This window comes from Clupea harengus, chromosome 26, assembly GCF_900700415.2.
Source record: "Clupea harengus chromosome 26, Ch_v2.0.2, whole genome shotgun sequence".
In the NCBI taxonomy this organism is placed as follows: Eukaryota; Metazoa; Chordata; class Actinopteri; order Clupeiformes; family Clupeidae; genus Clupea; species Clupea harengus.
Window position 1 is genome coordinate 8303804 of NC_045177.1, and position 101404 is coordinate 8405207.

At 40.7% G+C, this 101404-nt stretch overlaps 4 protein-coding genes and 1 long non-coding RNA gene across 7 annotated transcripts in view; 3 read left to right on the top strand and 2 right to left on the bottom strand.

Moving 5' to 3' along the window:
- Positions 1-8154, top strand: part of LOC105895766 (integrin alpha-L-like) — a 33991-nt gene extending 25837 nt beyond the window's left edge. The window contains exons 12-27 of the mRNA XM_042703842.1: positions 1703-1875; positions 2118-2284; positions 2654-2770; positions 3079-3149; positions 3268-3412; positions 4090-4194; positions 4355-4434; positions 5010-5087; positions 5263-5349; positions 5479-5586; positions 5701-5748; positions 5989-6105; positions 6213-6314; positions 6406-6441; positions 6666-6776; positions 6923-8154. Coding sequence (XP_042559776.1) covers positions 1703-1875; positions 2118-2284; positions 2654-2770; positions 3079-3149; positions 3268-3412; positions 4090-4194; positions 4355-4434; positions 5010-5087; positions 5263-5349; positions 5479-5482 — 1027 coding nt within the window. The 3' untranslated portion in view covers positions 5483-5586; positions 5701-5748; positions 5989-6105; ... (2 more) ...; positions 6666-6776; positions 6923-8154. The remainder of the gene's footprint in view (positions 1-1702; positions 1876-2117; positions 2285-2653; positions 2771-3078; positions 3150-3267; positions 3413-4089; positions 4195-4354; positions 4435-5009; positions 5088-5262; positions 5350-5478; positions 5587-5700; positions 5749-5988; positions 6106-6212; positions 6315-6405; positions 6442-6665; positions 6777-6922) is intronic.
- A 7821-nt stretch (positions 8155-15975) lies between these two features.
- Positions 15976-19865, top strand: LOC105907476 (zinc finger CCCH domain-containing protein 6-like). Of its 2 annotated transcripts, none has more exons than XM_042703956.1 (8): positions 15976-17185; positions 17346-17502; positions 17682-17917; positions 18273-18395; positions 18520-18637; positions 18773-18882; positions 19079-19176; positions 19417-19865. In XM_042703956.1, the coding sequence occupies exons 3-8, from the start codon at positions 17702-17704 to the stop codon at positions 19754-19756; spliced, it is 1005 nt and encodes a 334-aa protein (XP_042559890.1). In that variant the 5' UTR covers positions 15976-17185; positions 17346-17502; positions 17682-17701; the 3' UTR covers positions 19757-19865. The 2 variants fall into 2 exon arrangements, with proteins under 2 accessions (XP_042559890.1, XP_031419364.2); XM_031563504.2 differs by having other exon boundaries at positions 18270-18395; positions 19417-19863.
- A 310-nt stretch (positions 19866-20175) lies between these two features.
- On the top strand, positions 20176-22069 carry LOC122128881 (cyclin-dependent kinase 12-like). Its single transcript, XM_042703869.1, has 3 exons — positions 20176-20500; positions 20625-20747; positions 21168-22069. The coding sequence occupies exons 2-3, from the start codon at positions 20717-20719 to the stop codon at positions 21707-21709; spliced, it is 573 nt and encodes a 190-aa protein (XP_042559803.1). The 5' UTR covers positions 20176-20500; positions 20625-20716; the 3' UTR covers positions 21710-22069.
- A 2398-nt stretch (positions 22070-24467) lies between these two features.
- Positions 24468-100216, bottom strand: LOC105905690 (integrin alpha-L-like). The gene is made up of 31 exons (XM_031564084.2): positions 99904-100216; positions 89716-89836; positions 40891-41009; positions 40680-40741; positions 40461-40572; positions 40047-40177; positions 38027-38169; positions 37536-37707; positions 36139-36277; positions 35907-35980; positions 35690-35813; positions 35173-35315; positions 34822-34962; positions 33057-33254; positions 32725-32849; positions 29823-29977; positions 29412-29578; positions 28976-29092; positions 28592-28662; positions 28329-28473; positions 27864-27962; positions 27623-27702; positions 26709-26786; positions 26480-26564; positions 26241-26348; positions 26079-26126; positions 25706-25822; positions 25497-25598; positions 25370-25405; positions 25031-25141; positions 24468-24867 (listed from the first exon to the last, which is right to left on the bottom strand). Exons 1-31 carry the CDS (start codon positions 99947-99949, stop codon positions 24643-24645), a joined length of 3594 nt encoding a protein of 1197 aa, XP_031419944.1. The 5' UTR covers positions 99950-100216; the 3' UTR covers positions 24468-24642.
- Positions 72961-75388, bottom strand: LOC105905692. 2 transcript variants are annotated; one of them, XR_004163354.1, is made up of 4 exons: positions 75173-75388; positions 73844-73951; positions 73380-73522; positions 72961-73047 (listed from the first exon to the last, which is right to left on the bottom strand). It is a non-coding gene; the product is annotated as an uncharacterized LOC105905692 (long non-coding RNA). The 2 variants fall into 2 exon arrangements; XR_004163355.2 differs by lacking the exon at positions 75173-75388 and having other exon boundaries at positions 73844-74042.
- Positions 100217-101404: the final 1188 nt, after the last annotated feature.

The following is a 101404-nucleotide window of genomic DNA, read 5'->3' on the forward strand; positions in this document are numbered from 1 at the left end:
ATACACCACGCAAATCCTCTTAGACGTATTTTTCAGTTACAATAATGGGGTTTTTATATTGTACAGTGTCTATTTCTCGGTAACTTTCTAAAAATCTAAGCAAAAAAAAGTAAAAACTTAAAGGTTTTTAGGTACAAATACGATGATCTACGGAGATTTGGTCCGCCATTGTTTTTCTAACTAACTAGGTAGTATATTTTGAGTGCGCACTGATATGGAACGCTCAGGTAAATGTAAACAGCTGTACAGTACATTATGGCTCAATACAGTACACCCCGTGACCCCGTATTATAAAAAGAGGTATTTTGGAGGAATGTCTTCTATCATTTAGGCAAGTAACTGTATAATAACAAATTCGCCTTGTAGGCTAAAACATTTCTTTTTTTATTGCAAACAGCCATGAAATTAGCCAACAACATTAAACATGAGGAGAACATGTATTTATGAAATGCATTCAATTAAATTGTGATGTCTGCTTTGTGCTGATGGACTGATGCTGGTAGGCTACAGTAAAATAGGCTACCGGTACCTTTCTTTTTACCCCCGGCTTGTATTCGGGGCCCGGCCTTTATTTGTCCGTATCGACCACGCCCCCGGCTACTATCTGAAGCCCAGCCTCTAATTGAATCCCGGTCTTTATTTTGAGGATTTACGGTAACCACACAGGGATTCCGGGAAGCACCAACCAGTAGGCTATTTTATGGGAAAGATAACAATTGATAAAAAAAATCTAACTGAACAAAACCGAAAGGAATAAAACCACACGGGCTCTCTGTACGTGGCGGGACTGACGAAGGATGCTGGAGAAGGGAAGAAGGCAAGAAGTCTCATCTCTCTGGGGCATTTCCGTCAGGTGCCAGACCAGTTTGAATTTTTCTTTTTTTCTTTTCTTATACACACACACATTTACATTTAGTCATTTAGCAGACGCTTTTGTCCAAAGCGACATACAAGGGAGAGAACAGTCAAGCTACGAGCAATAGAGACCTAGTGTAACAATAAATACTACTTTATATAAGAAATAGAAAGACAAAACTGCAAGTTAAGCACTAGTTGAAGTGCCAGTTAGGAGGGGAGGTGCTTTCTCAAGAGTTGGGTCTTCAAAAGCTTCTCAAAGGTAGAGAGGGACTGTGCTTGCACAGACGGAAGTACCAAACGACGTTCACTAGACGAGCGCAGCATCCTGGGTGTAACATTTGCCCTTACAAGAGCATTTAGGTAGGTGGGCGCAGAACCAGCAATCACTCTGTAGGCAAGCATAAATGACTTGAACTTAATGCGAGCAGCTACAGGCAGCCAGTGGAGCTCAATGAGTAGCGGGGTGACGTGTGCCCTCTTTGGTTGGTTGAACACCAGATGCGCTGCCGCGTTGTGGATCATCTGTAGTGGTTTCATCATGCAAGCCGGCAAGCCCGTTAGGAGGGCGTTGCAGTAGTCAAGGCGGGAACTCACCAAGGTTTGCACCAGCAGCTGGGTGGCATACTGGGTTAGGTACAGCCTGATTTTGCGGATGTTAAATAGCACAAAGCGGCACGACCGGGAGACAGAGGCGATGTGGTCAGTGACACACACACACACACACCTTAGTTACGGCCCCTTTTTTCCGTAAGTATATTGGTATTTAACGAGCTGGGAGACTAGCTGGCACGTAACACTAGACATGTATGTTAGACGGATTTAGCATAACGATACAGCCCTGCTAATGTGGCGTCTTCCACAGGTCCAGGCCTGTCTTCGATGTGTCAGCGCACCTCTCCTTCAGCCCGTCAGAGATCAGCAACCAGCAGTTTGACTGTACCGAGCACAAGGAGGCTTTCCCTACAGTCAACCTGACCATCTGCTTTAAGATGAGCGAGGAAACAAAAAGCACAAAAGGTAGTTTTTGACCAGCCAATAGTGGGTTTAGACCATATGAAGATAAATTCAATTAAATTAAATGTTATTTATATAGCGCCATAACAATACAATTGTCTCAAGGCGCTTTACAAAGCCCAGAGCCTGGACCCCCTTAGTGCAAGCACAATGGCAGCAGGGGCAAGGAAAAACTCCCTGTTAGTCAGGAAGGAACCTTAAGCAGCCTTAAGCATGTGTTTGTTTATGTATCTGTGTGTTGCCAGATGTACTGAGCACAGGGCTGACGCTGGACTATGACCTGATGCTTGACTCCCAGAGAAAAAACAGCAGAGGTTTTCTTGCAGCAAAAAACGTCACTCTGAGAAGTATTCAGCCAAGGCTTCATCTAAACAAGACCGAAATGTGCCAAAATCACACCATCTATATGCCAGTAGGTCACATCTCTAATGTGTCATCTCTACAGCTAATGTAAAGATAACAGGGCACTGGCTGACTTTTCGACTTCCAGCTTCTTCCTCAATATCCGAGTTCAATAAACCCAATAATAAATAATAAACCCAACTGCATGAAATAGAAATGCTTCCTTTGTAGTTCCTGTAATTCCTCCGGATTTGGTATTTAGTGTAAATCCACTGCCAGGACATGAAAGTCAAGAGTGAATATCACCTTTACAGGACTCTCTGAATCTGAACGTCTACCGGCTCCATTGCATGACGTTTGAAATGCTATGATGCTGATATCAGTGCTGTGAAGCTTTGTAACTTTTCTGACTGGTACTTACTGAGTCTCTCTGCTGCAGAGCTGTGTAATGGACACGCTGTCCCCTGTCAACGTCAAAGTGAACTTCTCTCAAGCTGAGAGCCAGCAGCCTCATGGAATTATAAATGTTGACAGTAAGAGGGAGGCCGTAGTGGAGGTAGGCCTTCATTACTAAATGTTATTAATGATTCTTGGCTTTTGTGAGAATTTCTGTTTATTTTAAAGTAAACTTTGATTTACATTTATGCATGATACATCTTTTTTTTTTTTTTTTAAACCTTAAGTTGAAGAAGTCCGACTACCCTAGTCTATTTTTTTAGGGCTAGTTATGTTGTCACTGTAACCATATTTACTACTGAGATATTGCAGGAGTATACAGATTTTGTTTTTTAAATACACGTCTACACTAATGCATTTGACATTTTTATTAAAAGTAAAACGTCATATGTAACTAATATTTGTCAGGTGCCCTTTGAGAAAACATGTGGACACAATGCCACATGTGTGGCAAAGCTACAACTGGATTTCAACTTCACGTGAGTCACTCTTTAAAGCAACATTATGCAGCACTAACAGCCAGAGATCTAACACAACTTGGTGCTACAGTTTGACTACTAGCTGTTGTGCGTAAAATGAACTATTCTCTTTTAACAGCTCCTCAGCACTGCTGGTGTTCACTGATCAGGACTACTTATATGTGAGAGTGGCATTGTCTAATGTGGGCGACGATTCCTATTACACCAGCCTCCATTTCCACTATCCCAAAGGCCTGTCTCACTCCAAGTTAGATGTTATCAAGGTAGAAGCAACAAAAACAGCAAACTCTGTTAATCATAATATATTTCTCTCATACTTTATCTCATGTTGTTTATGGACAGTCCATGTCAAATCAACCACGGGTTCCCATGTCAAATTTTTCTGGCGGAAGATTAATCAAGATGATAATTAAATGTTGAGGATTAAAAGTGCCATCACAGTTAAACAAACTTGTGTGGGTATCTGTGCAGTTTCAATGCCATAGGTAGTTTATTCTGGCAGAAACTGGCCTGTAAAGATGGCACCAAAAACAAAATGTCTAATTTAGTATATAGAAAATAGTCACCTTTCACCTAAAAATGTATCCTTTCATTTCAAATTTACTGTAACAGAACACCCAAAATAGTTATTTAGTCTGTATAGATCTGCCACACCTTTAAGAGCAACTACATATCTGTCCCCACAAGAATTATGGGTTTACAACATTACTAAGTAGCTTTATAAAATTCATCATTGAAAAGTCATCATATTGCTTCATCTTTCACCAGCAAAAAAAAACCATTATACAGTATGTATGTGTGTGTGTGTGTGTGTGTGTATATATATATATATATATATATATATATATATATATATATATTATATATGAGGGGGGGGGGGGGGGATAAAACTGGTTGAATTAACATGGGATTACCTTTATTTCTTTTGACTTTCTAAAAGCGAAACAAGATAACTCTGACTCGCTGTGATGGAGACCCAGATAAAACCGACCTCACCGTATACAGTGTCTTCCACACTATTCCTGTCTTTCGCAGTGAGAGCTGGGTAAGTGTTCAATTCATCACACACACAAACACTTACACATGTCCTGTCATTTCAGTGAAATTAAGATTCCTAGATACGTTATGAATTCCGCATCAAAAGGCATTTCGGAAGATGGGGGATAAGCAGTTTCTATTTCCCTGAGTTCTTGTTTCCTTTCCAGGCCGTATTCAACGGGTCATTTCTAATCACCTCTAGTCTAGAGTGGAATGATTTTATTACAATGACCATCACTGCGCACAGGTAATCTTTGTTGCTGACTTTTTAATTCATCCTCCACCCCTTTAGTCCATATCTTTACGACAGGAGCACAGTGAGAGTTTCTAGTCCATGTCTTTACAACAGGAACACAGTGAGAGTTTCTGTGGCAAACATACCCAAACAAACTATGCATTCCTACAGCCTCAGCTTTTGCCATCAGGCTGTGCACAACTGTCTATGTGCTTGCTCATGATGCACGACTGTCCCTGTCCACTGGCTCATGATTATGATGATAACGGCGACAAGAACAACAACATAACAACAATAATAATAATAATGATAATATACTGTACATTTTACATTTGGTCTAATAAGCTTATTTTGAGATACAGAAGAGACCTGTAGTGACAAATGTCTTTCAGCAGCAGCACGAAAGGCAAATACTAGTCTTGATCAAAGTTTTCATGCACTATACAAATTCTTGGAATGATTGATTCTCATGAAATGTTTATTGCTGTGACAGTCTCCACAATGCTGAAAAGCTGAAGTTCAAAGGGTTTACGCTGAATGACAACCCCAGCATTACTGAAATGTATGGTGAACACTTTCTTTTACAGTGACAATGGGGATCCCAAGGATATTTCCCTATCAAAAACCCTTCCTGTTCTTTTTGCTGTCAACCTAGCTGTGACATTGTAAGTCCACAGTGCCTTCATCCTGTGTTGTCTCTTCCAAACAAATGAAACCCTATCCAGATAAAGGTTTCGACAGTATTCATAGTCATAGACCAAACAAAATTGTATTTGAAATATTGTGTTTGTCATTATGTAATTCTGACATACATGTATGTGTTTGCGTTTATCTCTTAAGCCTGGACACCCCTGGTGCCTCGACAACATATGTTGATTACTCACTGGAGGACAGAGGGCCTAAAACCCACTTACACATATGTACCGGGTAATCAGTCTACCTTTATTAGGGCAATGTAAACAAGTATAACAGCTGTATTCACAATCCTGCACAGCATTGTTGAATGATTATCATGTCTTTCGATCTGATGCTATCTGTCATTTTGTTACATTACAGGTAGCTAACATAGGCATGCTACCTCTACCGGTCACAGTCAAATTTACCTTCCCAACAAAACCTGGGAACTACGTTGAAATTCAAAGCTACAGTATTTCACAACTTAAGGTGGTTTTACATCTCAATCATATCACAACAAAATGATCCATCTGAATTTTGTGTTCTATGTGCTCATTAGCAAGGTCACACAAGATAAATAACATTTTACTTGTATTTTTAAAGAACAATTACACCATACAGTGCAGTCCCCCTCAGGAGACAATTACTCAGGTAATAAACTTTTAACTACTTTAAGTTGTAAGGCTGTAAGATTTCGCTACCCTTTATTATTTAAGCAGCAATTCTTTTTTTACTTCACCGAAGCTAATACATGAGAGATATATACAATCTAATTTCAACAGTTTTCAATTTCAGGAGAATTGTAGCTTTTGGTGGCCCCCCTTAAACTGTCATTAATCTTTAACTGTTGCTGATATTTTCAATAAAACGAAGAGCTCATTTGTTTCACAGAACTGTTCTAAGATGGAAAGCTGCAAGATGGTTGAGTGTCACATTCCCACATTAGACAGGACTGAGTCAGTTCTGTTCACACTGACTGTGAGTGCAGCCTTCAACCTCAATCCCAATGTGAGTCCCCATATCTGATTCATACTTCACATGGCTGTAATCACAAAATAATGTAAACTCAGATGAAGGGTGTGACCCATCAACTGACACTCTCTGGCTCTCTTCAGAAATATACATTCACTGAAATGAGGTTTAATAAGGACTACAAAAGTTTTGTGGAAATCAACTATAATCAAACACGTTACATACAGACTGGAAACGACCAAACTGTAAGTTGGCTCCCATTTAAAATAGTTCTGAGTTGTATAGATACAGCTACTGTGTCTGCAGTCATCCTCAGTGATGCTTGTTTCACGGCAGGTTCCTGGACTAGTTTCAGACTTCCATCGGATTCAGGTAATCCACTGGTTTTATTCTCAATTTAACTTGTTTGAATGGATGACGAAGGGCATGCCTTTAAGACAAGGGTGCACCCAACAATCCCCACACTCACTACAAATATGCTGTTCATTGGTGGAGTGCATGTTTGGTGGGATTTTATATGAGTTTCTAATGGACAGTAACGTTCACTGTTTAAAAACCTTTCACAACTGTGTGACCCTTTGTTTCCTGTTACTTAGGGTGTAAGCAGAGCTGAGTTCATTGTTCCAATCAACACATCTCTGATCATGGGTTTAGCAGGTGCTGGAGGACTGTTACTGCTAACCTTTATTACTGCAGTTCTGGCCAAGGTACAGTGAGGTTTGGTACATATGCGTGTATGCCATATGCTGTGTTAGTATTTTTAGTCACCAGATGTTAGTGGTAAACACTTATTTCTCCCTCCCTCTCTTTCTCTCTCTCTCCCCTCCCTCTCTTTCCATTGTTTCTCTAAAAGTGTGGATTTTTCAAGACAAACAGACCAATTTTTACTCCAGTCAGGAGGTGACTCAAGAGACCCCGGAGTATCAAGAAACCCTATTCTAACAAGAAAAATGAGAAACATATTAGCAGGACCATGGGCACCTCCCTTATGCATATATAAGGCACAATGTAACATACCTGGCCTAAACAGTAGCAGGAAAGGATGCTGGTACACATAATTGACACCATGGGATGGATATATGCAGTGCATTGTGAAACCCCCCTGAGTCATCACTTTTTCCTAGTCTTGATAGAAACTAGCCAAAACAAGTTCGGTCATATGTCCGTTAGCCATGTGTCTTTCACTGAAATAATGGGACTGTATGTGTGCTGTCAGAGCGTAATTAATAAGACCCGTTTCTTTAAGAGCCTTTCGTTTATCAATGACGTAATCAATAGGATATTTGAAAAGCTTTGGATGCACTGTCGGTATGTTAGTTTCGTTATCGTTTTCTGTTTGTGAGTCTGTTACTATTTGTTACATTTCATGTCTTTAGATACACTGTGTATGTTAGTTTGTGATCGTTTTCTGTTCACGATACCGTTACTATCGTTTTCTGTTTGTGAGTCTGTTACTATTTGTTACATTTCATGTCTTTAGATACACTGTGTATGTTAGTTTGTTAGTTAGATGTACTGTTGGTTTGTTCGTTCGTGATCATGTTTGATTTGTTAGCAATAGTTAGTTTAACTCTAGAGTTAACTTTTAATGTGTAGGCATATTAGCGTATTAGCATATTGATAGAATTAATTTGGAAACACTGTTCATGACCTAAGAATGTATTAATCGAGTGCCTTGTATTAATATTTACCTTGTATCATTTTGTAACCAGGAACATGGCTTTTCTGTGTCTTTGTGTGTGTGTAACTTAGATTATTAGGTGCTGATGCCACTTAGTCTGCATATGTGGTAAGAGCTTTGCGTAAGAGAAGGAACCTTTTGTCTATGTTTGGGTGAGCTCAGAGGTGATAAGAAGGGTTGAACTGTGCTTGTTCGACCCTGTGAAAACTGACATCCTTGCATGACAGAAAGTTGAGTTGAGATGACAGAAGAGGACTTTTAGTTGAGCGTGGCTATTCTTGCTGACATTTGAACCGCTTATGGCGTCGGAATTAGATAAATCTTAAGTATATAAACCCTGTGCGATGTTTGTGAAATTGCTTCACTTTCATCCTTGTGCTGTGAGTGAGCTTAATTGCAATTGTTACTGAATAAATAAATCTACTGATCTACAAGTCCGGAGTCCTGAGATAACGTATTTTTTTTTTCACAACACAGATGCTAACCGTTATTCAGTTAAATTGTATCTGACAATCTGTAATCGTCAGTTCTAAGGTGTTCATATTGTTGTATGTATGATGTACTGATGTTCATATAAGATTTTTAGTAATAGAATTATATATGGTAAGTATTTTATATATCAAATAAGTTATAACAAACTAATTACAATGGACAAGGACAATGGACATAAATCAAACAAAACAGAGCGGTGCCACCACTAAGAAATATGCAAATCCTCAGATACAATTACAATGGGAGCAGTCATGGAAAAGAGTTACTCCTAATACCAGTGCTTTCAGTCAAGCAATAGTGATTTATTTTCCCTTTACGGTACACCAAGAAAAACCCAATACGCAAAACGGCGTTTAAGAAAACCCAGTAACAGAAAATTACGTCATAAACTTCGCTAACGGCTGACTCACACTATATGCATTGGAATGCGTTGATCCAACGGATCACACCGCTAGCAAGCTGTTTACCTTGTGGGTAGTAGCATGCTAACATTAGATAGGTGGCTCAGACAACTCGCAAATCCTTTCAGACATATTCTTCAGTTACAATAATAGGGTTTTTACATTGTACAGTGTCTATTTCTCTGTAACTTTTAAAAATCTAAGCAAAAAAAAGTCAAACAAATTTTAGGTAAAAATACGACCGTCTACGGAGTGTGGTCCGCCATCTTTTTTCTTAAGCTTTGCGCTCTTTAGACGTGAACATAAACAGGATCTGATTGGCTAGCGCCTGTGCTGTCGTATTTGCATGAAAGACAATTTTATTGGCTGACTGCACACTCACACGGTTGCGTTGGAATGCGTTGATCAGTCAAGGTTGACGGATACCCATTTACTTTGAATGGGGTGACGTCATCCGTTGCCGAACTGAATTGTGGCCCGTTGGGTTCCGTTGCGTTGCATTGCATGCATTGCTTGCGGCAAGAGTTGAAAAATGTTCAACCTTTCGAGAGGCAACGCATGCGTCAGCCAATCAAATTGCCTTTCTTGCAAATACGACAGCACAGGCACTAGCCAGTCAGATTGCGTTTATGGTCACGTCTCAAGAACGCGAAGCTCCAAAAAAAAAGATGGCGGACCAAACTCCGTAGATGGTCGTATTTGTACCTAAAAGTTGTTTGTTTGACTTTTTTTTGCTTAGATTTTTTAAAGTTACCAAGAAATAGACACTGTACAATGTAAAAACCCCATTATTGTAACTGAAAAATACGTCTAGATAGGTGGCTCAGACACTTTGCAAATCCTCTCAATGTTAGCATGCTACTACCCACAAGGTAAACAGCTTGCTAGCAGTGCGATTGGTTTGTTGACCTGTCAATCTCACTATTACGTTTCAAAACACCAACACCATGCGCCAGACTCCTCCGTCATCCGTTGGATCCATGGACGGATTGTGAAACCATGGGCCCCTGGGCCTGGACATGTCAAAGGCCCCCCGCCCTTCGGGGAAAAATTATTTTGCGCTCACAAAACAGGCACGCACACTCAAACACCATTAGGCGTATATATTTCTTTTACCAACAATGTGTTGGATTTTACGGTCGAATTAGATACTTCGGCTATTGTATTGGGAAAGTAGACAGGTCAAAGTCTACTCCGTAACATCCACCTTCGTTGAGGTGTGCACTGCCCTGCTATTGTTTCTGACATTACATGTGACAGGGCAAGAGCCGAGTGATCCTTTTCTAAATTGAAACTCATTAAAACCTACCTGAGGGGCAGCTTGGGGCAGGAGAGGCTGAATGGGCTGGCTACCCTGTCCATTGAAAAAGCAAATCATGATCATGAATCATCACCACTTTTATGTTTGAAAGGCGTAGTTCAGCTTTTTGGTCTTGACGTTCAGATTTTGCGCCTGAACTAGCTATATCATATCGTCTCGTCACATGATCAAATAAAGACTTGACATTGGACAACAAGATACATATTACCCAGCAATCGTCATTGAATATCTGTATATGACAAAAATAACAAAAAATCGGAATGTTTTTTTTTTTATATAGTCCCCTAAAAATGATGACAACCATGACATAGACAAGTTTGCCATTTCGAGGGCATATATTGCATTATGAATTCAAAACAAATTAATCGTTGATCACAGTCGCATTAAACTAGCGACACTCTAACACTCTTGACAGTCATATGTCCGAGATAAGTAATAAGGCAGGGCCTCCATTGCCTACGAAGGTCCACTCTAGCTCCATTGTCTATAGTTATGCCCCTGGCGCACATGCACATTTTCGAACACAGCGAAGGTACACTCAATTAAAGCCAACAGCAAATTACCAAAATACACCTCTTTCAACCACAAATAAGAGCTAAACAACAACGACTTCACGCAGAAGCTCTGGCTTGGGGGCCCCCTGAGCTCATGGGCCCCTGGGCCGTTCGGTAATCCATCCCTGGTTGGATCAACGCATTGCAACGCACACGTCTGAGTGAAGCATGAGTCAGCCGTAAGGGAAGGGAAACATTTACATGAGATTAAAAGGATCTAAATTATATTTAACACTACATGTATAACACACTAAGCACATAATTCAAAACAACTATTCAGTGAGTCTCTGTTCACATTAGCAAGCTTGTTGGTTTGGTACACGTTGGTACACATGAGGAAAATCCCGACTTTAGGGTACTCCCAGTGAAGAATGAAATCCCCCCAAAAAATTGGATAAAACTTCGTAGTTGTAGTTGTGCTCACGGTACAGGTGACAGGTGACAGTAAAATACCTGGATACTGGTTACCTTCCCATGGGTACTGAATTTATGAGCCAAATGGATTGCTTTTTAGGTAGACCTTCCACACCTTTTAATTATAATTTGTTGAGTTCTTCATCTAAATCACATACAGTTGCACTCAAAATGATAAAAAAAAACCTTAAAGTAACATTATGCAACAATTTTACCTTAAAATAACAGCTCCAAAATCATCTTGGTGGTACACTGACTTGTAATATGGAGAATGGCGCCTGTGCCACTGCCACCACACGCCTGTAACTATGGGGTACAGGACGCGAGAAATAGTCTCACGAGACACCACATAATGCTTTATGGCACCACCTCACGCAACAACAATAAGACCCATCCGCTAGCTATAAGAGGAAGCTGGCGCAGTATTCTGTGTATGGACATAATGGCAGAGGCGACGAAGAAATCGCCGTCGGTGGATAGGGAGAGAAGAAGAGAAAGTAACCGAGCAAGAGACTGAACAAGCGTCTCGTTGGCGAGAGCTAAAAGTTACAAAAGGATGCAAGTCTGATGCCTAGCTGACCTTCTTTCTGTTGGATTGGTCAGTAATAAGTTATTAGCTGTCTTGCTCTGCCTTGTGTTGCGCTTGTTTGATGTTTGGTTGTGTTAGGATAGCTGTCGACTACTATTTTTCATCATAAACATCCCTGCCAATGTTATGAAATAATTCGACGTAGGCTGTTACCTTATTGGTGTTATCCCTGTCTCACAGAGTTGTAGTTTTTCCAGATGCCCAAAGTCATCGACCATTTATTACAAGCTAGGTGAGTTAGGTTTTGCGCTTTGAGATCCTCTAATGCAGGGTTTCCCAACCCATGTGCCGCGGCCCACCAGCACCTTCCAGTGGGCCGCGAAAATGTTTTAGGTTTTTTTTTTCCCATGAATTTTCCACGAAGAACTGATTTTTAGTTGGGAACAATATTAATTAGGGCTGTCAAAGTTAATGCGTCAATCTATGAGATTATTGTGGCCGAGATTAACGCGATACAATATTTTAACGCAGTTAACGCAACTTTGTTTATTTCCGGTGTGCGTTGACCAATGACACGATACCGCCGCGTGCCTGAAGTCAAATCAGTTAGATAGGAGAGACCGAGACGGTAGTGAAAGATGGAGAGAGCTGAGGGATTGTTGGGCGGAAAGTTTCTGTTTAAGAGGCAAAATGACGGAACAATCGACAAAACTAGAGTTGTATGTAGCATTTGTCAAGCTGAATTTAGCTATCACAGAAGCAGCTCGTCTTTAAGTTATCACCTTAATGCAGTGGTTCTCAAAGTGGGGGGCGCGCCCCCCTGGGGGGGCGCGAACACTCTCCAGGGGGGGCGCGATGTCACAGACGGAGAAAAAAATGAACTACCGCCGACCTGTCACTGGTTAGTGAAAGCTCCCTCAGTGGCGAAATGCAAGGGGCTGGACTGACCCAAACAAATCAAATACGGTTTTGCTCCTGATCCACCAATCAAAACGGAGTTTTATCATTTGAACGCGAGTTGCACATAAGTTTCCGAGTATAAAAAAAAAACCGCAGGCATTGGTAAGCGCTCACCCTGAGACGACACTCTGCAGAGTTTGTTCAATTTCTCTTGTTTCCTGTATCATTCAGATATTCATTGCTTTATAAACAGTCTTTTAAAAGATTCACTCCTTCCTTAGTAATACCTTACTGCGCTTGCAGTGGGTCTATTCGTAGCCTATTCTAAGGATTAATTTGCTCCACAGTCTTTTGAAAAAGCTCGTAGCCTGAGAGCTAGCCTAGCTAGCTACCTTCTTCCAACTGCAGCTAGCCCTTTTCTCCTTAACACCTACCTTTACATTTTTGTATCATCCACCGTGTTGCAACAAATAAAACACCAGCACTTGAATACTATTTTTTGCTGTCCCTGTCTACATTGTGTACAGTTAGTTTTGTTAGGAATCATTGCCTAGCACAGCCTTATCCATATCCATTATTCGTGTCGTTCACACCCACACACGACGTTGAAATTAGAACTTTATTAACTTCACACACACTGTATCAGCAAACAAACACAACTATGGACACGTTTCTGATTCGTAAAAGTCAGAAAGAGAAGCCTGTGGACTTCTTTAAACATGAACGTGATGGCCTCCAGCAACAACGAACCACCATCTCCAAGCAGTGTATGCAGGCATCTTATGTAGTTGCTCATAGAATCGCTAAGCTTGGCCGACCCCATACAATTTCCGAAACACTGATTTTGCCGGCCGCGCAAGACGTGTAGAATAGGAGCTAAACTCAGCGCAATACCTATGTCAAATGACACTGTATCACGCCGAATATCAGAAATCAGTTTGGGTCCTATTTCAAAGAGGACTACCGTTCATTCGCCTAAGTTCGAGATCCATTTCTCTGCTCAGCAGACGAGCTGTCAATAGACATGAAAGAGCAGCTGAAGAGTGACAGTAGACTTAAGCATCTCCCCTATTTCGTCATTCTGGATAGCAATGATCAGCTTTGCGACATAGCCTTAAAAATGCCCCTCCTTTTCGCGTCGACATATTTGTGCCAGGCAGGCTTTTCAAGACTGACTGCGCTCAAAACTAAATACCGCAACCGCGCACAGATCGAGGATGACCTGAGGATATGTTTGTCAAACATTGCCCCAAGATTTGAGGACCTTTGCAGTGCAAAGCAGGCTTATGTCTCACATTGACAGACCTGTAGGATTTTTTTGTAAAGATCACAAGAGGCCCATAATAATAACAGTATCCAAATGATAGCAATAATAACACTAATTATTATTATGATAATAATACAATAATAATAATTGGTCGATAATCATTAATTATAATAATAATAACATAATGATGGTGATAATAATGAATAGCCTACTAATAGGCCTACTATTACTGATAATAATAATAACAATAATAATAATAATAATAAATAGTTATAATAATTATCTGTATGGGCCTAACAATAGCCTAACCTTGACATGTCAGGCCTATCAATAACAATATGCTATCTATCTATCTATCTATCTATATATGGTGGTGTAGTTGAGGGCGGTGGCGGCGGGCCGCGCGCTGGGGGGGCCCCAACTACCCCTAACCAGCTTTGGGGGGGCCCAGCTTGCAAAAGTTTGAGAACCCCTGCCTTAATGCAAAGCACCCGACAGAAAGCAGTCCCAGGTTAGATGGTCGCCAACCCACACTCCACGACTTCTCTAGGAAAATAACTAGACCGGTCCGTTAAAAGGTTACCAACGCTGTAGCAGTTTGGGTTGCCGGTGACTGACGGCCCATCAACATAGTTGAAGACGGTGGGCTGACTGAGATGTTCCGAATTGCTTCAGGGGACAATTCTTACGATGTACCGTCGAGGTGCACCATTATGTCTCGCATAGATTCCTTGTATGACGCGAGAGAGCACGAAAAATTGACTGCCCTAATCTATTGACAGCCCTAATATTAATACAATTTATGATTGAAATTGGATGTTTTAAACACAATAAAAAAATATATAAATAGGCATAACAGACAGATCATGAAAATAATATCCTATCCTATCAAACTTTACAGCGTCATCAAGTTGAGGCGCTCAGTCTGTGGCGATATTAGCGGTTTCTTAAGCGGAAGAATGACAGCACTCACTGGTAATGTCATACCAAAAACTACTAAAATTCAGCGTAAATACAACCCTGATTAAATTAGATTTGATTTTCTGAATGGAGGTTGAGCCCAGGGCGCAGTGTGTTGAGTGCGTTTTAAAGCTGTCTAATGAGGCGCTCAAACCTTCAAATCTGAATCGACATTTGGAGACGCAACATCCAGCACTCACGTACAGAACCAGGTCCTGGAAAGGATGAAAAGCAGCCCGTTCCTTTTAAAACAAGACGGGTCGACGGACGTCAGTAAAGCTGCATTAGTGCTGTTTTTTGTGCGTTATCATTGGAGTGGTATTCTACAAGAGGACATGCTTTTCTGTGGAGAACTACTGCCCAGGAATGCCTGGTGCTATTTATGTTGATAATAGATTGCAGCCACAGATTTAAATCATTATTTCAATTATTTGAATCATTATATTGACCTATTTGAACCTACTATTTGCATGTCTGAAGCATCACCTATTTTAATTAGGCCTAGCTGAGTGGTCTTGTTTGCATGTTTCATCACTTGTTTTGAGTGCATGCTATCTTTTGGGTCTATTCTGGTTTTATTTCCTTGCTTGTTTGCTGTGCACAAATAGGCCTAGGCCTACTGCAACTTGTGGTTTTATGTTGTTTTCTGTTGCGCAATACAATTTGGATGCAATATCTAGAGTTATATTTCTTTTATTCATTTCTAGGCTTCCACCTGTAGCAGGTGCTGATGTTGCTTTTTGTGACACATAACAATCGCTTATTAATTAGAATGAATGCATTATAGATTAAATTAGCCTAATGGAATATAGATTAGCTAAAATAAGCAGGGTGTCTGTTGGGCCCCGACCTGTTACAAATACGAAAAGTTGGGCCTCGGAGTCGAAAAGGTTGGGAACCCCTGCTCTAATGGACAGTGTAAATTTGTTGACAAGATGAAGGATATGAAAGACAACGGCAGAAGCGAAAGAAGCTAGACTGACAAGATAGGGTAATATAACAAGATTTTACAGAAATATGAAAACATAGTTTTATTTATTGTGACATCGGAGATGAATGATAACATAACCAAAGAATAACAAAAAAAGAAAGACAACATTTTATTTAGGAGTAGCCTAGGCTACTGCTCGCGTTTTCAGCCCAAATTCATTGTTTTCTAAGCGTCTGAATGTGGAGTAGGCCTATATGTAATCTAATAAAATGATGTTGGCGACTGTTCTTAATTAGGAGATGGAGTGCCTCTATTTAGACTTTTTTTCTAAGAGACTTTAAAATCAAAAGGTCACTTTACAATCGGATCAACAAAAGCAACTACAAAACTTTTTGGAATATTCTGAGGAGCCGTGAAATAATATCCTCCTTGCCTCTAGGAGGCAGTAATGTTCTCGAACACTGAGAATTCCGCGAGAGAGTGAATGTTTGTACACCCTGTCGGTACATCAGCTAGTGGAAGTGATTGTCAATTCGTGTTTAGAACAACTCTGAATTTGCACGTAACGTTAGTTATGTTTTTTAATTGATAATAGGACAAACACGTATTCGGTAGCCAATGTTCAAATCGTGTTAAATGTTAGTGCGACTAAATACAGACAAAGTTAGCCAGCTAAGCTTAAAAAAGTGTTGCAGAGAACCATGCCTCTTCTTCAGTTTGTTTTAAGATTTCATGACAACATTTTTGCTGGTTAAGGTCACAATGTCTGGTTTAGACTTTAACTGCTGAGGTTGGTCTGTGTTTGATTTTGCTAATTGACCTGTAGCGAGAAATGGCATTTGCGAACTTATTTTCCAGTCCACCGGGGGAGGTGGATTTGAACTATGAAACGTCAGCATGTCACAAGTAAGTTCATTATTTTACGTTGTAGGTACTGAACTCTATTAGCTCTAATATATAGTTGACAGTGTGGACAAGCCTAATGCTGCCTTCAAGTGCTTGTCGTAATGGATGATATCACACAAAGCGGCGTTGGGCGTCAGACAGATGACCTCTTAGCCAGTGAACCATAGACATAAATGGGCCTATATTACAGTGAACCATGCTTCGGCATATTACGTTAATCTAACTCAAGAAAATCATCCGGCAGCAGTTCAGCAATCAAGTTAACTTAAATCTAACTTTATGTTTATGGAAAGGACTTTGTTCAATCATTGCCATACGCACACATTTAATGTACAACACGATAGTATTAAACAAATTCTTATCATCTATTGATGTCATATGCTTTGCCATTTTTGTAGTGACGTCACGGTGGCAACTCGGGTATCAGGTTTCCCACTAGAAGTTATGTTTTTTTTTTTTTTTTAACCATTCATGATCTCTCCGATAGCATCTGAAGGCCCCATAAGTCCTTCACTTTTCTCTTACATGCATAATACCAGCGGATGATCTAGTGACGTTTTGAGGGCTTCATTTTGTTGCCATGTCACTGTTTGAACACACGTGTGACGTCAGACAAACGCGTTTTAATTTCCTTCACTGTGAATAAATCCAAATATTACCTTTGTTTCACTGGTTTAGGGCGGATCAGCTGTATCAGAAGCCGAAGAGGCCATACCAAAACCCCAGGAATGGAAACCCTGAGAAAAGGAAGAAAAAGAACGTAAGGGGAAAACATGCCTTTTTGTGGTGCTTTACCATGATTTACCATTTGACAGTAAAGCATTCCGGCAAAAATAAATGCTACGGTTGCAGATTGTCTTCATACCACGTAGCAATACAACATGGCAGTTTGATATACCTTTTAACATGTCTGCCTGCAGGATGGTTCAAGTGGTGATGCAAGGAAGGGGTATGATTCCCAAACAGATGGACCATTTCACACAGACCCATTTAGATATATAGAGGACCGGGCAGATGCCCATCAAAAGCTGAGCCGTCCTTTAACTTGGCAAAGCCGATTGGGTCCTAGTTCTGATGGTAAGTGCTGTTTATCACAGCTTATGCTACGTGGGTGTCAGAGGAATGAACACATGCTTAAACTCCTCTGGCTCCTGGTTGTTTTTCTAGTTGATGGGTTAAGATAAGTCTTTTTTTTTTTTATTAGAAAGTAACAGAAAAAGTAGTAACAACTGGTTCCCCCCTATTGTTTTCTTTAGGTCACCTGAGGAGTGGACAAATGAGGGAGTGTGAAAGGGTCAACAAGAGAGAACACTTTGCCAAAAACAATACGCACAGAGCAAACATAAAATACGTCCATAAGCGACAGGGCCAAGATACCAACAGGGGTAAAGGATGTGTTCTTGAGGACAAAAGAAGAACAAATAGTCGAAGAGGTGCTTTCAACCAGAGACATGAAGCTGGGTCAAAAAGAGGACGAGACAAGTGGCAAACGGTAGGCGAGGAGGTGTTTTTGGGCCCCTCAAACCAGTGTAGTTGAAACCGAATTGCAAACATCTGGTCATAATATTCAAATAGTCAACTTAGAAGCTCTAAATTGTCTTTAGGAACTAGAGCCAGTATTACATTATTCATCTTACGATGTATGTTATAACTTAGGTGTAGAGGCAACTATAGGATAATTTGGTATTAATACTGGTGGGAGCAATATTTATTATTACATTTGTTTTGATCATTGTAAACCAATTCCATGTCTGGCTATGTTGATTCTAACAGAGAGCAGAAGAAGGTGAGTGGTTTACAGTCCTTAAAGCCTTGATGTTCTCTCCACTGTGTTCATCTTCCAGCAGAGACACATGCCCAAACAGGAAGAGAGAAAGCCCTTCATGACTGAAGAGTTCAAAGAGCTGAACTCCATAGCAGTGAACGGGCGCCTGATTTGCAAGCACTTTCTCTGGGAAAGGTGTCTTAAAGTGAGTCAGCTTTGAGAGATGAATGGGGGAGAGGGTAGTTCAATAAAGGAAGTGTTCCTTTTCATTTTCACCCTTTGATTGGATCAGGATGTTTGACGTGTGTTTTCTTTTTATTATTATTTAGGGTGACGAGTGCCAGTTCGAGCATTCCCGTGACCTTGGAAGTTTCAAGTTGAACGAAGTGTGTAAATTTTATGTTCAGGGCTTCTGCTTGAAAGGAGACCATTGTCTCTACATGCACAATATCCTTTACCTTCAGTGATCTGATGGTTAGGTCTTCTGAATGTATGAGTTTATCTGGTCAAAATCAGTAGCCAAGATATTTCTGTGTTCTGAGTGCTCTCTAAAATATTAGGACTCCTTGACCTTTTTTGCAAGAACTTTTCCCTGCAAGTTCTTCCACACAGGCAATACGTGCTACCATGACAACAACTGCAAGTTCTCTCATGATCCACTTACTGACCTTACCAAACGACTACTGGACAAGGTTAGTCCTGGACAGATTTATGAACATCCCATAATATCATAGCCCAGCTGATCTCTGAGCTGTCGGCATGTAGAAAACCTCTGGGGTAACTGAAGTGTATACTGGGTTTCCACTCATTGAGAATTCATTGTTAGTTTCTTTGTTAGACAGTGGACAGTGAAGGCTTAACATTGACCGGTTTGTATGTTTACTGCAGTATCTTGAAGAACAGAAGGTGGATACTGGAACTTTGGAATCTGAAACGCAGGAACTGGAACCTGAACCTGCTGTAGACTTCCTGACTAATCCCGTAAAGTGTGTAACTAAAACTCACATGGACAGTCACACACATACACACACATTCACACACTTCAGACAAGCAACAGTGGTGCAGTTTTGGCCAAACATCATTGCCTGTAGCCACAGTTCAAATTGTCCGTGTCTGTTAACGTCGGCGGCGCAGGCACTATGTTAATAACATCAACACCGGCTCAGTGGAGCTCTTTTCCCCTTTGTGTGTGTCGCTCATGTGTGCTTCCTCATCTGCTTTCACAGGTTGAGTTTTTACAGCACTGCTCCGGTCCCTGAACCCCAGCCCCCGCGTCCCTTCGGCTTCGGAGCGAACGATGCTGAGTTCTCCTCAGAGCACCCCAGCTCTACCCTTCAGCCTACGCCCTCTCCAGTCCACACAGACACAGCAGCGTCCACTGGAGCGGACCCAACACCCGACGCCCACACACCCCATACTGCCACACCACCAACCACCTTACCATCGCAGACTGACCCTGTGAAGTGGGTAATACACACACACACACACACACACGAACATCATACAAGCAACTTTAACTTTGAGGTGTTATTTCCAACAGGAGAACACTATTATTGCTATTATTAAGGGGTATTTGCAAGCTGTGTGCACATGCTCTGCCTCCACTGTGTCTACACAAACAGTTGTGCTATTTCTGGTGTGTAGCAGTGTCTTTATGAGTGGCTCTATGACTTATTAAATGCATATTAATGCTTATTAATGCTTAATGCTTATTTAATGCATAATGACCTCATGACTGAAAAACTTAAGCTATCACTTGTGTTACAGCTGAACAATGGCAAAAATTATGAACTTGGCATCTTTGATGCATTGTTTGTCAGTTTAGAAAAACACAGCTGCCAAATAATGAAACGGATCTGTAAAGGTCTGAGTGGTTAACCATCAACCCAATATACATTGTGTGATTCCATTTTTCATTTAGAAATGAATGAAGATGACATTCAACTAGTTGAGTTTGCAAATGCTCTCCTCTTCTATCTCCAATTTGCAGGTTGGGTTTTTTCTCCTCTGCTCCCCGTCCCGTGTCCAATGCCGTGAGTCGGTTCGGCTTTGGAGCGAACGATGCTGAGTTCTCCTCAGAGCGTCCCAGCTCTGCCCATCAGCCTGCCCCCTCTCCAGCCCACACAGACAGAGCAGCGTCCACTGGAGCTGACCCAACACCCGACGCCCACACACCCCATACTGCCACACCACCAACCACCTTACCATCGCAGGCTGACCGGCCAACCATCAGCATCTCATCAGCTCCTTCTGCGTGTGAAGATCCTCCGCGTATCAAGACAGAGGGGTCCAGTTCCCCAACACCTCCTGGTAAGGATTTTGTCTCCTGAAAAGCTTCCTCTGGGATAACACTCTTGCATTGCTCACAGAGATCGACGACATGGGTTCAAAAAGGATCCTGCTCTTAAGTATTTTGCTTTTTGTGTGTGTCCAGGTCCCACTCCCTCAGTCTTGAGCACCCTCTTCACCCATCTGAGTCCTTGTCGGCCTGATGAGGATTATGATGATGGACATGCGGATCTAGAGATGGATGCAGCTGATAGTTGTACCGACACAGGTAATGGACATCAATACCTGCCTCTGCACAAATACAGCTACCAGATTACCTGCCAAATCTTCCAAATGTTGTATAGTGCAGACTGTCTGCTCAAACTCTTTGAGAATTCAGGCATGTATTTACAGTTGTAAAGGTTCATTAATGACCTGAACGGTCTGCGTTTAACCTCACCTCTCTGTTACACCTTAATCTGCAGACACAGCAAGTTGACTTGATACCTCACCATCATAATTTAATGTTGTAGTGATTTTAGAATCCTAAATAGGTCACCATTTAATCTATCCAAAACAGAAATCCTTGTTTATGACCTCTTAAGCGAGCTTCATGGGACAGTCTTTCCTCACATATACAGCACTTCCTACAGATGGAAATACAACATGGATATTTTGATCTGATCAGTCTCTGTTTGCCTTGTTTTAGCTCCTCTGATGGATGGGACAAGGCTCTGCTCCAAGGTTAGTAAAGAAGAGACTGGAGGTCACACTAAGGCCTCATCAGTGGTCTCCGAGAGAGTGCTTGCCCTAAAGTCAGAACCTGCCTTCGTCAAAGTGATGAAAAAAGAGGAAGACGTGAAAGAAGAGCCTGTGGCCATCCGAAGAAAGCCAGTCCCTTGCTCCACCCCGATCACAAACCCCCACAGGTCTTACAAACCACTCGCTGTGGACCTGTCGCCCCTTCCTCCTCTCCCCTTTACCGCCTACCAGCCCCAGCCACCTACTCAAGTTCCCTGGGACTTCAGTCCAAAGGCTCCTACTCCCAGCGCACACTCCAACTCCCAGGAGGCTGTGCGGCAGCGTGCCCCTCTCCACACTGAGGTAGGGATACCTATGACACAGGCGGACTCGCAGGGCCGGCACAGTCTACCGGTGCAGACTGTGACATGGTCTGTGCCCTCAAAACGCTCCGTCAGGCAGCCAATGTTACGGGACAGAAGCCTGAGTGCGGAACTGGAGCCTCGCTGAAATGTTGAGGTTGTACAGGACTCTGCTATATGACTCTCAAGCAGCTGCTGCAACTGTCAACATGGCGCGCGCACACACACTCACACACACAAACATATTAGTTCAGTCCGCATGCTATTTATATTTTCCCTTGAGCAAATGTATGTTTGTTAACTGTGACCACTAACCTCTGTAGTGGACAGGGCCAAGTCAATGTGTACCAGATATCATTCAGTCTTATTTTTATCAGTGAGGATGCAACAATATAGTTTTTCCAAATGTTTCTACTTTATTTTGTCTGTACAGTAAAACATTTTTTTAGTGTGAATAAATGTATCAAGAAAAATCAAGGGCATTGATATTTATTGTATAGGTTTACTAGTGCATACAGTGACATTTTCTCTCAATGGAAAAAGTTTGAATTTCAAACAAACATGAACTTAAATGGTAACAAATACACTAAGCATTCGGCAACAAACAGCATAAGAACATGTAAATACATCAGGTATACAAAGGGAATTATTATAATTATTTTGTATACAAATAATTTGGGGGGTCCTAGTCTTGGATGTCAGGCTCAGGCTCTGGGGACCTCTGGGTCTTCTCTCTGGTCAGAAAGGCCTTCACGTTGCTGGTGGTGGGTGGAGCGACTTTCTTGAGCAGGAAGCCGAGCGGCAAGAAGCCACCCAGTGCTATGGCCGTCATGCAGCTGATGAGGTAGGCAGCAGGGATCGCCAGGGGAGCCTTGTCCACATAGATCGGAGAGGGACGGAGCAGAGAGGCATGAGATGAGTGAACATTACTTCTTATACATTTATTGCTATCTAAAACTCGGCAAAAAAGGTTTGGTCGATTTATTTCTCTGTTGTTACAATGCTAATTAGCATTGTATTTTATATCGTTGGAAAGCCTGTTTATTTACCTTTACAATGATGTCCAACTTGTAAGGATCATGCATTTGTGCACAGCTTATGTGGGTAGCACCCAAGTCAAATTTGCCAAAATTCTCTGCCAATGCTAAAAGGTGTATTCTCCTGTTGGTATTCACTCTTGTTTTGAGTTGTTTGGTGGATTGGTAGATTGAACTCTCGATCAGCAACAAGTAACAAAAAAGACATATTGGCAATTTTACACTTCATTCATTTAATACTTCGTCCCACAATGGGGTTTACTTTACTGGACTCTAACCATTGGTTCGTAAACTTCTTATAGCAGGTCATAGAAAGAGCTGGGAAGATGAACGATGAAAATCCAGTCTTACAAAGGCATTTTCAACACACAGTCCTTTGCTCACATTGGACACAGATCTATAGTATTCTGTTTGAACCTGTGGTAAATCATTCAGGCAACACAGATGTGAGACTGCAGCTTTATTCACGGCACGGGGAAAGGTTACACCACACAGGGTCGAGCAACAAATCCAAAGCTCTGTTCTTATTACAAACTCAACACGTCACACATACAGTCCCATTATTTCAGTGAAAGACACATGGCTAACAGACATATGACAGAAACTAGTTAAATCATGACTAGGAAAAAGTGATGACTCGAGGAGGGGTTCATCAAGCACTACATACATCCTTCTGTCTTCCAATCGTGTCATCACATGCTCCAACCCATGGTGTCAATTATGTATGTCAGCATCCTTTCCTGCTACTGTTTAGGCCAGGTATGTTACATTGTGGCTTATGTCTGCCTAAGGTAGGTCCCGATGATTAGAATAGAGAATTTGTGAATGCACCAAAATGCATATTGCCGTCATAAGACCTCAGGGACAGAAAGGAAGAGCATATCTTTCAAACTTACACACAGTAAAAAGAAAACTTATCTCTACCAAGCACCTTAAGGTGTAAAACACAAAAGTTAAGCTACAAAGCTTTTTGACATTGACAAAGTAGGTTTGGAGATTGACTGTATTTATTATTATTTGTATCATTATTATTATGCACAAAATTACAATATCTTTTGTACGAACAAACATTGCTGCATGAATAATAATCTCGATTATTAATAAAAAGATTAATACAATTCACACACTTAGAGTAGGAACCATGGCAACAAAGGAAACAGAGTAGGAACCATGGCAACAAAAGTAAGCTAAGGGTACATTTTTTGTTCGCAAGCTTTAAAAATAAATAGAGATTCAAATTCAGCTGTGAAATGTTTCATACTGTATACCTACATCTTCTGGATGCTAAAGGACACATGAAGGGCTGTTTTTTTTACCATTTAAGCTGCTACACTGGGTGAAATGTTAGCTACTAAAGTGAAGAAAAACTTTCATGGCCACCATCCCCATATTTAAAAAAATAAAAACCTGGTCCTGTAAATGGGAAAACAAACAAAATGGCTCGGACCAAGCCATACACATTCCCTGCCAATCAACACGGTGCTTCAGGGGGACAGAAGGAAGAGGTGCAATTTGATTGGCTGTTGACCTTTTGCGAACCCAAAACAAAATTGCGGACTGCATCTTTAGGTGCCAGAAAGAAAAGAAAGAACATCCACGACTCCCAAAACTGTACAGCTTTCCGCTCACTATTTACAAAGTACCTGGACTGCTTGCATACTAAAAATTAGGCTAAAAGTTCCTGAGAAGTCTGAAGATGTCAAAACACCTCACGGCCACTTTTCTAAAATAGGCGGTAGATGTAGTCCAAGGCAAAACTGAAATAATAATAAAATACATTTCAAGTGATGTGTTCAAAATAATACAAATAAAATAATTAATCAGAATAAATCTCTCATCATGCAAATCATGCAATATAGTTACTTCTGCTAAAATGATTTACTATTTTCAGTATTTACTGTACGACAGGCATAGTTAAACGTACTTGTGACGTTGCAGTCACAGAGTGGAGAGATGTCATTTGAAATGTTTTTCTAAACGGAAGCAGGCTGTACTTTTTCAACTCAAATCCTCTAGAGGCCGGTGACCAGAACTCTAAGTGACTTTACTCTTCACACTGAGCATCTGTTTTCTCAGAGACGGGATTGTCAATGTAGTCATTCACTGGAGAAGAGCCATTTTCTTTGGAGTCTTCGCTCATAAGAGGCTTGGCCTCAGGCGGTGTTGCCACAGTCCCCGGGGTTTCTGGATCCTCCTCCTTACTGGGGTTACCAAAGTCCTGGTCCCCTTCACCTTCCTCCCCAAATGTGTTACGCTTGAAAAATCCACACTTTACGGGAAACAGTGGAAAGAGAGACAAAGGGAGAGGCAGGGAGAAATAGAGAAAGAGAGGGAAGGGGAAAGAGAGAGAAAGAAGGGTTTACCACTAACATTTGATGACCTTAAAAAATACTAATACAGCATGCATGCATATATACCAAACCCCACTGTACCTTGATCAGAACTACAATAATAAAGATGAGCAGTAACAGTCCTCCAGCACCTGCTAAACCCATGATCAGAGGTTTGTTGATTGGAACAATGAACTCAGCTCTGCTTACACCCTAAGTAACAGGAAACAAAGGGTCACACAGTTGTGAAAGGTTTTTAAACAGTGAACGTTACTGTCCATTAGAAACTACTATAAAATCCCATCAAACATGCACACCACCAATGAACAGCATATTTGTAGTGAGTGTGTGGATGTGTGGGTGCACCCTCGTCTTAAAGGCATGCCCTTCTTCATCCATTCAAACAAGTTAAATTGAGAATAAAACCTGAGTGTGGATTACCTGAGTCCGATGGAAGTCTGAAACTTGTCCAGGAACCTGCCGTGAAACAAGCACTACTGAGGATGACTGCAGACACACTAGCTGTATGTATACAACTCAGAACTATTTTAAATGGGAGCCAACTTACAGTTTGGTCGTTTCCAGTCTGTATGTAACGTGATTGATTATAGTTGATTTCCACAAAACTTTTGTAGTCCTTATTAAACCTCATTTCAGTGAATGTATATTTCTGAAGAGAGCCAGAGAGTGTCAGTTGATGGGTCACACCCTTCATCTGAGTTTACATTATTTTGTGATTACAGCCATGTGAAGTATGAATCAGATATGGGGACTCACATTGGGATTGAGGTTGAAGGCTGCACTCACAGTCAGTGTGAACACAACTGACTCAAACTTGTCTAATGTGGGAATGTGACACTCAACCATCTTGCAGCTTTCCATCTTAGAACAGTTCTGTGAAACAATTGAGCTCTTTGCTTTATTGAAAATATCAGCAACAGTTAAAGATTAATGACAGTTTAAGGGGGAAAGGCCACCAAAAGCTACAATTCTCCTGAAATTGAAAATGTATGCCAAACTGTTGAAATTAGTTTTTATACATCACTCATGTATTAGCTTTGTTTAAGTAAAAACAAATTGCCCCTTAAATAATAAAGGGTAGCGAAATCTTACAGCCCTACAACTAAAAGTAGTTGCAAAGTTTTTTTACCTGAGTAATTGTCTCCAGAGGGGGACTGCACTGTATGGTGTAATTGTCCTTTAAAAATACAAGTAAAATGTTATTTATCTTGTGTGACCTTCCTAATGAGCACATAGAACACAAAATGCGGATGGATAATTTTGTTGTTATATGATTGAGATGTAAGACCACCTTAAGTTGTGAAATATTGTAGCTTTTAAATTCAACGTAGTTCCCAGGTTTTGTTGGGAAGGTAAATTTAACTGTGACCGGTAGAGGTACCATGCCTATGTTAGCTACCTGTAATGTAACAAAATGACAGATAGCATCAGATGGAAAGACATGATGGTCATTCAACAGTGCAGTCGTGAATTGTGAATACAGCTGTAATATTTATGTTGACATTGCCCTAATAAAGGTAGACTGATTACCCGGTACATATGTGTGAGTGTTTTAGGCCCTCTGTCCTCCAGTGAATAATCAACATATGTTGTCGAGGCACCAGGGGTGTCCAGGCTTAAGAGATAAACACAAACGCATACAAATGACCAACACAATATTTCAATTACAGTTTTGTTTGGTCTATGACAAACTTAGTACTGTTGTAACTGTTATCTGGATAGGGTTTCATTTGTTTGGAAGAGACAACACAGGACTTACAATTTCACAGCTAGGTCGACTGCAAAAAGAACAGGAAGGGTTTTTGATAGAGGAATATCCTTGGGATCCCCATTGTCACTGTAAAAGAAAGTGTTCACCAAACATTTCGGTAAGTGCTGGGGTTGTCATTCAGCATTTTGGAGACTGAGTCACAGCAATAAACATTTCATAAGAATCAATCATTCCAAGAATTTGGTATAGAAACATTTTTTCTGAAGATCTATGTGCATGATAACTTTGATCAAGGCTTGAGACGCAGAGAAAGTAGTCTTTGCCTTTCGTGGTGCTGCTGAAAGACATTTGTCACTACAGGTCTCTGCTATATCTCAAAGTAAGCTTATTAGACCAAATGTAAAATGTATATTATCACTATAATTATCATCCATCATATTATCATTATTATTATTGTTGTTGTTCTTCTTCTTCTTGTCGCCGTTGTCATCATCATAATCATCATCATCATCATCATGAGCAAGCGGATAGTGACAGTTGGGCACAGCCTGATGGCAAAAGCTGAGGCTGTAGGAATGCAAAGTTTGTTTGGGTATGTTTGCCACAGAAACCCTCACTGTGCTCCTGTCATATAGATATGGACTAGAAACTCTCACTGTGCTCCTGTCATATAGATATGGACTACAAACCCTCACTGTGCTCCTGTCATATAGATATGGACTAGAAACTCTCACTGTGCTCCTGTCATATAGATATGGACTACAAACCCTCACTGTGCTCCTGTCATATAGATATGGACTAGAAACTCTCACTGTGCTCCTGTTGTAAAGACATGGACTACAAACCCTCACTGTGCTCCTGTCATATAGATATGGACTAGAAACTCTCACTGTGCTCCTGTTGTAAAGACATGGACTAGACAGCATTGGAGGATGAATTAAAAAGTCAGCAACAAAGTTTACCTGTGCGCAGTGATGGTCATTGTAATGAAATCATTCCACTTCAGACTAGAGGTGATGTGAAATGACCCATTGAATACGGCCTGGAAAGGAAACAAGAACTCAGGGAAATAGAAACTGCTTATCCCCCCCATCTTCCAAAATGCCTTTTGAAGCGGAATTCAAAACGTATCTAGGAATCTTAATTTCACTGAAATGACAGGACAAGTGTAAGTGTGTGTGTGTGATGAACTGAAACACTTACCCAGCTCTGACTGCGAAAGACAGGAAGACTCACACTGCATATGGTGAGGTCGGTTTTATCTGGGTCTCCATCACAGCGAGTCAGAGTTCTCTTGTTTTGCTTTTAGAATTAAGAGATTCAAGTCAAATGAAATAAAGCCAATTCCATGTCAATTCAACCAGTTTTATTTCCCCGCCTCATGTACATAAACACACACAAAACATTTTTTTGCTGGTGGAAGATGAACCAATATGCATATGAACCAATCAACATTTTACACTTTTAAAAGTTTGAAGTTTAGAAGTCTCAGAAATCTCCTTAGAAATGTTGTATACCCATCATGGGCTCTGATATCTGAGATGGCATTTCTTCACCACCAGAGAACCCGTGGTTGATTTGACATGGACTGTCCCATAAACATCATGAGATAAAGTATGAGAGAAATATATTATGATTAACAGAGTTTGCTGTTTTTGTTGCTTCTACCTTGATAACATCTAACTTGGAGTGAGACAGGCCTTTGGGATAGTGGAAATGGAGGCTGGTGTTATAGGAATCATCGCCCACATTAGACAATGCCACTCTCACATATAAGTAGTCCTGATCAGTGAACACCAGCAGTGCTGGGGAGCTGTTGAAAGAGAATAGTTCATTTTACTCACAACAGCTAAGTTCAAACTGTAGCACCAAATTTTGTTAGATCTCTGGCTGGGAGGTGCTGCATAATGTTGCTTTAAAGAGTGACTCACGTGAAGTTGAAATCCAGTTGTAGCTTTGCCACACATGTGGCATTGTGTTCACATGTTTTCTCAAAGGGCACCTGACAAATATTAGTTACATATGACGTGTTGCTTTTAATAAAAATGTCAAATGCATTAGTGTAGACGTGTATTTAAAAAAAAAAAAAATCTGTATACTCCTGAAATATCTCAGTGGTAAATATGGTTACAGTGACAACATAACTAGCCCTGAAAATAAACTAAGGTAGTTTGACCTTCAACTTGATCAAAATAAAGATGTATCATGCATGAATGTTAATCAAAGTTTACTTTAAAAATAAACTATAATACAAATAAAATTGTATTCTCATAAAATCCAAGAATCATTAATAACATTTAGTAATAAAGGCCTACCTCCACTACAGCCTCCCTCTTACTGTCAACATTTAAAATTCCATGAGGCTGCTGGCTCTCAGCTTGAGAGAAGTTCACCTTGACTTTGACAGGGGACAGCGTGTCCATTACACAGCTCTGCAGCAGAGAGACTCAGTAAGTATCCAGTCAGAAAAGTTACAAAGTCACAAAACTTCACAGCACTGATATCAGCATCATAGCATTTCAAACACGCGTTTTCATGCAGAGGAGCCGGTAGACATTCAGATTCAGAGAGTCTGAATCTGTAAAGGTGACATTCAGGAATTACAGAAACTACAAAGGTAGCATTTCTATTTCATGCAGTTGGGTTTATTGAACTCTGATATTGAGGAAGAAGCTGGCAGTCAAAAAGTCAGCCAGCGCCCTGTTATCTTTACATTAGCTGTAGAGATGACACATTAGAGATGTGACCTACTGGCATATAGATGGTGTGATTTTGGCACATTTCGGTCTTGTTTAGATGAAGCCTTGGCTGAATACTTCTCAGAGTGATGTTTTTCGCTGCAAGAAAACCTCTGCTGTTTTTTCTCTGGGAGTCAAGCATCAGGTCATAGTCCAGCGTCAGCCCTGTGCTCAGTACATCTGGCAACAGACAAATACATAAACAAACACATGCTTAAGGCTGCTTAAGGTTCCTTCCTGACTAACAGGGAGTTTTTCCTTGCCCCTGCTGCCATTGTGCTTGCACTAAGGGGGTCCAGGCTCTGGGCTTTGTAAAGCGCCTTGAGACAATTGTATTGTTATGGCGCTATATAAATAAATTATTGAATTTATTTGAATTTATCTTAATATAGTCTAAACCCACTATTGGCTGGTCAAAAACTACCTTTTGTGCTTTTTGTTTCCTCACTCCACTTGAAGCAGATGGTCAGGGTGACTGTAGGGAAAGCCTCCTTGTGCTCCGTACAGTCAAACTGCTGGGTGCTGATCTCTAATGGGCTGAAGGAGAGGTGCGCTGACACATTGAAGACAGGCCTGGACCTGTGGAAGACGCCACATTAGCAGGGCCGTATCGTTATGCTAAATCCAGATTAGTGTCCCACCATACATGCCAGCTAGTCTCTCAGCTCGTTAAATACCAATATACTTAAGGAAAAAAGGGGCCGTAACTAAGGTGTGTTTGTGTGTGTGTGTATCAGAAAAAAGAAAAAAAAAAGATCCTCCCTTCTCCAGCGTCCTTCGTCAGTCCCGCCACGTACAGAGAGCCCGTGTGGTTTTATTCCTTTCGGTTTTGTTCAGGTTAATTCTTTTTTTTTAATCAATTGTTATCTTTCCCATAAAATAGCCTACTGGCTGGTGCTTCCCGGTATCCCTGTGTGGTTATGTGAATGCGATGGAGTGTGTCTGTCTTCTCCCGGTGTGGCTACACAGTCCCCCCAGGATTTTGTGGGCCTTTTTTGAGATAGTTGCGACCTAAATTTCCGTAGCTGGAGATTGAATGTCTGAAGGGGTACGGGACTGTAAACAGTTTGGGAACCACTGCTCTAAATAACCTTACCAACATGCCAAACAAAAGATTACCAGGACTACAAAAATCGCACAGTGCACAGTGATCCACACGAAAATAATCGGATATATTGCGTCCTTTATTATTCACAGTAAAATATATAATTTTCATTACATTTCATAGATGTATTACCAGACTATGTAAAAAAGGCCACGCACACCTCGTGGAAAATAAAATAAAAATAGTCTGCTGTAGCCATTCTCATTGTTTACAACAGATTAGAACTCTGCTAGTGTCCGCACTGCGTCCGCAGGGCAGAATTTCCGCCCTTGGTGTAGGGAGTTGTGGGAGACGACGATGATTGGTCAAATTTGCGGGAAAGTTGCGGTGATTGGTTAAAATTGCAACGTCACGCTGAATTCCAGAGGATTGGTTGAATTTGCGTTTATAGTTGCGATCGCAACATCGCGAAATCCTGGAGGTTCTGACTACAGGTGATTAGCGGACTCGTCTATGAGTGATTTTCCACCGGGTTCTTCACGAACATTCGGTGTAGTGTCAGGAGAGGTGCAGGGATTTCCCACCGCACCCCGAGCCAGTCAATGGCTCTGCTCACCGGGACCCTACTCCAGACCAACCGAAGCACTTAGGCGCATGGGTATCACTACGTCTGGGAAGAATTCTGCTTTAGAGGCGTTCAGTCATAATCGCGCAGATGGTAGATTTTCACCAGTGGCTCCTCAGCCAAGCGCACAAACCAAATGTCTGAACCTGCGGTTCCTCTCGTACTGAGCAGGATCACCATTACAAAACATCATCAGTATGGTAAAACTAACCTGTCTCACGATGGTTTAATCCCAGCTCACGTTAGTGGGTGAACAATCCAACGCTTGGTGAATTCTGCTTCACAATGATAGGAAGCGCCATCACTATGAACGCTTGGCCGCCACAAACCAGTTAGCTCTGTGGTAACTTTGCTGACACCTCCTTAAGCCCCAAAAAAGCCAGAAGGGTCGTGAGGCCCTGCTTTCATGGTCCGTATTCATACTGAACATTAAGATCAAGCAAGCTTTTTCCCTTCTACCTCATGGAAGGTTCCTGTCCTCCCAGAGCTCGCCTTAGTACACCTGTGTTAGTTTGACAGGTGTACCACCCCAGTCAAACTCCCCACCTGCCACTGTCCACGGAGCAGGTCATGGCCCGGGCTCACACCCGCTCCGCTTGACACCAGAGGCGAGAGGCTGCAGAGGGTTCGCCTCACTGGGGACGTTTTTGATAAGAGTTGCCATGGAGATAAGCTAACCCACCTCTCTAGGCTGATCAAGCCTGAAAAAATCTTCCTTTCCCGAGTACCCCAACACCGTACTTATTCAGCCATTCAAAACAACTTCTGCTGCAGCAACTCTATCGATACCTCACACACAGTTGGTGCATAGCCACTACGGGGTAAAACCCATGTGTCTGGGGAAAAGCAGCAGAATTTATTTGTTTCCATATTCCACATTTCCTCAGTTCTGTATCTCAATCCATGTGTGCGTATTTGTAAATGTGTAAGAGATTCTCTAAATGTGTAATGAGTTTTGCAAGTGTATTAAGATTTCTATACGAGTAGATGGGTGCATATATCTGTATGCAGGCACATATTTAAATGCATAAATAGATATTTATGGTTAAAAAGTCTTCTGTCATCAGTTACAACTAAGGCGAGCCTCTCAATTTCCTGTCATTTTACATGTGATTTTTGCTACACTTTTGCTGTGGCACATCTGCAAATGCGTGGAGACGTATCTGTATGGACAAGGTTTTGTTTAGTCTGAGCTAAGGTATGGCAAGTCAAAGTGGCCATTTTTTGTCACTTTTCTCATGCGTTTTTGTTAAAAGAAATGACGTAAAAGGTGGCACTCAAACTGCCAGGACACCGCTGCAAAATGATTGCCAAGTCTCTACGCCTACACCAGACTCCCTCAAATACCTCAATTAAAAAGGGTTAGCCCCACCCCTGCTGAGGGACGTCAGCTGCCCACGGGAGGGCACAGCAGGTGCCAGTAATTAATTAACCAAAGACATAAACAAAATAAAAATTCATGTTTACTTGGGTGTGTATATAGGTGTGTATATACTTGTATGTAACACTAGTCAACAATAAATTCTCTCCAGACATCATTTCTTTTTTGGTATGTCTGAATTATAATTATATTTAATAATTTGGACTTGATCATGCATCAATGAAATCAATTTGGGTTTGGATGACGTTTTTGAAGCAGGGAAACCTTGATCTTACCGTAGCAGAACCAACTGTCCACGAGCACCCACTGCAATTTCTGTCAGTCCATCCATATTAGACTTCCCATCAATGGTCACCCCAAACTGCTGCAAACCTTCTGACAGCATCCTCGCTCTGATGTGCTACACAGTTGGGAAGGATATTTTATAGGAAAACATAATTTCACAAAGCATAACATTAGTTGAAAAGTCTAGAGGGCAAAATGTGATGCCAAAACGGTAATATATCTGAAAACAGCTTAGAATACACACACTTCTGTGCAATCAATCTGTTTTCATTGTATTTGAATGAATTTACATAAATGTCAGGTATTTGTTGTTGATCATCACCTGGCTGTATTTTTGGCGAATTCCCATAGTTTTGTCTCCGAGGTATATATACACCGCTCCTCTGTGCTCATCCTCCAGTGGGGCTCCCACTGCCAGGTCCTGGAGCCCATCGCCGTTCAGGTCCCGGAGTGAGGCAATGGAGGACGCAAACCTGCCCTTAGAAGAGTCTGAAATGTTCTGCATCTTCACCAGCTTATTCTGTTGGGGTAATATGCAGGAGAGTATAGTGTCGTGACATTGTTCTCGTTAGTTTTGAATGTTCCGACTGTTAAAAGGTTGTATAGTAGACAGATTTGCTATATATTTGTCCTCATCACTGGTCCCACAGAGAAGGATTTTCTTTTTTTTTGAGGCTAGAACAGACATATTTAAGAAACTTAAAGCCCCATTCCGGGAGAATTGGTATTTTTTGCTACTGAGCTCCCACTAAAGTTGCGGAGTGTAGCTAACTTTTACACCACTGGCGTAAATCCAAATTGTGCTTCAAGACCCCCTAATGGACAGTGTACATGTGTATTTGTTAGGATATGGAACCGCCAAAGACAGCAGCAGAAGCCAAAGACGCACGTAGACTGACAGGGTAGAGTAATATCACAAGATTTTACACTAATATGAATCTGAATAGTTTTATTTATTGTGACATCAGAGATGAACACTAAAACAACCAAAGAATAACAAAAAAAAAAGAATGACAATGACAAAAGAATTTAGCTAAAATACTGCTCACGTTTCCAGCCCATATACATTGTTTTCTAAGTGTTTAAATGTGGAGTAAGCGTAATCTAATACAATGTTGTTGGCGACATGCTTGATATATATTGGCCAGTGTAATTTATAGCAAGCTAGCTGAGCTAAGTTCCAATTTTCCAAGGCTTTTTGGTGTGAGATTGATGAAGACCGATCAAACTTTTTCACAGGAGATGAATTTATTTGGATGCTAGCCTGAGACAGGACAGGTTGATGACTTTGGGTATCTGGAAAAATTACAAATCTCTGTGAGACAGCGATGACACCAATATGGTTACACCCTAATGACCCTATGTTGAATTCTTTCATACATTGGCAGGGTTGTTTATGATGAAAACTAGCGAGTTTACAACTTTCCTAACATAGCCCAGCATCAAGCAAGCACAACACAAGACATAGCAAGACAACTAACAAGTTATTAGTACAAAAAGAAGGCCAACTCGGCATCTGATTTGCTAGGTTGCTTGTTCGGTCTCTTGTTTGGTTACTCTCTCTTTTTCTCTTCCCATCCTCCAACAACGTCTTCCTTGGGTTCTTCGTCGCCTCTGCCATGATGGCTTCCTCTTATAGCTATGCTAGCTTCCTGTTATAGCTAGTGCATGGGTCTAGTTGCTGTTGCGTGAGGTGGTGCCATAAAGCATTACGTAGTTCTTGTGAGAGGTCTCACGCCCTGTACCCCAAAGTAGGCGTGTGGTGGCAGTGCCACAAAAGCCATTCTCTATTTTACAAGTCAGTGTACCAGCAAAATTATTTTGAAGGTGTTATTTCAAGGTAAAATTGTTGCATAATGTTACTTTAAAGGGTTCTCACTCTCACAGATAACGATTTTATTCAATCCCTTTACTGCATAGAGCGTACTTAGGTGCTAAGGAGTCAACTGTCTGGGAATTTTATTTTAAAAGGTAGAGGCAACCCTGATCAGTATACCTACACTTGCTATAGACCTACATAATATGTGCTATGAGCTACATACAATTTACATTTTGTACTTTTACAGAAAGAAAATGCTCATAGTTACCTCTCTTGTAAGGGCATACACATACATCTGGCCCTCTCTCTGAGGGTGATAATGTAGGGGAGCCCCGACCATGAGGAAGTCAGTGGTGCCATCAGAATCAATGTCAACAGCACACAGCTCTGCCCCAAAATAAGATCCAATCTAAAAAGACAAGGATAATCCCCTAGTGATTACCAATAAACTCATACAGGCAATGTATCAATTATATGTAAGTGTTGTAATCAGATTTTACAAAACAGCCAAGGATAGCCAGTTATCCTTTGGCATAAAATGAAATGCTTTCACAAAGGTGATAATTTTCAACAGGAATTGCCCATAGTATAGTCATACTATTGCCGACTCTCCACTAACCTGTTCATTGTCAAGTCTTTGTATGACAGTCCAGTTACTGGTGGTTCTGCTGAAAACAATAACCTGTCCTCTGTGCTTGTATCTTGGAGCACCCGTAAAGTACAAAGGAATGCCATTCTCCTTTCCAACAGCAACAGAGTAGCCTTTAAGAAACACAAAAATATAATAATGTTCATGCTACTCCATGTTACTCTACATCTGCTGCTCTGAATGAAGACATTTGCATGTAAGAGAGGTGTAGCATCAGCTACCATCAGGGAAAATAATCAAATTACATAAAAGACTATTAAAGAGATTCAACATTAACATTCATGAGATGATTGATGATGGATTTTAAAGGGAATAATACATTTTATTATTTAAACCAAACAGCCCATTCAATGAAATGAATACTTCTTACTTATACTTACAAAATATGTTGTTCGGCAGATATAGTTGAATACAGCACCATAAACTAGTCAAATGCAACACCAAAACATGAGATTGGTAGATATATTCTGTAATCACATGAACTTACCCATGTAAGAGTCATCCTGCATTTCTGGGTCTTGAATTTCTTTTTCAGGTGAGCCCTTACCCTCAATCTGATAAAGGGATCCTTTTGAGTTGTGGGATCCAACTGATCCCAGAATCAGTGTATCCTATTGTGAAAAATAGAGACAAACTAATTATACTTTACTGTCACTATTTCACATAAAAAAAAAAAATGTGATCATGAATCACGTGTATCTGACCTCAATAAACTCAGCACTCATTCCACTCTGTGAAAGTTCTTTTTCCCAGGTCTGACCCATGGTGTGTTTAGAACCTTAAACAAATCACATCACCACAAATGAACTAAACACATGGATGCCACACTGAAGACATAACAATCTTAACAAACTGTGTAAAAAGAGGAAATCGAGAATTACTGGTTCTCTTACGCAGCTGTTGGTCTGACAGATTTGTGGGAAGGCATGTGCTTACCCTCTATGTTGAAAATCTTTGTTTGCAAGTTGTCTAGAAGACCAGTTAGCCCAGAATAATCATCAATGTAGAAGCTATTATTAAATTTGGGCTCTGATGCTAACAGTCGGAGTCTGTCCATTTTGACTTCATTTCCAACCTTTTAGAAAAAAAAAAACTGGCATCAATTCAAATGTCATTGCCCATGGGCTTTCCAGCCATGAAAGCATAGAGAATATGTCATAGAGATTCTGGACATGAGTGTTGGTGGAAGTTGGAGTATTAAGAGAAGAAGAGTAAGAGAGTAAACCATTATGATTTTCAAATGTTTAAAATAACATACAATTTAGCTGTTAATGAGCAAATGTGTCCCATGATACTGGAGCAGCAGGCTATAGGTTGAGTATGAATTATGAGCGGCACGAGTTTTCTCAGCGGTTTTTGGCTAATTTGACCATGAGGAACAAAACTAGGTTGCTGTCTTTACTGAAACCTGAGCGAAGATCAAGACTTTGCCACGCCCTTTTAGCGTGCGTCCAGCGCGTCTGTATCTCAGCTTCTGAAGGTCGTAGACACTTGAATTTGGTCTCAAAATGACCGGAATACGCATGTTTATACACATGTTTATATATGCACTATGAAGGTTTCTAACCTCTAAAACCTTTACAAAAAGCTTCAAATCTTTAATTTCTTAAATATCTCGAAAATAAAGGTTTTAGAGCTTAGAAACCTTCATAGTGCATATACAGTATAAACATGCGTATTCCGGTCATTTTGAGACCAAATTCAGAAGCTGAGATACAGATGCGCTGGACGGATGCGCACGTGCGCTAAAAGGGCGTGGCAAAATCTCGATGTTCGCTCGGATTACAGTAAACAACAGCACCCTAGTTTTGTTCCTCATGGTCAAATTGGGCAGAACCTTTTGAGAAAAGTCGTGCTGCTCATAATGCATACTCAACTTGAGCCTGCTAGTGGAGTACTTTTTGCGCCCATAGTGCCTTCATAGTGCACATATAAACATGCATATCCCGGTCATTTTGAGACCAGTCAAGTGTCTACGACCTTCAGAAGCTGAGATACAGATGCACGACGCAAGCTAAAAGGGCGTGGCAAAATCTTGATGTTCGCTCAGTAAATGACAGCACAATAGTTTTGTTCCTCATGGTCAAATTAGCCAGAACTCGTGCTGCTCATAATGCATACTCAACTCATAGCCTGCTACTGGAGTATGAAGGATAATATCATTTTTACCTTTAAATAAAATAGGAACAGAAACTAAACATAATTAATGTGATTGCAAACATGGAAAATTACTTCTAGTTCAAAATCCACAAATCCACCAGTTTATTATACTCTTTCAAACAACCTCACTGTGTGACCCAAACAGATAGCCGAAACAAATATTCAATACATACCCCAATGACAAAGCGCATGATGTGTCGGTCTTCATAGATTTCTGTAATATTCTTTAAGGTGTCATTCACTTTGACTGTAGCAGGATCTGATGGATTGCCATCAGTAATGATGACCACCACCTTTGTTGCATCTGGGTGTCGACCACTCTTTGATTCGTCGAAAAGATTAGTCCTGGATTGAACAAAATATTAAAATAAACAATATGTATAAACAAATCTAATCACATAATATTATATGGCAAAATGTTGTTGATATTCAACAGCCAATCAAAGTTACACCCCCTTGTATGTGGATTGACTGGAATATTGTATGGCTTGGTCTGAGTCACTTTGTTTGTTCTCCATTTACAGAACCAGGACTGTTTACAAGTTTTTGAGCACACACAGAACAGACAGCTAGAGGATTACACGAAGCAATTTTCTTAATTTCAAAAAGTGTATAGGATTAGAATACTCCTCTAAAGGTCTAAAAAGGTCTTTATCGTACTCACAGAGCATAGTGCATGGCTCCATGTGTGTTTGTCACAGATTTCATTTGTTCTTCATCATCCAGTTTTTTAATGGCTTTGTTGTCCTGGAAGTCTTTAAATGTGAAAACTGTTCGGGATACTTTGGAAAACTGAACCGCTGCAAACTAATAGAACAAACAAACAAACAATACAACAAACTAGATTTGCATCTCTTGAAGGAAATATCAGTGCATGGCAAGCAAGACATTTCAAATACATATGAAATAAAAGATTAGAACATTTAAACAATTCAATACATGCAGAGGAAGGCAAAGAGGAAGAGGAGAGAGGTGTGTAAAGACTGAAAGAGGAGTAATTTAGGTTTATTAAAGAGAGTGAGAGACAATAGTGTCTTCGATAAAGACAAACACAGGGAGAGAGAGAGAGTGAAAGAGAGAGAAGTATGGATTGAAACATGAACTATGAAGAATTATACTTTTGACTTACCCTTGACACACAAAGATGTACATTAAAAGAAATGCAATGTATTTGTGTCCAACAAACTCTGTCACTATGGCAGACACAGGACTAAACAACACCATTATATACAAACAACACCACACAGAACCCCAATATATGCACCCTTACACCCCTTTCATACCAAGGTTATACAAGGTCCACCACAGTTAGGTGAAAGGTGAAAGGTTTTGCAACACATCTTATTTAGTGGTTATATGATACATCACCATAGGAACTTATTAGTTGGTTTACATTCAAGCGTTTACATGGACATTTAACAGCACTAACACTCAGCCAAAGCCTATTAGTCATATTACTGTACTGCATAGGCTGATCTTTCTGGTGTTAATGGTCCCAATGCCTTCTCTACAGAGCCACAATAAGCTGAAAGAGTGCTGGAGAGTGCTCCCATGTCTGACATACACACAAGCGCACAAAGACTGCATTAAACATTGTAAATGATTGTAATGATTGTTTCTCATTAATCCCATTTCATATCAAATACAGCTTACTAGAGTAAAATAGTAAAGGTGATAGTGAGACAGTATAGTGTCTTTGATCAAGATAAAAGTAGGGAGAACAAAATAGAGGAAGAAAGAAAAATAGATAGATAGGTGGATGGAGTGAGTGAGTGAAAGAGAGAAAGACAAAATATTAAAGAGATGGAATAGAGAAAGATGGTGACTGAATGAAGAGAGAGAAAGACAAAGAAATTGAGACATTAGATGTTAAAACAGAGAACAAGAGAAAGAAATAAAGAAAGAGAGACTGTGATTCATGGTGGTGATAAGATAATGATACAGTGATTGGAAGAGAGTGAATGAAATAAATGTTAAAAAAGATGAGGAAGTTACATATTAAAGCAGCAATAAGGAGTTCTGTTACAAAACTAGCAAGCTAACTACCTAAAAGGCATGCAAGAACCTTGCAAACACCACCAACAGCCCCGTTGGCACTGATAGAAGCTTGCCAACACACTAATTTGTATCTTTTGGCAGTATAGCTGGCAATGTCATGCTGTGAAAGCTTTTCTGCCATTTTTCTGCCATCCAGCCCGGAACACAGAACTACATAGGGTACATCCTGGATGGCCAGTGGGAAAGACACAGGTTTGTGCTTCACATGACCATATGCTATCAAAATGAATTTGAGGATGATACCTAAATTAGTTGCCTATAAAACCATTCCTCAAATGGTGTGAAATTGTTGCATAGTGTTGCTTTAATAAAGAAACAGACACATTTTATAAGGACATTGACTACTTTATCTTAAATACCTTTAGAAGTATAAAGTGTAGAAAAAAGGAAAATAGCCTGTCATTTATGAGAACTACAAAATTAAGTTTTGAATGAATTATTTGCAGAAAATCGAAGGAAGAACAATACAGTGCATTGTTTTGCATGCACTGGAATAAACAGTATACATTTTTGTTTTATTATTTTGTAAGTTAGAAACAACTGAAGCAACAATTTGCATCCCAGGGAGTTCTTAATTACACACAAACAACCATAAATCATAAAATAAGTTTAAAATGAGAGCTTACTTGTATTGAGGTGTTACTCAGTCTCTCCATGATGGTTTTCATGAATTCTTTATTTTTTACAAAGTCTTCGTCCTTCATGCTCAGGGATCCATCAAAGAGGAATACTAGATCTACATTCTGCTTTGTGCACTCTGAAAATGCATTGGTTGAAAAGGGAACAGAGATGTGAATACAGCACATCGAGTAGGCTACACAATGATAAGCGACTTGAGACAATTTCATTTTTTTTTGTGCTATATCAATAAAATTGAATTGAATAACAATAATGGTGTCACCACAATGACTAAGAAGTAGAATACTCATTGTGTGCAATTGCAAAATCTTGTGGATTGCAAGTTATCTTCTCAACACATAAACAGGAAATTGTAGCATCCTGTCAGCCCTCTGACTAAATAAGCTGTCTGAGCTGCAAACCTTTAAAAGCTGAGGTGATGTTGGAGACCAGACTGCTATTGTTCCACTGGTAACAAATGCTGTTCAGGTAGGGGGTCCCATCACACTCATGACTCCAGGCAGGACTACAGGCCTAAATGGATATTACATTAAAATAATCAAAACACACCTTTTACCAGCATGCGCACACACACAAAGATTTTACTATACATCTCAATAGTGAAACAGTGGTGAACGTACAGTAAACTGGAGAGTTGGTGTTGCTCTCACAGCGACAGACATTCCAACTGCCTTGATAGAACCTGTGTTGAGAAAAATAGTATAGTTCTTGTGACACATGGATGATATGGTTGCACAGACACCCTAATTGGGACGAGGCCGACATCCAGATAAATAGGCAGTCAGACAGAGATAACTACACAGGCTGACAAAGACAGATCAATGGACAAACCTTCAGAATTGAATTCTGCTGCATTTGGCAGCAGAACAGGTTTGCAGTCTGGACTTGTGTCGTCACATATGAAGACCCCTCCAGTTCCATTTCTTTGAAGTGGTGCACTGACAACAAACCTGTGAATGGAACAATGTTTTTGTAAAACTTGTACCTTCCATTTTTGGACATTTTGAATGTTTTCAACATGTTCAGAAGTGCCAAGTGCTCTAGCCATCACTTGCTAAAATAGTCGATTTCCATTGATGACTGTGATAAAGTATCTACTGTCTGCGTTGTGAACTCCCTCAGATGGATTGCTTGTCAATGCTTGTTTGCAGAGTTCCACCAGGGCTCTCTGCAATGTTTGCTGCGCATGCAAGACAGTAGTGATGTTACAAATGACACCAAGGCTTCGAAGCTTGTGTCGTGAAAGTGAAGCACTTCCAGACGGAGCTTGTATCGTTTTGTCGAAATTAGGTCACTGGTGACGTCCGAAGCCACATTTGAGTCAAGTGCTTTGCAAAGTGGTTCGTTCGTTCACTTTTGGCGGGACGCTTTGACTATAAGATGTCCCAATTCCCATCTCGGACTCGTGGGTTTCTTGTTAGGGGTTGGAGATTTAGCGGTAGTTGGAGATTTAGATTGTTTGCTGTTGTTAGTAGTATAGATTATTTGAGATTGAGTTATGGAGCCAGTTAGGAAGAGAAAGTCATCACCTGTGTGGAAATTATTTGATTTGATTTCTTCTAATAAGGTCTGTTTGTAGCTTGTATGACTTCCCTGACATTAGCCTATTATTGTGCTATTTTATGTTGTCATGGTCCTTTATGAGCATCTTTTTTATTCGTTGGTGAAATGTATGATCTGTGACAAGCTACTTAGTTACAGTAATAACACCTTATGGTCACACAGTTACACGAAGCACTTTTACCCCCTTTTCACTGCCCTTCATTTTCACTGACCAGGGCCCCGTTCGTCGTAGCTCGTCTAGCGAGTTACCGAGATAATTTTCAGGATGAGATATTATAAGTCCCTCCTTTCGGTTCGTGGAAGCAACTTTGGATAAATCACAATACCAACACATCAATTAGCTCCAACCTGATCCAGCGCAGGCTTATTTAAGTGAAAAAAGGAGAGATCCCATTGAACAAGGAGCGATATTAGTTAGATTTGCGTAGGGAGAGAGTTCTTTGTGATCGCCAAGATACGTTATTCCATCATGATGAGTTCTTGTATGAGCGCTACCGATTCAGCCGACAAGGAATAATTTATTTACAAGACCTTCTCGAGCAATTTATTGCAAACACCACAGCCGGACATTAACTGTCTTGTGTTTTTTTGCGAGTGGTACATTTTTGTAGTGTCGGTAATGAGGAGAACAAAGCACTCATAATTATATGACAGTGTTATTAGTACACCATAGCATATCATTATTGTAGAAAATGATTAAGGTGGACTCATGATAAGAATAGAGAGAAATACACACAATTTCTTTTCACTGCTTCAATTTATTGCATTTGTTATTAATGAACTTACATTTAGTCATTTAGCAGATGCTTTTATTCAACGTGACTTACAAGGAAATGTAAAAATACACTTAGTAAGGAGGAGAGGGGAATCGATCTAGCAACCTTACAAATATTAAACGACTTCTCTACCCACTGTACCAAAGCCACACTTAAAGTTTTATACATAAAGTTTTATACACAGCTTCTTGTCTTGCTCTCGCAGCGCTGGCGGTGTTGGATTTTGCCATGATTATGGTCTTGTATTCCTCATAAGCATTCATGTTCATCTCCTGCTCGCCAGCGGAGAACAAAAGAGGCTCTTTCTTTGAGTTTAGTAGCCATTGTACCGTTAAAAAATCATGGTTTTGGTGATCAACCCTTTCCCCTTTTGAAGTAAGACGAGCACGCTCAATTGCCCTGATAAGTTTAGTCTGGTTCTAATAAACGACATTGTTTGAGGGCGGATCAGCCTTGGACAAACCGATATATACTGTCTTCAATCATCTCGGTAATTCAAACTGGCTAATGGGACAATTGATCGACTTAACTTAAGCACTTACGACGAACGAGGCCCAGTTGTCCAAAAGCACTCTCACTACCTTTTGTTTAAAAAAAGTACTGACCAGTATTCCGAAAGCACTTTAACTACCCTCTGTTCCAAAATCATACAGAAGCAAGTAAATATAATTAGCAGGCGATTTTATCCAAAGCAACGGATTAAATTTCGCAATGCATGGGAATCCAACCGGAGTCGTCCGCACATGAGGCGATGTCGCCAACCGTTGTGGCGCTGTCATGCCAAATAGTGTCCAGGTGACGTCATATTGGTTTTCGAACGACTCTTGAGTGACATTTGCTATACATGCTAGCATTACATAACCTACATTTTGTTGTATGCGAATACAATGACAATAAAGGCTTTCTTTTTCTATTCTTTCTTCTAATAATTGTTTGACCTATAGATTTAAGGATTGTATGGTGGCACAACGGCTCATGTGCGGACCATTCAGGTTTGATTCCCAGTCAAAGCGAATTTTAATCCGATGCTTTGAATAAAAACGCCTGCTAATTATCTTTAATCTCTTCTGTATGCTGTTGGAAGCCAAAAGGGAGCCTTATGTTAACCGTGTCCAGAAGCGCCGTCGACTTCTCTGGGCTCGGAGGCAATCTGGGATGGACCATCACACAGTGGAAACGTGTATTGTGGTGAGACGCATCAGTAATTCAGGTATTTTTTGGAAGCAATGGACGCTGTGTGCTCCGGACCAGGAAGAGAAGGAGAGAAGGACCGTCCAGACTGTTACCAGCAACAAGTCCGAAAGCCAGGGTCTGTATGGGGTTGTGTCAGTGCCCTTGGCAAAAGTAACTTACACTACTGCGATGGCACTGTCATGGCAAAAGGTGTCCGGCTGCCAAAAGGGGTCCGGGTGATGTAATATTGGCTTTCGAACGACTCTTGAGTGACAGTTGCCTTACCAACTCTAGCATTACGTCACCCGGACACTTTTTCCGAAGTGACAGACTTGCGCTGCATTAAATACCTCAATAACGCTATTTACCCCAGAGCATCTCGCATTATACTTCTCTACCTGAGACCAGCTTGTCTGTATTTTACCTGCAATAAACCAAGCAAAACAACCATGTGCTTGATGTTTGACTGTGTTAGGAAAGTTGTTGACTCGCTAGTTTGTTATAGTATCAAAGTAATTCGCGCTAGCATCTATTTAGCGATTAGCAATTCCTTCGTTGTGTTGCTCTAAGAAAGTCCTTAATGTGTTGTGATTATTAGACATATCTGACGGCACCCACAATTACATTTTCACAAAACAGGGAATTGTTTGCAGCCAATATTAAGCGACTTAAACGTAGCTGATGGCTTTCGAACGACTCTTGAGACTCACTGACTGATAGCCAAAAGGCGTCCGGGTTGCGTAGTGTCCGTTTAGGCACAATATTAAGCGACTAAAAAGTAGCTGATGGCTTTCGAACGACTCTCTAGCGTTCGAAAGCCATTATGACGTCGCCCGGACACCTTTTGCCATGACAGCACCATTAATGTCGAAAAATACACCAAGCATATGCTGCCTTCAAGACGACATCCTTTCCAGGGAAGCCCATGCATATTTCAACAAGACAATGCAAAAACACATTCTGCACACATTTCAAAGGCATGGCTGAGGAAGAAGGGTGTGCGGGTGCCGGACTGGCCTGCCTGCAGTCCTGACTTGTCCCCAATAGAGAATTTGTCGTGCATTTTGAAACGCAAAACGCAACAACGAAGACCCTGTACTGTTGCACACCTTAAGACTTGTTTGCAGGAAGAATGGGACAAAGGTGGGACAAAGGTGTCTTCAGTCCCTAAACGTCTTTTCAGTGTTGTGAAAAGGAATGGCAACATTACAAAGTGGTAAATGCTTTACTGTCCCAACCTTTTTTGAAATATGTTGCAAGAAGTGAAATTGAATTAAGTGTTTATTTTGAAAAAAGAATACAATTCATGAGGTAAAACATCAAATAATGTGCTGTTGTATTGTTTTCAATGTAATACAGGTCAAAGAGAATTTACAAATCACTATTTTTCAGATTTAATTTTTATTTAACATAAAATCCAACTTTTTCTGATTTGGGGTTGTATATCATTATATTTATATTATATGTATTTAGTCTTTTTATAAATTAATAGAATATATATTTTTCAATATATATGTTTCACTTAATTCTTGCCCACTCTCTCACTTTATTCAGCAGCTATACGTCTAGTTTTATTACCATAATAATTAGGCCTACACATCAAATCAGCTTTGGTTTTGCCCATTTACATTATAGACAGTGGTTTATTCTATGTGATATGCAGATATGTAGCATAATGTGTCAAACGAAAAGGCCACATGGTAGCACTGTCCCAGCCTAAATGTCAAGAGATCCTTGGCACCCACTGCCTTCCAGTAATGGCGATAAAAGCCGAAGGAAAAATGCAACTTTTCAACAACCCTGTAGACATGAAAATGTCAAACTAGTCAAACTTTACCAAAGGAACAGGTTCAGTTTGTGGGGCACGGAAGCGTTTCTACGAAATCTATAATGTAGTGTGACTATGAATATCTTTGGAGAGAACCTAAGGTTTAAACAATGGCTTTTCAATGTTCCTTGTATGAATGTGCATTTCTAAATACAATATTTCAAGAATATAAGAAAGAAATTATGGAAAACAACAAGTACCCTCTTTTTTATAATTATTTGTTAGGGATTTAGCAGCCCAAACCCAGACAACCCACCCATTCTGTGACCTCTAATTATTAGATCATGAATGTTCATAAAGGATTGTACTTGAATAGTATTAACGTTTTTCATGTAGGCCATTTCTCATAGCTCTGTACTGTACGGTTATATAATGGAGTCACTTACCCTTTCTCTGTCCCAGACTGAAAGTGCAATGCCTTGTATCCAAAGAAGTCTGCACGGGGTCCTGATCCATTGTAAATCTTAGGTTCTGCAACGTCTATGTTAAAGGCCATACAAAAGGACACTGTTGGGAAAAGAGAATACAGTATTGATCAGTAATTGCGTCAATGTAATGAATTAATTGAGGTACCTGAGTTTAGAAGTACCCCACTTTGTACACTGTGACAACCAGACAACCACTCAGTCAAAAATATAAACACAACATGTCAAGATCTCATTCATCATCTCGTGTTCAAGATCCACCTATGGGAGGGACATCCGTACCTGACCTCTGCAGAAGCATCAAATTGCACCAAGTCTGGCTTGACAGACAGCAGCACAAGTCCAGCCCATGTGAATATAACACGTTTCTGAGCTGCTATTTCTCAGATGACACTCACTTCTCGCAATCTCAGCTTCCCTCTGTACAGGTCGACTGCAGCTCCCTTGGTTTTAGCTAAACTGTTCATAGGAAGTGTATCCACCGCAGCAGCCTTTGCCGGGCATGCTTACCGATTATTTACAATTAGTCCACAGCTGTGCTTTGCCTACAGAACTATTCATCCTATGAAACACTCGCCATGATCCATGTTTTCCCTGTCATTTCCTATGAATACACGGTTCTTCCCTTCAGCCTTGGGTAGTTCACCCGTGGGTGTTCTGCCTGGGTGTGGAAGCGGGATTAGCCCCATTACGATTAACAGGACACAAGATCCTGACATACATAGAAGATTGGCTGATTATAGCCAATTACAGAGACGAAGTGTTACAAGACACTCAACAAGTGCTCCCCAACTCTGCGGGGAAAAGAATAGATCAGGGAAATGTTTGGCCCTCAGGAGAAAATATAAAAAATATAATATAAATATAAAAAAGTTTAATATCTGCCCCTACCCAGCCCTCCCCTCCCCTCATCATAAGGTCTTGCAGGAAGCATAGCATGTAAGAGACAGAACACAGATAGGGCACCAGCTGGTGGGTGTCATGCCATTTTTCAAAAACTTGCCACTTATAATCTGTACTCAGGGATATTTATCAAATTATGAATTGCTATTCATTATTATTAAACTGTGGCAGTTAGTGTGCACAGCAACTTAAGTTTTTTAGCTGTCTGGTGCTGCCTCTTGTTTTTGTGACAGTGACAATTAAGTACTTTGAATAAGCCAGCATTAAGGTGCACTTGGCAGCCATCTCTGCATGTCATTTTGGCCTCACTGTGGGCTTCACTGTGAGACTATGGGCCATCACCCCCTAGTGCCTAACCTATTATCTTGGTCCCATATTTCATGGGCGGTGATTTCTCCATTCTCTCAAAATTCTTATTTCTCTGTGTCCAATTTCATATCTATAGCCATCGCTGTGTGGTAGTCATCATTAACTGCAGTGCATTGACTGATTTGCTATATAAAGTATCAAGTGAAACTCAGTAAAACTGTTTTAAATTGTACCATGTCGCATTTATGTTTTTACACATGAAACAAAAGATAGAGGACAGAGCACCCAGTAATGTTAGTGACAATGATCAAACCAGATGTAGATAATGCAAATACGTTCACAGGCAAAACCACACTCAGTCAAACAGGACCTGACACTGAGGTGATGGTGTGAATACGTGCAGACTTGCAAACTGACATTAGTCACATGTCTAACCACTTCAAAACAGCACTCGTCAGCAGAACACCAGCATCAGAAACTTATCAGGTAGAGCAAATGCTATTTGAAAGTGATGCGTTATATTGCTCATTATAACACAGTGGTACATTTTACAACCAAGGGAAACTCAGAACATCAGATATTTCTTCCGTAGAGGGAAGCACTGGCTCAGGCATCTGCCACCTTACAAAATGTCTTACACTGAACACAGTGACTGCAAAACAAATGAAACCAGCTATTTAATACATTGCTGATAAATAATTGAATGGTTGATAGATCATTAACAATGAATGGGGTGTACTTTATCTAAAAACAAGAACTTGAATATTCTTTAGAGCAGCCACTGAATTGGAAAAGGTGAGGCGAAGCACTCAGTGAAGGAGAACTGCTGAAACCTCACAGGAGGGGAAAGGCTTTATGTTCGAGTTGAAAATCACAAAAATGAGGATAGATAACAAATGCCAGCATGAATCAAGATGCAAGAAAACAGGAAGAGCACATGGCAATACAATAACTAGTGTATAGGAATGACACTGGGAACAGTGCTGTAAGAAGCATGACATTGGAAATAACATTAAAATCTACAATATACTGTACTGATACTGTATTGATATATTGCCATCTCTTTATGAAAGCATGAACACACTTGCACCGATGTTGAACATCAGGCCTAGGAAACCTCTAATACTTGTGTATAGGAATGACACTGGGAACAGTGCTGTAAGAAGCATGACATAGGGAATAACCTAGTGTTTTTTCTTGACAGGTTACTTAAAAAAAGGTGAGCACATTTCTCATGTTTTGCACATTATATAGAAAAGGGCCTTTAGCTTATATCTTGAAGGCAGTGGTACGGTTAAGTCTTATGCTTGGATATTTAACTCCATTAAAATCTATGATAAACTGTACTGATACTGTATTGATATATTGGCAGCTCTTTATGAAAGCATAAACACACTTGCGACGGTGTTTAACATAAGGCCTAGAAAACCTCTAATACTGGGCTGAAATGAACATATCATCGGGGGAAATGAACTCCCTCACCCCTCCCTGCATGGCCAGCACTGAGAGCTGGACAAGAGTACTAAAGAAACACCATTGTAAAACCAGCCACCTACCTGCTGCCCACAAAACCACAAGATGGAGAGATCTCAACACAGCCATCCTCCTGAAAGCCCTCACCACTGGATTCACAGAGAGCGGGCGAACGCTGCCCACCAAGTTCCAATGTGCTTCTTCAACAGTCTTGTGTCAGGCTTCTTATACTGTTGACAGGGGCGTTACTCAGTTCCTTGATCTATTCACATTTTCACGCCATTTCTTCTTCTCCTTTCCTTTCTTCACCTTCTTGCTCTTCTGAAAAACAACCTGAACAAATGTTTAACCGTATTGTCCTGCACAATATCGCAATGAAAAGTGTTGTACCACTAGCCTCACCAACCACCTCACCAGGATGTGTGTCCTGAGTCCTGGGTCCAGACAACAGACAGGCGGTCCAAGTCCGACTGCAATTAGTTACACGAATGTAGGCCAAATAAAGCCTTTCAACATTCATTTGACTGTCACTATTCTTTGATACAGTTTACAATTCATCTCAAGTACCAATCACGCTATCTAAAGTCTACACCCTAGGCCTACACACACACAATATGGCACATCTACTGCTGCTAGAACATATCGTTTATCGTGTGCTGAGGAGGGAGCACCATTACCGCGACCATGTGGACCTATTCGCAGAGAGCGATGACTACCGAGTGGGACGCTTCAGGCTACCAAGACCTGTCCTCCTGGAGCTGTGCTCTAGCACTGAAGAGCCGGACCAGGCGCTCAACTCCTGTGCCAACACACGTCCAGGTACTGTCCACCTTGGGCTTTTTAGCTGTTTCAAATGACATCATTATTTAATTATACTACCTCATTACTACCCCTAAATTGCCCGCGTCCCAAATCCTTTTGGGATGTGTTGCAGGCCTGAATGGCAGGAATTGATGTATACTTACAAATTAAATGAAATTAAAAAGATGAAATATCTTGTGTTCATACTGTTTATACTGCAATGAAATACAAGTCAAGGTAAATGTATAAATAACTGCTTCCTTTTTTATTTGCATTTTCCATACAGTCCCAACTTTTTCTGAGTTGGGTTTGAACTTTAACCCTAAGGGGAAATGTTCCCACTGGTGGGAAAATGTGTTGTTGTTGTCAATATGCCTTTAAAGCTCCGCAAAGCTTCGAAACTAAATTATAAATAAGCACTTTGTAAGGAGAATAGAACTGCACATTTCAGTCTCTGAGTGAGATTTCAGCTCCTAACGACCTGCCCATTAGCAAATGACAGCTATTCATATGATAAGGGGTGGTAATTCAGTGATCGCTATTGGGTCATGATGTGGCAAGAAAACCTGTAGGGGGTATAGGGCCACAAAGACATTCCAGGGCCATTACCTAGTGGCCATTGACTTTGACCAAGATGTCCCAGGTTTGTTTACACCTAACTCATCAATATGCATTTTAGTTTTGGAGAGGGACAGGTCACTCTGAAATTATAAATATGTAGTAGTGAAACCACACACACTTTCTGAATGCTAAAGTCTCATATGTATAGCTAACACCTATGTTTACAATGTTCAGAGTTCAAAAGTGTCGGTCCGAAATCTTTACAATGTTTTTTTGTACAAATTCTGAGCACCTCTGAATGAAAGTTTTTGTAAGGGTATATTTACATTTGATTGAAATTACATTTTATTTTACTACATTCCTTTTGCTCTCATTGTTGCAGAGGTCTTTTAGAATATAATCATATATGCCACTTGTGCATCAATACTTTTAGTTAGGGGAAATATACAAAAACATCTTCCTAAAAAAGTCAAACAGGCCTGTGTCCCCTAAGGGTTAAGAAGGTTTTCTTAACTGCTGCAAAGACTAACTGCTTCTATTTATTAAATGATCTATTTAAACAATAAAAATTATAATATTCACATTTTCTCTGGTCAAATGGTCACAATTTTTGGCCTCAGTCTTCTATTTGGCATCATGACTGTGGTGATTATTGATGACAAGCAACAGGAAGGGTGTGCTGTCACCTCCCCTCCCTTCTCAGCAACATTTACAACCACAAGTAATACAGTTTTCTCTTGAAACACCACACCCTTCCTGGCAGGCTTCACAGCATGTTACCGCAAGGCCAGGGACAGGGAGGCTAAGCTCTACCAGCTGACTATCCAGTATTTAGAGCTTTCAGGTTCTGTGTTGCAAAAGGGGTCAATCATGAGGAGAGCTTTGGCATGACGCATCTGTGGAAAGGTGCTCAGTAGTTATGAAACTCTTATTTAACTCTCTTACCTGTGGTCGGTAGTTTTTATTTATTATTTATTAATAATCTGGTTAACTCTTTCAAATACCACTGCAGTGAAGATGATTGATGAGAGTTTTATAATGAAGTGGTAATGTATTTGTCTGTTAATGTCTGACAACATGAAAAGGATCCCTAAAAAGATAGACCGGTTTCTACAGATGCCATTCTCTGTATTACAAGTCAGTCTACCACCAAAATGTTTTTGAAGCTGTTTTTATGGTAAAATTGTTGCATAATGTTACTTTAAGGGGGTTTCATAATTTTCAGTGCAACTGTATGTGGTTTAGATGAAAAGCTCAACAAAGTACGTTTAATAAGTATGGAAGGTCCACCTGAATAGCAATCCATTTGATAAATGAATCCACCTCATGAATTCATTAACCAGGGGGAAATTCTATTGTACAATCAAAATTAACCTTTTTTCAGGTATTGTGAATGTTCAGGTATTTTACTTCCACCTGGTGGCATGGAGTATATTTCTGCAAGGGAAGTATAGTTTAAGATCTTTGATGACGGGACCTCTCATCTCCTCTCTATGGTAGGTCATACCTGTCAACATCGGGTTTTGAAAATAAGGAAGATTTCCCAGTGTTCTGCCCTGAAATAAGGAAGATTTCCCAGTGTTCTGCCCTGAAATAAGGAAGATTTCCCAGTGTTCGGCCCTGAAATAAGGGAGATTTCCCAGTGTTCTGCCCTGAAATAAGGGAGATTTCCCAGTGTTCTGCCCTGAAATAAGGGAGATTTCCCAGTGTTCTGCCCTGGGCCTTCCCACCAACCCAATAACACTGTCATCTTACCCCATAGCCTACATTTGGTCAAGGGTACACATACGCCTACATGCAACCCTATAAACTAGCCTACAAATGAACCCATTGTCAGAACTTTATGTTGCTGTTAGCATAAAAAAAGTATTTTACTTCATATAACTTGCTGCGTAGGGTGTGTATTAGGCTACAAGCCTGAAGGTTCCTCAGTCCTTTTCTCACATAAGAAACAGATCTATAGTGTTCTGTTTGAACCTGTGCTAAAAACTTTCAGGCAACACAGGTGCTCCATCCCATGGTGTCAATTATGTATGTCAGCATCCTTTCCTGCCATTGTTTAGGCCAGGTATGTTACATGTGGCTTATGTGTGCCTAAGGTAGGTCCCCACAGTTAGAATAGAGAATTTGTGAATGCACCAAAATGCATATTGCCGTCATAAGACCTCAGGGACAGAAAGGAAGAGCATATCTTTCAAACTTACACACAGTAAAAAGAAAACGTATCTCTACCAAGCACCTTAACATTGACAAGGTAGGTTTGGAGATTGACTGTATTTATTATTATCATTATGCACAAATTCAGAATATCTTTTGTACGAACAAACATTGCTGCATGAATAATAATCTCACGAACATTAAAATTCACAAGCTTAGAGTAGGAACCATGGCAAAAAAGGAAGCTAAGGGTACATTTTTGTTCGTGAGCTTTAAAAAGGAATAGATTTTTAATAGAATTCAAATAGATTCAAATTCAGCTTTGAAATGTTTCATACTGTACACCTACTACCTACTTCTTCTGGATGCTAAAGGACACATGATGGGCTGTTTGTTTACCATTTAGGCTGCTACACTGGGTGAAATGTTGGCTACTGAAATGAACAAAACCTTCATGGCCATTGTCCCCATATTTACATAGTATTTTTTATAAATGGGGAAACAATCATAGTGGCTCGGACCAAGCCATAAACATTCCCTGCCAATCAACACGGTGCTTCAGGAGCACAGAAGGGAAAGGTGAAATTTGATTGGCTGTTTACCTTTTGCGAAACCAAAACCCAATCGTGGACTGCATCTTTAAGTGCCAGAAAGAAAAACTCCCAAAACGGTTTAGCTTCATTTACAAAGTACCTGGACTGCTTGCATACTAAAAATTGTCAAAACAACTCACGGCCACTTTTCTAAAATAGTTGGTAAATAGTCCGAGGCAACATTTTCACAGAAATACTTGAAAGTTTAAGATACAATTTTGTTTACAAACACATTACTGAAATAATATTAAAATAAGTTTCAAGTGATGTGTTCAAAATAATACAAATAAAATATGTATCATGCAAATCATGCAATATAGTTACTTCTGCTAAAATGATGACTGCTACTTTCAGTATTTACTGTACGACAGGCAGGATTAAACGTACTTGTGACATTGCAGTCACGGAGTGGAATTATGTCATATGAAGTGGTTTCAAAACTGAAGCAGGCTGTACTTTTCACCTTGATCAGAACTACAATAATAAAGATGAGCAGTAACAGTCCTCCAGCACCTGCTAAACCCATGATCAGAGGTTTGTGGATTGGAACAATGAACTCAGCTCTGCTTACACCCTAAGTAACAGGAAACAAAGGGTCACACAGTTGTGAAAGGTTTTTAAACAGTGAACGTTACTGTCCATTAGAAACTACTATAAAATACCATCAAACATGCACACCACCAATGAACAGCATATTTGTAGTGAGTGTGTGGATTGTTGGGTGCACCCTTGTCTTAAAGGCATGCCCTTCGTCATCCATTCAAACAAGTTAAATTGAGAATAAAACCAGTGGATTACCTGAGTCCGATGAAAGTCTGAAACTAGTCCAGGAACCTGCCGTGAAACAAGCATCATTGAGGATGACTGCAGACACACTAGCTGTATGTATACAACTCAGAACTATTTTAAATGGGAGCCAACTTACAGTTTGGTCGTTTCCAGTCTGTTTGTAACGTGTTTTATTATAGCCGATTTCCACAAAACTTTTGTAGTCCTTATACCTCATTTCAGTGAATGTATATTTCTGAAGAGAGCCAGAGAGTGTCAGTTTATGGGTCACACATTTCATCTGAGTTTACATCATTTTGTGATTACAGCCATGTGAAGTATGAATCAGATATGGGGACTCACATTGGGATTGAGGTTGAAGGCTGCACTCACAGTCAGTGTGAACAGAACTGACTCAGACCTGTCTAATGTGGGAATGTGACACTCAACCATCTTGCAGCTTTCCATCTTAGAACAGTTCTGTGAAACAAATGAGCTCTTTGCTTTATTGAAAATATCAGCAACAGTTAAAGAGTAATGACAGTTTAAGGGGGGCCACCAAAAGCTACAATTCTCCTGAAATTGAAAATGTATGCCAAACTGTTGAAATTAGTTTTTATTAGGGCTGTCAGCGTTAACGCGTTAATCTATGCGATTAATGCGGCCGCGATTAACGCGATCAAATATTTTAACGCAATTAACGCAATTTAAAAAAAAAATAAATAATAATATTTTATTTATTTTTTTATTTTTTTATGCCTTTTTTTTGGATAGGACATGAAGTTATGACAGGAAGCGAGGCGGAGAATAGGTGGGGAGAGGATTGGGAAATTACATCAGGCCAGACTTGCAATGTAGCCCGTAAGTAGGGGGCTTGGCCTACCACTTTATGGGAGCGATGAGGGACAGGTGGGGCTTGAATAGCCCCCCTTGTTCAAAGTGGGGAATGACAGAAAAAGTTTGAGAACCACTGCGGTAGTTGAAGATGGAGAGAGCTGAGAGATATTTGGGTGGAAAGTCTCTGTTTAAGAGCCAAAATGACGGAACAATCGACAAAACTAAAGTTGTATGTAGCATTTGTCAAGCTGAATTTAGCTATCACAGAAGCAGCTCGTCTTGAAGTTATCACCTTAATGCAAAGCACCCGACAGAAAGCAGTCCCAGGTTAGATGATCGCCAACCCACACTTCATGACTTCTCTAGGAAAATAACTAGACCAGTCCGTGAAAAGGTTGCCATTTGGGTTGCCGGTGACTGTCGGCCCATCAACATAGTTGAGGACAGTGGGCTGATTGAGGTGATTCGAATTGCTTCAGGGGAAATTCTTACGATTTACCGTCGAGGGGCACCATTGGGCCTCATTCTCGAACGCAGTTAAGAAGAATTTAAGAGGAATTTAAGAGGAATTTCTTCTGAATTGGATTTAGGACAACATTTGGCATTCATGAAAGTTTTCTCATCTGGGATTTGCTCTGAACTTCAGAAGACTTTCCGAACTCGAAATAGCAGTCGTAACTCGGCCAGAGTTTTCTCAAATGCGATTCCTTAAAAAACCACAAGATGGCCCCGTGGGCCATCTTGTGGTTTTTTGAGGAATCGCATTTAAGAAAACTCTCCGTGTTAATGAATTTGTGAGAAATCGTTGGTGATTGCGTTCACATCAACTCTACAGATCCTCGGATTAAAGTATCATTAACAATTACGTTTCACATGTAGGCCTATAGTCATGATTCTACGAGGCACCGTGATGTCATAAAATATATAAAAGGACTACACCGGAATGCTGCGCTCGTCTAGTGAGCGTCGTTTGGCACTGCCGTCTGTGCAAGTACGGCAATCCAGAATTTTGAAGTAGTTCCACGTTGGTGGAACGAACTGCCTAGCACTACCAGAGCAGGCGCGTCCCTCTCTACCTTTAAGAAGCTTTTGAAGACCCAACTCTTCAGAGAGCACCTCCCTTCCTAACTGGCACTTCGACTAGTGCTTAACTTGCACTTATAGCAGTTACATTCCTGCACTTCATTTTTATTTCCTATTTCGTTTTTCTATTTCTTATGTAAAGTAGTATTTATTGTTACACTAGGTCTCTATTGCTCGTAGCTTGACTGTTCTATCCCTTGTACGTTGCTTTGGACAAAAGTGTCTGCTAAATGACTAAATGTAATGTACACGAACACTGCAAATGTAAGTGAATAAATAAATAAGCACTAAACTCAATCACGTTGATATAGCTATAGTGGAATAGAATGGACACATCTACATCCTGCAACAGTCCATCTCTGCACCGTTCAAGTCATAGACATATATAGTTGAAGTTAGATCTGCGTTTACTCGACGGTGATCGCTTTCCACTTTGACATGACTCGTTTACGAGTTGCTTTCGTGTAGATTCGGTCGATTCCGACTGCACACGTCACTACGGTTGCGTGCCCTTATAAGGAGCTGGCAGGGCGTGTATGTATGCAAATTCAGGAGCACGAGAACGCGCTTTCAATTTAAGAAAACTCTTCCGGGGGAGCACAGCCCAGAAAACTTCTGCTGCGTAGGACCACATTTTCAAGCGTGCATGAATTTGGCGGATGTCTTTTGCTTACGTTGTTTTTCCGAAGCCCGTAAGAAACATTTCAGAAGAAACTTCAGAAAATGTTCGAGAATGAGGGCCATTGTGTTTAAAAAATGTATAAGATTTAGTCTTAAGAAGAAAAAAAAACTTTTAATCGCGATTAATCGCGATTAATTCATTTCAAAATGTGCGATTAATTAGTTAATTTTTTTTAATCTATTGACAGCCCTAGTTTTTATACATCTCTCATGTATTAGCTTTGGTTAAGTAAAAACAAATTGCCGCTTAAATAATAAAGGGTAGCGCAATCTTACAGCCTTACAACTAAAAGTAGTTACAAAGTTTATTACCTGAGTAATTGTCTCCTGAGGGGGACTGCACTGTATGGTGTAATTGTCCTTTAAAAATAGAAGTAAAATGTTATTTATCCTGTGTGACCTTCCTAATGAGCAGATGGAACACAAAATTCAGATGGATCATTTTGTTGTGATATGATTGAGATGTAAGACCACCTTAAGTTGTGAAATATTGTAGCTTGGAATTTCAACGTAGTTCCCAGGTTTTGTTGGGAAGGTAAATGTTACTGTGACCGGTAGAGGAACCATGCCTATGTTAGCTACCTGTAATGTAACAAAATGACAGATAGCATCAGATGGAAAGACATGATGGTCATTCAACAATGCTGTGCAGTTGTGAATTGTGAATGCAGCTGTAATACTTATGTTGACATTGTCCTAATAAAGGTAGACTAATTACCCGGTAAATATGTGTAAGTGTTTTAGGCCCTCTGTCCTCCAGTGAGTAATCAACATATGTTGTCGAGGCACCAGGGGTGTCCAGGCTTACGAGGTAAACACAAACACATACATGTATGTTAGAATTACATAATGACAAACATAATATTTCAAATACAATTTAGTTTGGTCTATGACTATGAATACTGTTGTAATGGTTATCTGGATAGGGTTTCATTTGTTTGGAAGAGACAACACAGGACTTACAATGTCACAGCTAGGTCGACAGCAAAAAGAACAGGAAGGGTTTTTGATAGAGGAATATCCTTGGGATCCCCATTGTCACTGTAAAAGAAAGTGTTCACCATACATTTCGGTAAGTGCTGGGGTTGTCATTCAGCATTTTCAGCATTGTGGAGACTGAGTCACAGCAATAAACATTTCATAAGAATCAATCATTCCAAGAATTTTGAATAGAAATCAAGACTTGAGACGCAGAGAAAGTAGTCTTTGCCTTTCGTGCTGCTGCTGAAAGACATTTGTCACTACAGGTCTCTGCTAGCCTGACGATGTCATACTCATAATTCTAGTCAGAATATGAGTTTGATACCGCTCCGTTGGGCTGTGATTATGGGGCGTGTTTCAACCGAACCAGGGAAAAAAATGCCTCTTCGCTCAATTGGATATATCTAGAACCAATCAGAGCAACGTAGTTTGACCATAACGTAGACCATGGGGCCAGCTGATACATTGATTAAACTTTTACCGGATCCCGTAAGAAGGACGGCAAAAACATCTTTTCGATCGACAAATGCCTTGATCGCGTTTCTCTGTTCCTCTTTCAAAATGAATGTGCTGTCAATGTCTTTTAAAACAGACTCGAATCTCCACATTTTAGCTCTGTTTGTTGAAAACGAATTCACTCCAAAAGCTCTTTGGTGACGTGGTTGATTACGTTACGGTTGATCATCTGTCCATCATCGTATAAAGCCCGCCCTGACAATTTGATTGGTCTATCTATCTCCTCACAGATTTTTGTGAGGAGATAGTTTCTCCCCAACGGAGCGACACCAGACCGAACTTCCCGACCAAAAATGTTGTGGGCGGGGCTAAGTTCGTCTGGCATCCAGGCTAGGTCTCTGCTATATCTGAAAGACAGCTTATTAGACCAAATGTATAATTATTAGTATTATTCTTGTTGTTGTTCTTGTCGCCTTTGTCATCATCATAAACATCATCATCATAAGCAAGCGGATAGAGACAGTCGTGCACAGCCTGATAGCAAAAGCTGAGGCTGTAGGAATGCATATGTAGCAGGACGGATTAAAGCTGACGTCACTGCACCGTCTGTAATTAGGTGGCACTCTGTCAGTCATCCCAGCCCCTATAAATGGGCAACGAGGTGCCATATGGGCATGCGTCGTATTCCACGGTACCTGTTGCGTCAAGCTCAGGTTCACCAGTTTGTGGTAGTCGCTAAGCCTTGTTTGTTTGGGTCCTCGTTCCCAGCTGTTGCACCGTCTCCTGTATCACTCCGAGTCGGATCATATGCTCGTTGTGCGCTACATACAGCTAGCGGACGCAAAGTCGCCGCTGCCTGTGTCATCCTGCGTTCCGTGCCTTTAGATGCTTGGAATTGGCCTGGGTGACTTGACAACGCTGCTTTTTTGCTGGTAGCTGTTTTGCCTACAACTGTTTTAATGTTTGCTGTTCGTCTTCTAGCTTCACGTCTCGTCCTCCTTCCAAGCAGACTGTTCGCAAGAGCTGCTGCTGCGCCCGTGTGTGCTTGTGTTATTGTTGCTGTTTGTTTCGTACTTCTTTTCTGTTTATTTGTATCCACCTTAGTTGGCTGCTTTTGTTTTGTGTCTATATTCTGTTGGGTGTGCTGGGTGCCCAAGGCTAAGTAGTCCATCCTACCCTCCCCTAGTGGTGGTAGTATCTCCTTTATGTGTGCTTTGATATCGTTTTGATGTGTGGATTCACCTTTCACTAGGTTTGTGTGTGCATTTGGTATGAGCAGTGCACGTTTGCTGTGACCTCCTGGAGGTAATACCCCGCTCCTTAAATACCCCTGCCTGACTGGTAAGCCTCAGTCCAGTTTCTGTGTTGTGTTCATTTACCTGTTGTGTATGTGTTGTCCCTTGTCTGTCCCCTACTGTTACCACTTTGTGTTTTTGTATTTTATATTTGTGTATTAAATAAAACATATTTTTATTATGGAAACACGTCTCCAGCTTCCTCAGTTCACAAACCTGTGTGCCCCTAGTGGGCTAGTTTGATTCCACCTAGATCTTAACTATTTCCCTGGGCGAAACTCCCAGGGGGGCGTAGTCATGCATGTGCTCTGTTTAGTCCTAGCTCCACTCCCCATATTGTCATGCCACAATTTGACATAGTCGGCAGGATGACTGAGGATGACTGACTACAAGCTGAGACGTGTGTTCCATTTATTCTTTTCTGATCATTATTGGTTTGTGTATCGAGCATACTGGTTTGTTTTGGTGCATGTTTTTCCTTGTTTTTGTCTTGTGCTCTGTCTTTATTTAGAAGCAAAACAGCAGCGGATGTCTGTAGATCTGGGATCACCCACCCCTTGGGTTTCTGGGCCCTTCTGACCTCAGTAGCCGCATGCCGCATGCTAACCTACCTGTCGTAAGTCCTCATTTATTTGATCTTTGCCAGCACAGAGGATGAGATGTAGGAGCTCAGGGACTTGGTAGCACAACTAAAGGCGGATAACGAGCGCTTAAGGCTAGATCGTGTATCTGTTATTCCGCCTGGTGTCCCCTCAGATGCTCTCCCATCGCCATCTACTGCACCCACGACTGGACGTAGTGGTGCCAATGCCCTATTACATGACAGGTTCGTTTTCATGCCGCGAGATAGGAAGTGTCCTTACTTCAGTGGCAGCAGCGGCATTAGTGTGAATGAGTGGTTTGAGGCAGCTCAGGCCTGTATGCATGCTAGTCACCTCTCCTTCACCGATCAGTCCTTTCTTTATGATCACCTTGTGGGTGAGGCAAGAGAAGGAGGAAGGTATGGCCCCGTTATGGGGCGTAGGGACCCTGACAGAACAATGTCTGTATTGAAGGCGTTGTATGGGTGTTCCCAGTCATATGTAGCCCTACAGGAAACCTTTTTCTCCAGGAAACAGCAAGAGGGAGACACATTACAGGAATTCTCCCTCAACTTGCTGCGCACAATGGAAAGGGTTAAGCAGCGTGCAGTTCGGGTTGGGAGCCCACTGGCTCATGAGTCAGAGTTAGTTTAGGTAAGATGTTGTCTTTAATGTCCTCTTGCCCCCATTTAGATGTACGCATTGGTGAGGTGCTGGCGCCCTGCTTGGTAGACACTGGGTCCATGGTGTCTACCATTGTTGAGTCTTTCTTTTGCACCACTGGGTCAGGATCGTCGTCGGTCTTGCCAGTGGCTACAGCTCCGTGCAGCCAACGAGCTCGCTATCCCCTATGTTGACTACATAGAGTTAGATGCAGAGCTTTGTGGCTAGGCTGTATCAAACTGTGGGATCCTGGACATAAAGGACCCCCCCCCCCCCCCCCCGGGTGACTTGTGCGCCAAGGTTCCTGGTGTGCTAGGAATGAATGTCCTTAGCAAGTGCAACCAGGAGCTCTTTGGACAACACGGCCCGTCCCTTTTTGAACTGCCCTCGATATCAAAGGCCCCTACTCCCATCATTCAGGCATTTCAACAGTGTCGTCATGCTGAGACACAGCCGCAGGAGGGGTTGCAATGCAGCCCTGCTTCTCGTGCTGTCTCAGTGTGGTTTCGACCATGGAATTAGGGCTGGTGTATTCATGGCCTTGTGGTATCCATCGTCTGGGCGACGATGAAAGAGTGAGGGGTAGAATGTAGCAGGACGGATTGAAGCTGACGTCACTGCACCGTCTGTTTACTTCTCCCCGTCCGTCTAATTTGCACGTAATTAGGTGGCACTCTGTCAGTCGGCCCAGCCCCTATTGTCATGCCACACACAGTTTGTTTGGGTATGTTTGCCACAGAAACTCTCACTGCGCTCCTGTTGTAAAGATATGGATTAGACGGCTGGAGGATGAATTAAAAAAGTCAGCAACAAAGATTACCTGTGCGCAGTGATGGTCATTGTAATGAAATCATTCCACTTTAGACTAGAGGTGATGTGAAATGACCCATTGAATACGGCCTGGAAAGGAAACAAGAACAAGAAACTGCTCATCCCCCTTCATGAAATGCCTATTCATGAGGAATTCAAAACGTATGTAGGAATCTTAATTTCACTGAAATGACAGGACATGTGTAAGTGTGTGTGTGTGATGAACTGAAACACTTACCCAGTTCTGACTGCGAAAGACAGGAAGACTCACACTGCATATGGTGAGGTCGGTTTTATCTGGGTCTCCATCACAGCGAGTCAGAGTTCTCTTGTTTTGCTTTTAGAAGTCAAATGAAATTAAGCCAATTCCATGTCAATTCAACCCGTTTTATTCCCCCCCTCATGCATGTACATACACACACACTGCTGTTTTAAGTTCAGGAGCTTAATAAAGCTCCTCAGAAATGTTGTTTACCCATCATGAGCTCTGATATCTGAGATGGCATTTCTTAACCACCAGAAAAAAATATATATTTGAGATGGGAACCTGTGGTTGATTTGACATGGACTGTCCCATAAACAACATGAGGGAATGTATGAGAGAAATATATTATGATTATTTGCAGTTTTTGTTGCTTCTACCTTGATAACATCTAACTTGGAGTGAGACAGGCCTTTGGGATAGTGGAAATGGAGGCTGGTGTTATAGGAATCATCGCCCACATTAGACAATGCCACTCTCACATATAAGTAGTCCTGATCAGTAAACACCAGCAGTGCTGAGGAGCTGTTGAAAGAGAAAAGTTAATTTTACTCACTCAATTTTACAACAGCTAAGTTCAAACTGTAGCACCAAGTTTTGTTAGATCTCTGGCTGTTAGTGCTGCATAATGTTGCTTTAAAGAGTGACTCACGTGAAGTTGAAATCCAGTTGTAGCTTTGCCACACATGTGGCATTGGGTCCACAACTTCTCTCAAAGGGCACCTGACAAATATTAGTTACATTTGACGTTTCGCTTTTGATAAAAATGTCAAATGCATTAGTGTAGACGTGTATTTAAAAAAAAAAAAAATCCGTATACTTCTGCAGTATCTCAGTGGTAATTATGGTTACAGTGACAACATAACTAGCCCTGAAAATAAACTAAGGTAGTTTGACCTTCAACTTAAGGTGAACAAAGTAAAGATGTATTATGCATTAATGTAAATCAAAGTGTACTTTAAAATAAACAGTAATTCTCATAAAAAGCCAAGAATCATTAATAACATTTAGTAATGAAGGCTTACTTCCACTACGGCCTCCCTCTTACTGTCAACATTTAAAATTCCACGAGGCTGCTGGCTCTCAGCTTGAGAAAAGTTCACCTTGACTTTGACAGGGGACAGCGTGTCCATTACACAGCTCTGCAGCAGAGAGACTCAGTAAGTATCCAGTCAGAAAAGTTACAAAGTCACAAAGCTTCACAGCACTGATATCAGCATCATAGCATTTCAAACACACGTTTTCATGCAGAGGAGCCGGTAGACGTTCAGATTCAGAGAGTCTAAGTCCTGTAAAGGTGACATTCACTCTTGACATTCATGTCCTGGCAGTGGATTTACAATAAATACCAAATCCAGATGAATCACAGAAACTACAAAGGTAGCATTTCTATTTCATGCAGTTGGGTTTATTGAACTCTGATATTGAGGAAGAAGCTGGCAGTCGAAAAGTCAGCCAGCGCCCTGTTATCTTTACATTAGCTGTAGAGATGACACATTAGAGATGTGACCTACTGGCATATAGATGGTGTGATTTTGGCACATTTCGGTCTTGTTTAGATGAAGCCTTGGCTGAATACTTCTCAGAGTGACGTTTTTCGCTGCAAGAAAACCTCGGCTGTTTTTTCTCTGGGAGTCAAGCATCAGGTCATAGTCCAGCGTCAGCCCTGTGCTCAGTACATCTGGCAACACACAGATACATAAACAACTATCATCACTGAGGAAACAAACTGTTGTATTCATATTATGAATCATGTTCTGTTTAGGCACACACCTATGGAAGCCCGTTTCAGCCACTTGAAAAAAAGAAAGTCACATAGTGTGTCATCATTATGACTTAGTACTTCAATAATGGTTAACTATCTGATAATTATGACCTACTATTTGATAATTATGACTTAGCATCTCATAATAATGACTTAGTATCTCATAATAATCAGAACATTTTCTCAAAATCATGACATACTATCACAGTTACAATGATTATGACTTAATATCTCATAATTATGACTTGCTTGACTGGCTGAATTGCGTGGGGTTGTTCAAAGCAAACACACACTGGAGAGGATTTTAAGGAAGAAGAAACTGTGGCGCAGGAAGAACAAGCTGATGTTGCCGAGGTGACGGCTTTCATTCAGCTGCAACTTGAAACCTCTGGTCATTGTTTGACTGCAAGAGACTTCACGTCACGCTGGTGTACGAGACTTACAAAACGCATGGTGTTTGCTGATGTGGCTAGCGGTTAAAAAGGGGAAGGTCTCGCACCAAATGGACTGAAATTTGGAAGCATATTTCTTCTTCTCAGGAGCCGTTTCATGTTTTCCGTGTTTGTTCACCTCTGCCTCTGGGCTGGGTTGCTAGGTAACACCTGAGAATTTGATTTGTATCACTATGAAATTGGGAGATTAATGGGAGAGATTACCAATCGGAAGCACAGAGGGAGAAAGGGTTAAAAACGACCCCAGACCGCTTGGGTTTGTTACGTGTCGCTAGCTCATGTCTTAAAGTTTAGGGGAATGTTTTCTCACTGCAGAGTTCAGTATCTGCTGGCCACTTATTGACAGAGATACATACCACTTGTTTTTAGCAAGTTTTAACATTTTCGTTTGGCCCTAGACAGTCCCAATGGCCTTTCAAATTTGGTGCGTTTGTATTTGGGCTACGCTCATCATTCTAGCAGAGGCAGACACGCAATCGCCCAGTGAGGTAGGATCATGTAAAATCCCATCTATGTCCCCAGCACTTTTCAAACCAAACTGACCCCCATGCAGTGGCTCTGGATTGAGCTAAAACAAAGTTAGTGAGGCAAGACATAAGATTTATCTTCATATGGTCTAAACCCAATATTGGCTGGTCAAAAACTACCTTTTGTGCTTTTTGTTTCCTCACTCATCTTAAAGCAGATGGTCAGGGTGACTGTAGGGAAAGCCTCCTTGTGCTCGATACAGTCAAACTGCTGGATGCTGATCTCTGACGGGCTGAAGGAGAGGTGCGCTGACACATTGAAGACAGGCCTGGACCTGTGGAAGACGCCACATTAGCAGGGCCGTATCGTTATGTTAAATCAAGATTAGTGTCCGACCATACATGTCTAGTGGTACATACCAGCAAGTCTCTCAGCTCGAAAAAACCCGATATACTTACGGAAAAAAGGGCCGTAACTAAGGTGTGCGTTTGTGTTTGTGAGTGGAAAAAAAAAATTCAAACTGGTCTGGCACCTGACGGAGAGATGAGACTTGCCTTCTTGCCCTCTCCAGCGTCCTCCGTCAGTCCTGCCACGTACAGAGAGCCTGTGTGGTTTCATTCCTTTCGGTTTTGTTCAGTTTTCTTTTTCAATTTGTATTTTTTCCATAAAATAGCCTACTGGCTGGCGCTTCCCGGTATCCCCGTGTTGTTATGTGAATGCGATGGCGTGTGAGTCCTTGTCTTCTCCCGGTGTGGCTACAGATGGTTAGCTGACTCGTCTTTTTTGAGTGATTTAGCACCAGGTTCTTCACGAACAAATGGTGTAGTGTCAGGAGATGTGCAGAGATTTTCCGGCCGCACCCCGAGCCAGTCAATGGCTCTGCTCACCGGGAACCTACTCCAGACCAACCGAAGCACTTGGGCGCATGGGTATCACTACGTCTGGGAAGAATTCTGCTTTAGAGGCGTTCAGTAATAATCCCGCAGATGGTAGCTTCGCACCAGTGGCTCCTCAGCCAAGCTCACAAACTAAATGCCTGAACCTGCGGTTCCTCTCGTACTGAGCAGGATTACCATTGCAACACATCAGTAGGGTAAAACGAACCTGTCTCACGAAGGTCTAATCCCAGCTCACGTTTCCTATTAGTGGGTGAACAATCCAACGCTTGGTGAATTCCGCTTGGTGAAGCGCCGACATCGAAGAATCAAAAAGCGACGTCACTATGAAAGCCAGTTATCCCTGTGGTTACTATTCTGACACCTCCTCCTTCAACCCCGAAAAGCCAGAATGATTGTGTGTAGATGATCCAGTGTGTAAAACCCCGGTGTCTGGGGAAAAGCATCAGAATTTATTTGTTTCCATCTCTGAGGCCGGAACGGGACCACGGCCCAAATGGCCTCAGTTCTGTATCTCAATCCGTGTGTGCGTATTTGTAAATGTGTAAGAGAATCTCTTAATGTGTAATGAGTTTTGCAAGTGTATTAAGATTGAACTGCCAACGGTCCCGTGCCAAGCCCCTCTTATTCCCCAAATGGCAGACCTCCCTCCTTCTCGCCTTTGCCTTTGTAAATCTCCATTTTATTCCCACTGGGATAGATTGTTTTGGGCCTTACACTGTGAAGATTGTCAGGCGAACAGATAAAAGATGGGGAATCATTTTCAAATGCTTGACAACCCGTTGTGTGCACCTAGATCTACTCAGTCACATGAACACAGATTCCTTTTTGATGGCCCTTAGGCTCTTTATTGCTCGGAGAGGCAAACCATTCAAGCTGCTTTCAGACAGAGGCACCAACTTCATTGGGGGCGCGAGAGAGCTTAAGGAGGCCACTCCTTGACCTCTGATCTTCAGACAATCCTGGCTAAACAAAAGATTGCCTTCAAGTTCAATCCCCTGCATGCACCCCACTTCGGTTACCCCACATGATTGTACACACACACACTAACATCCATACAGTCCTACTCATAGCCTCACTGGAAATTAAAACTGTGAATCCTGACTTGACAGCATGTTCTCACCGACACCCCCATTTGGTCTTAAGCCAGCCATCCTAAACTCTAAAACTCCTCTTCACATATTTAAATGCATAAATAGATATTAATGGTTAAAAAGTTTAAATATATACAGTATATCAGTTACGAATCAGGCGATCCTCTCAATTTCCTGTCATTTTACATGTGATTTTCTCTACACTTCTGCCGTAGCACATCTGCAAAAGCGTGGAGACGTATCTGTATGGACTTGGTTTTGTTTAGTCTGAGCTGAGGTATGCAGTGGCGTTTCTACATTAGGGGCACGTGGGGCACTGCCCCATCAGATCCAGATGGCGCTGTTGTGCAGAAAGCTCAATACATCTGTGCTTTGTGGCAAAATATATCTTATTTTATTTAATATGCAAAGTAGCGTGAATGTGTGTGTGAATAAACTTGTGACTCACAAGCATTATAGCCCTGTTTTGGAGTAATTTGATTTGTGTGTGTTTCTGTCTGTGTGCTTGCTCTGTGAAATGCTGCTCTCCGCCGTAACTCTCTGCTCTGTGGGGTAGCAGCGCAAGCTTAAGACTGTTGCCATGGAAACACCAATGAGCGTGAACCACACAGGCCAAAGTTAACATTGGGAGATGGGGCACTTTCAGATGTGCCCCATGAAATCTGCCTAGCAACTCGACTCGAATATTGCGAAAACCGCGAGACTGTACCCCGTGACCAAGAAAAAAAAAACCATATAGTCAGATCATAATCAGACAGATCAATGGCAGTAAAGTTACTGCTAGTTAGCTATCGCTAATTTTCGAGTATTTTGGAAGTGTTTTAATTCAGCCTACAATGAATAATGTAGACTATTTGTTGGTGCAATTTAGCAGCATGTTTTGTTGCTGTTATTTGTTTCAGTTGTGTCTTTCGCTTTATATTGTATGCCACACGTGTGCCACAAGCTTAATAAATTAGTCAAGTTATTTGAGATATGTGTCTGTCTAATCTTTTTACTTTGTTGCAATCATTTTACTTTAATGCTGTATTATAGGCAACATCTTTGTGTAGCGCTGAGCGCTGAAGCATGTGAAATGTATTTGAAATAGGATTTCTGTTCCCTGCTGGCACTCAAAATGCAGCCCAGAGCATATCTTACTGGTCTATATAGGCCTACTGCTTATAATAATCAGCTACCTCTATTTTTGTGACGGTGACATGACGTCATACAAAATTGCCCCACCTGAAATTTCAGGCTAAAATCACCACTGGAGGTATGGCAAGTCAAAGCAGCCATTTTTTGTTCATTTTCTCATTCGTTTTTGTTAAAAGAAATTACGTAAAAGGCGGCACTTAAACTGCCAGGACACCGCTGCAAAACGATTGCCAAATCTCTACGCTGTCGCCAATCTCCCTCAAATACCTCTATTAATTAAAGGGTTAGCCCCACCCCTACTGAGGGACCGTCAGCTGCCCACGGGAGGGCAAACCTGGTACCAGTAATTAATTAACCAAAGACATGAACCAAAGTGTACTTAGGTGTGTATATACTTGTATGTAACACTAGCCAACAAAAAAAGGTCTCTACCTTTTCGGTAGGTCTGATTTCTAATTATATTTAGTAATTCGGACTTGAATTCAGATCAATTAAATTAATTTGGATTTGGATGACGTTTTTGAAGCAGGGCAACCTTGATCTTACCTTAGCAGAACCACCTGTCCACAAGCGCCCACTGCAATTTCCGTCAGTCCATCCATATCAGACTTCCCATCAATGGGCACCCCAAACTGCTGCAAACCTTCTGACAGCATCCTCGCTCTGATGTGCTAGACAGTTGGGAAGGATATTTCATAGGAAAACATAATTTCACAAAGCATAACATTAGCAGCTCTTGGGAAAAGTCTTGAGAAAACGGTAATACACCTGAAAACAGCTTAGAATACACACACTTCTGTTACCAGTGCAATCAATCTGTTGTCATTGTATTTGAATGAATTTATATAAGTGTCAGGACAAAAAAACAATGTGTTGTTGTTGTTGTTGTTGTTGTTGTTGATGATGATGTTGATGTTGATCACCTGGCTGTATTTTTGGCGAATTCCCATAGTTTTGTCTCCCAGGTATATATACACCGCTCCTCTGTGCTCATCCTCCAGTGGGGCTCCCACTGCCAGGTCCTGGAGCCCATCGCCGTTCAGGTCCCGGAGTGAGGCAATGGAGGACGCAAACCTGCCCTTAGAAGACTCTGAAATGTTCTGCATCTTCACCAGCTTATTCTGTGGGGGATTAATGCAGGAGTATATGGGGGGAAATAGTATATAGTTTAGTGTCTTGGCTGGAAGGAGAGCAGGGAGCCATTCATTTGTAAGGTAGAGGCAGCTGGTCTCTTTTTGGAAGTTACTAGAAGGTTAACTGTGTACCAAAAAAGAAAAACACTCTGAGAGAACATAATATCACATGATATTATTCCCATTAGTTTTGAATGGTCCAACTGTTAAAAGATTGTAGTTGTAGGAAAATGGTTATACAGTAGACAGATTTGCCATATTTGTCCTCATCACTGGTCCCACAGAGAAAGATTTTCTTTTGTTTTTGGCTAACACAGACATATTTAAGAAACGTAAAGCCCCATTCCGGGAGAAACGGTATTTTTTGCTATTGAGCTCCCAGTGGCGGAGTGTACCGTATAAGTCAGTGTACCAGCAAAATTATTTTGAAACTGTTATTTTAAGGTAAAAGTGTTGCATTATGTTACTTTAAAGGGTTCTCAGTGTTAATTCACAGTATTCCACAAATATCACAGATAATGATTTGTTTCAATCTCTTTACTTCATAGAGCTTACTTGGGTACTAAAGAGTCAACTGTCTGGGAATTGTATTGTTTAAAGGTAGAGGCAACCCTGATCTATATACCTACAGTTGATATAGACCTACATAACACAGTCAAGCAGGAAGGTCTGCACACCCCTTTCACCTTCTCCACATTTTATTACGTTACATTACAACTAGACCCAGAGACCCACCTCTAGACCCACCTCTCTCTTAACTGTAACGGTGCAAACCCATGACAGCGACGCGATACGCTTCCATCACTTTGAGTGGGCGTGTTGTAACGTGTGGAAATAGCATTTTCAAACTGTCAGAGACGACACCAAACATTCTGATTGGCCGCTGTGGGAAAAATCGCTCCTCATTTGCATAGGATTCAACATTTTTCAACTTTTATCGGTCGCGTCGCCCAAAAAGGTGGTCTACGTCACAATGGATTGGCTCCCGTTGAAATGCATAGGATTAGAATATCGCGTCGCTCGTAACGGTGTCATGGGTTTCCACCGTAAAGGTAATTCATTCTTTCACTCCCAGTGGAAAGGGGTGCTACATACACAAGTGCGCACAGCCTTTGCAATGACACCCAAAAGTGAGCTGAGGTACATTTTGTTTCCACTGATACTGCTTGAGATGTTTCTACAACTTAATTCGAGCCCACCTGTGATAAATTCGATTGATTGGACATGATTGGGGATTGCCAACACCTACCTACATAAGGTCTCACAGCTGACAGTTGAAGGGGCCGGCCATTTGAGATTTTAAGTTAATAAGGATATGCCATAGTCATACCCCCCCCCCCCCCCTGTCCCTGAATGAATAATTTAGATGAGTCTGAGGTGAAGCTATGAATGAAACTTCAGGCTTTGTCTCCCTTGGTGGCCACCACTGTACAAGAATAAACCTGAAGCCATGACTGACAAACCTAACACTGAATCTTCAATATATGGTATAAATCTAAATACTATTAAACAGTGCAAATCAGAGAAAACTCCAAGCCATGGGGTCAAAGGAATTATCTGCAGACCTCAGAAACAGGATTGTGTCAAGGCATAGATCTGGAGAAGTGTACGGAAAAATCTCTGCAGCTTTACAGGTCCAAAAGAGCACAGTGGCCACCATCATTCGTAAATGGAAGAAGTTTGGAACCATCAAGAATCTTCCTAGACCTGGTCGCCCGGCAAAACTGAGCAATTGGGGAAGACGGGCCTTGGCCAGGAAGGTGAGCAGGAACCCGAGGGTCACTTTGACAGAGCTCCAGTGTATCCTTGATGGGAGATGGGAGAACCTTTCAGAAGATCAACCATCCAGGCAGCACTCCACCATCAGGCCTTTATGGTAGAGTGGCCAGGCGGAGGCCCCTCCTTGGTAAAAGGCACATCACAGCCCGCTTGGAGTTTGCCAAAAGGCACCTAGAGGACTCTCAAATCATGAGAATCAAAATTGAACTTTTTGGCCTGAATACCAAGCGTCACGTCTGGAGGAAACCAGGCACCGCTCATCACCTGGCTAATACAATCCCTACAGTGAAGCATGGCGGTGGCAGAATCATGGGTATGTTATTCAGCAGCAGGAACGGGGCGACTACTCCTGATAGAGTGAAAGATGAATGCAGCTAAGTACACAGAGATCCTTGAAGAAAACCTGCTCCAGAGCGCTCTGGACCTCAGACTGGGGCGAAGGTTTACCTTCCAACATGACAATGACCCGAAGGACACAGCCAAGAGAACAAAGAAGTGGCTTCGGAGAAAGTCTATGCATGTCCTTGATTGGCCCAGCCAGAGCCCAGACCTGAATCCAATTGAACATCTGTGGAAAGAGCTGAAAATGGCTGTGCACCGACGCTCCCCATCAAACCTGACAGGGCTTGCAAGGATATGCCAAGAGGGATAGGCAAAAATGTCCAGAAACAAATGTGCCAAGCTCGTAGCTTCTTTCCCAAGATGCCTTGAAGCTGTAATTGCTTAGGCTAAGGGTGTGTACAGATATGTGACCTCTAAATAACCTATTTTTGTCTGTAAAATAAAATTGCATATTTTTACTTTGTTATTATTGGCTATTGTGTGTAAATGTTTGAGGCAAAACATTAACTCAATCTATTATAGTATAAGACTGTAACGTAATAAAACATGGAGAAGGTGAAAGTGGTATGCAGACTTTCCGGCTTGTCAGTATGTGCTATGAGCTACAAACAATTTACATTTTGTATTTTTACAGAAAGAAAATGCTCATAGTTACCTCTCTTGTAAGGGCATACACATACATCTGGCCCTCTCTCTGAGGGTGATAATGTAGGGGAGCCCCGACCATGAGGAAGTCAGTGGTGCCATCAGAATCAATGTCAACAGCACACAGCTCTGCCCCAAAATAAGATCCAATCTAAAAAGACAAGGATAATCCCAGTGATTACCCACAAACTCATACAGGCAATCAATTATATGTAAATGTTGAAATCAGATATTATTACAAAACATCAGACCACCAGCCTCCACTCCTACGTATGACACTGGCTAATCACTAAACAGCCCAGGTTAGCCAGTTATCCTTTGGCATAAAATGAAATGCTGTCACAAAGGTGATAATTTTCAACAGGAATTACCCATAGTCATACTTTAGCCGACTCTCCACTAACCTGTCCATTGTCAAGTCTTTGTATGACAGTCCAGTTACCGGTAGTTCTGCTGAAAACAATGACCTGTCCTTTGTGCTTGTATCTTGGAGCACCCGTAAAGTACAAAGGAATGCCATTCTTCTTTCCAACAGCAACAGAGTAGCCTTTAAGAAACACAAAAATATAATAATGTTCATGCTACTCCATGTTACTCTACATCTGCTGCTCTGAATGAAGACATTTGCATGTAAGAGAGGTGTAGCATCAGCTATTATCAGGGCAAATAATCAAATTAAATATGACAAAATAACATATAAGGCTATTAAAAAAGATTCAACAATCAACATTAACATTCATGAGATGATGATGGATTTTAATAGTGAAAAATACATTTACTTATTTAAACCAAACAGTCCATTAAATGAAATGAATACTTATTGCTTATACTTAATACTTACAAAAGATACAGTATAGTTGAATACAGCACCATAAACTATTCTCTCTTTTTTTGGTGCAACACCAAAACATCAGATTGGTATATATATTCTGTACTCACATGAACTTACCCATGTAAGAGTCCTCCTGCATTTCTGGATCTTGAATGTCCTGCTCAGGTGTGTTTACAGTGTCTTTACAGCCTTAAACCAATCACATCACCACAAATGAACTAAACACATGGATGCCACACTGAAGACATAACAATCTTAGCAAACTCATCTCATCTCATCTCAGCCCCATGCACAGACTTTACCACTTACATATTCTGCACTACTATCACTTTGCTCTTTGCACTTTCATAACACACACACACACACACACACACACACAAGCACAAGACCACTATCTTGCACTACCCATCCTCTCAAGCACAAGAACATTATTTATATTTTTTGCACTATCCACACCAGCAGCACAAGATTGCTTTGCTCCTGGACACAGACACTGTCAAAATCATTGCACATTACAATAGGGTCAGACCATTTTCCTGTATCTGGAAACACTCTGTGTGGAAATGTTCTCCCTATGTGTATGTATATATGTTCTCCCTATGTGTATGTGTATGTATATGTGATTTATGTATGCATGTCGGTGAGGTGTATAAGTGTATATGTGTATAAGCTACTGGATGACCTAAATTTCCCTCGGGATTAATAAAGTATCCATCTATCTATCTATCTATCTATCTATCTATCTAAAAATAGTCATTTGAGAACTACTGGTTCTCATGAGCAGCTGTTGGTCTGACAGATTTGTGGGATTGCATGTGCTTACCCTCTATGTTGAAAATCTTTGTTTGCAAGTTGTCCAGCAGACCAGTTAGCCCAGAATAATCATCAATGTAGAAGCTATTATTAAATTTGGGCTCTGATGCCAACAGTCGGAGTTTGTCCATATTGACTTCATTTCCAACCTTTTAGAAAAAGAAAACTGGCATCAATTAAAATGGCATTGCCCATGGGCATCTTTCAGAACTCCTAACAGTGAGAGAGTAAACCATTATGATTTTCAAATGTTTAAAATAACATACTGTTGATTGTATTTATACATCATTTAGCTATTAATGAGCAAATGTGTCCCATGAAGGATCATATCATTTTACCTTTAAATAAAATAGGAACAGAAACTAAACATAATTAATGTGATTGCAAAAATGGAAAATTACTTTTAGTTCAAAATCCACAGATCCACCAGTGTATCACACTCTTAGCCAAACAGATAGCCAAACAAATATTCAATACATACCCCAATGACAAAGCGCATGATGTGTCGGTCTTCATATATTTCCACAATATTCTTTGAGGTGCCATTCACTCTGAATATAGCAGAATCTGATGGGTTGCCATCAATAATGATGACAACCACCTTTGTTGCATCTGGGTGTCGACCACTCTCTGATTTGTCAAAAAGATTATTCCTGGATTGAACAAAATATTAAAATAAACACTATGTATAAACAAATCTAATCATATAATATAATATGGCAAAATGTTGTTGATATTTGATTTCAACAGCCAATCAAATTATACCCCCTTGTATGTGGATTGAGTGGAATAGTGTATGGCTTGGTCCGAGTCACTTTGTTTGTTGTCTATTTACAGAACCAGGACTGTTTACAAGTTTTTGAGCACACACAGAACAGACAGCTAGAGGATTGCAAGGAGCAGTTTTCTTAATTTCAAAAAGTGTACTGGATTAGAATTGCGGACTACGCCTTTAAAGGTCTTAAAAGGTCTTTATTATACTCACAGAGCGTAGTGCATGGCTTCATGTCTGTTTGTCAGAGATTTCATATGTTCTTCATCATCCAGTTTTTTAAAGGCTTTGTTGTCCTGGAAGTCTTTAAATGTAAAAACTATTCGGGATCTTTTGGAAAACTGAACTGCTGCAATCTAATAGAGCAAACAAACAAACAAACAATAACACAAACTAGATTTGCATCTCCTGAAGGAAATATCAGTGCATGGCAAGCAAGGAATTTCAAATACATATGAAATAAAAGATTAGAACATTTAAACAATTCAATACATGCAGAGGAAGGCAAAGAGGAAGAGGAGAGAGAGGCGTGTAAAGACTGAAAGAGGAGTAATTTCAGTTTATTAAAGAGAGTGAGCCAGTATAGTGTCTTCGATAAAGACAAACACAGGGAGAGAGAGAGAGAGAGAAGCATGGATTGAAACATAAACTATGAAGAATTATACTTTTTACTTAACCTTGTCCCTAAAGATGTCCCTACATAGATCTTTTTGGTGTTAATGGTCCCAATGCCTTCTCTACAGAGCCACAAGAAGCTGAAAGAGTGCTGGAGAGTGCTCCCATGTCTGACATACACACAAGCGCACAAAGACTGCATTAGACATTGTAAATGATTGTAATGATTGTTTCTCATTAATCCCATTTCATACCAAATATAGCCTACTTTAGAGTAAAAGAGTGATGGTGATAGTGAGACAGTATAATGTTTTTGATAAAGATAAAAGTAGGGAGAATAAAATAGAGGAAGAAGGAAAAATAGATAGAGTGAGTGAGTGAAAGAGAGAGAGAGAGAGAAACAGAAAGACAACATTTTGAAGAGATGGAATAGAGAAAGAGAGAGTGACCGAATTGAAAGAGAGAGAAAGACAAAGAAATTAAGATTGAGATTGAACGTTAGATGTTAAAAGAGAGAACAAGAGAAAGGAATATAGAGACTGTGATTAATGGTAGTGATAGAGTGATAGTGTGATAATGATACTGTGATTGAAAGAGAGAGTGAATGAAATAAAGAGAAAAAAGATGAGGAAGTTACATATAAAAGCAGCAATAAGGAGGTCTGTTCCAAAACTGCAAGGTTTTTGCATGCCTTTTAGGTAGTTAGCTTGCTAAACACCACCAACAGCCCAGTTGGCACTGATAGAAACTTGCCATCACACTAACTGGTGTCTTTTGGCAGTATAGCTGGCAATGGCATGCTGTGAAAGCTTTTCTTCCATTTTTCAAGGGTGTTCCAGCATGTAACACAGAACTATATAGGGCGTATTCAGTCACGTGACCCCTATCCATAACAACAAGCTTTGGCGGCCATGTTGGGGTCCATGCACGGCATTGTTTTGCTGTGTTTTATGCCGCTCTTCTCAAGAAATGACCATCATATCCTGAAGGAGACACAATTTCAGTTAAAAACGGTGTGCCTTATGATTATGGTACTGTGCCTCATTGTTAGATGTGGGACTAGGACGGGTAAAGCACACACACACCGCGAAAAGGTTAGGTTGTTTCATCTTGAATCAAAAAAGGATCGATTCCAACTCTTTCTTTGGTAACGCAGAAGGACATGAGGTTGCAGGCCTCTCGCATAATCAGACAGCGGCACGCTAGGTCAACTTCTTCTGACATTTAATAAGTGGACCCCAAGATGGCGAGATTGAGCCACGCGAGATGCTGACGTCACGTGAATACACTCCATAGGGCATATCCTAGATGGCTAGTGGGAAAGACACAGGTGTGTGCTTCACATGACCATATGCTACCAAAATGAATTTGAGGATGATACCAAAACTTACCTATAAAACCATACCTCAAATAGTGTCAAATTGTTGCATAGTGTTGCTTTGATTAAGAAACAGATAGACACATTTTATAAGGACATTTTGACTAATTTATCTTAAATATCTTTAGAAGTATAAAGTGTAGAAAAACAATTCATGAGAACTACAAAATTATGTTTTGAAATCGTTTAGTATAAGAAAGCACAAGAAGAAGCAGCCAAGGAAGAACAATACAGTTTTGCATGCACTGGAATAAACAGTATACATTTTTGTTTTATTATTTTGTAAGTTAGAAACAACTAAGTTCTTAATTACACATAAACAACCATAAATTATAAAATAAGTTTAAAATGAGAGCTTACTTGTATTGAGGTGTTACTCATGCTCTTCATGATGGTTTTGATGAATTCTTTATTTTGTACAAAGTCTTTCTCCTTCGTGCTCAGTGATCCATCAAAGAGGAATACCTAGATCTACATTCTGCTTTGTGCACTCTGAAAATGCATTGGTTGAAAAGGGAACAGTGATGTGAATACAGCACATCAAGTAGACTACACCTACAAGCGCCTTGAGACAGTTGTATTGTTTTGGTGCTATATAAATCAAAATTGAATCTTGAATTTCCTTCTCAGGTGATCCCTTACCCTCAATCTGACAAAGGGATCCTTTTGAGTTGTGGGATCCGACTGATCCCAGAATCAGTGGATCCTAGTGTGAAAAATAGAGGAAAACAAATTATACTTTACTGTCACTATTTCGCAATGTATACATTTTTTTGTTTAGTTTCTGATAGTGAATCTGACCTCAATAAACTCAGCACTCATTCCACTCTGTGAAAGTTCTTTTTCCCAGGTCTGACCCATGGTGTGTTTAGAACCTTAAACAAATCACATCACCACAAATGAACTAAACACATGGATGCCACACTGAAGACATAACAATCTTAGCAAACTGTGTAAAAAGAGTAATTTGAGAATTACTGGTTCTCATGAGCAGCTGTTGGTCTGACACATTTGTGGGATTGCATGTGCTTACCCTCTATGTTGAAAATCTTTGTTTGCAAGTTGTCCAGAAGACCAGCTAGCCCAGAATAATCATCAATGTAGAAGCTATTATTAAATTTGGGCTCTGATGCTAACCGTCGGAGTTTGACCCATGAGATAAGACTTCCAACCTTTAAAAAAGAAAACTGGCATCAATTAAAATGTCATTGCCCATGGGCTTTCCAGCCATGAAAGCATAGAGAATATTTCATAGAGATTCTGGACATGAATGTTGGTGGAATTTGTAAGAACAAAAAGGCATCTTTCAGAACTCTTTACAGTAAGAGAGTAAACCATTATGATTTTCAAATGTTTAAAATAACATACTGTTGATGTATTTATACATAATTTAGCTGTTAATTAGCCATTTTGTTTGATGAAGGATCATATCCTTTTACCTTTAAATAAAATAGGAACAGAAACTAAAAATAATTAATGTGATTGCAAAAAGGGCAAATTACTTCTCGTTTAAAATCCACAGATCCACCAGTTTATTATACTCTTTCAAGCAACCTCACTGTGTGACCCAAACAGATAGCCAAAACAAATATTCAATACATACCCCAATGACAAAGCGCATGATGTGTCGGTCTTCATAGATTTCTACAATATTCTTTGAGGTGCCATTCACTTTGACTTCAGGAAGATCTGATGGACTGCCATCAGTAATGATGACCACCACCTTTGTTGCATCTTGGTGTCGACCACTCTCTGATTTGTCAAAAAGATTAGTCCTGGATTGAAGAAAATATTAAAATAAACACTATGTATCAACAAATCTAATCATATAATATAATATGGCAAAATGTTGTTGATCTAAAAAGATCTTTATCCTACTCACAGAGCGTAGTGCATGGCTCCATATGTGTTTGTCAGAGAATTCATATGTTCTTCATCATCCAGTTTTTTAAAGGCTTGGTTGTCCTGGTAGTCTTTAAATGTGAAAACTATTCGGGACACTGTGGAAAACTGAACCGCTGCAAACTAATAGAGCAAACAAACAAACAATAAAACAAACTAGATTTGCATCTCCTGAAGGAAATATAAGTGCATGACAAGCATGGCAAGAGAGGTGTGTAAAGACTGAAAGAGAAGTAATTTCAGTTTATTAAAGACAGTGAGACAGTATAGTGTCTTTGATAAAGACAAACACAGAGAGAGAGAAATAAACAAAAAACAAAATAGAAAGATAGAGAGAGAGTGAAAGAGAGAGAAGCAATGTATTTGTGTCTGACAAACTCTCACTATGGCAGACACAGGACTAAACAACACCATTCCCTAACCCCAATATATGCACCCTTACACCCCTTTCATACCAAGGCTCTACCAGGTCCACCACAGTTAGGTGAAAGGTGAAAGGTTTTGCAACACATTTTATTTAGTGGTTATATGAGACATTACCATAGGAACTTAATAGTTGGTTTACATTCAAGCGTTTACATGGACATCTAACAGCACTAACAGTCAGCCAAAGCCTATTAGGCATATTACTGTACTGCAAAGGCTGATTCCAGCTGAACAGTGATGCCATTCTAGACGTGCCTACATAGATCTTTCTGGTGTTATTGGCCACAATGCCTTCTCTACAGAGCCACAAGAAGCTGAAAGAGTGCTGTAGAGTGCTCCCATGTCTGACATAGACACAAGCGCACAAACACTGCATTAAACATTGTAAATTATTGTAATGATTGTTTCTCATTAATCCCATTTCATATCAAATATAGCCTACTTTAGAGTAAAAGAGTGATGGTGATAGTGAGACAGTATAGTGTCTTTGATAAAGATAAAAGTAGGGAGAACAAAATAAAGGAAGAAAGAAAAATAGATAGGTGGATAGAGTGAGTGAGTGAAAGACAAAATATTAAAGAGATGGAATAGAGAAAGAGAGAAAGACAAAGAAATTAAGATTGAGATTGAGCATTAGATTTTAAAACAGAGAACAAGAGAAAGAAATATAGAGACTGTGATTAATGGAACACAGAACTACATAGGGTACATCCTGGATGGCTAGTGGGAAAGACACAGATCTGTCCTTCACATGACCATATGCTATCAAAATGAATTTGAGGATGATACCAAAGCTAGTTGCCTATAAAACCATACCTTAGATAGTGTCAAATTGTTGCATAGTGTTTCTTTTATAAACAAACAGACACATTTTATAAAGACATTTTTACTAATTTATCTTAAATATCTTTAAAAGTATAAAGTGTAGAAAAATGAATAGTCTGTAGGCCCTACATAGAACTCTGAATCATGAAAACAAGTTTAAATGAGAGCTCACTGTATTGAAGTGTTACTCATGCTCTTCAATGATGGTTTTGATGAATTCTTTATTTTTCTTCCTGTTTCCGCCTTCATGCTCAGGGAATCCATCAAAGAGGAATGACTCAGATCTACATCTGCTTGCCACTCCTGAAAATGGCATTTTGGTTTAAAAAGGAACAGAGTGTGAATTACAGCACATCAAGTAGACTACACCTACAAGCGCCTTGGAACAATGTGTATGTTTTGGTGCTAGTATAAATAAAATTGAATTAAATTGTAAAAATAGTGTAGTTCTCGTGACACATGCATGATATGGTTGCACAGACACCCTAATTGGGAAGATCAGCAGATATAGTCAATAAACTCAGCACTCATTCCACTCTGTGAAAGTTCTTTTTTTCCCAGGTCTGACCCATGGTGTGTTTACAACCTTAAACAAATCACATCACCACAAATGAACTAAACACATGGATGCCAAACTGAGGACATAACAATCTTAGCAAACTGTGTAAAAAAGGGTAATTTGAGAATTACTGGTTTTCATGAGCAGCTGTTGATCTGACAGATTTTGTGGGATTGCATGTGCTTACCCTCTTTATTGAAAATCTTTGTTTGCAAGTTGTCCAGAAGACCAGCTAGCCCAGAATAATCATCAATGTAGAAGCTATTATTAAATTTGGGCTCTGATGCCAACAGTCGGAGTTGGTCCATTTTGACATCATCTCCAACCTTTAAAAAAAGAAAACTGGCATCAATTAAAATGTCAGTGCCCATGGGCTTTCCAGCCATGAAAGCATAGAGAATATTTCATAGAGATTCTGGACATTCTGTTGGTAGAAGTTGGAAGAACAAAAAGGCATCTTTCAGAACTCCTGCAGTAAGAGAGTAAACCATTATGATTTTCAAATGTTTACAATAACATACTGTTGATTAGCCATTTTGTTTCATGAAGGATCATATCCTTTTACCTTTAAATAAAATAGGAACATGTGGTGGCAGAAGTTGTCATGACATCACAAACTAAGTAAGGGATAATGTATAGAACGCCGGTCATTATCGGGAAAATAAGCCCCGACAGGGCGAACAGCACCCCGACGCGAAGCGGAGAAGTGTTGCTTCGCCCTGAAGGGGCTTATTTTCCCGATAATGACCGGCGTTCTATGTCATGTGATGTCATGCGTGATATTGTTACGTTCAATATATAAACCATATGCGCATGTACGCGCCGTCACCATTTTGATTGCACTTAAGAGATGCTACACATGTTCTGAATAAACAGCCATTCATTGTTGAAACGCAGTGACTATTGAGTCCTGTTATTCGTCTAGGCGACGAACGCCACATGGTGTCAGAAGAAAAGTGTGTGAAGACGTGATTTTGTTGGTACTGAAGTGTGCATCGCCATGGCTTTGGCCAAGTTTTCCCCGCCTGAGCAGTTCGACTTTCACAAGCCCGAAGCGTGGCCGGACTGGAAGCAAAGGTTTGCCAGATACCGAGTTGCATCATTGCTCGCGGAGGATGACGAAGTGGTACAGGTAAATGCCTTGATATATTCAATGGGAGCAGAGGCTGAGCACATATTCAAGTCATTCACGTTCACAGCAGTAGGTGATAGCGACAAATACAACGTAGTAATGGCCAAGTTTGATGAACATTTTATCCCGAAGCGCAACGTTATCTATGAACGTGCAAAGTTCCATTCACGAGCCCAACTTCCCGGGGAAAGTGTGGAAGCATTCGTCAGGCAGCTTTATGAGTTAGCTGAAAACTGTGTTTTTGGAGCACAGAAAGATGAACAGATGCGGGATCGCATAGTGATTGGAATTCGTGATAAACAAGTGTCACAAAAACTTCAAATGAAAAGTGATCTCACATTGCGCACAGCAATTGAAATGGCGAGACACTGCGAGTTAATAAAATCTCAGAACACTGAAGGAGAGAAACATGCACAGCACGTGGACAACATAAAGTCAGTTAGAAAGAAAGAATTCAAAAGAACTGGCTACTCAGGAAAGACATTTATAAAGAATAGAAAAGGAACATGCACAAGATGTGGCCGTAATCATGACGATGGCGAAGAATGTCCTGCAAAAGGGAAAAAGTGTCTAAAGTGTAACAAAGTAGGACACTACGCTGCCGTGTGCCACTCAAAAGCATCTGTACATGAAATAACTGAGGCTAATGTGGAAGAATGCATGTTCTTAGGTTCAGTGCAACAGGAGCAAAGCATGATGCATTCATTGTTAGCTGAGGATGTGCCACCGTGGCGCACTACTCTGACTGTAGCACACACACCAGTCTCGTTCAAGATTGACTCCGGTGCGGATGCATCAGTGATGTCTGAAACCACATATGAAACATTAAAGGAAAAGCCCAAACTCGTAGAGGTGAAAAACACACTGCAAAGTCCAGGCGGCGTTGTGGCCACAAGGGGGCAGTTTTTAGCCAAAATTAAAGCCCATGTCAATGGACAGCTACGAAACTGCTGTTTCCGTGTAGTGGTTGTGAAAACCAGTGGAGAAAACCTCCTTAGCCGAACTGTGGCTACTAAGCTAGGCTTAATTAAGCGCTTGGATGAAGTCAGCTCATTCAGTGGTCTGGGCACACTCAAAGGGGATCCGGTGAAAATCACCTTAAAAGATGATGCAGAGCCGTACAGTGTAGCCGTACCAAGACGGGTTCCTATTCCCTTACTCTCCAAAGTAGAGGAGGAACTGAAAAGAATGGAGTCAATGGGCATAATAGAGAAAATAACCGAACCAACTGAATGGTGTGCTCCTATGGTGCCAGTGATTAAAAAGAATGGAAAAATAAGAATCTGTGTGGACTTAAAAAGACTTAATGAGAATGTGAAACGAGAGAAGTTCATCTTACCTACGTTGGACGATATACTTCCCAAGTTAGCCAAGAGTACAGTGTTCTCCAGCCTGGATGCCGAGAGTGGATTTTGGCAAATCCCTCTAAAAGAAGACAGTGCACGTCTGACCACCTTCATCACACCGCTGGGCAGATACTGCTTCAAAAGGTTACCCTTTGGCATCACGTCAGCGCCCGAAATCTTCCAACGAAAGATGTCTGAGCTACTGCAGGGGCACGACGGGACAGTTGTCTACATGGACGACATTTTGGTGTTTGGTGAAACACAAGAAATTCACGACCAGAGACTCAAGCGGGTCATGGAGACCATACAGGCCTCAGGTCTAAGGTTAAATAAGGAGAAATGTCGGTTCAACAAGCCAGAATTGGACTTCCTAGGGCAAGTGGTGACCAAAGACGGCATTGCACCAAGCCCAGAGAGGGTCAAGGCCATTGTGGCAATGGATCCGCCCCAAAACATCAGTGAGTTGAGACGGCTGCTGGGGATGGTGAACTACATCGGACGATATCTGTCGAACCTGTCCACCGTGCTCCAACCGCTCAACGAGCTGCTCAAGTCTGAGCGTGACTGGTGCTGGGGACCGCAACAAAAACAAGCATTCACAGAAGTGAAGCAGTTAATCTCGTCAGCTCCGGTCCTAGAGTTCTTTGACCCAGCAAAGCCAACGGTCGTCAGTGCTGATGCCAGCAGCTATGGGCTCGGTGGAGTCCTCATGCAGAGCCATGATGGAAGACTGAAGCCAGTGGCCTTCTGTTCACGCACCCTGACTGACGCTGAAAAGAGGTACGCTCAGATCGAAAAGGAGTGCCTCGCAGGAGTGTGGGCATCAGAACGTTTCTATCAGTACCTGTGCGGTCTCGAGAAATACAAGTTGCTTACAGACCACAAGCCTTTAGTAACCCTAATCAATTCAAAAGACCTTGACACTACACCTTTACGTTGTCAGCGCCTGCTCATCAGGTTAATGAAGTTTAATCCAGTTTCCGAATATGTTCCTGGAAAACAACTGGTAGTAGCAGATGCCCTGTCCAGGCAACCTGTGGCGAACACTCCACCAGGTGACCTGGAAGCAGAGGTGCGAGCATACGTCGACTCAGTTGAGGATGACCTTAGGGTGAGAAGGCCTGTCATCAATCAGATAAAAGACAAGACCAGGACAGACGGCGAGCTCCAGTGTGTCCTCAGGTACATCCACAAAGGGTGGCCGGAACATCTTAAGAGTGTAGCGTTACAGGCAAGTGCCTACTTCAAAGAGCGTGGCTCACTTAGTGAAGCCAATGGACTGCTGCGCCGTGGTAAACAGATTGTGATCCCTGAAAGCATGAGAGACGAAGTGCTCCAGAAGATACACCAGGGCCATCTAGGCCTTACCAAGTGCAGAGAACGTTACAGAGGTGCTGTGTGGTGGCCAGGCATAGCCAGTGACGTGAAACAGCTTGTGTTGTCATGTAAACACTGCTGTATCCACAGACCAAGCCAGAACAAAGAACCGCTGCTCACGACACCACTGCCAGACCTACCTTGGCAGAAGCTAGCTGCTGACCTGTGTGAGCATAAGGGTCGTCAGTACTTAATTGTAATTGACTACTTTTCAAGATGGCTCGAGATCTTGGAACTGCCAAAGACAAACTCAGAAACAGTCATACAAAAACTGAAAAGCATCTTTGTACGTTACGGAACACCAGAAGAGTTAATGACCGATAACGGACCACAATTCACAGCTGAACAGTTCAGATGCTTTGCAGCAGAGTATGATTTCCAACATGTGACTTCAAGTCCTCATTTTCCACAATCCAACGGCATGGCCGAAAGTGCTGTAAAGACGGCAAAATGGATCTTGAAACAGGATGACCCCCACCTGGCACTTTTGAGTTACCGTTCAACTCCAACAGAACCAACAAGAGAGAGCCCTGCCAGGCTGTTGATGGGACGTGAGATCCGCACAACACTTCCAGTCCTGAAAGAGAACCTGCGGCCAGTGTGGCCTGACCTGGAAACCATCAAAAGAAATGATGCAAAAGCAAAGAAGTGCTATGAAAGGTACTACAACCGCAGGTACTCCACCAAACCTCTTCCGTCACTTAGCATCGGTGATAAAGTGAGGCTGAAGATTGATGGAGAAAAGGCCTGGACAACCACCGCGACTGTGAAGCGCCAGGAGGCTACACCACGCTCCTTCACTATGGAGACAGAGCAAGGCAACACTCCAAGGAGAAACCGGCGCCACATCCAGCTGGTGAGTCGAGAGCCGTCCTTACCTCCAAAGACGGATTCTCCTCAGCAACAAGACCTAGAGGGGCCAGCGGAACCGGACTTTGGCGACACCCAGAGCATTCCCAGTGAACCCCCCAGTACCCCTAAGTCCTCGGGTCAAGTTGTCACCAGGTTTGGTAGGACTGTAAAGCCAAACCCAAGGTATGTGAGCTAGTGAGATGAAGGACATAGAGGGCAAAATAAACCCTGTCCCATCTCAAGGGATCGTGGTAGTCTACCCACACCCTTAGTTAGAGATGTTCAGAGAAAAGAAAAAAAAAAAATCTTGTTTACTGTGTTAAAGAGATTTTTGCTTAAATAGTAACAATTAACAGGTGACTAAAACAAAGAGGGTTTATGTTTATGTTTATGTTTATGTAATGCATACTTGAAAAAAGGGGGGAGATGTCATGTGATGTCATGCGTGATATTGTTACGTTCAATATATAAACCATATGCGCATGTACGCGCCGTCACCATTTTGATTGCACTTAAGAGATGCTACACATGTTCTGAATAAACAGCCATTCATTGTTGAAACGCAGTGACTATTGAGTCCTGTTATTCGTCTAGGCGACGAACGCCACATTCTATACATTATCCCGCTTATTACACGGCTACTAGAAATAGTTCGCCAAAGACGTTGAACTTCAAAGACGTTGAACATTCTTTAGAACACAGCTGCTCAACTGTCAGCTGAGACTCAATTGAGCTGGTGTCACCCTAAGATTTTATTTGTTCATGTTGAACTGTACATTGCCATTAATTGTAAAATGAGATAAGGAGAATGGGGCTTCTTTCGGAATATTGAAAGAGATATTCCTGTCTTCATTCCGGATTTCTTGGGGGGGAGCTGCCATGGACACACAGAAAAACGATAGCATGTTAGCCAGAACATGTTTGACATTTCAAATCGTTTATCTTAGGCTATGTAGCTATAACTCACCAGATCTGCTGCTGCCGGGATGAGAGGACATGACTCTGCTCCACTTTTCCCTGTCTGTCAGGGATGGAGCAGCAACAACTAAGCCTTTAACCAAGTCTCAAAATTTCCCAAAAATAATAAAGTGAATCGGAAACTCATCCATAGTTGCCTGGTAGGCCTATGTAGGCTACGTTTTTTTCCGGTAGGCTTCAGATCAGCTGACATCGCTAAGCAACGGAATACGCTGAGGTTGATAAATTACCGGACTACTTGCGGAGTGCTACGAAAGACGTGAATCCGAGGCAAAAAGGCCACTTCCCTTGACAGCGGTCAATTATACATAGCAACGGTCAAATATGGAAAAATAGTTGACCACAGAACGTTGGGAAGCCCCATTCAAGTGAATGGAGCATTCTACAGCATTAAGAAGAGCCGTGTAATAAACATAATTAATGTGATTCCAAAAAGGGCAAATTACTTCTTGTTCAAAATCTACAGAAACACCAGTTTATTATACTCTTTCAAGCAACCTCACTGTGTGAACCAAACAGATAGCTGAAACAAATATTCAATACACACCGCAATGACAAAGCGCATGATTTGTCGGTCTTCATAGACTTCTACAATATTTCTTGAGGTGCCATTCACTCTGACTGTAGCAGAATCTGATGGATTTCCATCAGTAATGATGACCACCACCTTTGTTGCATCTGGGTGTCGACCACTCTCTGATTCGTCGAAAAGATTAGTCCTGTATTGAACAAAATATTAAAATAAACACTATGCATCAACAAATCTAATCATATAATATTAGATGGCAAAATGTTGTTGATATTTGAGTTCAACAGCCAATCAAATTACACCCCCTTGTATGCTGGGATAGTGTATGGCTTGGTCTGGGTCACTTTGTTTGTTCTCCATTTATTTATCCAGGACCAGGACTGTTTACAAGTATTTTTGAGCACACACAGAACAGACAACCAGAGGATTGCAAGGAGCAATTTTCTTAATTTCAAAAAGTGTACTGGATTAGAATTGCGGACTATGCCTTTAAAAAGTCTTAAAAGGTCTTTATCGTACTCACAGAACGTAGTGCATGGCTCCATGTGTGTTTGTCACAGATTTCATATGTTCTTCATCATCCAGTTTTTTAAAGGCTTTGTTGTCCTGGTAGTCTTTAAATGTGAAAACTATTCTGGATACTGAGGAAAACTGAACTGCTGCAAACTAATAGAGCAAACAAACAAACAATAAAACAAACTAGATTTGCATCTCCTGAAGGAAATATCAGTGCATGGCAAGCAAGAAATTTCAAATACATATGAAATAAAAGATTAGAACATTTAAACAATTCAATACATGCAGAGGAAGGCAAAGAGGAAGAGGAGAAAGAGGTGTGTAAAGACTGAAAGAGGAGTAATTTAGGTTTATTAAAGAGAGTGAGAGAGAATAGTGTCTTTGATAAAGACAAACACAGGGAAAAAATAAAAATAGATAGATAAAGAGAGAGAGAGAGAGAGAGAGAGAGAGAGAGAGAAAGACAGAGAAGCATGGATTGAAACATGAAATATGAAGAATTATACTTTTTAATTAACCTTGACACACAAAGATGTACATTAAAAGGAATGCAATTTATTTGTGTCCGACAAACTCTGTCACTATGGCAGACACAGGACTAAACAACACCATTCCCTAACCCCAATATATGCACCCTTACACCCCTTTCATACCACGGTTCTACCAGGATCCACCACAGTTAGGTGAAAGGTGAAAGGTTTTGCAACACATCTTATTTAGTGGTTATATGATACATTACCATAGGAACTTAATAGTTGGTTTACATTCAAGCGTTTACATGGACATCTAACAGCACTAACAGTCAGCCAAAGCCTATTAGGCATATTACTGTACTGCATAGGCTGATTCCAGCTGAACAGTGATGCCATTCTAGATGCCCCTACATAGATCTTTCTGGAGTTAATGGCCACAATGCCTTCTCTACAGAGCCACAAGAAGCTGAAAGAGTGCTGTAGAGTGCTCCCATGTCTGACATAGACACAAGTGCACAAAGACTGCATTAAACATTGTAAATTATTGTAATGATTAAGGAGAAACAATCCAATTTCAAATCAAATATAGCCTAAAAGAGTGTTTGTGAGACTGAGACAGTATAGTGTCTTTGAGAAAGATAGAAGTAGGGAGAACAAAATAAAGGAAGAAAGAAAAATAGATAGGTGGATAAAGTGAGTGAGTGAAAGAGAGAGAAAGACAAAATATTAAAGACATGGAATAGAGAAGAGAGAGTGAGTGAGTGACTGAATAAAAGAGAGAGAAAGACAAAGAAATTAAGATTGAGATTGAGTGTTAGATTTTAAAACAGAGAACAAGAGAAAGGAATATAGAGACTGTGATTAATGGTAGTGATAGAGTGATAGGGTGATAATGATACCGTGATTGAAAGAGAGAGTGAATGAAATAAAGAAAAAAAAGATGAGGAAGTTACATATTAAAGCAGCAATAAGGAGTTCTGTTCCAAAACTAGCATGCTAACTACCTAAAAGGCATGCAAAAACCTTGCAAACACCACCAACAACCTGAGTTGGCACTGATATAAGCTTGCCAACACACATATGCTGTCATGAATTTGAGGATGATACCAATACTAGTTGCCTATAAAACCATACCTCAAATAGTGTCAAATTGTTGCATAGTGTTCCTTTAATAACAGATAGACACATAAGGACATTTTGACTAATTTAGTATAAAGTGTAGAAAAATGAAAATAGCCTGTCATTTATGAGAAGTTTTGAATGAATTATTCCCAGTAAATTGTTTAGAATAATAGTAAGAAAAGAAGAAGCAGCAACCAAGGAAGAACAATACAGTGCATTGTTTTGCATACACTGGAATAAACAATACAAATATTTTGTAATTATTTTGTAGGTTAGAAACAACTGAAGCAACAATTTGCATCCCAGGGAGTTCTTAATTACACACAAACAACCATAAATCATAAAATAAGTTTAAAATGAGAGCTTACTTGTATTGAGGTGTTACTCATGCTCTTCATGATGGTTTTGATGAATTCTTTACTTTTTACAAAGTCTTCGTTCTTCATGCTAAAGGATCCATCAATAAGGAATACTAGATCTACATTCTGCTTTGTGCACTCTGAAAATGCATTGGTTTAAAAAGGAACAGAGATGTGAATACAGCACATCAAGTAGGCTACACCTACAAGCGCCTTGAGAAAATGGTATTGTTTTGGTGCTTTATAAATAAAATTGAATAAAATTGTAAAAATAGTATAGTTCTTGTGACACATGCATGATATGGTTGCACAGACACCCTAATTGGGACAAGGCCGACATACAGATAAACAGGCAGTCAGACAGAGATAACTACACAGGCTGACAAAGACAGATCAATCGACAAACCTTCAGAATTGGCCTCTGCAGCACTTGGCAGCGGAACAGATTTGCAGTCTGGACTTGTGTCGTCACATATGAAGACCCCTCCAGTTCCATTTCTTTGAAGCGGTGCACTAACAACAAACCTGTGGATGGAACAAGGTTTTTGTAAAACTTGCTAAAATAGTCGATTTTCATTGATGACCTTGATAAAGTATCTACTGTCTGTGTATCTGGGTGCAATGACATGGATTACAAATTAAACTACCAATCCACCCTGTACTTGAAGTACTCCTAATTTCTTACTTTTATTTAGAAGTTGCTGCTTCATTAAAGCTGCTTTATTAAAGCTCATTATATAATCAAAAATGTAACTGAAACAAAGTGAGTGAAAGACATTTGCAAATGCTCATGTAATTAAGTGAGTGTATAAGTGTGGTAGATCTAAGATGAGTGGTCAGTCAACACACAGCACAGAGACATTCAGTAGAGAAGAAGGAGACTGAAAAGGCCCCATGTCACTCTCTGCATCTCACATATTACAAGTGAATCTGCCTATTTTGTGATGGACCCCCAACAGAGGAAGTAGGCATAGTTAATAGGATTTTTTTTATGATCGTGGAATTAATAGTGACAGCAGTAGGCCTAATTCTAGTATGTTAGAAGTGTTAATAGATAGATAGCCTTTTAATAGATAGATAGCCAGAATTTGTTCCAAGCTGCAGGACTCACAAAATGGATAAAATGGTCATGTATGATGCTCATTTATTAAGAAACTGTAGAAAATTACAGTAAATAACTGTAAAGAAACTGTATAGAAACTCAAGAACTGTATAGAAACTGTAGTTAATTACTGTAAATTAATCCACAGTCATTTTCTACAGTTTCTTTAGTCATTGAAGAAAACAGACACAGGCCTATCTCTGTAGAGATCCTTTCCATGTTATCAGACACATTATGAGCCTCGAAAACAGGCAGTTTAGAGTGATGCGATGACTTGCCCCATAGGATTACATTGTATTGCCATTTTGAAGATGCTGGTTATAGCTCATTACTAGACTGGTCCAGGTTACAAAATATTGGAGTTTTTAACGCGGTCTGCTTAGAGCCCAAGGATTGCTGCCTGCGGCTATTTATTTATTTATGATAATATATACCCAGGCCTGTGCATGCACAGGCGGTCTGCAGTGCTGTGAAAAAGTATTTGCCCCCTTCCCGATTTCTTCTACTTTTGCTTATTTGTCACATTTCAGATGATCCCACTAATTGTAACATAAGACAAAGACAATGTGAGTAAACGCAAAATGCAGCTTTTAAATGATCATTTCATGTATTGAATGTAAAGAGTTATTCAAAACCTATATCACTGATAGAGAAATGTAATGAGTATTAATGGGGGTTTGTACATGTTATGCCTGACAGCTTATGACCTTAGACAGCATAATGTAGTGTGACTATGAATATCTTTAGAGAGAACCTAAGGTTTAAACAATGGCCTTTCAATGTTCATTGTATGAATGTGCATTTCTAAATACAATATTTCAAGAATATAAGTAAGAAATTATGGAAAACAACAACTAACCTCATCTTTATAATAATTTGTTAGTGATTCAGTGGCCTAAATGCCGAGTCACAAATCCAATCAACCCACCCATTCTGTGACCTCTAATTATTAGATCATGAATGTTCATAAAGGATTGTACTCGACTAGTATTAACGTATTTCATGTAGGCCATTTCTCACAGTTCTGTATTGTACGGTTATATAATGGAGTCACTTACCGTTTCTCTGTCCCAGACTGAAAGTGCAATGCCTTGTATCCAAAGAAGTCTTCATGGGGTCCTGATCCATTGTAAATCTTAGGTCCTGCAACGTCTATGTTAAAGGCCATAGAATAGGACACTGTTGGGAAAAGACAATACAGTTTTTAACCTGAATGTTCTTTTTGTTTTGTTTTATAACTTTTATATTTTTAGGGATGGTCTGACTTGATTTGAGAGCCGCATTTGTCCCGAGGGCTGCCAGCTGAATAAGCCAGCATTAAGGTGTACTTGGCAGCCATCTCTGCATGTCATTTTGGCTTCATTTTGGCTTCACTGTGACACTATGGGCCATCACCCCCTAGTGCCTAACCTATTGTTTTCATCCCATATTTCATGGGCGGTGATTTCTCCATTCTCTCAAAAGTCTTATTTCTCTGTGTCCAATTTCATATCTATAGCCATAGCTGTGTGGTAGCCATAATTTACTGACTGATTTGCTGTATACTTTATCAAGTGCAACTCAATTAAACTGTTTTTAATTGTACCATGTCGCTTTTATGTTTTTACACATGAGACAAAAGATAGAGGACAGAGCACCCAGTAATGTTGGTGACAATGATCGGACCACATGTAGATAATGCAAATACGTTCACAGGAAAGACCACTCTCAGTCAAACAGGACCTGAGACTGAGGGGATGATGTGAATACGTGCAGACTTGCAGACTGACATTATAGCTTGATAGTTCACAAGAATTGTGCACTTTGTGATAAAAGCGTGAAATTTGGTACACATATAGCCAAAGACAGTCCAAAACAATTAATTCATTATAAAAGTTATTTTTGCCATATATTGGGAGTTCCTTCATGTATAACACAAATAAGTCATTCAAATTTTAAGATGGTTGTTATTTTTCAAAACGGCAGCTGGGACTGGTTTAAAGTTAGTAATTGCAACAAAGTTGCATAGATACTATATGATATACAGGATCATAACATCAAATCACACTTTTTTCATGTTGCTGAATTCAGATGGTAACTCTAACATTGAGCCTTCTAGAAAGTTTCCTTTTGTTTTATAAGACAATATAGGCGAAATTAGGTCTATACGTGAAAATATTAACTGTCCAAATATATGGTCTATCATGGAAAAGTCAGCAATCGCCCTCACAGTAACAGAGAGCTGTGCAGTCTAGGGGAGCTTTTTTGCACTTGCCAATCTTAACACAGCCCTTCTTACATTTACAGGAGACAAGTTCATAGCTGTACTGCCCTGGTAGGCATGTCCAGAATGGTTCATAATGACTCTCAGATGTCTTTGACCAGCCCCATTTACAGGGTGAGGGTAGCACTGGTGTAGATACCAACATCTGACCCCACACATGGCCTCTCTGGTAGACTGCCTGCTTAACATACTCCTTTAGGGCAGCCTTTGTTGGGAAGGATTGACTGCACATTGTGCCGTTTCGCAAATAATTTCCTTCTAGCATGGTCTATTTCTGTGGATGTGCTGGTTCAGTCATAGGACAGGAAGATAAACCTTTCTATTGTGGCCATTACCTCCTCTGGAATGTCATGTGGGGCTGAACATAGCTAACAGGGCATTTGTAAGCTCTAGAAAGACAGCCCACACAGCCCACGCAGTCTTTATCCCATGCCCAGCAAAGCTTGCAGCAAGTCGGCAAGTCTGCCAGTCTGCTTAAGGCTGGGAAGGTTTGGTCATGCTTTTGCCAACAAAGAATTGGATCCTTATCTATGATGTGAATTAGGGATGCACCGATACCACTTTTTTACAAACCGATACGAGTACGAGTATTTTTATTTTATTTTAAATTTGCTGCATAGTTAACAACACAGTCTGCTTAACAAAAAGTGAAGAGAACTATTACTGAATTAGCACAAGAGCACATTTCAGTTACAAAAGGATTAAAAGAGTCTCCTGCTCAAGTACACAAACAATCACTTAACCTATGTGGCACTGTAAGTCTTTCTCTCTACCTATCTCTCTCTGTGTGTGCGTGCGCGTTTTTTTCTTTTGCAAGACGCCAGTTAAGATTGGTTGCTTCGGTCTTGCGCCACTAGCATCAGTGAACTCTGTGTACTTAGCACTATGGTGCGTCTTCAGATGTTTAATCAAATTGCTTGTGTTAAACAAAGTACTTTTCTCTCCACACCGTAGCAGCAGTGGTGGAATGTAACGAAGTATTTTTACTTCGTTACTTTACTTAAGTACATTTTTACGTATCTGTACTTTACTTAAGTAAAAATAATAGTGCATACTTTTTACTTTTACTCCATTACATTTTTTAGCTATTATCTATACTTTTACTCTGCTACATTTCTACAATATGTGCTGTTACTCGTTACATTTTATGAACATAGTTTCGCCAAAATGTTGCCTACACAAAACTATGGATTGCGTTGCTGTTTTGGAAGTTTAAACCAATCAGGTGGCTCTATCAACTCCAACGATATCAGAGTGCGCGTTTGGCAGCAGCACTAGCGGTAGCTTTGCCTGTTATAGTTGAACATTCAGCCTAACTACTGCCTATTCAACATGGTCGGCCTGAACTGAGCCCTCTGATATGAGCCACCCATGGCCCATAAAAAATATGTTCGAGTTCAAAGGCCCCAAGAATGACTCCTGGAGGTTTCAATGCGTTTCCTGTCTCCCTCAAAAAAAGGAGTTGCTAGCCTTCAATAATTCGCCCTCAAATTTAAAGTAGCATATCGAGGTAAGCAGTGATTGCTATGCTAAGTTAATGTCCCTGACTATATGTATTTAATTCGTTTACTGACATGATATTATAATGTTATCTAGCGAAATGCATGTTGACATACAGCAATAGCATAAAAAAAACATGATTGGACCTTCATTATATATTTAACGTTGTGGTAAGATAAAGCTGGTAGGTTAGCTATGTCAAGCTAGCGTGCCTTGTTCTGTCCAGTTTTATAATCACATTTGTTTTTCATGTTCCATGTTTCCCTTTTTTACACGTTTACAATTAAATAAAAGATTTAAAGATATCACATGGTGTCTTTATTGGTTTGGCTTAATGGTATTAACTTTGCAAATAACCCCTGGTAGATAACTTGTCATCCGCAGAATTGTAAGATATAGTGTGAACAGTATTACAGATGGTAGGCACAATAAGTACACCAACCTTTTCAATTAACAAATGTTGTTGCTTATAATTATTACTAGTAGTGACATCTGTTGAGGCATTTATTACCAGTAGCTATTTCTTTATCAAAATGGCACAGCCTAGACATTGAGAGACAACCCATTGCGTGAGTACTTTTACTTTTAATACTTAAAGTAAATTTAAAAGTAAGTACTTTTTACTTTTACTTAAGTAAGATTGTTGATGTAGTACTTTTACTTTTACTTTTACTTTTATCTTCCTGGGTACTTGTACTTTTACTTAAGTACTAAACGTCAGTACTTCCTCCACCACTGCGTAGCAGTGCAGATCTTACACTGTGCCTTACTCCTGTCGTCGTAATTTATCTTAAAATGAGGCCAAATCGCCGTTAAGGCAGCACAACGGAATTGCTAATCGCTAACGAGATGCTAGCGGCTAAATTTAGCGAAACCTGTATACTGAAATACGTTGACACTATGACAAACTTCCCTAACACAGTCAAACATCAAGCAAGTGCAACACAAAACAAAACAAGACGGCAAATAAGCTACTTACTAGTCCGGCAGAGAGTGGTAGGACAACAAATCACATTTTGTGTCCGCATAGCCCGACCACTTTGATGCAGTGAAATACTGTTGAGTGGTTTCGGTGCTTGGTATCGGCAATTCAAAAACGAGTATGAGTATTTTAACGAAGTATCGGCCCGATATCCGATACTGGTATCGGTATCAGTGCATCCCTAATGTGAATACGTGCAGACTGACATTGGTAACACGTCTAAGCACTGAAAAACAGCACTTATCAGCAGAACAGCAGCATCAGAAACTAAACAGGCAGAGCAAATCCTATTGGAAAGCCATGCGTTATATTGCTCATTATAACACAAGGGTATCTTTTACAACCAAGGGAAACTCAGAACATCAGATATTTCTTCCATAGAGGGAAACACTGCCGCATGTGCCACCTTACGAAATTTCTCACACTGAATATATATAAAAAAAGAAAACCAGCTATTTAATACATTGCTGATAAATGATTGATTGGTTGATAGAATGGTCATTCACAATGAATGGGGTGTATTTGATCTAAAAACAGGAACTTGAATATTCTTTAGAGCAGCCACTGAATTGAAAGAGGTGAGGCGAAGCACACAGTGAAGGAGAACTGCTGAAACCTCACAGGAGGGGAAAGGCTTTATGTTCGAGTTGAAAATCACAAAAATGAGGATAGATAACAAATGCCAGCATGAATCAAGATGCAAGAAAACAGGAAGAGCACATGGCAATAAAATAACTAGTGTATAGAAATGACATTGGGAACAGTGCTGTAAGAAGCATGACATAGGAAACATCCTAGTGTTTTGTCTTGACAGGTTACTAAAAAAAAGGTGAGCACATTTCTCATGTTTTGCACATTAAATAGAAAAGGGCCTTTAGCTTTATCTTGAAGGCAGTGATACGGTTAAGTCTTATGCTTGGATATTTAACTCCATTAAAATCTATGATAAACTGTACTGATACTGTATTGATATATTGGCAGCTCTTTATGAAAGCATAAACACACCTGCGCCGATGTTTAACATCAGGCCTATGCAGGGCCACTTTTCAGCCCGGGAATTTCAGGCCCAAGACCGGCCCACTTTTTCCATGGTAGTGGAAATTGGATAAATGAAGCAACAGTTCAGCTCTTACTATCCTGTAGTTTTCTCTTTATTAATACCATGGTTCAACAAATAATGTAAAGGTTAAATAATAATCCATTTAAGCTGAGAAGTTAACAAAAAATATTCCACTATTCCACAAGGATAGGTTGATAAATTAACAAAAGCAGAAATAAATAAATAAATCATTTGAAACGTATCCCACTCTTCAACAAAGAGGCATATTGAACTAATGTTTACAGTTCAACTCACAGTACAGTATACAGTTACATTGCGAATAGCACCAACAGCATCTACAGCTTCAGTAACCGCCTAAGCAGTGCACTGGTTCAGCCACTTTATCTATAACTGTGTCGTTGCTTATAGACATGAGGATTTCCTTCTCTGTGCACATTAACATGAAAGCCTCCAAGTTGTCCTGACTCAATGAGCTTCGTAGCCTATTCTTCACAAATGTTAAGGTTGAGAAGCTTCTCTCACATGCAACCTGTGTGATGGACAAAGTCAACAGAAACTTATATGCTAACCCAATGACATGATAAGCATCTGTGAGGAGGTTGTACTGTGAGAGTATTAAATGGACACAAATGGCACAGTTTTTGCAGGAGGAACAGGTCCTGCTTTCAAGCTCCATCTCTGGTAATATTTTGCTTGCGAATCAGTGTTAATTTTGGCAGCTATTTTAGATTTAGTCTTAGTCGTAGTCTTTAGACGAAAATGCATATTAGTTTTAGTCACTTTTAGTCATTTTTATCCTCCTTAGTTTTAGTCTAGTTTTCGTCGACGAAAACTCAGAACATTTTAGTCTAGTTTTAGTCGACGAAGTCTCATTACATTTTAGTCTAGTTTTAGTCACATTTAAAAGTCCATCTTATAGCCACATTAAACTCCTTTACTTCCCTTCTCAGGCGCGGGGACCCCTTGTGTTGTGTCTACAACTGCATAATAGTCAAGCTTGCAGTACTTAAACTGTGGATGCAATTAGCCTCTAAAATACAGATCTCCTAGTATATGCCTACAGCTGAATTCCAATGAATTCAACGTAAATAATAATTTGAAGGCAATACTTAATTAACAGTATTATCATTAAAATATAAGAGAATATCAAGTCTAGATTTTGAAGATTCAAATGATGTGATAACACAATACAACTACTATGCCTACCTGGCCTTAGTTAAATCAACCACATATCCTCGATATGAATTGCTGTGCAATCTGATAACCAACATATTTAGCTAGACAGATAGTTTGAGAGTTGAAAGTAATGCCAATGATAATAACAATTGCATAAAAAGACAAGGATATGTAACCCAATCACGTATTCATTTATTTTTTCTTGATTAATGTCATGCGTGGCCTTTCCTATAGTCCATTCTGCAATGCGTTTACTAGCTAGTTATCCATAGCTAGTATAACTTAGCTAGCAATCGATAGCTAGTATAACTTAGCTATGCTACCTCATAGTTAGCTAACGTTAGCTAGCTAAGCGTTTTGGAACTCATTTGCCAAGCCAAACGGGAGGTTTCAGTCGAAAATGACTAGCTAGTTGTACAAGCTGACACAACATATACACTCGACTGCCCTTTTGAAGTTAACTTAACGTTGGCTAATATATTCTAATAACTAGTTAACATTAGCTAATTATCATTGACAGTTACTAGCTCATTTACCTTGGCATAAATAGCAGGGTTGTCTTGTGCGCTTTCAGGTGCCTCTTGTTGTGTTCTTCCCACCTATTTTGAAGCCACAAGGTTTCTCTCCGGTTAATGCGGTGCATTGTGTTTTATTTTCTGTCAAGTTATAATTAAAGACTGTCCAGATATCTATTCTTATTTTTCTTCCAGTACCGAGTGCTTGAACTTCAGCCATCATAACGTCTGTTAGGGCGTCACTTGCATGTCGGGGCATCTCAGGGAGTTGAGGAGGGATAGATACAGGACCGGGCAACATTCAACCAATGATGTGCATACAAGTTTAGAAAAAAAAAACAATTGTGACTTAGTCAACCACCAACATTTTCGTCTCGTCTCGTCTCGTCAACGAAAGTTAAAATAGATTTAGTCATAGTTTTTATTTATAAAGATCCGTTTTCGTCACGTCTTAGTCTCGTCTTAGTCCCGGGAAAAAGGTCGTTAACGAATATTTTTCGTCATAGTTTTCGTCAACGAAATTAACACTGTTGCGAATAGGTTGACAACGCTACAACGATATTAACCAACGCTACAACGTTAGCCTAATAGTTACGTTGCTAATCATTAGGCCTATGTCTCTCTTTACCAGTTGTCACTTGTGTTTGTCCTCTTGAAAATAAATCGGTAAGCTTGGCACATTTGGCAGCATCCTCCTCCAATGCCTTTCTTTTTTTCAATCTGGCTTTTTCAGCCCCTCTTCCTCCCATCCATCCTCTCTGACACGTATCGTTGGGGTAGGGCCGGCCCAGCTATCGGTAGTCTGAGAAAACTTTTAGGAAAAGACGGGCTATGAACCCAACCAACTATATTTGGGAGGGGAGAACTCCCTCGCATGGTACAACATATGCAGAGGCTGCGGTGTCAGAATGCGGAACGTGTGTAGATTACTTTAAAGCAGCTTGCACACTGCCCCAACAAACACCAACATTCTCCAACTAAAGCCAACATTCTAAAGTTGGCAGTTGTTGGCAGTAGTTGGTACCTGTCTTTAGAATGTCCAGTAAACCAACTGCCAGCTCCACACTGCTCAGACAGTAACAGACTTTTTCCAACTAGCTACTTATTTTTTCAATTGTGTGTTAAATTATTTTAAGATGGATGAGGTTGATACCTAGATTAACGTTTGCTTATCAAAACATATTTGGAAAACAAGTAATTTGTATAGAACATCGGTTCCCAAACTGGGGGTACGCGAAGTGGTTCAGGGGGTACGCGGGGAGAAAATGTCCGCGATAACAGAAAACGGACGGAATTCGCAGAATGTACCGTTTGAAACAGAATTGCAACTTTCAGACGGAAACATCATTTTGTGCATCAAAATTGCCCAAATTCCCCTGTAATTTGTCCTGCAATGCTGTATTTCTTTCTTATAAACACAACAACGATCGCAACGATGAACAAGCATTAATTAGAAAACAAAACCACTGAGAAAATGTCACGTCTGTGCTGAACTCCGCTCCGGCCACGCCCCCCTATTCAACACCGACCTCCGTAGCCTGCCAAATGAATTCGCTCATCTTCCCAATCGCCTGCAAACAATGTTTTCTTAGTCTTCTGTTCTGTTGATGGCTGGCAAACAACAACCTTAGAAGGTTTGGGTCACTTGTGGCACATATTATTCACTCATTTTAAGCCATCAATCTACCTCTGGGTGAACAAAATGAGCCGAAACGGATTAAAACGGAATTGAAGTAAAAGGGGGGGGGGGGGGGGGGGGGCGTACGCAGCTGGAGATTAAATGTCTGAAGGGGTACGGGACTGTAAAAAGTTTGGGAACCACTGATATAGAACAATAGACCATTATACAGTCGTATGAAAAAGTTTGGGCACCCCTGATAATTTCCATTATTTTTGGATCAGCAACTTCTTTGTCATATATATAATACTTCATGGACAAAGTACTATTTCAACAGTTAAATAAGGTTTATTGGATAAACAGAAAATATGCCATATGCATCTTAACAAAATTAGACAGGTTCATACATTTGGACACCCACATCAATATTTACTACAGCCTCCTTTTGTAAAAATAACAGCCTCTAGACGCTTCCTATTGCCTCTGATGAGTGTCTGGTTTCTGGATGAAGGTATTTTGGACCATTCCTCCTTACAAAACATCTCCAGTTCAGTTAGGTTTGATGGCTGCCTAGCGTGGACAGCCCGCTTCAAGTCATCCCATAGATTTTCAATAATATTCAAGTCGGGACTGGGATGGCCATTCCAGGAGATTATACTTGTTCCACTGCATTCTGACCATCCTTTGCCTCCGATATTTTTCTTGTCCTGCCACTTCTGGCCTTAACAAGAATTGTGCCTGTGGCCTTCCATTTCTTGATTACATTCCTCACAGTGGAAACTGACAACTGAAACCTGTGGGATAACTTTTTGTAGCCCCTAAAACACAAAGCTAAACAATCTTTGTTTTCAGATCATTTGACAGTTGTTTTGAGGCCCCCATGATGCCACTTTTCAGAGGAGATTCAAAGAGAAGCACAACTTGCAATTGGCTCCCTTAAATACTTTTTCTAATGATTGGATGCACCTTTCTATAGAAATGAAGGCTTAACAAGCTAATCAGACTAATTATGTGTTGCAATTTTTCAGTATTGAGTAGCTACAGGTATTAAAATCAGCAAAATGATTAGGGTGCCTAAATATTTGCACAGCCTATTTTTCACATTTGATTTAATTTCACACAACTAAACACTGCTACACTAAATATCTTCGTCTGGAAAACACAGCAGTACTCAGTGTTAACTAGAAAATGAACAATATACCACTGTGATCTTTTTTTGGTGAAGACAGAGTAAATTATCATGCAGCCTCAGAGGGGTGCCAAAACTTTTTCATACAACAGTATGTAAAAGCAGGCGGCATGCATATTAATATTTCGAAAACCAACGCGGTATATGGAACGAAGTGGGAGTGGCCGATAGCTAACACAAGTGCAAACGTACTCCTGTAAAGTGTCACCGTAAACATTAATATTAATATTAATATTTAGAAACACGTTTTCTTGCCGTGTTAAGCGAGTCGTACAAGTTGAAAAAGACAAATATATGTCTTGAAAACCGTTCGTTTGGGGAAGATAATACATAACGTTAATCTATAAATAGACTTAGTATGTCGTTTTTTTTAACAAACTGGCTGATAACCACCATAACTTCGACATCCAAGAGAGCGCGAGGATGTTATGCACGCAAGTTTAGCCTAGTTGTCAAGGTAATGAGCTGTCGGAATGTTGGAGTTCGTTGGAAATCGCTCTACATTGGTCAGACATTCTCCAACTTTACCCGATCCGACTGAACATGTTGAACTCTTCCGACTATACCCGACTAACGCCAACATTCTCCAACTAACACCAACTGCCGGCCCACACTGACCCGACTGTTGGAGAATGTTGGCGTTAGTTGGAGAATGTTGGCGTTTGTCGGGGCAGTGTGGAAGCTGCTTAAGAGGAGATGGACTAACGTGACAAATGTCAAAAAATGTAATTCTCGAGCGGCCCAGAAGTGAAGCGGCCCACCGGGAACTCTCCCGATTCTCCTGAAAACCCATCCCGGGCCTGGGCCTATGAAACCTCTAATACTGGGCTGAAATGAACATATCATCGGGGGGAAATTAACTCCCTCACCCCTCCCTGCATGGCCAGCACTGAGAGCTGGACAAGAGTACTAAAGAAACACCATTGTAAAACCAGCCACCTACCTGCTGCCCACAAAACCACAAGATGGAGAGATCTCAACACAGCCATCCTCCTGAAAGCCCTCACCACTGGATTCACAGAGAGCGGGCGAACGCTGCCCACCAAGTTCCAATGTGCTTCCTCAAGAGTCTTGTGTTTTAATGACCGTTACACAGTTCACAGTTCATTGTTAATTCCTAACCTATTAATATAATTTCCTCTTCCCTTTCCTTTCTCCACCTTCTTCTGAAAAACAACCTGTACAAGTGTTTAACCGTTGCACTGCCACATATGCTACGGGGTTTCCTTAAAAATGACCAAATACCGTCTTTTCTGTGCTGTTGTGTTGATGGGTAAAATAAGTATCCATTTTGGCTTTGCTGCATAGTTAGTCAATTGTGCTCATATCGCTGTGTAGTGTATTGATAGTGTGTATCTCAACAATAACATAAAAAACAGTTTTGTGTGTCTATTAGACATAAAGTCCTTATACTCACCCATACATGCATAAATGGGCATGCACCTCCCTACCTGCAAGAATGAATTACTCCCCAAACCCCACCTGCACCCTCAGGTCTTCAAACAGCTCGCTCCTCCGCGTCCCCAAAACAAAGCTCCGCACCATGGGCGACCGGGCCTTTTGCTCGGCAGCGCCACGCTTATTGAACAGCCTCCCTGACCACCTAAGGGCAACGCAGACGCTGGACTCCTTTAAAGCTGGACTAAAAACATTTTTATTCAGGAAGGCATTTCTGGCCTTGTGTTAAATCGTATGTTAAAATGTTAAAAAGTTTTCTATTATGCTTATGTTAATTCATTTTTATTTTATTGTATTATTATAGTTAGTTTTTAATATGTTGGCACTCTGATATTCTTTTGAATGAAGAGTGCATTACAAATAAAATAAATTATTATTATTATTATAAAGGGGGGTTATGTAGTGTTTTCTATCTGTAAACATGGAGCAGTTCAGTGTGTGAAGCAGGAGCGGTCACACCTAGACTGACTGATGTTAGACCAGAAGCCAAAAGTGAAACTAAAATCTGATTGGCCAGGGCAGCCACTGCCACACACACACACACACACACAATTATAGGAGGAGTAGGGGCCTTTAAAACAGCTTTCTCAGCACACACACTCACCGAGATGCTTCATGAACTTATAAACAATTGGAGGCTGGATGTGTAGATCTGAAGTTCATTGCTGGGCGGGAAGACAGCAATGAATTTCAGATCTTCACATCCAGCCTCCTGACTCCTGAAGTTTGAGACTTAGAGTGGTATTTGGGACACAACATAAGTGGCGTTTGTCGGCAGGATTGGATTCAGGACGAGTTGAGCTCTCCTCTGGGGCTCGGTGTGGCCGGTGTGAACAGCTGGGGCGCCCACTTTAAAGTCAAGGTGAGCAAGATTTTGCTTATTAGCTGGCTGTTTTTACCAGTGTGTGGTCTGAAAGAAACAGTAAGAGACACGACTCCATGGCCTCTGCAGGGGTCATATGCCCCGAGGTTATTGACACAAATGG

Excerpts from the sequence above, each read along its gene's own strand:
- LOC105907476 (XM_031563504.2), top strand. The coding sequence starts at position 17,702 with ATGAGGGAGTGTGAAAGGGTCAACAAGAGAGAACACTTTGCCAAAAAC. Across the intron at positions 17,918-18,269 it reads GACGAGACAAGTGGCAAACG|CAGAGACACATGCCCAAACA; the intron begins GTAGGCGAGGAG and ends TTCATCTTCCAG. Across the intron at positions 18,396-18,519 it reads TCTGGGAAAGGTGTCTTAAA|GGTGACGAGTGCCAGTTCGA; the intron begins GTGAGTCAGCTT and ends ATTATTATTTAG.
- LOC122128881 (XM_042703869.1), top strand. The coding sequence starts at position 20,717 with ATGGATGCAGCTGATAGTTGTACCGACACAG. Across the intron at positions 20,748-21,167 it reads TGATAGTTGTACCGACACAG|CTCCTCTGATGGATGGGACA; the intron begins GTAATGGACATC and ends GCCTTGTTTTAG.
- LOC105905690 (XM_031564084.2), bottom strand. The coding sequence starts at position 99,949 with ATGGCTGTGTTGAGATCTCTCCATCTTGTGGTTTTGTGGGCAGCAG. Across the intron at positions 26,127-26,240 it reads ACAATATTTCACAACTTAAG|GACAATTACACCATACAGTG; the intron begins GTGGTCTTACAT and ends GTATTTTTAAAG. Across the intron at positions 25,599-25,705 it reads CCTTCAACCTCAATCCCAAT|AAATATACATTCACTGAAAT; the intron begins GTGAGTCCCCAT and ends GGCTCTCTTCAG.